The 111,648-nt window shown below is 42.5% G+C and overlaps 10 protein-coding genes across 13 annotated transcripts; 5 read left to right on the top strand and 5 right to left on the bottom strand.

Moving 5' to 3' along the window:
• Nucleotides 1-4,498: 4,498 nt before the first annotated feature.
• itgb4 (integrin, beta 4) lies at nucleotides 4,499-30,731 on the top strand. Its single transcript, XM_061095257.1, has 43 exons — nucleotides 4,499-4,810; nucleotides 6,792-6,874; nucleotides 7,826-7,908; nucleotides 9,203-9,301; nucleotides 9,417-9,621; nucleotides 9,707-9,803; nucleotides 9,935-10,106; nucleotides 10,428-10,691; nucleotides 10,779-10,868; nucleotides 10,991-11,113; nucleotides 11,469-11,636; nucleotides 11,746-11,822; nucleotides 12,476-12,684; nucleotides 13,104-13,207; nucleotides 13,298-13,393; nucleotides 14,070-14,193; nucleotides 14,291-14,416; nucleotides 15,015-15,133; nucleotides 15,227-15,260; nucleotides 15,370-15,564; nucleotides 16,331-16,434; nucleotides 16,532-16,590; nucleotides 16,990-17,013; nucleotides 17,132-17,280; nucleotides 17,400-17,579; nucleotides 17,753-17,901; nucleotides 18,494-18,701; nucleotides 18,799-19,116; nucleotides 19,227-19,402; nucleotides 19,508-19,688; nucleotides 20,920-21,057; nucleotides 21,144-21,326; nucleotides 21,419-21,547; nucleotides 23,892-24,014; nucleotides 24,141-24,185; nucleotides 24,270-24,419; nucleotides 24,842-24,985; nucleotides 25,427-25,576; nucleotides 25,767-25,955; nucleotides 26,038-26,193; nucleotides 26,291-26,455; nucleotides 28,765-28,884; nucleotides 28,973-30,731. Exons 2-43 carry the CDS (start codon nucleotides 6,799-6,801, stop codon nucleotides 29,101-29,103), a joined length of 5,832 nt encoding a protein of 1,943 aa, XP_060951240.1. The 5' UTR covers nucleotides 4,499-4,810; nucleotides 6,792-6,798; the 3' UTR covers nucleotides 29,104-30,731.
• A 1,101-nt stretch (nucleotides 30,732-31,832) lies between these two features.
• zgc:194990 (uncharacterized protein LOC568410 homolog) lies at nucleotides 31,833-35,215 on the bottom strand. The gene is made up of 9 exons (XM_061094454.1): nucleotides 35,111-35,215; nucleotides 34,926-35,024; nucleotides 34,737-34,844; nucleotides 34,490-34,648; nucleotides 33,872-34,012; nucleotides 33,566-33,617; nucleotides 33,254-33,280; nucleotides 32,923-32,949; nucleotides 31,833-32,392 (listed from the first exon to the last, which is right to left on the bottom strand). The coding sequence occupies exons 1-9, from the start codon at nucleotides 35,171-35,173 to the stop codon at nucleotides 31,833-31,835; spliced, it is 1,236 nt and encodes a 411-aa protein (XP_060950437.1). The 5' UTR covers nucleotides 35,174-35,215.
• An 8,952-nt stretch (nucleotides 35,216-44,167) lies between these two features.
• Nucleotides 44,168-45,289, top strand: si:ch211-250n8.1 (uncharacterized). The gene is made up of 6 exons (XM_061094453.1): nucleotides 44,168-44,251; nucleotides 44,397-44,462; nucleotides 44,582-44,641; nucleotides 44,737-44,822; nucleotides 45,058-45,152; nucleotides 45,226-45,289. Exons 1-6 carry the CDS (start codon nucleotides 44,168-44,170, stop codon nucleotides 45,258-45,260), a joined length of 426 nt encoding a protein of 141 aa, XP_060950436.1. The 3' UTR covers nucleotides 45,261-45,289.
• Nucleotides 45,290-45,372: 83 nt separating this feature from the next.
• On the bottom strand, nucleotides 45,373-47,420 carry LOC133027654 (histone H3.3A). Its single transcript, XM_061094725.1, has 4 exons — nucleotides 47,350-47,420; nucleotides 46,459-46,596; nucleotides 46,206-46,359; nucleotides 45,373-46,107 (listed from the first exon to the last, which is right to left on the bottom strand). The coding sequence occupies exons 2-4, from the start codon at nucleotides 46,584-46,586 to the stop codon at nucleotides 45,979-45,981; spliced, it is 411 nt and encodes a 136-aa protein (XP_060950708.1). The 5' UTR covers nucleotides 46,587-46,596; nucleotides 47,350-47,420; the 3' UTR covers nucleotides 45,373-45,978.
• Nucleotides 47,421-47,792: 372 nt separating this feature from the next.
• On the top strand, nucleotides 47,793-57,764 carry unk (unk zinc finger). Of its 4 annotated transcripts, none has more exons than XM_061095019.1 (15): nucleotides 47,793-48,022; nucleotides 48,673-48,882; nucleotides 50,228-50,404; nucleotides 50,530-50,660; nucleotides 51,841-51,976; nucleotides 52,068-52,185; nucleotides 52,281-52,365; nucleotides 52,460-52,755; nucleotides 52,898-52,963; nucleotides 53,069-53,252; nucleotides 53,364-53,465; nucleotides 53,576-53,761; nucleotides 53,844-54,025; nucleotides 55,045-55,305; nucleotides 55,921-57,764. In XM_061095019.1, the coding sequence occupies exons 1-15, from the start codon at nucleotides 47,874-47,876 to the stop codon at nucleotides 56,074-56,076; spliced, it is 2,439 nt and encodes an 812-aa protein (XP_060951002.1). In that variant the 5' UTR covers nucleotides 47,793-47,873; the 3' UTR covers nucleotides 56,077-57,764. The 4 variants fall into 4 exon arrangements, with proteins under 4 accessions (XP_060951002.1, XP_060951001.1, XP_060951000.1 ...); XM_061095018.1 differs by having other exon boundaries at nucleotides 50,494-50,660; nucleotides 53,364-53,450; XM_061095017.1 differs by having other exon boundaries at nucleotides 50,494-50,660.
• Nucleotides 57,339-70,750, bottom strand: unc13d (unc-13 homolog D (C. elegans)). Its single transcript, XM_061095016.1, has 34 exons — nucleotides 70,634-70,750; nucleotides 69,803-69,823; nucleotides 69,536-69,595; nucleotides 69,366-69,422; nucleotides 69,151-69,258; nucleotides 68,997-69,056; nucleotides 68,760-68,826; nucleotides 68,170-68,350; nucleotides 68,055-68,099; nucleotides 67,890-67,961; nucleotides 67,735-67,804; nucleotides 67,343-67,447; nucleotides 67,134-67,226; nucleotides 66,928-67,028; nucleotides 66,408-66,525; nucleotides 65,698-65,819; nucleotides 65,516-65,606; nucleotides 65,374-65,430; nucleotides 65,169-65,266; nucleotides 64,605-64,656; nucleotides 64,256-64,386; nucleotides 61,811-61,928; nucleotides 61,574-61,726; nucleotides 61,383-61,478; nucleotides 61,091-61,297; nucleotides 60,916-60,990; nucleotides 60,753-60,832; nucleotides 59,868-59,982; nucleotides 59,392-59,463; nucleotides 59,168-59,251; nucleotides 58,965-59,085; nucleotides 58,604-58,727; nucleotides 58,258-58,478; nucleotides 57,339-57,896 (listed from the first exon to the last, which is right to left on the bottom strand). Exons 1-34 carry the CDS (start codon nucleotides 70,691-70,693, stop codon nucleotides 57,781-57,783), a joined length of 3,351 nt encoding a protein of 1,116 aa, XP_060950999.1. The 5' UTR covers nucleotides 70,694-70,750; the 3' UTR covers nucleotides 57,339-57,780.
• Nucleotides 70,751-73,997: 3,247 nt separating this feature from the next.
• On the top strand, nucleotides 73,998-81,129 carry wbp2 (WW domain binding protein 2). Its single transcript, XM_061094656.1, has 8 exons — nucleotides 73,998-74,199; nucleotides 76,762-76,870; nucleotides 77,285-77,420; nucleotides 77,539-77,631; nucleotides 77,732-77,878; nucleotides 77,972-78,094; nucleotides 78,866-78,942; nucleotides 79,799-81,129. The coding sequence occupies exons 1-8, from the start codon at nucleotides 74,141-74,143 to the stop codon at nucleotides 79,844-79,846; spliced, it is 792 nt and encodes a 263-aa protein (XP_060950639.1). The 5' UTR covers nucleotides 73,998-74,140; the 3' UTR covers nucleotides 79,847-81,129.
• On the bottom strand, nucleotides 81,077-90,440 carry trim65 (tripartite motif containing 65). The gene is made up of 8 exons (XM_061094655.1): nucleotides 90,371-90,440; nucleotides 88,785-89,235; nucleotides 88,585-88,680; nucleotides 87,153-87,383; nucleotides 84,786-84,954; nucleotides 84,593-84,682; nucleotides 84,157-84,374; nucleotides 81,077-83,053 (listed from the first exon to the last, which is right to left on the bottom strand). Exons 2-8 carry the CDS (start codon nucleotides 89,211-89,213, stop codon nucleotides 82,745-82,747), a joined length of 1,542 nt encoding a protein of 513 aa, XP_060950638.1. The 5' UTR covers nucleotides 89,214-89,235; nucleotides 90,371-90,440; the 3' UTR covers nucleotides 81,077-82,744.
• Nucleotides 90,441-91,140: 700 nt separating this feature from the next.
• On the top strand, nucleotides 91,141-95,101 carry mrpl38 (mitochondrial ribosomal protein L38). The gene is made up of 9 exons (XM_061094796.1): nucleotides 91,141-91,231; nucleotides 91,993-92,181; nucleotides 92,289-92,420; nucleotides 92,512-92,714; nucleotides 92,826-92,898; nucleotides 92,984-93,029; nucleotides 93,623-93,781; nucleotides 94,590-94,726; nucleotides 94,870-95,101. Exons 1-9 carry the CDS (start codon nucleotides 91,147-91,149, stop codon nucleotides 95,004-95,006), a joined length of 1,161 nt encoding a protein of 386 aa, XP_060950779.1. The 5' UTR covers nucleotides 91,141-91,146; the 3' UTR covers nucleotides 95,007-95,101.
• Nucleotides 95,102-99,667: 4,566 nt separating this feature from the next.
• On the bottom strand, nucleotides 99,668-110,911 carry fdxr (ferredoxin reductase). The gene is made up of 12 exons (XM_061094757.1): nucleotides 110,519-110,911; nucleotides 108,759-108,862; nucleotides 107,966-108,061; nucleotides 106,439-106,561; nucleotides 106,245-106,358; nucleotides 106,054-106,155; nucleotides 105,240-105,347; nucleotides 104,418-104,502; nucleotides 102,628-102,827; nucleotides 102,369-102,540; nucleotides 102,094-102,267; nucleotides 99,668-100,102 (listed from the first exon to the last, which is right to left on the bottom strand). Exons 1-12 carry the CDS (start codon nucleotides 110,598-110,600, stop codon nucleotides 99,972-99,974), a joined length of 1,491 nt encoding a protein of 496 aa, XP_060950740.1. The 5' UTR covers nucleotides 110,601-110,911; the 3' UTR covers nucleotides 99,668-99,971.
• Between the last annotated feature and the right edge of the window lie 737 nt (nucleotides 110,912-111,648).

The raw sequence follows: 111,648 nt of genomic DNA, 5'->3' as shown, positions 1-111,648 counted from the left end.
ACAGAAGCCGAAAATCAGATTTATAAAATCATGCGCACGCACTCCTGAACGCAATGTTCACTTTATAAATCCCAGTCCACCTGGAAACGTATGTACTTGAATCTGAACTTATCGACCCTTCGTATTTTAATCATCCAAAACTGCAGGATAATTAAAGTCAGAGATAGCTGTGATGTCCCCAATGTATAAAAGTTAGCATATCTGTGTGATACTGGACTCTGTTCAGCACAAAGATCACAGATCTATAGAATATCAGCTGATCAGTCATCGTCATGGGAAACAAAGAAAGCTGGATGACCTCAACACCACAACACTGTTTCAGCAAATTATTAAAGTAATGGTGTTCCTGCTCATGTACAGGATGGGGGGGGGGAGCGATAACTTTGAATCATAAACGGCACTCCCCATAGTAACGTCCCAAACAGCATAACTATGCTTATCCTCTTTCTTTCATTGAGCAATTTGTAATAAAAACGTGTAATTACAACTGTTACGTCTCAAATGCACAACGGGAAAACGTGTCCTTCGATAACATACGCTGCCAGGACTGTTTTACAAGGTAACAACTACTGTGAAACAAGTATTCCAACACTGGTCATTTTCACAGATGAACTCCAAATGCCAAGTGCTGAAGCATCAGCGACTCCATGTAACCCAAAGAAGATAGCAAAAGGCTGAAGACCCGAGTCAGCACTGGGGGCACACTGTGGGCTGCACTGGCTACACAAAGATACCCAGCGTCCTCCAAGTGGGAGCAACCAGTCACTAACACTGGTGGTGCTGAGGTACATCCGTGAGTGTGTGTCTTGGAGAGCAGACAGTCACTCGCTGTCTAATTCCAACTTGTTGAGATCAGTGCTGCACCTGGGCAATGCCTGTGCATGAATGTGGGGGGGTGGAGCTTCTGTAGGAGCAGTGGAGGGAGGTGTGACTCAAACACCAGATTGAGGGGAGCTCCTTTTTATTCAACTTAGTAGCTTCAAATTGAGCAAAATGAAACAGAAGGGCTGATTAAAACCATGTCTTCATTTAGAGGATGATAAAGGTGTGTCACCTGGGTGTGAAGCTGACTCGTACAGAGTCAACAGAAGCTGCAGTACAGATTGGGGTGTGAGTCATTCGGTTGAATCGTACCCACATTTGGAAACAGGCCACTATACTCATGCATTTTTTGGTACATTCGATGAACACGTGTCCTTTTTCCTTTTTGTTGCACAAGCTGCTCTTGCAGCTGGAGTACCTGAAGATGGAGATGACCACACAGGCTAACCCTAACCCTAACCAGATAGTCCTCTAAATGGGCCTGATTTATTTCATCAAGATCCATGAATTATTCCGGGAGAAAACAGTCAAAATGTCAAGGAACTATCCAAATCCAATCAATAATTGAGTAACACATGTGAGTGTATATTGAAATTGAATTGATTTGATAAGTAAAACGTGTGAGCGTATATTGAAGTTTAATTTATGTGATTACCAACACATTTGAGTTTTAATTAAAGTATAATTGATGTGATTAGTTTTAATTGACGTTTGATTGATGTGATCAGTAACACATGTGAGTGTCAAGTGAAGTTTAATTCATATGATTAGTCTTAATTTAATTATAATTTATTCGATTAGTAACACATTAGGGTTGAATGAAGTTTAATTTATGAGATTAGTGTTAAATAACATAAATAACTCTTAAGTGCAGTATCACTTCAAGATATTCTATAAAAAAGTTATTTTCTTCTGTGACTGAGGTTATAAACACACAAATAAAACATATTTGCAACTATTTTTTAAATATTGCTAATTAAATCATCTAATATGTAAACTGTATTGTTATTGTGTTATCACACTTCTCACTGCTGCACATTTACTGGCGAGGAGGAGAAAAAGAGAGAGAGGGAGAGAGGGAGAGAGCTACGTCGACGCCATTATAAGCAGTGAATGAAGTCAGTGATCCAAAAAGCACAGTGTTTTTGTCATGTAAATAGGAGAGGAGTTGGACACAGTCAGACCGGAGCTGAGAGCAGACACATTCTCTCCGGTCCAGAGGAGTGAGAGCTGCCCTGACTGTCGTCTGTGCTGCTGATGAGTCCAGGTCCGCTTCCTGCTCTCTGCAAGGAACCTCTTTCAGTCCAATGTTCCATGTTTGCCCAGGAGGACAGAGAGCTGAGAGCTGCTCCTACACGCGTTTGGTGGTGAATGAAGTAATTACAGCTGCTACTTGAGATAAAGTTCCTCAGAGTGAGTATAGACAAAAACCTGTGTTAATAAATGAAACAACTCATACAGCTAAATGTATTAAGTTTGGTTTAAATGTCACTGTGGCAGGTGCATTTAAATGTTGTTGTGTATGTAGGATCCCCCTGCACTATACTGTATGCCTTTCAGCATAGCAGTACTGGGAGGAACTACTAGTAACATTTTACTTGAGTAAATGTACAAATGAATAGAAAAGATTTTACTTAACTAAAAGTAAAGGTGCAACATTAATTTTTACTTGCATTAAGATGCACTTAAGTATTAAAAGTAAAAGTACCGAGAGTGTAGCAGAGGGCAGCCTGTTATAAAGACACTCTTATAGATAGAGCTGCACATGATGTCACTGAAAACATTGTCATGTCATTGCATTGTAAAACTGTAGTGGAGTAGAAAGTACAGATATTTTAAATCTACTTAAGTATAGATGTACTTCCTAACATCCCACCACAGGATCACAGGATATTTTATTCTCGTTTTCATCTTCATAATAAACATAGAACAGGTCCATCAAAGCCATTGATGTAGACTTGTGGTTGTTTCCTGCAGGACCCCCGGCACTATGATGATGTTTCCACCTTTACAATGCTTGGAAAGTGCAAACCTCCACCAAGGCTGGATGGCCACTTGATCACCATTGTCATATACATGCATTGAGATAAGATACATATTGCTGCTAAGGCCCTATGGTCCCCTTATGAAACCACATTTAAATTCACCGGATAATTTTTTCATCAAGATCCATGAATTATTGTTTGAACCCAAGCCACATCCTTCATGGAAATTGGTTCAGTTTTGGAGTCATCCCCTGTGTTTTTACTGAAACCTCAAATGGAACATGAGAAGTGCTTCAAAAGAGGGATTGATTGTTCCTGATGTTTTAGTTTTATTTCCCTGGAGAGAAGTTGCCTGTGGCTGTGTATGTTCTCCCGCAGATTGCCCAATGTGGCACACACAGCGTAGATAAATAGTTGTTCTTTCTTCTGAGTCAACCCATTGAGTTCTAGATGAGCTGAGTCACAAGAACAGGATGAGTCCTGTCCATTTGTCTGAGTGTGATTAGGTGCAGTGGCAGGGATTTAGAACCACCTTTAACACCTGATGTGTGGACTGATGGAGCCAAGAGAAAAAAGCCTCTCAAGAGAAATCACAGTAAAACTGACCCTGGTCTTATATGATCCTCAAACTACTTCTTCTACAATACTATTGTTCTCCCCTAAAAGTTGCACAATTTACAATCTTATACAAAATAGAATTAGTCCGATTTCGGTGAATCATGACCCAGGCCTAACTAGTTCAAAGTTCTGGCATGATGAACAATGAACAAGGAATGTGGGGATATATGACAAATGACCTGTGTCTTTGTAAGAGTTAGGGGACCAGTGGGAATTGAACTGCAACTCCAACCCAGTCCACTCACGCTTTGTAAGGAACACAATGAAACCAGGTGAGCACGAGGATCGTTTGTCGGGGACACTGTGGCATGATCCGGAATGCAGATTACCATATAATTCAGGGTGAAGGAAGTAGCTTTACCCCAATAAAATAATATGTGGCAATCATGTTATTCATATCAAATATTTGGCGAGTAGAGAATGTGCCCGTGAAGCATGAGCACAGGATTGTGTAAACATAGGAGTCACAAAGCCGTTTCCCATAGCCTACAGGCAGTGTTCTGCTCCATGTGCCACTCCCAAGAGCACGGGAGGAGGCTGGGGAAGGAGGGGCCTGCCTCCCCAGCCTCAAGCCCACACAGGTGAACTTGGCCAGGGGTGGAATGCAGCAAGGGGGGGGGGGGCCTTGACACACAGAGGTGTGGAGCTCTCAACTTGTAACAGGGTGGGGAAGTGATAGAGGTACAGGAAGGGAGTTAACCCTCTCAGTCACAGCTGCTCACCTGGGACAGGGAAGGGAAAGTGTTTGTGTGTGTGTGTGTGTGTGTGTGTGTGTGTGTGTGTGTGTGTGTGTGTGTGTCTGTGTGTGTGTGTGTGTGTGTGTGTGTGTGTGTGTGTGTGTGTGTGTGTGTGTGTGTGTGTGTGTGTGTGTGTGTGTGTGTGTGTGTGTGTGTGTGTGTGTGTGTGTGTGTGAGAGATAGAGAGAGGGAGAAGGAAAGGGAGAGAGGGAGAGAGAGTGCGTGTGTGTGTGTGTCTGTGTGAGTGTGTGAGTGCGCAGAAGCTAAAGGAGGGATCAAGTCACAACACACAGTTGCATTCACTCAGTTGCTGAGTCTCACTGTCATTCATGTCGCTCCCCTTAAAAACTCTCGCACACACACTCACAGACTCACACACACACTGGACTTTAAGGTCGAACAAGTAACTATTTGACCGGGAAGGAAGAAAAGATAGACGATAGAAAGACTGGAAATATTTGCGTTCCCTTCCTTTCTTTCTTTTTTAAACTTTAAACTTGGACACAAGGACTTCACTTTTTCGGCACAGGTGGATACAAACCTCTTTCTAAACTTTTTTGTGGGTCAAACAAAGCAAAAAGGACACACTTTTCTTTTTTATTTACGGTTGGACTTTTGGACCTGGTCTGGGTGAGAGCGCAGTAAGAGGTTTGTTTGATCAGTAATCTCTTTCTATCCAGTCATACATTTCCATTGTTTTCACCTTCAACTTTTTCTTAAGACTTTTACAGAACGGACTGATCATTCTGCTTTGTTAGTGTTCGTATATATCTTTTGAGCAAGGTGAAGGGAAGTAAAATGTGAGTTATGTAATAATATATTTCAGAAGTGCGTGCAAGAAAAGGTTTGGATTTAGTTTATTCTCTTTTGTTTTATCTTTCTTTCCTCATGGTTGCTCACATCAAAGCCTGTAATGCAACACAGGTGAACGAAAGAGGAACAGTACCAGCGATTCCCAGTGTTCGCTGTCTTCTACTGGTTTATACTCATTGTAAAACCAGCAGGACCCCGGCATTTAGTTTGCTTTGATTTGTTTGGGTTGTTAAGGTGGAATTCAGAGATACAGTAACTTCAAAGACAAATTGTCCATATGTGTTGCGCTAACTACCGAAGGCACGACCCTGAACTTGACCCCCAAACCTATCAATACACCCCCACCCTCACCCCTCACCCCTACCTGATGATGTCATGACAGGTTCAGACCCACGCCCAGCAGCGGTATGTTCACCTTGCAGACGTGTTGTTGTCTGCAGAGACCAGAGGCGTTTTGAACTCAAGATAATTGTCTCCTCTTTTTTTTTTTGGTGCAACGGTGCAGTTTAGACCAAATGAGGGGCTGATGACTCAGTTCTATTTTCTGCCTCTTGGAAGCTGTAATTTGTGTCTCCCAGTTTGTTGTTGGTGTCATAGAAAACCACGCCAGCGTAGCTTTGAACTTTGATTCTGTCTAAATAGGAATAGTATACAAAGTGCTTTATCTCATCTCAGCTCATAATTCCATGACTGACAGTTGGTAGTTTGGAGAATAGGAGCTGGTCTGTTCCTCCTGACCCCTCCTGGTCGGTGATTTATGGGACACCTTATGGCATAAACCCACACACACTCAAACACACACACACACACACACACACACACACACACACACACACACACACTTGTAGTCAGTTTAGGCTCACACTGATGTGTTAAGGCACCTTTCCCATGTGTTCTCCAGGCCGTGTTTTTTAACTTGGACGGGTCATTCTCTCGCCCCGAGGAGAAATTCCATCTCGGAGTTGTAAATCTTCAGAGGCAACAAATCCTAATTTTCTTCTGAGCACTGTGGCACAGTTAGCTACCCACTGAGATAATTACAGAGACTTTGCATGCCACACCGTGCCCTTTGTTCACTACCCACCTCTCCTGTCTTCAGCTTTTTTTTTTTTTTTGTATATCTTTCTGTCAATCAGATTGTTCTCCATTCAAGATTCCTGCATAAAATTAAAGGTTTTATTGTGTCTAAACAACACACAGGAATATTTACAGGTCCCACCCTGTATTGGTCTCTTCCTGTTGTGATCCCTGACAAAGTGTCACATTTATTGTTACAATTGTTAATAGGCATCTAGTTTTTTTTAATTTAATCTTTTTAAAGAAAAAAACCCCACTACTGACAGGAAAGGAGCACTTTAATGGCCAATCAGATTTCAGTTAGGGCCGCCGCTGAATCAGAGGCTCTGATTTATAAAAATGGGTTCTATATATTTGGCTGTAGCATAATAACATTTATCGTTAAACTAAAGAATGACAATGTTCTTCTGAGAACCGGAATTGGTAATTTTTTGTACAAAATGTTTTTTGTACAGGCTGCGTCTCTTTGTTTAAACCAGTCTCAGATTGCAGCTCATTTCACCAACTCAAGGGAGGGTGAAGGGAGTGTCTGGGCCTGTTCACTTTCTTCGAGCCTCAGCCGAAAGAAAGTACAGGTGGATCAAGTTACAACTCAGTCTGCAGATAAAGTCTAAGATAAAACGTTGGGGTTTTTTTGCCTTTTTTTCTTTTTTTCTCCCTCCCTCTCTCTCTCTTTCTATAACAGTGGATTTTGTGTATATTGTACATGTGAATGTATTTATGTATTTTTCTGTTGAAGGAAGGAGATGGGGAGATGGGTGTTACATCTCTCAGTGGGGCTTGGGCTTCTAGCCATCCTGTTGAGCTTCTGTTCTGCTGAAGGTGAGGACGTAAATGGACTTAACAACCACTTGTCCCATTCACGCATACATTAATTCATCACTCATACATCTCAGTCACATACTGACGGTGCAGCCATCAGGGGGAACTGAAACTGGAGGAGCAAGGGATCAAACCAAAGGTCACAAATACATTGACTGACGTGTTATTTTCTATGCTACTAGTAGCCTAAATAACCTCGTTGACTTATATCCCTTCCATATCTTTTTAGTTTTTTGAGACTTCTCTTCAATGTAAGGAGAATAGTTTTACATTTTAGGCAAGTTAATTGATAAAAGTTACATTGATCTCATAAAGATGAGCACCTTTTTTAAATTATCTGGCTTTTTGTTTGCTTGTATATCAATGGTTTGAACTTGAATATGTGGGGTTCCCCAGGGCTCAATGTGGGGACCATTGCTGTTCATATTACAGATTGATTACAAGTGAGGTATCCAAAAACACTAAACATGACATTATTTGTAGGGAAAAAAAATGTAATTGGTAGTGGAAAGAATTTGGAACCGATCTTGAATATTGTGATAAAAAAACTGCTTACTTAATACTTAAGAGCTAGGTTGATTGTAACAAATTAACACTGAACTTAAAGAAAACAAATTGTATAATCAATCAAAATTGTCCAACAAACACAACGTAGAAGATCATGATAAAAAATATACGAAAAGAAATAGTGGATGGAATAAAATGTCTAAGAGTAACTGTCGAAAACAAATAATGCACATGGCCACATATGAATTCTATAAAATCAAAAATATCAAAGTCAATTGCAATATTATATTAAATCAAAGATGGATGAAATTATTCCTCAGCTCTGGTTTTATCTATCAAATGTGTTTTGGTGTTACCACAGGTATTCTTGCCATGTTCCCTGGGTTTGATTCTTACTTTGTTGGCTCTCTGTGTCTCTGACTTTTTCCCACTCTCTCCCCTCAGTGAACTACTGCTTCATGGCCCGGGACAAGACCTGCTCCGAGTGCCTGCAGGCTGGGAAAGACTGCACCTACTGCGCTGATGAGGTGAGACAAGATAACAGACCATTCCTAAGGAAGAAATGTCGCCCTTTTATGTCCACTTTAGCACAATTTAAACAAATCCTACAATTACAATTACAAAGTTTTACAGTTTTTCTCCCAGTTCTTTTCGGAGATGTACAGGGGTAGGTCATCAGTTCTAGAAAATATTGACAAAGGCCGGTCTGGAGGGGATGAGTATAGAGGGATGTGGAAGTTCCTCTTTTACTAAAGCTCAACGTTTTTTAAATTACTATGTTCTTCCAAAAAGACATAACAGCAGAGTAAAGTGCAGGCATCTTGATAAATTGTTCCAGTCTTGGATGGCAGCTTTGCTCTTTATCCGTGTGCAATATGCTAATCTATCCATTGGATGAGAGCGCATTAATAACTGGAAAATTATTTTATTCCTAATCCAACAGTTCCTTCTATGCTCTATAAATTTGCTAAAGGTGCTTATGTAGAACATATTCAAAAATAAAAATAAGGCTGTTGATATATTTGAGATTAATATTAAACCTAAAATCAAAAAATCTCAATTTAAGGTAATTTTACTACTTTTTGGAGCTTCATCATCATCAGAAATTGAAAGGAAATGTCACTCGTCATGGATATGGCTCAGTCGTGTGAATGGATCCAGACCTGGGATTAACATCAATCCTGAATGTGTCCCCTGTTGCCACTTCTTGTCACTTTCCCACTCTATATGCAAATAAACACAAGTGTTATTTCTGTTAATGAAGACCAAAGTGTGTTTTATTTAGCCAGTTTGAGTTTGCAGATGTGCCAGATAACAATGTTTGTGCGTGTGATGGTATGGGTGTGAATAAGAGAGAGAGAGCGATAGAGAGAGAGTGAGGAGGGCTTGAATGAGTAAGTATCAAGTATCAATCATGTGGGGGTTAGTGTGGATACTGAGGCCGGTGGCTACAAAACAATCAACATATGGACACTGAGAAGGATAAAAATATGTTTAAGCTCTAGCAGGTCAGAGACGTCACCTGAGAGGTTGGTCCTTCATGTGTGGCACAGAACATATCAGTGTGCACACAATGTGGACACATGGATCCCAGACCACTTTCGAATGTGATCTGAGAGATTGGATCTAAAGACTCATTGAGGGTGCACTTGATTGAATTCAGACCTGAACTTAGAGCTGACCACTTGTGATTGGACCACTTAGGACTGAGCAACCACTGATGAAGAATCAATACTCACCCTTAATTAGTAACTTTGAATGAATCAAAACTGGTTGTTAACTGAAAGCTTAACTGACTAATCACACTCCCTATTTGCGCAGAACTTTGCCGGCCCGCGCTGTGACCTGTTTGAAAACATACGCGCCCACGGCTGCAGCGCGGCTCTTCGCACAACTAAAAGCAAAATGATTGTGAACAATGTAAGACATCCCCACCTTTCTTTTCAAATCATTCCATCACTCTTAAGTCGTAAAAGTCTGTCATTGTTTCAAATTAAAAATCCTAACGTTCCTATTACCCCCTCCTGCTGCTCAGAGAACCCAGATCAACATGAGGCTCAGTCAGTCTCAGGTGTCTCCACAGCTGATGAGCATGAGCTTCCTTCCAGGAGAGGAGAAGGTGGTGGACGTGGACGTGTTTTCTCCGCTCAAAGGTCCTCTGGATCTTTATATTCTTATGGATTTCTCCAACTCTATGGCTGATGATTTGGACAACTTGAAGAAGATGGGCAGTGAGCTATGTGAGCAGCCCTGAAACGGCCTCAAATCGGTGACGTGCTGGATGACTGTTGTCAATGCGATACTGATTTATTGTATTTCCTGTAGCTCAGTTGATCGGGAAGCTGTCAAATGACGCCACCATTGGCTTTGGGAAGTTTGTTGACAAAGTGGTTGAGCCCCAGACGGACATGAGACCCTCCAAGTAAGAGAGATAATGTAAAATGAACATACTTAGGAAAGTGAAGTATGTACACGGTGGGGTGAAGTATAAATGTTCATGCCATTTCCAAATGTCTCTCTTTTTTTTGTCCGTCCTCCTCCTTCACTTCTCAGACTTAAAACGCCATGGCCCAACAGTGACCCTCCATTCTCCTTCCAAAACGTCATCAAGCTGACCAGCGATGTGGGGGAGTTCACCAGAGAGCTCCAGAAGGAGATCATATCTGGCAACCTGGACGCTCCTGAAGGAGGGTTTGACGCCATATTGCAGGCTGCAGTTTGTGGGGTCAGTAGGAACCGAACATTTATTGGTTCTCCACTTATCCAGCATCGAATAACAGACAGAGTGTGTGATGAGCTGTTGAACATAACATCTTCACACACACTGAATGAAATAGAGCTATAAGAATATTATTTTGCTTATATCAGCATAAAAGGTTAAAGTATGTGAATGTAATGTTTGCAGCTTGTTTCCACTGTCCCCAGATGGACAACTAATAAATGAATGCACTTCGAACAATCTTGGGAAAATAAATAATAAACTTTGGAAGTGACAATTATTGACTCTTTTTGCATGTCCCTCGCTTTATTTGTATTCCTCTTTTAGAATAGGATTGGTTGGCGAAAGCACAGCACGCATCTCCTGGTTTTCTCCACCGAGTCCGCCTTCCACTACGAGGCAGATGGCGCTAACGTACTGTCTGGCATCCTGCCGCGCAACGATGAACTCTGCCACCTGGACCCAGAGGGCAAATACACAGAAGATATCAATCAGGATTACCCATCAATACCCACGCTGGTCCGCGTGCTTGGCGATAACAACATCATACCCATATTTGCTGTTACCAACCACTCATTCACGTACTACCAGGTCAGTGGTCTGAAGTTCAGTTTTCACAGGAGTTATTCTCTGTGATGTCAGAGTTTAGCTAAAGGATTTATTTTCTGTGTTGCGTAGAAACTTAAGGAATATTTCCCCATTGCTGAGGTTGGTATGCTGCAAGAGGATTCCGGGAACATCCTGGAGGTCATGGAGAAGGCCTTTGAGGTATAACTCTCCCCTGTAAATCATCAGGTGGAAGAATGAGGTTCTCTTTGTGATTTGAAAACTGTCGAATGAACTCAAATGATCATACATGTGTTTGCTGATGCCCTTGTGTGTCCTTTCAGAGTATCCGTTCCAAGATGAGCATCCATGCTGACAACACACCTAAAGCGTTCAAGGCTCAGTTTTTGTCGACCAAGGAAGAACTTGCAGAATACGGGTTGTTCACTTTCCCGCCTGGAGAAATTGTAAGAGAGGAAACAAGACAGAAACAACTAACGAACCAGTCAAACAAATTTGTGTGTTTTTAACACCCCTAAGTTCTATGCATGAGTTGCATCTTTTAATCTGAGTTGCATCTTAGATTGATGGTGTGCACAATTAACCAATATAGCCAACCATCTATACCACATATAAGGGTCCCCTGACAGTGTTGGTCAGTTTTAATAATTTATTACTAAAACCAGTTTGTCAGCTTTTACAGGCCATATATTTGTAGTCAAATCCAATATGGTCCTAAATTGTCTGTTCTAAGACTCATACAGCCAAATGCTTGGTGTGCACTGTCATGCTCTTAACTGTGTATATACGTGTGTTCTCCAGAGTAAGTTCAAGATGCGTCTCAAAGCCCAGAGGACGATTGACGAAACGCCTGTCTGCGAGAGCAATCAGGGTGAGAAGGAGGGAAAGATGACAGTCAAGCCCACCACCTTCAGTGACGGTTTTGACATTCAGGCCTCGATTCTGTGTCCCACCTGCGAATGTGAGAAGGTAAGACATGTAGATAAACACTGAGGCGCACAAGAAGACAAGCTGAAGTCATTGACCATCAATTCTCTGTGGGGAAATAATCACTTGGTTTCTTTTATTTGTCCTGCAGACTCCCGTCCCTAATTCAGACAAATGCCACGGCAATGGAGACATGATGTGTGGAAAGTGCAAGTGTTCTCCTGGCTGGTGAGACTATTATTATTAATTCTTTATTAAAGTGTAACATCACCCCTAAGTTTTTGCTGGAGTGTGTCTGCCTGGAAATGTTTTTAAAATGCAGTGCTGGCTGGCAGGGCTGTGACCTGCCCACCTACCCCCTTACCACCACACACACATACATATAACACAGTTACTAGTTATCTAACATCTTGATCTTCTTTAAGTTTTTGCTATGAGCGACGACACCAGTAGCAGTGCACACACGTTTGCGAAAGAAATGTCACATGAAGTAGAGGCTTCATGTGAAGTCCTGAGGCGGCAAAGGTGGCTGTCTCAGCCAGCGGTTCAAATTGTGTGTGTGTATGTGTATGTGTGTGTGTGTGTGTGTGTGTGTGTGTGTGTGTGTGTGTGTGTGTGTGTGTGTGTGTGTGTGTGTGTGTGTGTGTGTGTGTGTGTGTGTGTGTGTGTGTGTGTGTGTGTGTGTGTGTGTGAGATAGAGACATCTGTGGGACAGGAGAGGAGGGAGGACGTCTCTGACTAGTTGACAAAAAACACATTTAACTGTGCAGCATCTCTTTAGAAGTACCATATTATTACCTGGGTTATGATGCCTTTGCCAAGCGATGGACTGTTAAGTCTTTGTTTTTTTTCTCTTCGCTTTGTCCATGTGTCTCCTTCAGGTTGGGTGCATTCTGTAACTGCTCAGTGACTGATTCAGCTCTTGACACCGGACGGTGCATAGGCCCGAACATGAAGGAGCCTTGCTCAGGTCGCGGAGAGTGCAAGCTGTGTGGAGGCTGTGTGTGCTCCAACCCAGATCAGTATGAGGGAGAATACTGTCAGCACGACAAGACCCAGTGTCCACGATCTGGAGGCTTCCTCTGCAACGGTGCGAAAATTTGCAGTTTTGAATTAATGATCTAGGATGGATTTGTGCGTACGATGTTTCATCCCTATGATTGTTGCAAATATTCTTCAATTTGACATGTCGTCTCTCAGCATACCTTTCTGGACACATTATATTACTGGGCTTCTGTTAAGGCCCAAGAGTTCCCTTAATTAGAAGAAGCTAACAAAATTAGTCTTCAACATCCATGGATTATTTCCTGGGAAAATGGTGAAAATGTCAAGAAAAGTCGTTTTCCAATTAAAATCTTAAGGAAGAGAAGTTGAATCATTCTTCATTTGTTGTTTTTTACTTTCTTGTACACTTGTAATATACAGTAAACAGGAAACAAACACAAAAACACACACACACCACTTACCACAGGGATAATGCTGTTAAATCCCATTCTTTCCTCTCATCAGACCGTGGCTCTTGCATCATGGGTAGCTGTGCATGTAAGAAAGGCTGGACGGGAAATGCCTGCGAGTGTACCAATAGCAACCAGACCTGTCTGGACAACAAGGGGGTGAGTGGAGCCCCCCACCCTCTTTTTGTTTCAATGTAAGGTTATTGTCAGTGTATCTCACACTGGTGCCTGATTGTGTCTTTGTGCCAGGGTGTCTGCAACGGGCGAGGTGAATGTAAATGCGGTCTCTGTATCTGCAATGACAACGCCGTGGAGATGACTTCGACCTGTGAGCCAAATTTCCAGGTGTGTGGATATAATGTATAAGTATGTGTGTTATGTTGCCGTGTATGGATCGAATTCTCAGCTCCAGCACAATGGGCCTCATGCAATGAACAAGCTTGTATACTTATTCTAGATTTCTCCTACATTTGTTTGCACACTGAGTTTGTACGAACATGACACGTCTGATTGCACAAACGCTTCAATCTTCAGAAGCGTGTGTGAATGAGCTGCATGAACACGATGAAAGCACTTTGCCACGTGCATATTTGAGTGCACAGAGATGGTAAAAAAGCACTGCCTAACGCCCCATGTGTTAGAAGTGTTACGTCATGTTAGTGACATCAAAGTGCAAAAAGAAGAAGTCCTGATTTCAAAGCACAAGAAAGAGAAAGTCTAGACTTTTTTTCGCAGCGTCAGGAGTAAAATTAAGAGACTAAAGCAGAACTTTCAATGCAAACACTGTCATGGGCCATACTGTCCCTGAAATAAAGAAGAAATCGTTATGAAACTTGCTTCAAATAATTACTCACCACAAGAATGGACCTGAATAACAGAAGACCAATGTCTTTCAGCTACACTCAAGGCCTCATAATACACCTGGTGCTGTTTATATGCTTTATGCTTTGTAGCTTTGGTTAGCATGTCTGTTCAGTATTTCGACGTGTGTACATACTGTATATGTGTGTGTCCTATCTAGGCCCAGATGGGCGCGTGTGAGGGAACAAGACATTGTGCCCAGTGTCAAGCCTGGAAGACAGGAAATACTGAGGGCTGTGAGAAGTGCCCCTTCAAAATTGTCATGGTGGATGAACTCAAAGAAGGTGAGCTCACAAAGGATCTACATTAACTATCCAGATACTCCTCATAATGATAAATATGGCATCACGCTATAGAACGCTTGTACGTGTGTGTTTTCAGCGGACAAAGTGCGTGATTCGTGCAGTTTCCGTGACGAAGATGATGACTGTACCTACCACTACACTGCTGAAGACCCCACAGATAAAGCAGATGGAATCTTGAAGGTCCAAGTGCTCAAAAAGAAAGGTGAGCTGCAGCTTGAATATGAGCAGCAACGCCGTGGTTTAAATGTGAAGACAGTTGTGGAGGCGTTTGCTTATGTTGCCGGGACACTGTTAATTAAAGGAGACAATGTGTTAAAAAACAATTAAAAGTCTTGCAGATTATTCCGAACCATCGTGACATCACACTGTCCCATATTTGCATAATGCTTGCCGAGCAAGTCTGGCACATCCCTCAATTAATTCAGAAATAGCGAGAGCACAGGTTGATATTTCCTACACACAGTGGAAACGGTTGACCAGTCCCAACAGAGGGGTCCAGCTGTCCAATCAGAGCAGACTTGGCTTTAATTGGAGATGGGGGGGTTGTGGGCTTAAAGAGAAAGGAACTAAAACCAAGAGTTTCAGACAGAGGCTGAAAAGAGGAGCTGCAAGAAAGAAAAGTATGAGGAAAGGGATGTCTCTCTGAACATTAAGACAATTAAAACCATAGCAACATGAGTTAAGGAACAGGGTATACTGGATTAGAGCTCCTGTCAACGCTCCAGTTAACCTCCTGGCAGCAGCATTCTGTGCAATCGCTGCATTTCTAACGTTACCTGTTCTTTGTGATGACCCTTCAGATTGTCCCGCTGCCAGCCTCCTGTGGCTGCTCCCTCTCCTCCTGTTCCTGTTGTTACTGCTGGCACTCCTGCTGCTCTGCTGCTGGAAATACTGTGCCTGCTGCAAGACCTGCTGCCAGGTATAAATACATTTCTCACATGGTTGATATTTGTAATGGAAATGCTCAGTTTGGTTCTCATCTTTTTTCCTCTCATCTTTTAACTTGAAACAGGGCTGTCTTGCCTTGCTGCCTTGTTGTAGGAAAGGTAAGACGTGTGCCACTTACATCACATGCAACAGCATAGATCTAAAATCCTTCATCCCCCGACTGGGACCGTGTTGAATATGAGTCACCATAGTTTGTTTGCTCTGCAGGTCGCATGGTCGGCTTCAAGGAAGATGAGTATTTGCTCCGCCAGTCTCTGCTCACCTCAGACCATCTGGACACGCCAATGGTGAGGACTGGCCCACCCAAAGGAACTGATGTGGTTCGCTGGAAGGTGACAGATAATGTACACAGAGGACCCAATCACCCCCAGGCTCTGATGAAGCCAAATCCTAAAGAGACTAGTAAGTGCTAAATTATGTTAAATTACGGGAGAATGGTGCCACTATCATTCCCATTCCTCACCATGATCGCCTGTTCTTGCTCTATGTTACTTTGGTGAGTGGCTACGATCTCCTGTGAGAAGTGTGAAACTGAGTAAAAGTCACAGCTTCAATTGTCAAAATCAGATCCAGCAGGTTCAAAACTGTAGATCAGTTAAATTGACTGCGACTAAAAATGACTGTGAGGTCAACAAAAAACTGGTATTATCTCCAATATTCAGCAAGGAAACCTTTAAAATATAAAGAATTCCAAGTAGAGTTCAGTTCTAATATGTTAATTAATGAGTCCAAATGAACATCTATACCAAGTTTGAGGAAATTTGCTAAAGGCTTTCTTGAGATATATCGTGCTCACAAGGCAAATAATGTGCTCTGTAAGGTCACATCGACATTGTTTTTTTACCGTCGACCACTGAAATCAAGTAGTAGTAGAGTAGAACTGAATGTTTGTACTAAATTTGAAGAAATTCCCTTTTGGCATTGTTGAGATATTTTGTGTTCACAAGAACATGTATTTCAGTCCCTTCGCAGTCCGAGCTGCACCCAAGAGATTGTATAGACGTATGTTTTTTCTCTAAATTGAAACCACTTAATCTGCTGTAGGGCGCGCTGTAAGAGTTAAACAGTGTTGCATTAACAGTTGATCTATGACATTAAACTGACACTTAAGTGTGTAGAACTTAGGGACATTGTTTTAAATGTCCTTCTTGTCATTTGTCATTTGTAGTCCAGTTCCCACTCTCCGTCCGGCTGAACAGGCTGTTCTCTGATATCCTGTCCCGCCCTGAATCCAGAGAAGCCGAACAACTTCGCAAAGAAGTGGCCGATAACGTGAGTGTGTTTTTTGTTTTGTTTCTTGCTGACCTTTTGTGTAAGTGTGTGAATGGTGACTGTGACACTGAAAACTGTTTTATTTTCTTTCATCCAGGTCAATGAGGTGTACAAACAGATTCCTGGGGCCCAAAAGGTGCAGAAGACCGCTTTCAGGTGAGATGCATGTTCAATGACAGCTCTTTCATTTATATCATGCAACTTTTGTCATTGTAAGATAAGAATTATGTCCTAATCTCATGTTTAAAACTAAAAGGCAAATGGGGACCCTGGTAGTAAATCGTGGGTGCAGAGAGGACGGTTGTATAATGACATCATATTATAGGATTTTTGGCCACACTGTACATCGGTTTTAGAGCAGTATAGACAAGAGATGACAACAAACTTTTAACATGTATGTCAAAATATATATATTTTTTAATTAAATATCATTAAAAAGGTTGGATTTAACCAATAAATTAACTACCATGATTGATATACAGCACCCCAACATCCAGTGTTGGTGTGCCTAAAGGGAAATGTCCACCAACTGATTATTTGTTTTGGTTTTTACAGAATGCAGAGAAATGCTGGAAAAAGGTAACAATCTGATCGATACATGACGATACAAGTCAACCCTGATTGGCTGGTTGATTTTTTCAGGAACCAAGGGTCACACATGCCTTATTGTCCCTTTGCTTGTCCCTTTGCTCTTCAGGCAGGACTACACCATCATGGACACTGTCTTGTCCGCTCCTCGTAGCAGCTTTCCTGATATTGTTAAACTCACAGAGAAAAATGTCCAGTCTGGAAGCTTCCAAGACCTCAAGGTGGTGCCTGGCTACTACACTGTGGCCACAGACAGAGGTGAGCATTAACTGTTTTTATAAGAAAATAAACTTCTCAGTTCTGATCTCCAACGAGCAGCCCATACCTTCATCAGCCTTGTCATTGAACTTGTCGTTACGTGTGGTCCTCCTCTGCAGAGGCTTCGGGAGCCATCGAGTTCCAGGAAGGTGTGGAGTCAGTAGACGTTCATGTGCCGCTCTTTGTCAAAGAAGAAGACGATGACAAGAAGCAGCTGCTTGTGGAGGCTGTGGATGTGCCGCTAGGCATTGCTGAGATCGGAAAACGTTTGGTCAACATCACCATCATCAAAGAGCATGGTGCAGAATCTTGGACCTAATGTATTTGTACTTGAAAAATCCCATTTATTTCCCCTAGTGATGTTTCAATCAAAGAGAATGAGATGAGGGACCCAAAAGAACAGCTCTGACTTAAAACAATGATAAATGTGAAATCTTTGCTTGTTGATGAAGAATCTTTTCTTTCTCCGCAGCCACCAGTGTGTTCTCGTTCCTCCAGCCGGCCTACACATACAGCAGACAGGATGGACTGGCCAACATTCCAATCAGCAGGGAGATCATTGAGGATGGACGAACCCAGGTCACATACCGCTCACGGGACCTCACAGCCAAGGACAAAAAGGTGAGCTGATGATCACTGCTCTTAATGTATTGGTGTCTTTTTGTCTACATTTTGGATTGTCTTGTTTTCTCCAGTGGATTAGGCCCCAACGTGCCTTTGAAAGTGGTCCAATAATTGAGCTTTTATACATGATGGTTATTTCTACCCTGGATCTACCCTGTGGATATAAATCTACCATTGGCTGCCTATTTCAGATGGCTCCTCTCCGGCTTCCAGCCTATCACCTCTTTCCAACCAATACCTCTAAGTTAGCAACGTAGCTCAAAATTGCGTGTTTTCACATGAAGATTTGGATACTGCAACAATGGCGGGTCTAGGATATTTCTAAATTAGGGGCTATAAAGGTGCCACAATTTACATAAAGGGGCGGATTACAAGTCTGACCTCCAAACACAGTCCCTTATTCAGTGAGGTGCATATATAAGTTATTCCTTCTTTACTCTTAGCTCCATAGCTTTAAGCAAAGCAACACATCACTGAATATATTTTGAAAATTTGTCCTTGCTAAAACACATTGTATACTTTCAAAAATCTAAGAAAATTATTTAACAATTGTAATATTTATTTATTTTATTTATCCTATGTATTTTAGGACTATATAACTGTGGAAGGAGACCTGACCTATGCTCCTGGTGAGACCGAGAAGACAGTTCCTGTTCGTCTGCTGGAGCTGGGTGAGAAAGATGGCCTCCTCGAAGACAAACAGGTCAAGCAGTTTGTCATGGACCTCAGTAACCCACGGCAGGGAGCGAAGCTGGGGCGCTACCCGAGAACTACTATCACCATAGCAGACCAGCCAGGTGAGAGAACACAACACTGTTCACATTCATCACACCCAATCAAAGCATTGAATGCAAAGGTTTCATCTATCACTTGACAATATCTTATTTTATCTAGAGCCCAGCGTGATGGTGTTCAAAAAGGGCAGCCAGAGCTTCACCACATTTGACCCGACCTACACCATTCCTGTGGTGCGTACTCGAAACCTGGATAGCCCCGCCACAGTGAAATGGCGTACAAAGAAGGCCCAGCGCTTCGATCTCACTGGCCCGCTGAAGTTTAGTCCTGGAGAAACAGAGAAGACCATCGTGATCGACCCGAAAAAACATCCTGGTCCAATCCAGCCCGAGAATTTCCAGCTGGAGCTGTTCGACCCAAGTAGCAATGCTTCTATTGGAGAGAGGAAGATCACAAATGTCAATGTCACAGACGGTGGTAAGACACAATGTAGAGAGATCAAATGAAAATTGTTTCTGGTGGTGTGATTTTCAGATATTACATGATGAGAGAAGAAAACTCTAAAACAGTTGATTTGATTGTTTCAGCTTTCCTTCCATCAAGTCCTGAGATCAGCAACTTGACGCAGAAGAGCACCAGCCCGAAAGGCCTCCCCCCTGGTGGTCTCCTTCACGCTCCAGGAAACCCTGAAGCCAAAGCAACTGGACCCAGAAATATTCACCTGAACTGGGACCCACCACCTGGTAACCCAATGGGCTACAAGGTACATCAAATCAACACGAACACAAGCTACAACTTCAATGAATTACTATCATTTCCAAGAGCCACTCTATTTCTCAAGCACTATAATCTTACCTTGTTTTTTTAGGTGAAGTACTGGATTTACGGCGACCCAGAGAAAGACGCCCAGGTCTTGGATGTGAAGACACCTCAAGCTGAGTTGACCAACCTCTACCCGTATTGCGACTACGAGATGCGAGTGTGCGCCTACAATTCAATGGGAGAAGGCTACAATACCGACATGATTCCCTGTCAGACCCTTGAAGACGGTAATCATTGTTAAATCCAGTTAGATGCTGTTCATTAAAGGAGCTACAAGCAGGTTAACTGCTTCACATTTAACTAAATAAAAAATATCTAGTAAATTTGTATTTTTTTGCAATTTATCGAGCTAAACTGGTTTGCACCAGATATTCATAAATCCATTGCTAAATTTGAACATCTAGCTTTAGTAGCTTCTGGCTTGTTTAATCATTTTTTTGTGTCCCAAATTTGTAAATGTGGCTGTGTAAATGAATGGTATTTACAAAAACGTTCAGAATCGGACCAGAAGATCATCTACGCCGGCAGCCACGACACAGCAGCAATGGCTACTATTTAATCTTATGGGGTAGTTGCGACAGTCCAAGAAATGTCTGCAAGGAGGGTTTTCTTTCACCAATGAAAGGCTCAAATTGTTATTCTGGGTCTTTGCTAAGAGTCTGGCAACATCACACATATTTCTCTCAACCAGAAGTCTCACTGTCAAGTCTCATGAGCGTCAGAGAAAGAGTTGGAGAGAGCAGTTTGTATTTTAAAGACAGAAACTATTATGGCTGTATCTTTTTCTGGTGTGGACAATGTCGTAGAAGCCTTTGACGCAGATAGCCGTCCCTATGTTTTGTGCATTAGTGTATGGACGAAACATTGAAGTGCTAATGAGAACAGGAAAAGAGACAACAAGCTGCTGCACTGTTGAGAGAGAAACTTCTTGTTAAGCGAGACAAGTTATGTTGCCAGAAGTTTTGCAAAAACCCAGAATACTAAATTTGAGTCTTTTATTAGTAAAAAGACACTTTTGGTGGACATTTTGTGGTGTGTCACAGTTGCCCCTTAAGATTACTTTGTAGCCGCTGTTGCCATGTCAGTTCACTGGACCAATTCCGAACGTTTTTGTTAGTAAAATTGTTTACACAAAAACATTTCTAAACATGGGTAGGGGTTGGTGCAAGTAGTTTGTAAACATTATTTGTATTAACACCGTTTGTAAATGAGTGGATTGAAATATCAACCAAGTTGTTATCAGGTAATTGATATTGTTTTAATTTTATTTCACTTCATATGATTACAAACATCATTGATAGACAACATTTTATCAATGTTTGTATGTGAAATACATTCCATTATAACAGCTTTTACTCTTTCATTAACATTTACAGATGCTGGCTATTCTATCAGCTTAATTACAAAACCCCGACTTAGTTAACACTGGTGTTATATGTTTGACTCATTCTCCTCCAGTGCCTGGTGAACCAGGACGTTTGGCCTTTAACGTCATCAGCCCGACTGTCACTCAGGTCAGCTGGGGGGAGCCCGCAGAGACAAACGGCAACATCACAGCCTACGAGGTCATCTACACACCCATCGATGATAACCTGAGTAAGACGCTGAGTCCAACTTTTTAATAAAGACGTGGTTGCATTTTGGAATCTCCATCATGTTCTACAACTTCCTTCTTTTCACAGAGCCGGAGGGCGCCGCCAAGAAAGTCAAGATCGACAACCCCAAGAAACGAATGCTGTTGATCGAGAACCTTCAGAAATCCCAATCCTACCAGTACAAGGTCCGTGCCAAGAACAGCGTGGGCTGGGGTCCCTTCAGAGATGCTTCCCTCAACCTTGCGACACAGCCTGCCAGACCACTGTCCAGTAAGTCGAGGGCAAACACATCTGCACACTGCATCACAGTGATGTCTTGTTTTCCTGGGAAGAAATTGAATTCTCTCTCTTTTTGTCCCTAGTTCCCATTATTCCAGACATCCCTATTGTGGATGCAGAGGCAGGAGACGAGTACGACGGCTACCTGATGTACAGCAACGAGGTGATGAAGTCCCCTGGAGGCTCCAAGACTCCCAGCGTCTCTGGTGATGGTGGGTACCTAGAGCTACAAGGCCACAAGTTACTCCTCTAACAGTGTAAGCTCATCGATTGATGCATTTTTGACTCTGTCAAGCTGCATGTGACCGCCAGGCTTCCTGACTGTGAGCTATCACTGTGATATGGATCCAATCATTTTACTTCACATCCTCAGCACTCTCAGGCATCTTGCTTTGTGCTCATACCATATGTGCTGAGGTGTCATCGCCCTGTCAGGAGGAGGGGGAGTTGACATTGCTGTGAAAGGTTTGTCCAATCTGTGCTGTAGGAAGTCATCCAGCTTCCCCTAAGATGAAACGGAGAAGGCCTCACCTGCTCTCTACTGGCACCTTTTTAACATGTCTGTGTTTCTGTGTGAAAAGCCTGCAGAAGCTGATATTAATATCCTTCTTCCATTTCACAAGCGTGACGTTAAGTAAAAGCTGGAAGAGTCGAGAAGCACAGGAATGGCATCCTTCTCATGGCGCTGCATTTTTTAAAAATCACTTCCATCTGGCAGGCAACGCCCCAACCAGCCAGTGGCGCAATCTGCATCCAATGCATCCGTAGATATCTGCAGTAGAAGTGCTTTATAATCACAAACCGCAGCGCCTTCCCTCACAAAAATCTGCTGTCACACATGTTGCTGCTCTCCACCAAGCCCATTTGGATTTGTGTTATTCAAACATCATACATGTATGCATACATTATGTGATCCAGTGTCCGATGAATGTGTTACAGCTTTTATTTTTTGATCAGTAATGTATCGTTAAAAGAAACGAAAACTTGATACATCTCCGCCTCCTTGCTTCTACCCTATGACCCCGGATAAAAGGATGGAAATATGTCAAGTTGGTGGGGTCCAATCTAGATCTGCGTAAGGTGTCGTGGAAAAAGCAGGTGGACGTCTTCAGCAGTCGCCTCAGCACAGACACAGAGACGAGTTCAGATGAGGCCCCCCGCCCCAGCCAGGCCCAAACACCCCTGCCAGGTGAAGACCACAGACCCGCAGATAGCCAGACAGGGAGCGAGCATGTCAGCTGTTAGTGCACGGCCAGCCATTTGCCCAGCAAGGCAACAGATGTGTCTCTCTGCCTTTGTGATTGATCTGCTCAGAAATATTATCATTTGTCTAGTCAATCCATTTTTCGGGCTTGCGTTCCTTGTCCCCTTGGCCCCCAGTTGGCACCTATCCCATCTATCCTCCTGCCATCTGTCCAGAGAGGAGCACAGGCATCAACTGTCCCATCTCCAGTTGATGATCGGGGGGCAGGCTTTTCCCGGTGCCTGTCTCTGTCTGTCCTCTCTCCATCCCACTGAGGAGGTAGTGATCTGGAGACAGCTTGTCTGGTGTGTAGGCTTAGTTGTGGTTGTAGGGACATAATGGGTTCTTGTCTTCAATACAGTTTCATCTCTGCAGGGCAGTATCAGTAACGATCTTTTAAGTGCAGCAGTATTTGATTTGATCTCCCGATACATTTTATCAATGGAGCTGTTTAATCAGCAGGAGTGGAGATTTTTACCCTCCAAAGTTACAGCAGCAGCAGTTTCATCTGGAAGACATGTTTATGTCACCACCTACAGGCAAAACAGCAACACTGCAGTTTTCACTGAATGACTCTCTTTTTCCGGGGTTTGCTTTGCACACATGAAAAACACCGAAAGAGATTTTTCTGCTCAGACGCGTTCACAACAACACAGAAATCTCTTCAGCATTCAGGTGAGGCGTGGTGCAGGACGCAGGATGTAACGTATTGTCATATGTTTTCCTTTGCGCTCTCACATCACGCTTCACATCAGGAGTTTGTCCGAAGTTCAGTTCGTCTCTGAAGCAGCTTTTAGTGCCACCAACAGGCCAAAAATCTCAACACCTGATAGCTTGATTGGCACAAGATCATCGTGTAACAGTTGCCAGAACAGGACACATTATATCAGCTCAATAAAATAAAATCTGAAAATAGAAACTTACCTAAAATAAATGTCATCCTGTGGTGGTACAACTGCAAATGATATTTGATAATGTATCAATCAATTCAAATTAGTAGAGAGGTAACCACTAACAATGCTATTCATCAATTAAACAAGAAATCGGTCAGTTAAGCAGCTACACAAAGAAAGACTGCAGCTGTTACTATCATTGCCTGTAGATGACACACTGCTGTTTGTGGCACAGGTCAGACTAAAGCTACAGGACATAACACGCTGCTGCTTCCTCTCTTTGGGCCAGTTGAGCCTGGTTTTGGGTGCTTCACGTCAGCGACACTGTGTTGTTCCAGTCAGTACAGCCGAATGCTAACTGCTTAAATTTCCCAGAATCTGTCTGATGACGTTTCCATCTACTCTTATCCTGTTTCACAGAATTCGCGATGAACGGGAAGTGGGAGCAGAACTTCCTTTTCCCGGGAGGATCAGGGACACGCAACCTGTCATCGTCATCCTCTCCCATGTCCACCCTGAGCTCAAACTACAGAGTGGGAGGAGGAGGAGGAGGAGGAGGAGGAGGAGGAGGAGGCAGCAGCTCCTTCACCACAGAGATGTCCTCTCCTATGTCCACCCTGAACTCGAACTACAGAGTGGGAGGAGGAGGAGGAGGAGGAGGAGGTAGCAGCTCCTTCACCACAGAGACATCGACCACCTACATGTCCGGAGCAGGTGAGGTGGAGGCCGGATTCATTGATAAGAATTGGGTCAAAACACCAAGTTTTTTTTATCCCTAATGTTTCTCTGGGGTTGTAGGGGGCTCTCGCAGGCTGGATATGATTGGAGGTGGAGTACACACATCGGAAGTCATCATGAGGAAGCGCTCAGAGAACAGGGGTTACACAGATGAGAACATCCGGGACTCTATTGTCATGGGAGATGTGTCGGGCACATTTCCAGATATGGGTAAGCTTTAAACGTCAGCAGGGGGGAACACAAGTACATTTAGAGGAATTGGGTGTTTACTGTCTGGTCTAAGAAAGGTTTTACTTTGGAAAACAATGTTGATGATGCCTAAGCAGGTAGACTACAAGTGCATGAGCCTGTTAGCTTGGACATCTGTTAGCAGGATCGGGGCTACTGGCTGCACAACAGGCTTGTACACACAGACTTTGCAGGAGCTATGCTGACTATCGCTGTTTCTCCCTCCCTCCCCTTGTCTCATCTTTGACCTGTGACCTCTCATTGACTTCACTCTCCACCTGCCCTCCTCCCCGTCCTACTGCGCTACATCCATCCTCTTCTTTGCTCTCTCTCTTCTTTATCATTCCGGCCTCCTCTTCCTCCACCTTCTCCGCCTCCTCCTGCTTTTCCCCTCCTGCTCAAAGCGCCATCAGGTGGTTTCGGCTACACTGGGATGCAGAGCAGCTCTCTGAGCCAATTCAGCTACAACCTGCCTCAGGTTCCCAGATCCAGGACCCAGTCTTCAGATGTCAACGAAGCCTTATATAGTCTGGACAGGGTGCTCCAGGGTAAGTCTGCGGCATACATGCATGAAGGCACTGGAGGTGATGCTGGGTGTGATGTGTAAAGCTCTCCTCTTTAGTCATCTTCATTCCTTCTTCTATGATACTTTGTTGTTTCTTGATACTAAGAATGACAGCCACTGTCTGTAAAAAGAAACAGTTTGGTGTTTTGTATTTTTGTTTTTACTTTAATTAACACTCCCTAGTGTTCACAGTAAGTTCCTCCGAGTGACTAAAATAACTGTTAATGCAACTTTAAGGTTCTTAAATTTCATTGAGCCCGAGGAGAGATTTCCAATCACTCTCTCCAGAGAAAAAAAGTTGATACTGTAGTCGACAAGAAAATAAAAAACAGCTCGGGGTCAATGTAAGCAGAGACGCACCACATATTCATGGTGATCATATCCAACAGTATTTTTAAACTTGTCTCTCTCTGGCAACCGTCAGATGCACGACTCTCCCCCGGGGTCCCAGACACCCCCAGCAGACTGGTGTTCTCCGCTCTGGGTCCCACTGCCCTCAAGGTCAGCTGGCAGGAGCCCCTATGTGAGAAAAACATCCTCGGCTACTGTGTCCTCTACCAGCTGATCAATGGAGGTAAATAATGATACAAAATTGTAGAAGGACCATCAATTGATAAAGAATGAACACTTTGCTGTGACAGTGGTCTATGTACTGGCTATTGGAGGCAGTTTATCAAGGTGTTTTTTAGTTTTGGTTTGGGTGCATTCATTCACTTTTCAGTCTTTATTGTTAATGCAAAAAAACCCTGTGTCCTCTCCTTCAGGTGATGCAAAGCGCATCAACGTGACGAACCCAGCAGAGAACTCTGTGATCATCCAGGACCTGCTGCCCAACCAATCCTACCTATTTAAGGTGAAGGCTCAGAGCCAGGAGGGCTGGGGCCAGGAGAGAGAAGGAGTCATCACCATCGAGTCTGCAGTCGATCCCTCGAGTCCCCAAAGCCCAATGCCAGGTACTGATTCTGTTCAACTTTGTGTTCCTGCGAAACAATGACTATGTCTGTTTGTGAATACTGACGTCTTCTGTCACTGCAGGCTCACCATTCACTCTGAGCACCCCCAGTGCTCCAGGCCCCTTGGTCTTCACTGCCCTGAGCCCCGATTCGCTACAGCTCACCTGGGAGAAACCTCGCAAACCCCTCGGAGACATCCTGGGCTACGTGGTCACCTGCGAACAGCTGCATGGTGGAAGTAAGAATTAAAATAAGACGACACTTCCACTGCGAAGCCAACTTTTTCTAGGTTTTGAAAGTGCGTGTTTCTATCACCTGTTTCTTGTTTTCTCCAGGTGACACACGTTCCTTCCAGGTGAGCGGCGACAGCGCTGAGACCAGCCACACTGTCCCCAACCTGACTGAGAATGTTCCCTACAAGTTCAAAGTTCAGGCTCGAACCACACAGGGCTTCGGTCCAGAGAGGGAGGGCATCATCACCATCGAATCTCAGGATGGAGGTGAGGTTAAATTGACTGACAAATCTTTTTAAATGAATCAAAATAAATGACCGAATTGTTCATTGCACCCAGTAATATGACAGTGAGAACAGATTTAAAACCACCCTGTTGTCTTTCCTATTGGTAGCGGAACTAACATTGCAAACCTTTTAATTAGAAAGGCACCAGAGGAAAGATCACAAGATTCTAAAAATATTAAGGTCTATACCCTTAGAAGCATGAATGAAATTGGCAATGTACCAATTAAACCATGGTATGTTTTCTGTGCAGCATTGATATTTGGTCCAGAGCGGATTCTAGAACAAGTTATTCACCTTCTCAGTATTAGTGGAAGCTTTAGCCTGACGCTGGAATTAGAGAAACGTTAATGGTTCATCTTCTGGGTTCCGCAAATCTAACAAAAAATCTTCATAAATATTATCTCAAGGAACATCACATAGTAAGGTTGAGACCTTAAAAATGGTAGTGAAACCGAACAGTTCCCACCAGAGGTGGGACCAAGTCATTTTTTTGCAAGTCCCAAGTAAGTCTCAAGTCTTTGCCCTCAAGTCCCGAGTCAAGTCCCAAGTCAAGACTGACAAGTCTCAAGTCAAGTCCAAGTCCTGCAGTTTGAGTTTCGAGTCCTTTCTAGTCCTTTTGATCACAGAGTAATAATATATTTACACAGATCATGTATGCTTTTAAAATCTGTATTTATTTATTAAAACAAGTGCGGTCAAAGCACCCCCATTACAGAGAAGCAGACAGGGGTCAGCAGGTAAATATTTTTAAGCTACCTAAAAGAGGCAAACCTAATCAAGTCAATGTCAGTTTAAGTGTACGCCATATAAAGAATATTTTCATTGCTTTACCTTGCCGTCACGACAGCTCATTCTGTCAAGAAACTGAAATTATATGCTTGTTAATTCCCTCTCTCCAGCAATTTACCTTGCAGCACGTAGACCAGCAACTCACGTGTGCTGCGAGGTAAACTTGCTGTTTTTGTCAATGGACTGCTGGAGAGTGAGAACAACGAGCAGAATAACTTAGTTTTCCTTTTGGAACAGTCAGTCTGACAGCAAGTTAAAATGGTACACATATTCTTAATTGTCGTACATTTAAACTGACCTTGATTTGATTAGGTTCGCCTCTTTGTAGGTGGCTAAAATATGCGTTGCTGCTGACCGCCGTCTATTGTGTGTGAAACACTGACTAACGTTATGTATAAGTACCTCATACAACCCTGCTTTAATACACTGATACACTGACTAACGTTATGTATAAGTACCTCATACAACCCTGCTTTAAACAAATCACTTAAAAAGGTGACATCGCTTGTGGCAGTTAGCTCACGAGCTAACGCTAGCTCGCGACCCATCAGACATCTAAGTGGCCGATAAACATGCCGATCGTCGAGGCGGAGACCGCGGAGACTCTACCCCGGGGAGACGCGCTATCCACGGTGGATCGCGTTGTCTCCCCGGAGCCCCCAGAGCTGTTGTTAGCTCACGAGCTAACGCCGGAGCTAGCGTTAGCTTGTGAGCTCCGGGGTGACGGAGCTCATCATCTCACCGGATGTTGTGCCGACAGCACATTTACACACACACAGACGCACACATACACAATGAGAGATACAGAGCGTTCCTTAATAACATACTTTTTAATCTTTGGGTTTTGGGGAAAGGAGCAAGTCTTATCAAGTCAAAAGGCTCAAGTCCAAGTGAAGTCACGAGTCATTGATGTCCAAGTCGAGTTGCAAGTCTCTTTACATTTTGTCAAGTCGAGTCTAAAGTCATCAAATTCATTACTCGAGTATGACTCGAGTCCACACCTCTGGTTCCCACAATGAGAAGCACTTTAATAATTAATCAATTATATTCAGACTTCAGCCAAAGACAGCCTGGTAGCAGGCTACAACAGAGCTTCTCAACTTTACTTTAATACTGACGGCGAATACAAGATGGCAAGATTGTTAATGTTTTCCTTGACTACGATAAAATTTGATCCAAGAATTATTGTTGAAGGTGGAGGGAAAAATCTTGAAATTCATTCTTTGGCAACCAAGAATTTCAACGGGACTTTCTTTTAGAAAGTTAGGCGTGGACTTGTAACCATGACATATAAAATACAAAATAACAAGATAAGTAATCCTCTCTGGACCATAGATACCAAAACTAATGCCAATTAAACAGACAAATGTTGAGATTTTCATCGTCTCATTGAATCTATTCATTATTGTATTTTAACCATATCACTATATCACTTTCTCATACTTTAGTACATATGCTGACGCGAATGTGTGTGCTTCCTTACTTCCTCACTTCCTGTAGGTGCAATGTCTCAGTACAATAGCCAGTCAATGTCGATGAGGGATGTTTTCCAAATGCCAACAGAAGTCAGCACACGGACCAACATCTCAACCACCATGATCGACGACCCCTACTTCTCAGGTACAAATAAACCTCCAGTTTCTTTTATGTTCTTCCCATCGATGACATCCATTCCCAGACTCATGTTCACTGCTTTGCTTTCTAACAGAGGGGATGATGATGACCACACAGCACTCGGAGACCAGCGGCATGGTGACTCGTCAGATCACCAAGGAGGTGGTTGAGAGGGGCTTCATAGGAGGAACAACTGTCACAAAGCAGATGTTTTATGAATCATAAGATTATATATAACAGTTCCCAAGTTCACACCCAAAGGATGAATTAACCAGTTCATTTTGTTGCCGCCAATAATATTTAATGGTATTTCTACCAGCATCACCAACTCAGTAATCAGGACGAGCAATCCTCTGAGCTGCTTCGACCTTCTTCTTCTTTTGTTTAATGCTCTTTCAACTTCCTTTAATTGGCCCTAAAATTCTATACAACTCACAAGCCCCTAAACTAAAAAGGGGCGGCATGGTGGTTAGCCCTGTTGCCCCCACAGCAAGAAGGTTCAAATCCCAGTTCGGGCGGGATCTTTCTGTGTGGTGTTTGCATGTTATCCCCATGTTTACACAGGTTTTCTCCGGGTTCTCCCACAGTCAGAATAAATTCAAAGACATGCAGATTGGTAGAAGGTTAATTGGAGACTTTAAATTGACCATAGGTGTGAATATGAGTGTGAGTGATGGTTTGTCTCTGTATGTTGGCGACCCATCCAGGGTTAACCCCACCTCAACTGGGATTGGCTCCAACCTAACCTTTGATCCTTCCAAAGGATATGCGGTATAGATGGACCAAAGTCCAGCCTAAACAAGTAGTTGAGAAGGCGCTCTGAGATTCTCAGTCACACAGTTAGTTATATTTTGGGTGTGGGTGTAATATTCTGCGACCAAAAAAAAACAAGTCAAGTGATACAAGTGTAAATAAAAGGAGAGGAGGCTGTTCTGTTCTTCTGTCATGTCTGTTACGCACTGTGGCCACTGTTTTCTATTCATTGTAACATGTCTTCAACTTTCACTGTTGCACCTGAGACTGTTTGATCCCAAGTTTTCCTTCCAGGAGGAGAATCCCTCTGTGTTAGACTGCCCTCCTTCTGTCAGTTTAGATCTGCCAACACACGCTGGGGCTTTACACAGCCCGGCACGGGTCAGTAATCTGACTGCGGTTCATTAATCCAAAGTGACCCTTCTCCGCTTGTCTCCTGTCCCCCCCACACCAGTCTGCAAGAAACGCTCTGGGTGCAACCAGCGACGTGGTTTTTGACTCCTTCAGGATGAATTTGCCAACATTTTCAACCCATGTTTTGTCTGAAAGCTTTCTGATCTGCAGGAAGGTTTGGCTTCATGTTTGTGGCAGATGCTTTAAACATTTCATTTTCATCGGTCCTGAGGGGAGGAGAGCAGAAGGTGATATGTTTGGGACTTTTGTTTCATAAATTTGTATGATATTAGAATGTGATAAGGCCTTCTTCCAGCATATTTCATACTGTCTAAAAGATTTTTATCCAAGCGGATTGACTTAAATTAATTAAATGCCAAATATAGAAAGATGTTATACACTAATTTCCTACTGTCAAGCTAAGGGCATGGTTATGATCTCAAAACTCGATTTGATACAACATGCTTTTTCGTTTCAGATGTTTAATGGTGTTTCCTGTGTGTTTACCATTGTATTTTGCATTTTGAGTGGATTTACATTTCAATGAGAGCTTGTTTTTAAAAGGAATGGTATGTAAAGACAGAGAGATTGTATTTGCTTCAATGCATGTCCTACTGTGTTTTGGGCTTGAATTTAGATGAAAATGCTTTTGTAAAACATTTTGAGAGGAGGATTTTTGTTAAGAAATAAAGATACCTATAAAAGAATTTCACAAAAAACTGACTTTTTGTAATTTTGATCAACATGTATAATTTATTCTTAAGCAGCTGGTATCATCTGTTTTGCATTCGGTCTTTTTAGTTTTAATGCAGTGCTGGTTGCACTTACAGATGTGGAATTAAAAGATGAATTCATATCTAAATAATGTGTGATGACAAGAAGGAGCATATACAGTTCATTAATTCAGATGTTTATGAGAGGGAGAGAAACATCTTTACATATTTAACGCTTAAACAAAAGCACAGCTGCAAAAACAAGCTCATGCCTGACAAAAAGGAAGCTTAAAAACCAATAAGTGAGAATTATCTCTCAACATGCGTCTCCCCTGGATGTTCCTGCACGTTTATGTTCCTGCACCTGTTGGCATCAGCTGCACTGAGCCCCTTTCAAATTCTTATTTATCAGTGAAAAAATGTTTTTAAAGCATTGAAAATAGTCTTTACATTACAAAGAGTCAAATACTGTATAGCTGCTTTCAAACATGCACTGAACTCTGGAGAATTTGTTTAAATGTCAGAGTGAGATGCTCCAGATTTTCTGCACAGTTTCCCTCACCCTGGTAAAAACTCTGGAGAATGGAAGGATGTGCAAATGTGGAGGAGAGGAACAGGAGATCCTGGAGGAGGAGTATTCACCACGAGGGAGTTGGTGTGTTGGAACATGCGACATATGCAAAAATTAAAAAACAAAACAAAACAAAAACAAAACAAATATCTCAGTCTAAAAAAAGCAGTGCCACCTGTAGAATGGGCCCCACCCACCACCACCACCACCTGAACGCTCTGTGTGGTGGTGAATGCGTCTCAGCGGGAAATCTCCTGCTGATTTTTTCATGTGTGAAAGACAAACTCCGCCAATTCTGCGGCCATTCCCCAGAGTTCATGTCTGAAAACGGCTCATGTCTCCATGAAGGCAGAGGAACAGAACTAGGAGAATAACGGTTCTTGGTCCTGTTCTCACCAAGCAGCCCGCAGAGACACGTTTTGGGTCTAGAACCAGCGCACAAGATTCAAATGGACTAAATGACTGATAGCACGGAGTCGGTGGGCTGCTGATGGATCAGGACGGAGAAGTAGTGGATGTGTGATTCAGTTCCAGAGGCAGGGCCCGGGGCAGAGGCACGGCTGTCGGACATCTGCAGGCCTGACAACCAGGTCGTTCACCACCTCCACGGTCCCGAACACCGGGTACAGTTCCTCTGCGAACTTCTCGTTGAAGGTGTACAGGTGCTGGCGCTTCTCCGCGTCGTAGAAGGACAGCTGGCCCTGCTCGTAGTCCAGGTACACCCCGACTTTCCTGGGCAGCGAGCTCTGCGGCAGCGGGGTGGCGGGCACCGTCAGCGCTTTCAGATCCGAGCCCCTCTCCAGCCGCAGGGTCAGGTAGCCCGTCAGTGTGTTGAGCGAGCGGAAGCCCTGCCTCACGGCGGACGCCTTGGCGACTCCCAGCCGCCAGTCCCGCTCGCCCACATCCACCTCCCAGTAGTGGCGTCCGGAGGTGTAGCCCTCCTGGCCCGTGGCGCACCACCAGCCGTCGAAGCGCCGCCGGCACCGCGGGGCGTCGCGGCGCTCCAGGCCGCAGCGCATGCGTTTCTCATCCGAGGAGATGATGAGGTCTGGGTTGGCGGAGTCCGAGTCCAGAGTGACGTCCTCTGTGGCGTTCCAGAAGAGGACAGAAAGATGAGACACATATGGGTCAGATATTAGAGGTTGATGAAGCAATGAAAAGAGGTGATTGCTCTATAGCAGGGGTCTTCAACGTTCATCAGGCCATGCACCCCTAAACTGATGGAGAGATGGAGCACTTATCCCCTACTGTTTATATTGAATGAACTTGTGTTTTATATTAAACTGGGCCTAGTTCCATGCATAAACATAGCTACCCTGTTATTGCGCATTCACTACTAAGCTATTCAAATAATACACAGGTTCATATATTCATGTTTTTATTTTAAACATGTGCAAGGTATAGGAGCTGCAGTGTGTGCATTGCTGACTGAAAGATAACGTCTTCTGCCTCCATTCATCCATTCGCTACAATATGTTGGATTCATGTTAATGTGTATTTAAAGACATTTCAATTTGTGTGTTGTTCTGTTCCAATTTTTAACAAAATATACAAAATTGGAACAGAAAAACATTAACTTAAAGTAAATTATTTCAGTGAAAACTGTTTTCTTACCTGCTGCATCGCAAATCCAATTCCACACTGGAGGAAAAAAGAAAGGACATGTTTTAAATATACTCAATAATCAATATCTATATATTGACATCTTCATAGCTTGTAAATGTATACATATATAGATTAAATGACTATATAAAAGAGGTCACTTTTGGGGAGGATGCCACACAGAATCATAACCTGACTCAGCAGTTTTGTCTCTATTGCATTAGAGCTACAACAATCACTAACATGTTGTGACGATATATACTGCGATTTACTCTAGATTGGAGATAATCTCCAGTCCACAGATTATTCAAGAATGGAAACAGCCTTCAGGGTTTTCACTCACCGCTGTGGGGGATGTAGCGGACGGCGTCTGCAAGAAGAAAGCGATCGTTCAAGAGATTCATTCATCACTGTTATCCTTCAACAGTCTTCAATACAGTCTTCAATAGTCTCTTCAATACTGATTAGTTTTAATGAAAGGGATTCATCAAGTGCCACTCCTGCTTGAACCACCACCCCAGGTGATAGGGCAATTCTAGTGTATTGTTATTAATAACAACATCAGGTTGGAATGAATGACTTTCTTATCATATGTTTGATTTTAAGGTGGAGTTTATTCATCTTTAACACTTTCATCTGTCATAAATCCACTCACCAGTACTCTGGCTCCTCTGCTTTCTCACCAGCCACTGCTTAGTCACATCCTCCTACACACACACACACACACACACACACACACACACACACACACACACACACACACACACACACACACACACACACACACACACACACACACACACACACACACACACACACAAACAGGAGTTGAACAATACCTGTAGGTTATGTAGCATATATACATCATACATACTGATCTGACCATCTGATCCAGCAAAATTCAAAACATAAATACGCAGCACGATCTAATCAGGGGAAATACTGAGTCCGACGTGCACACCTTCACCGGGCTGTCAGCGTTCAGCACGGACAGCATGACCAGCTCCATGGCGGGGAGCAGGTTGGGGAGACGACCCCTCTTCCACTGGAACTCCAGGTCGTCGAGCATCATGAGCACCGGCTCGCCTGGCCAGACGGTGGGCTAGACAGAAGACGTTACAGAGCACAAGCGTTAATCAGGGTTCAGGTTATTCGTTAAGATCTCATTTTTACTATCTGACTTTTACGAGTGGCCAGCCGAGCCGAGGATCAGTGCAGTAAACCACACAGCAGACACAGACCAATGTTCTGAGATGTGGAAAGAAATGTCTGTACAGCTGTAATAACGTCCACCAAGGACTGCCACGATTATCTGTACACTTTGGTTCAGATCCAAATACAATCCAGACCAAGAGAATTTAAATGTGGTTTCATAAGGAGACTGTTGGCCTCGGTCAAGCGCTGGTCATCTTGCTTGTCCGACGCCAGGATATTACGAGTATGATGGGATGACTGTCAAGGGCAGGGCTTAATCATCTTAATCAGATGCAAGGAGGGAACTGGGTCACACTTTAATCACCAGCCAGCTACCCAGTTAATTGGCACACATTATCCCCAACATGTACCATTGTATCGTCACCTGAGGCCTGCTTTTAATCCCCCGTGTCCAGTCCATGATGACTCGTTTGTGGGGCCCCATGTCGCACTCCCCTCCGGCCTCCAGCATGCAGAGGAGGTGACCCTTCCAGTCTTTCTTCTCGGGCTTTTCACACTGGTAGTCCGACAGTATGACCCTCGGCTGAACGAGGAAAGCAGACATTTATGCAGAAGCACACAAAAAGAGTTGTTTAAGTGATGTTGGGTTAGAAAACACACGTGGTCTGTACCTGCACTCTCTTTTCTAAAACAGCGGCCCACTCCACGATAAAATCGCGACACACACTGGGCTGCCAGATGTCCTCACTGGTCCAGATGTGGCTGAGGATGTTTGACCTCTGGGATAAAGACAGATACAAGTGAGAGCCTGTGATCTTGTGGGACAGCAAGAGAACAAAGTGAGGAGGAGACAAGCTTACCTGGCAAATTCTATTGAGCTCCCGAGCCAATTCCATGATAAACAACTGACTTTCCACCGGCAGGTCCTTCTTCTCAAGTTTGACCCGCTTACGGGACTCCTGGGGCAAAGTAACAGAATCATGTATACTGGTAAGAGAGTTGTAGGATTGCGGCACTTGCAGCAAATACAGTTGTGTAGCCGTACCTTGAGTCGGGTCTTGAGCTTTTTGGCCGGCTCGATAAGGAACTGCAGGCAGTCCTTCATCATGCTGGCAGCTGGGGAGCTAGGCCGATGCCCTGTGGGACGATAATAAAAAAAGCTTTAGCACGCTGGCACTCGCACTGTGAAGTGTTTGGGCCGAGCCGCAGCTGACTGGGCTCCTGCCGCCCACACAAATCGATGAGAGAGCAGAAATCGGTCATTTATGAGCGATGGCAAAAACTGTACGAGTGCGTAGAGAGAGAGAGAAAGAGAGAAGCACTGCAGAGCTCTCCTCATCACAGCTCTGCACCTGAAGTCCACCGAGGAACCCATTATCCCAGATACCCACACATGCATATACTGTAGAGAGCCGAGTGAAGAGAGACCACCCACACACACCACGCACAAGCGCAGAGTGATCATCAAGCAGAGGGACATTGCAGAACCAGGCAAAACAAGTTATTGCACAGTAACGGGATTTCCTGACGTGTGTGGGACGATGCGTCTTGATCATGGCCTTGAAATTGGAAATGTTTTCCCCCGAGGAAATGTCAAACAGCATCAGCACAGAGCACTTTTAAAACACAGTGGAGGTGTATGTGTGTGTTTGTGTTTGTGTGTGTGTGTGTGCGGGGGAGAATTCTTGGACCAGTGTGCTGTTGATTCAGCATTCCGCCCCTGCACGCCACTTTGACGCTCTGAGGAGATTTGCTGTGTTTCTCTGTGATGTGGGGGGGCGGCAGCTGAGCCAAAAGGATGCTGCTATTGACTTTTCAAAGGATTGAAGAGAATCTAGAATAAAAAACTGCATCAACCATAAAGCTGAAAGTTTACGTATAGGAGAGAGGAATTCGTTATTTCTTGTATTGGTGTTTCTTCTTGGGCTTTCTCTATGCCGATGACAGTTGACTTTATACTAACTGTTTTGTAAAACATAGGATCCATTGCAAGTTTGAAGGTCTTCCTCCGCACTGGATAGATCATAAGATTCAATGTAAGCGACCACCAACAGATTTCAACGACATTTCGACCGTTGTGTACCTTTGCATCATCGGGTGTTTGGACCTATTTGAAGACATCCTCTGCTTAGGCAGCCCCACCACAGGCTGATGGAACCTGGGTATTGTCCCTTAAAATGTCGGTGCTCAGTCAGGGTCTTTCCTCCAGATCCATTGACTGCAGAACCTCCTCTGAGTTCTTTTTGATTCAAATAAATACGTCAGAGGAAATGTCCCAAAGGGTCCTTGTCAACAACAGCCCCAGACAAGTGCTGGGGGACGAGGGGAAGGTGTAGAGCTTGGCCACTGAGCCTCTTAACTAAGATACCGTGTGGTTACATTTGAGAACCTTTCAGAATTCTAAGGGAACTATACCCCCTGCGTGACTTCTCTGTTGGGTGTGTGGGTCCAAATTCACTGCTGGCTGCTTGGAGGGTTTATTTCTGGCAGCGAAGGCAAGGGTGGAGGAGGCAGAGGAGCTGTGAGTGTGTGGTGGAGAGGAGCTGGAAGATTAGAGGAAATCCTGGATTACCACCAGGGCCATTTCTGTACATGCACAGGTAGTGTCTTTCTGTATCAGGAGGGAGTGACCACACAAATAATCCTGGCACACGTTAGACACAGCAACACAAACAGAGATGTGCTCTTTTTTTATACTTGCATGAAGCCACGTTGAAATGCATCTACACACGTTTGAGGTTCATTCTCTAAAGTGCAAAAAGAACCAGAATTAACCCAAATCCTTGTTTTATTGTGAGAGAGACTAATTATTTGATTTGATTTGCCCTTTGCAGCAGCACAATTCATTTCCTCTGCTGGAACCTCACTGATGTTTTTACAATTACTATTATATTTTATGATATTGAAAACAACTCTGACCTTGTTATTGGTGAATCTTCCTTCCCGCTGACAAACTTTGCGCAGCTCCTCCGCGGTGTTAGTGTTGATAGTTGCAGTTGTTCCACGAGCTGGTTGATCAGAGCTGCTCCATCCTCGTGAGGCTGCTCCTCTTCATCAGCTCAACTGCGGCAGCACGCAGCGCGCGCTCTTATCTCCGCCGCCCATGCTGCAGTGCGACAGGGGATCCGCCAGAGGTCACTGTTGCTTCACTGGAGGGTGACACTGAGGATTCTTGGTTATCTTTGAATATTTATGGTTTATTTGACCAACCTATAATAATAATAATAGTGATAATAGTAATAATAGTAATAATAGTAATAATAGTAATAATCGTAATATAATAATAATAACATAATAACCTCAGAGAGAACCACATTTGAGGGATCCCTCTCACAGGTCTGACTTGAGAGAAGTACAAGAGATTCCACGTTTAACTGAGAACATCAACAAAATCCCAATGTGTACAACATTAATTAGAAGACAAATTTTTAAGCACAATGGAAATATGAAAGTAGTTATACATTATCATTATGATTATTATGATTGTGATTATTATTATTTTTATTATTAGTAGTAGTATTGTGTTATGTGGAACGCCAAAGATTCAGTCTGTTTATTTCCTGTTCTAACAAAATCTAGTCAAATCTGAAAGGATTTTCAGGACAAAGTTGAATGTTCATGGGATTAATAAGTCAATGTTCCTAATAGTTTTCAAATAATGTTTGTGATAAAGTCAAGCAACAAAATATGCATAGAGTTGTTGAAAATGTGTTTTGGGTTTCTAGTTTAGTGTCTTTATCAAACATGACAGCATGCTTTGGGTCTGGGACAGTGATTTAAGCTATTTCAAAGTGGGAAATATATATGTAGGGACTGAAGTATAAACAATGATAAACCAAAGAGATGTTGCATATATGATCTGCAGTTGTCAGACAGGAGTTAATGGTAAATACCGTCTGTCCCTGCCTGTCTAAACTGATTGTCTGGTTAGTTAACTAGCACATAATCAGTTTGCTCTCTAGGAGAAGTGATCCAAACAGGACAGAAGAGTCTGTCGCCTTCGGTTTCATAATGTGGAGAAGACAATGGGCTGAATAATGATGATGAGTCTCTCAACTGTTCTCAATAGAACTACTAAATGAATAGTCTGTTAATCTTATTGTTGCTTGCTTTTGATTAGATTTAAATTGATTTTTAAAATGTGATACACCTTTAATGTGTTCAATTATTTTAATAGTTTTTATAACTATTTTTATAGTTTCTGTATTTAGGCTATATGGTTATTTATGAAGAAACAAAACATTTGTAAATCAATATTAATTAATGGCATTTCTATGAATAATAGTTATTTTTGCATAATTCTTTTTTAGAACTGGTAATATTGACATTTCCCGCCTAAATTATGGTGATTTTTTTATAAAGCCTATTACAAAGACCACTCAAAGCTGTGTCATGTCTCCTCTGAGTATGATATCTCTATTCTATCTGCTGGTGTGGTTATAAAACCTCTTTTGATCACAAAAAGATAAAAGATGTTGATCTAATGTGTTAAACAGATATGGGAATAAGTCACAGCATTATGTAGTATGGCATAGCCCATATTTGTTACATCATATGGATATATATTAACAATCCTCGACAACTCCATACATGCTGCCGTGCTCTGTGTTTTCTTCGGTTCCATAATAATAACAATAATAATAATAATAATAATAATAATAATAATAATAATAATAATAATAATAATAATAAAGTTTGTATTTTACAGTCAGTCTTTGAAAGCAGCGCGGCTGTTTGTAATGTCAGAAGGTGGACAGCAGATGTCGCTACAGTCAATTAACACCATATGTGGCGCGTCTTAAAGCCACTGTACTCATGTAGGTCCAAAAACGTGTGTTTGTGTGTTCTCCCTCTGGCTGCCTGTGTCGTGTGTGCGTATGTGGGTGTGGGTGTGTGTGCATTCGTGTGTGTGTATGTGTGCCTGCGTGTGAGTGTGTAAAGTGTTATGAGAAGGCGTGTATCGGCAAGTGTGTGTGTGTGTGTGTGTGTCTATCTTTAGTCTATGGAGTGTAATTGTGCATTCGTGTGCGTATGTGTGTGTGCGTGCGTGTGAGTGTGTACATTGGCATGAGAAAGTGTGTCTCGGGATGTGTGTGTGTGTGTGTGAGTGTGTGTGCGTATCTGTGTGTGTGTGTGTGTGTGTGAGTGTGCGTGCGTGCGTGTGAGTGTGTACAGTGGCATGAGAAAGTGTGTCTCGGCATGTGTGTGCGTGCGTGCGTGCGTGCGTGCGTGTGTGTGTGTGTGTGAGGTAGGCGACACGGAAGTGTGATGACAGCAGCATCCGATCAGATCCCAGCTGCAGTGACAACATGGCCCCCAAAGACCCTCTGCTCTCCTCTCTGAAAGGTAACTGCATCACACTGTTGCATCGTGAGCTCGATCTTTTATTCATGGAAACATTATCTCACAAAACATCTTGAGTGATGATCTGTCGTGTGCAGCAGCGTCGCTGTGTGAAATGGCGCTGATAAGGCTGATTGCATCTGAGAGGTTTTCCTTCCACCCAGTGTGTGTCCTGAACCTGCAGTCCCATGGAGACCCGGTGACGGACAGCAGCCCGCACCTCGCCTCCTGCTGCGAGCTCCTGGAGCTGGTCCTCAGGAAGGGGCTCCAACGTCAGTAGGGATTTGTACCACATCACCAGTGCATAGTGCCACATTTTCCACCAGTGTATAGAAATATATCTTGGGGTTTCACTTTATCGAAGGATTGTGATTATCATGATAAAGCAGAAAAATGCAAATCATCAAATGTGTTTTCCTTTTTTTATTTCCCTCAGAACCAGTTCTCAGTCTGGTACACAGAGACTACTGGCAGTGTTTCAGCCAGCTGCCCCACCAAGACGCCTGTGGCAGGTAACATCACCAATCTGCTTACACTGACTGATCCAGAGTAAATATTCAACAACATGGTGATAACTCTACTAGAGCGTTGGGCGGGTGATGCCTGCATGACAGTAGGGGATGTATTAGGACCACTTAAAGGGTTAGTTCACCAAGAAATAAAATATTCACTCATTATCTACTCCCTACTATGCCAATGGAGGGGTGGGTGAAGTGTCTGAGTCCAAAACACAAATTCTCACGGGTTAACACCGTAAAACAGAAAAACACAATGTGCCTCCGTACTGCTCATGTGGTGTCATCCAAGTGTCCACAAGCCCAGACATTGACATTAGACTTGAAACTGTGTCATTGACACTGTGATTGAAGCCTAAATTTCCTTCTATACTGATAGAAGTTACTCAACTAGGAGGAGGAGCAGCGGACGCTCGGGTGACACCACAGGAGCAGTACGGAGCCAGTTCATGGGTTTTTTCTGTAGTTTGAAGAAGTGGTCGCCATTTCCTTCAATTGGATTGGAATTGGCTGCAAAGCTGTTTACTTCACCCACCCCTCCATCGACTTAGTGGAGAGAAGATAATGTGTGAATTGGCATTTTGGGTTAAAAATATATTGAGAATAATGTTAAAATATTTGAAGGTAACTCAAAATTTTATGAGAAAAATAATAATGTATTGAAGTCGTAATATTACAGTGGGGGAAATTGTACATTGATAGAAATAAGTTGCAGTACTACAAGAACTAACTGGTAAATTCACAAGAATAAAGTTGTAATATTATGATTAAAAAATCGTAAATACAAGAGAATAAAGAAAGAAAGACCTTTGAGTTAATTGTCTCTCTTGTGGAGGAGGAAATAATGAGTAGTCTTAGATGTACCGTATTTTCCCTTTAGGTGGCGCTTATATACGCTAATAAATAAATTCTGATAGAACATATTAAAAAATCGCCAGTGATTCCTAGGATGTCGTTATGAAACCCTTATGACGAATAAATGCAATGAGGCTAAATATTTTATTTTTAACCATAAACTTATTCTATAGTTATAAATAACTATGCATATAAGGAAATAAATAAATATTTAGGACTGACATAAACATCATTTTATTTTATACATATTTTCGTGTAAAATTAAAGTTTTTATATAAGCTAACCTAAACACTGATATGTCTGCGAAAGCCTCATACCAACCTATTTTAATTTCCAATCGATATATATCGGAGGCTCTAAGAGCTCTACGCTATAATAGACGTCGCTCTCGTGAAAACAACACGACATCAAACTGTGTTAAAACCCGATGTCTCTGCTGACGTGTGTGTGTGTACAGGCTGTCTTCTCTGTCCCTGGCAGTGGAGCAGACCAGAGTTTGCAGGAAGCTTCTCTCTGTTCAGGGCCGGGGTCGCTACCTGCTCCGTCTGGCCCTCAGCCGCAAGGCCCTGCCGCAGTTCATCACACACCTGCTGCACACACCCAGAGTCCTGGAGGTCAGACCCGTGGGCCACATGCTGCATTACATTTAGAGATCGAACTTGGAATGGTGTCCACATGCCCAGGAAAAACCCTCTGTCTCTCTCTCTCTCTTTCTCCTCCAGTGGTACAGCCCGGCTTTATCAATTCTCAGGAATGAGGAATTTGTGGGTGAGGATTTTTCTTTTACTCAATCTGATTTGTTTAGGCTTAAAACTATGGCTCAAGGAAGTTCTCGTCATCGCTGCTATTTGGCATCAGCCACAGCGTTTTAAAGGAGCCCTGTTCTCCTTCTTCCAGAGCCATTCATGTCCCTGCTGCTCGTCCTCTCTCACATGGACTTCCAACTGGACCTGGAGGTCAGAGAAACCAGATTTCCCCCAAAATTATAACTTTCACTACTTTAATGCCAACTATTCTTTCAAACCACCTTGAAATTGAACAACTCTACACTAACGATCACCTCTGGTCTCTCCATGCAGAATTGCAGTTTCCTGGATGAGAGCTGTCTCCCACCGGTAAGAAACAGTGATGCGTAGAAAGTGTGTTCCCTGCTAAAAATACAGTGTGAATGGTGAGTTGCAGAAAAAGGCTTTGCTGCGTCATTTAAAATGAAAACTATACGAGAATAAGAACAAAAATGTGTTATAAGCAGAGTAGATGAAAGTGCAGGGCCTTCTGTTCCTGAGTGCTGAGGTGACATATGATCGTAGACGATATTCAGTCCGTATTTGTGTACGTGGGACCATGCCCCAAGAGCAAAACCATAAAACCTAAACTGCAGTTATTAAAAAAATGTATCAAAAAATTCTAAAACCCTGACTAACTGAAAGTCTGTGGATCTGTTTGAAGGAACACGATGTGTGTAGAACTAGATACAATTTTAACGCTCAGACATTCTCCATTAATTTGAGTGACAGGTTATAGTAGTAGAATTTTTTTTAATATAGCAGGAATTATGCAGAAGACCTGGATGTTTTGATTCATGAATGATTGAAATCGCACTAAATCACACAATTGCTTAGTATTATCATAGTGGCCATGGGGCCTTCATATCCAAGGAGAATTCCCTGCTGTGAGATAACATAATATGGACTCAGCAATATGTGAATGAATCTGATCACTGTGTACTGTATGTTTTTATTAGGTCTGTGAAATATACGAAGTAGTGCCCTGTCGGGAAGTCGGCATGGTGCTGAGGTTTGTATCTTCCACCTTGCAAAATCATATTTCCCCCTGTGTACTCTAATAAACATCTGTACAGGCAGTTGCAACGTGTCCCTCTGTCCATGTCTCAGGTATCTCAGTGGGCGTGTCTTTGTCCTCTACCTGACGCCCGGCAGTCAGGCTCACGTCGACCAGGTGGTCTGTCCCGGTGACATCATTGATGAGATCAATGGGACATCGCTGAGGAATTCAAAGTGTGGACAGGTCAGTGTCCTGTTTTCTCTTCATGTCAGCACAGTGCTGATACAAACAACATGATCAAAGAACTTCCAGCCAACTGTCTGCAGTGAACTGAGCTTAGACATTGTGGCAGTTGGACCTCCTTAAGTAAAAGTGAACCAAAGGACCTTTAATCTTGATTTAAAGGCAGGTCGCCATAGGCCTTTGTTTTAAAAACATTGCTTATAACGTTAACAGCATGACACTGGAAATGATTTTTCACTGTTTACGTCTGATCCTTTTCTACTGTGACATGTTAATATTCTGCAAACAAGGCTTTTATCACATGAGCAGTTTGATTTAGCTGATACACAACCACCACTAAACTCTTGACTGCACGTAAGAACTGTTTGAGCTCTTGCAATATTGAGTAAATATCCTATTATTATCATAATTGTCATAATCCTCATGAATGCAATCCTCACTTGGACATTGGACTTTGATTTTTTTCACTCTCCTATGTGCCTCAGTGGCTGTTTCATTTTGAGTTAAAAGTTTGAGTTTTACATTTCACATTTATTGGAATAATTGCCAAAGCCAGTAAGAAGTTTCCCTGATTCTCCTGTTTTGATTTGTTGCTCCACTAACTCTTCATTTCATCTTTCTTATTACATGTAGTTTGGTGAAAGGCCAAATCCGAATTCCAAACGAGTCCAACCTGATGAGAAAATGAAATGAGCGTATACTTGTTTTCATAATTAAAAAAAATGTATTCAACCCTCTAAATTGTGTTTTCATGTCCTGCCGTGTTATAACAAGAAGTTGTCATACACATATTAATCATTTCTTCATATTTTCCCAGGCAGGTGTGGTTCTGTCCCGGCTGAGGAGCTGCCCTCTCACCATCCGTGTCCTGCGATGGAAGGCCCATGATGGGACAGTGTACCGGCCCCTCATCAAACTCCTGCGGGCCCTGAGGATGGAAAACCCTGCGCTGCATCTGGATAGCACTCCTTCCCCACAGTCAGCCCCCCAGGAGCAGAGGGCCCCCCCGACACAGTGTCTCAAAGATGGAAGGCAAGTTTGTGTCCAACATTAATTAAGAACAGGTTCCTTAAAATGAAGAGGTCGTTTGCGAGGAGGCCAATAATGCAACTATTGACATTGCAGTAAAACAAGTTGCTAAGAGAATATTCCATGACTATGACGTCAAATAGTTTGGTATCTGACGTACACGTTGACATCGCAAAATGATAAGAAAACTCCACTAGGACCTAATAATGACATGAAGACGTGTACAGAGTATGAGCATATTCAGGTTCACGTGATCAGAAAGTACTGTTTACATGGCAACTTCGCATTTTCATGATTGGTTAAACCAGGTTAATATCAGAATATTGCTGCACATGTATTTATTAGTCGCTGATCTACCTCTCCTCTACAGACTTGTATACATTCTGCAATTCTTGGGAAAAGCAAATATTGGAACGGTAATTATTAGGATTTTCTTATACATTTTTTTTATTGTTTTATTTACATAAATGTTGACATGTTGAAACGTATTTATACAGTTTTATATATCCATGTTTTTGTATATTCCAAATGTATGGTGTCTAATCTGTTTGTCTTTTATAGTTTGGAGGCAAGGAGGTGCTGCAGCATGCAATTACACAAGTCTTGCAGAAAAGCCCGTCCAGCAAGGTAAAGAAACACCTCTGCCCGAGGGGATAATTAACCTGTAGTGGATGTTGGATTCAGCCATGTTCTGTCAACACCTACGATAAGCCATCAACATGCACTCAGTGTAATTTGCCCTGCAGGAGGTGCTCCTGGATATGAAGGAAACACACTTGACATGCACCGAGCGAAACAGCAAACTGGTGAGTAGATGCCGGTCACAAGAATTGATTTCAAGTCACATTTGTCTGGCTGCAAAATCTCTTGCATTAACATGCTGTCTGTTGTCTTGTGCCAGGAGCTGTTTGAGCATCAATATCCGGAGATTTCATGTGTTGGGAGATACGGTCGACCAGACTACACAATATTTGCCTTCTGCGTGGCGTAAGTCAACATTTGCATACCATGTGGTTATTTCTATTTACACCAGGAAAACAATAGGATCCAAATTGTCATCCATCCACCACACATCCTTGTTAAACTGCTGCAGTTTAGGTCACGTCACACCCCACCCCCCTCATCTTAGAGGTGTGCTTACGTAATACCCAAGCACCCACAGCCCTGCTGTCATTGGCTGGAACTGGATGTCATCTAAGCATTTGATTGGCTCTTTCCACAGAGACTCCCCAGAAACCCCTCAGTCTTCAGGCTTCTGCTGTGTGGTGCTCAGAGCCAGCTCCATCAAGCAGTGTGAAGAGCTTGTCTCCCGTATAGGTGAGAGATTATACAAGACCTTGCTGAGATTATATAGGTATGAGACATTAAAATAGATGTCTTCTCCTTACAGCTACTGGCTTCAAGCACACAGAGTGGTTCGTATGACAACTGGGGCAAAATCCTTTTCCACATGCTATTAAATAATAGTAAATAAATGTATATTAAAAAAATGTACACGTCTGGATGATACATTTAAATTGACTACAGCACACGGGACTTTCTACTCATAAAGACCTTTAATAGAAAGACATGTGACATTTTCATAAATAGTATTAAATGTAGCTGCCAAGATTTTATGTTGGAAAACACGTAAAAAGCAGTCCAGAAAAATACAGAGGGGTCTGCCATGCTCCTGGTCAAAGAGCGCAGGGCATCGACTGGTGGTCAACGCCCTGTCACTGCAGTGAGACCTGTAGAGCAAGACGTGCTGGCATTTTGTTGGAAACGGTAGATGAGTTGAGACACCCTGGACCCCCATGGAAGATTTGAAGAAATCACCTTTGCTTTAAAAAGAACCGTATCCTCAGAAGGGGCCTGTTACCCACACAGAACCGGGAGGAGGGGGATGAGTTATATGGTGGCTATAACATGTAATGACAACCCATGGTGGTAAACATAGATATTCCTACTGCACAACACTTCCAACTACCCAAAGTGTAATCAGGTGTGTGGAATGGTCAATGTATTGTCTCAAATCTAAAATACGATACAAAATTCAAAAAGAAAGTCTTTTTAAAAAATGTCAAAGAAATAAAAATGTCCACAAAAATGGTTAAGTATGATAAATAGTATCATTTGTCACAACAACGCAGCCTACGGCCACTTAGGCCCTCTCTCCCCTTATCCTACGGGCCAGCTGGATGTCCTTGGGCATGATGGTGACACGTTTGGCGTGGATGGCGCACAGGTTGGTGTCCTCAAACAAACCCACCAGGTAAGCCTCACTGGCCTCCTATTTAGAGGAGAAAGAATAGAAACAGATTAGCTCCAGGTCTAGAAACTACTGCACATGCATGTGGTACCGGTGGAGGTAACTCCATGTTTATTTACCTGAAGAGCTCCAATGGCGGCGCTCTGGAAACGCAGATCGGTCTTGAAATCCTGGGCGATTTCCCTCACCAGACGCTGGAAGGGCAGCTTGCGGATGAGGAGCTCGGTGGACTTCTGGTAACGACGGATCTCCCTCAGAGCCACGGTTCCCGGCCTGAACAACAGCAGCAGCATTAGCATCAAGATGGTCAAAGCGATCACGTTTATAGATCACCTGCCCCATTGGGAAATCAAATCTAAAAAGACAACAAACCTGTAACGATGGGGCTTCTTCACTCCTCCGGTGGACGGAGCGCTCTTTCTGGCCGCCTTGGTCGCAAGCTGCTTCCTTGGCGCCTTTCCTCCGGTGGACTTACGGGCGGTCTGCTTGGTACGAGCCATTTCGCTTTAGCTAGAAACACAGAAGCCTGTATTAAATCACAGTGACCCCACCGATCTGACCAAAATGCAGAACAGAACGCGATCGGCGCTAATGGAGCTAGCCGCCTAGCTCGTCGGTGCTAGCACGGTGTCATGAGGGCTCCCCTCCCCCCGGTTGTCTCTTCTGGGAGGCGTCAGGGCTCCAGAACGGGTTTATAGCGTCAACCGGCAATAATAAACACAAGGGCGATTAACTACTACTACACGATAAGAAGAAGTAGTTACATTCCACATTTTTAAATCACCGGGGTTAACGTGATAATACTGTGGTCCGGTTCGATCAGCGGCGGCAGCGTCAAAACACAGCGTCTGGAACAGCCCCGGACAGAAGAGCCTGTGCTTTGACTTCGCCATTTTCGGTTCAGCGTTTCCCCCTCAGACGACATTCAGTTCAGTTCAACCTACACCGTGTTACACTCACACACGCTGCTAGCTCCACGGAAATCACCGGTTTGAGTCGAGCCACCAAAGTTCGTTCTCCGACCGGCTCCGGGCTCGTTTACCGGGGGACACCGCTCCTAACCGAGAGAACCGTGGTGTTTGAACACAACCGCGATAGACTCCATTGTTCTATTTATAGCTAACGTTAGCTAGCTGACATGTTAGCATGCTTCATAAACAATGTCCATGGACAGAAACACGAGCCACGGACACATTCCGCTTTGACGACCACGATATTTAAATACATTATCATCACATACATGATAAAAAAACAGATATTTACCTTTAGGCTGAGTAGATGGGATTAATCACTGTGTGGACAGAGCAGCTGTGTGACCCGGTGGAAACGGTGTGTGCCGGGGGATGCTGGGGCCGAGTATTAATACTTTTCTGTGACGTCACCGTCGTTCAATACTAGCCGCTCATTGGTTCACGTTCGAAAGTGGGCATACAACCAATAGAATGGAGCGAATTAAATTAAATTCGAATAAAAAAGAATAATTATTTTTGCCTCAAACTTATTTCTCTAAATGAAACACACGTTACGTGAAGTTGCTTCACTGTAACTGTAATAATTTATTGTCGAACCTCCCACTACGTAATACACGAGTTGCACAATTGTTATCAGTGACAAAACTCCATCTCCCATAACTCCGCGCGGCGTCTTGTTGTCCCCTCCGCTACTACTTCCTGCTGCCTTGCGCAAGCTCACATCGGAGTAGAATGCGGATTTCGAAGCTAGCCTCGACTAGCTAGCCACGAAGCTAAAAACAAGCTTTTTGTTGTGGGGCGTTAAACTGGGAACAAATGTCCAAAACACAATCGCAGCCCCCGTCGGCCTCGGCGGTGACGACCAGCGGGGGTCCCTCTTCTTCCTCCTCGTCCTCGTCCGCGGGGGGCTCGACATCTCCCGCAACCGTGTTGAACGTACAGCCCGAGAAACCTCAACATTACACGTACGTAGTAGCCACTTTGCAGGATTAGCTAGCTAAGTGGACACAGCCTCACGTGTAGTTGCATGAAGTAAACTTCAGGCAAAAGAGAGGAACGAGCAAGTGCAGGTTGCTAAACGGACGCTAGCGTGTGTGTCCAGTGACAATGTGTCTATAAAGTGCACCAGGTCTGTATAAAGAGGCCTCACGTCAGGAGCTGTTGTTATTTCTTAATTGCTAAATGAAACAGCACAACTCCAGTTCTGTGCTTTTTCACAGGTTTCATTAGTACAAATATGTAATGTGAGTTTGAGGTAATTCTACACAACACAGTAACAGTAGTTATTTATCACAGCAGCAGGGAAGATTCAAGAGTTTGTTATCAAATGCACAACAATAACATTAAGCGGTCGCTGGCAATGAAATGCTTGAGTCACAGGCTCTCTTCTAGCAATGCTCAAGTAATAACAACCAAAAAAATAAAATAGAATAGAAATAGTAAATGTGATGAAGTCAGACAGGCACTGGTGACACAACCTATGTATTCCGGGATATTGAATGTACTGTACATACATTTAAATGAACTCTGTCTTGTGTGCACTTGACATTTCCTGTGAAACATAATATAATCAATGTCTGAATTGTTTTCCCACTGCTGCTTCTGTGCGTGGCAGATATCTGAAGGAGTTCAGGACGGAGCAGTGTCCCCTGTTCGTGCAGCATAAATGTACACAACACCGGCCTTTCTCCTGCTTCCACTGGCACTTCCTGAACCAGCGGCGCCGCAGGCCCATCCGCAGACGGGACGGGACGTTCAACTACAGCCCAGATGTTTACTGCACCAAATACGACGAGGGAACAGGCACCTGTCCTGATGGAGACGAGTGAGTGTGACCCAAACGTCAGTGATGAGGAAGACTGCTTTAGAGTCTGTTTGTGTTTCCTGTTGACATCTTGTGCCTTCCATTGGGCCAATACTTTGACCTATGTTGTTTAACTGATGGCGTGATTTCACAGACATATCGGTGTCTGCATTAATGTTTACTGATATCCGCAAACATTCAAATTATTTTTCACAAGATAAACAATGCAGCAAGATGTGCTTTTGCATTGACATTGTACAGAACATAGTTTTTTTTTAATCTCAATTCAAGTTCCATATATTTGGGTGTATTTGTGGTATCTTTTTTTATAATTATCTATAATAGGGGTGTAACGGTACATGTATCGGAGCCATTCGGTACATTCATTTATTTTTATGTATATAAGTTGATATTTGTTGGTTAAACCACTCCGGTCACCTCATCTTTTAAACTGTTAAATCGTGCCGTATCCAAAGCATTTTACCGGTCCCACCACAGACATTTGTAAGCATTCCCCATTTAAATCCTAGAATGTTCAGTTGAACCACCTGAATGTATAGGACTTTGCACAACAAAGGACTTTTTTTCAGTTGGCGATAAGTCATTCAAGTAGTGATTGAGGATACACCTTATCGACAATTGAAAGTCTAACTGAAACACCTTGAAGATTAGGGTCTGATGCATAATCTTCAGTGTGCATTAGCACCTGAAAACAGCCACTCCCGCACTCTGTCCGGCTCTGTTCCACTGAAATGTGCTGAGCCGTTATGGTCTGCACGACCACCCTTATGCAACATGCACAGACAAAGAGAATGTAAAGGATGCAAGGGGATCAAGGGTCAGCCGGGGATGTCTTTGATACATGCTAATGGACTTCTTTGTGAAACTCTATGTGAACCGTTCCTTTTCACGCTTCATTTTAATGACAATACAGGGAGGGGGAAATAGTACAGCAACTTTTGTTATTGGTACCTATTCAGGAAAAGTTTGAGAGGGATATAACTCGTAGGAAACTAGTGTAATATCTTTATAAGCAAGTTTATAAGCAAAAGATTTAAGGAGCATTTGGAAAAAATACTTCTGACCCAAACTTTTTGATCAGTACAAGTGGTTGTTAGCTTTATTAATAGTTTAAGCAGTTTCCACTGTAATTGTAAATTGCATTTATTTTGGTTTTGAACTTTAATAATGGTCACTAATGTTCTGGGAATTTGTGAAAATGTGAATTTCCATACATTTATAGTGACATACATTTTAATTGCAGCAGTCGCAGAATACAGTATAGTGTGTATACTGTGCATGGTTTGCCTCGAAATACTTCAATGTTCATTCTATGTTCTGAATGTAAATTTCCTGTGTGTTCCAGATGCCCGTTTCTACACAGGACAGCAGGTGACACCGAGCGCAGATACCACCTCCGCTACTATAAAACAGGATCATGTATCCACGAAACCGATGCAAAAGGCCACTGCAGCAAAAACGGCTACCACTGTGCCTTTGCACATGGATCACATGACCTGCGCAGCCCTGTCTATGATATCAGGTGCCCAAAATAACTCATCCGCCCCAAAAATGCCTGCTTTTTTTTTAACTTGAAAAACAAAAAATGATTTCTGTGTGTCTGTGTTATAGTCATTCCGAGTCTCTTGCACACTGTGGGTTTTACAGAGAAGTGCAGGTGATGGAGTCTCAGGGAGGCTCAGGGTCCTCGGAGGGAGGTGGAGGAGACGGGCAGTCGGGACAGGCAGCAAGTACTGCCCTCATAGAAAAGATCCTGAGTGAAGAACCACGCTGGCAAGGTAAATTTGTGTAACAGCATATTATACAACCGACAATTTCATGTTTCCAACTGGAGTGGTAATTCTCATTAAAGTCCAACTACTGTTGATTTCGTCCTTCCTAGAATAGTGAAAATTATACCTCTAGTACGCCAATATTAGCTGATACATCCTGGTTTCTCAAAGGCAGGTAAATCCATAGATATATATTAAGACTAGATGTCTCGTTCGACGGAGCCGGACGTCACCACATGGCGGCCATCTTGCCAGAGGTTGCTCGCTCACTCATAACATTGTGTTGGTAGTGGTAAATAACCATAACTTGCTCAATTTTCAACCGATTTTGAAACGGTCTGGTTTGTTATAAACGTCAGAGATGTAGATATGACACTGCATACCAATGAATAATTATGTTATTTTCTATTTTTTTTTTCTAATTTATGCAGTGTCATAACTACATCTCTAATGTTATAACGATCCAGACCGTTTCAAAATCGGTTGAAAATTGAGCAAGTTATGGTTATTTACCACTACCAACACAATGTTATGGGTGAGCGAGCAACCTCTGGCAAGATGGCCGCCATGTGGTGACGTCCGGCTCCGTTGGCCGGCAACACAGACGAGACATCTAGCCTTTATATATAAATCTATGGGTAAATCCACTAAAAAGGCAAGACTCCTTTCCCATTCTAAATAGAGGAGTTCTGTTTTTTTCCCCTGGTCATTCATGTTCAATGCAAGAAATGTGCTGTAAACCAGGAAGCTCTCTTACCTCCCTGTCTTGCAAAATACAAAGAAAAAACTTTAAATACACAAACGTTTATGGATATTTATTTATGCCTGATAGTTCAAAGCACATCATAACGCTGTGCAGAAACGATGGGCTGTCAGTGACTGCTAAAATAAAGAGGGAGCAATGAGCTGGGAGTTATGTTTCCGTCACTTCAGATCAGAGCTGATGAAAGAGTCATGTGACCTGTGAGTGAATGATGATTGTATCCATTCCTTTAGCAGAAAAAAGCCAGATGTGAGCGCTTTGTAGTTTTTTTTTTATTGAGTGGAAAAGGGGCCCTATTGATCCTTTTTTTCTAAAACTGTATATGTAAAGCCTACTGTGAGGAAAACACTTTTTTAATATCCTCAGTAATACTCTTGATGATGCTTTTGATTATGATTGTTTTTTTGTTTACTTACTCTATAGATAATAACTACGTGCTGTCCCACTATAAGACCGAACTGTGCAAGAAACCACCCCGTCTGTGCCGGCAAGGTTATGCCTGTCCATATTACCATAATAGCAAAGACCGGAGGCGAAGCCCGCATAAGCACAAATACAGGTGCTGTGTTACATCATTTATATTTGTTCCTCTTGATTGTAGTTGTGATTAAGAAAATTATCTAAAAAAAAATGTGTTCCTACTCCCACAGAGCACTGCCATGTCCAGCGGTTAAGCAGAGCGAGGAATGGGGAGATCCCAGTAAATGTGAGGGAGCAGAGGGATGTCAGTATTGTCACACGAGAACAGAGCAACAGTTCCACCCAGAGGTTTGTGTGTTTCAGCAGAAATCATATGCAGTCTAGACCAGAGCTTGCAAGGGGATGATGATGAGGTTCATTATGTGCTTGTTGTTCTGTCACAGATCTATAAATCCACAAAGTGCAATGACATGCAGCAGTGCGGCAGCTGTCCTAGAGGGCCCTTCTGTGCCTTTGCTCACATAGAAAGTAAGATCCCACAATGCATCTGTTTGCATTTCACACCAACAATCTGATGAGTCAGTTTTTCATTTAGTGTTGTGTTTTTTTAATCCTACTCCAGAGCCCTTTGTCCCAGAGGAACCGTCATTCCCCGCCCCCAGCTCTCCGCCGCCCCCTAGACCTCCAGACCCTCTTCCTGCCCAAGACCCCTCTTCAAGCCCCAGCCGAGCCATCATGGGGTGTGGTTCTGTTCTGGACCTCTTCTCTCCATCTGCAGGGTCGTGTATAGCAGAGCAGGGGCTACTGGGTAGCGTTCTGTCCATGTGTGAGGATGCGATGGGAGGAGCTGAGCCTCTGTCTCCCTGGGCCAAAGAAGGAGGGTACGGCAGAGCTCCTGGCTTTGAGAGGGAGGATCAGGTGAGAAGAACGGATACTGACACAGGGGAACACAGGCATTACAGGAAACTAATAAATGAAATTAATTCTTTACTATATATTATTGTAGTAACTATGCTTCTCCTGCATGTTGTTATAACCCTCGTATTATTTGTGGTTTCAGGCTAAGCAAAAGAGTTTTGCCCTCGAGCAGCGTCACAGAGAATTGGCGTCAGTACAAAGCAAACAGGTATAATAACATCACCACAAATTGTCTTCAGTAATCTGAAATCTTGCTACAAGGTCACAAAAAAGGGACGACTGTTTTCTTCAAATGCCACGTTTTCTCTTTTAGGACCTGTTGGTGTTTTTACCAGTGGGCAGCCCTTTGAGTCTGTCCTCCAGCATCCCCTCCAGTCTGGCTGCCACCCCACCCAGCCCTGCCACTCTGGGACCTCCGGGGTCCAGCATCTCCTCAGGCATGAATGCTAATGCTCTGCCCTTCTACCCCACCAGTGAGACAGTGGAGTCAGTCGTTGGTAAGTCAGGGTGTCGAAAAATCTGAATCCTCTCAATCAGTAGGGGCAGCAAACATTTAAAATGACTGTAATATGTTTATATAAAGTGTATTTATTATGTGTGTTTGATAGAGTCCGCCCTGGATGACCTTGACTTGAATGATTTTGGCGTGTCTGCGTTGGAGAGGAGGTTGGAAAGCAGCTCTTCTCTGCCCAGTGGTGGGTTGATGCTGGGTAAACCAACTCACAGAACTACACAGCACTTTCATATGAAGCAGTGTAAACACACACACACACACATACACACATACAAATTACTATAATCTGTGTATTTGCCTTTGCAGGAGGCAGCCAGCTCCAGAGTTCCGCCCCAGTCAACATCCCAGGATCCTTCAGCAGCTCTGCTCCTTTCAGCTCCCCCTCACCGTCCCCTCCAATCAGGCCACACACGTCACCCTTCTTTTCTTCTCACCTGTCACAACCTGGCCAATCAGAGAGCTCCTTCCTTGGGCCATCTCATAGCTCCTTAGGTTTGTGTAGTTTGATCCAAGACATCACATGGTGCAGTGAGTGATGATATGTTTTGATAATATTTATTGTTTTATTTTGCAGGTTTGAATGGTATGAGCACTAACATCTGGGAGCACTTTCCATCGGGGCAGGGCTCCCCCAGTACACCCCCCACCCTGCTGCCCTCTGGCCCCTGTGCAGAGACCGCCCGGCTCAAACAGGAGCTGGAGGAGGCTCACAGGGCACTGAAGCAGTGGGGTCACAGTTGGAGACACACAGCTCAGGTAGGTAGGTAGTGGGGCATGTGTGCATGGGTCTGTGACATGGAGTGTGTTTACCTGCACACTAGTATCCCAGATACAATCAGATTTTGGGGGAATATCCTGGTTATGTGTAAACATCTTATTCTGGTTTCGGAAACCTGGATAAGCTCTTAACGTAATATTTGATGGGTCCAGTATAGTCTGGTATTAACATCCGATCGCAAGGTGTGAGAACTAAAGGCCGGAGCATGCTTCTGCGTTGTCAGGGGCCCGCAAGCACGCAGTTGTGACGCAGGACTCGTTGTCATTCATGGTTTTCCAAGCGTTGCGCGTGTTGCCATGCAATTCCCCGCCAGAACACTAGGCGCAGTAATGTTTTTTTGTCGGAGTCGCCTCTTCTACTTGTGTGGCACGAAGAAGAGCGATTTATATACATCGCCACGGCGGCTCCTCAGAGCCTTTTTCTGGCGGAAAAATCCGCCGGTCAGTGACGGGTTATACTAGTGGTCATAGTTTCGGATCTCTTCTGCCAAGTGCTCTTCTATTTGGTCCATATTCGTTCTTCTAAATCTTCCATGGTTTCCGCCGGTATTATCGGGCATGAACCGGAAATGCGACTCCGGAAATTATGTAGTTAGCAGCCAAAATATAGAAGAAATTGGCACAGTCTCCTGGGTGTCATATTTCCATCATGAATTATTGCAGTCTATTGTCATTTACCACAGGAGAGATTGCTGATTGTATCCATTCTAATTGCGGACTAAAGCCAGATGTTAGTGGGGTTTTTGATCACTGGAAAATGGGATCCAGGAACTGGAATACTGTGGCATGTCAACTCTAGGTTTCTGAACATTCTTTGTTGGTACAGAATATAGAAACTGCACACAGATGTTAAGAATCCTGGATGCTGTTATGGCCATGTATACAGGGATATGAAAAATATGTTTATAAAGTAAACAACCTAATCCTGAAATTGAAATGAGTCAGAGATGGATTCTTAATTTGTAAAAACTTTGTACTCTGCTCAATGTCTCTTGTAGTCATGGGCTGCTCTGAAGGCGGATGCAGAGGAGTCTCGTGCCCATGCATCACGGTTAGCCATGGAGGCGGAGAGAGCCAGGCAGGCTGAGGAGGAGGCACAGAGACAGGCTACTCTCCTGCAGGAGGCGCTGGAGAGCTTAAGGAACGGCGACAACCCCCATCTAGCACTTCACCAGCTCCAGCTACTACACAGACTGCCCTTGGAGTCAGTCCTCAGTTTGCAGGCTCAACTCTGTAGCTGCTTACACGCTGTAGAACAGGTGGGATTACATACCTCAGTCGACCTCATCGCGTTCTGAAACAGTTTTCAGTTCTGTCCGTCTTCATGTCAACAATAGTGATCTAGGTAGTCTGTGTTCTGACTGATACATTTGTGAATCTTTTACAATTTTAATAATAAATACACAAAAACTGAAGAGGTGGAGCAAGTTTCATCTGGGTCATGTTATTAATGACAGTTAACTCAGTCTGTGTAAGAGGTTTCCTACATAAACAGGATGTTCTATTATAGCTGCTTTCAGACATGAACTGATCTACGGATATTCCCCTGAAATTATCCTAAGGGGCAGAATTTGAGAGCACAAATGTCCAAGTCAGATGTTCCAGACATTCTCTGGAGTTTCTCTTGCCACCCCCCTAGTAAAGACTCAGGATAATGTATGAGTGAGCCTATGTGGATTGGCTGTTGTTACGTTGATGATGTGTCTAACACACAAATCACATACTAGACTTTTTAAATCGTCATCCCTCTTTCCCTGCAGCCTTTTTTCAAAGTGTTCCTTTTTTTCTGTCAACATCATGTGGGCTCCTCTGACTCGTTCAGCATTCTTCAGCTCAAGACGTCTCAATCTTTTGCCATCCCTCTGTGTATCCAGGTGGTGTACAGGAAGCAAAGGCAGTGCTGTGTGACGTGTGGCGAGGCGGGCTCGGTGTCCCTGCCCTGCGGCCACGGTCTACAGTGCGAGAGCTGCTCCGCCTCGACAGAGTGCCCACTCTGCCCCGAACAGACCCTGGAGCCGCAGCTCTCTTGACCTCACAACCCAGTCGGACCAAACGCCGATTTACAGAACAGTCAGTCCTGATTCCACAGATACCAGCCTTGGCCTCTCAGCCGCCATTCAGAATTAAGTCGAGGTTGTTTTTATAACATGGTGACAACTCCCAACACTGATCTGGTTTTGTATTTTTAAGACGACTTTTACTGATGAATGACCAGCCTAGTGAGCGCTGGTAACAAAGCGAAAGCTCTTAAAGTGGAATTTAGAATTAATAATTACTCCAGTGTTACCCATGAAACACCAGTACAATTTACTAGTTAAAGCTCTTGACCAGCAAAACTGTTCTTAACCCTTTTTTTTGAATTGTCCACCTGTTATTTCTTCACTAACCCTAACTATGAAACATATACACACATAGTTCTAAATCATATTCTGAGTTTATAAAGCACGGGCTAGCCCTGAACATACAGAAAACTGTCTTCTCTCTCAATCTGGATAGTTCCAGTGTGATCTGCTGAGGATTAAACTCGGTCACCTTACTTCAACAAAGGTCAATGGTATTTGTTTGTAATGTTGGCTCTTGAAAAGCTCCGAAACATTTCATATGAAAACTGAACAGTTTGGTCTCTTACTCGTAATAATCCAAAGTTTTCATTAATCTTAAATCCACAGTCCTCCACAGCAATGAGTAGATTCTACCAGAGTACACCCACTAAAACCATATGCTGTCTCTGAACGAGATATATGAGTAGTTATTAATGGGTGAGATGGGAATATAACTGTCTTCAGACATGAACTCCAGAGGATGTTCTAAATTCACCAGAGTTGATCTCTTAAAGCATCTTAAATTGGACTTGGTGGTCTGGTGGAGTCAGGCTGGTTCACTGTGCTGTGTGTTGAAATCCCGAATCAAAGAACTCCCACATTTGTATTCAGATGTTCGAGGGTGATGAGGAGTCTTAACACAATCAACAGGTCTGACTGAAAACAGTTAAAGGGCATATTTAGTTTCATCCCAACTGTAATCCCATTATGCTACAGCGAAAAAGGGGGCCATACCAGTCTGCTGGTAGCGCTTGTTTAGAATAAGTTGAATTTGTTTTTTTCAATAGTTATTTTTATTAAAAAAAATTATTTAAAATTACTGTTAAATAATAAGAAAATATTTAAAGAATGAGTATTATTTGTTGAAGTTTCCAACAGATGGCCCCTTTAAAGCACTCAGGTTTGCTCCAGTTTCAAATTAAACTGGAAGTGGAAAGTATGTTAACACAATCAAGGCAAATGTACTCAACTTGTGTAGTCTTTGAAATTACATCATTTTAATTTTTACTTAAAATATTTTTCATGTTAACTCAAACATACACGTTCTGTCTTTTTTTACCAGCCTCTTTGCTATGTTTTGAACATGTGACAGACTTTCTCTGCCAATTTTTACATGTGTAGTAATCTCTGACATTTCACCCTTTGTCAAATGTTGTCATATACAGTTAAATTATGTCATACTTATCTTTTGCACTGATAAGACAAAGCATTGGGAGCAAACAGATGTATGAAGGCTTGTATGGTTTAAATGCAGGTGTGAAAATGTTCATGATCACTGTGATGGTCTCTGGTATTAACCAACACACAACTCATCCAACACCAGTGTTTCCATCTGAGTGGATCTTTTTTGTTTTTGGTACAGATCATTAAAAACAAATTGTATATTTTTCAAGGAAGAGCTGGTTTCTGTATTTATTTCTCTCCCATCCCTTCCTGAGACTGTTTCTCTCTGTGTCTTCGCTTCTTCACGAAGGCCTGAGCTTCGCGTTCTCCCTTCCTGGACTCCAGTAGACTCAGAATGGTGTCTTCTGAAAATTATAGGAAAAAAATGGAAAACATTGTTGGTATTCGGAAGATAAAAACAATAAGATGCTGGTGTGTATCTGGATCAGGAACCGGATCCAGGATTTTTTCCCTTTCTTTCACTATTGCGAGCTTGTGTGTTTTTCACCATTTTGAATTAATTTTTAGGGAAGAATAATGGATCTTAAAGACAAAATCTGACATGCTCAGGGGCCTGATATTATTTGAGTGTTTCCAGTTGGATGCAGATCCAAAGAAAGATATACTGAATAAAAACATGGTTTCATAAGGGGACCTAGTAGACACATTTGTTAGGGACTAATTTAAAAGCCACTTAACTGGTCTTAACCAACCGACAGATCATACCATTAGGTTTAGGATGCATCAGTGGCAGACGTATCTGAGCAGGGGGGCTGTCCGGCCGTGAGCTGAGTCCATCTCCCTCCCTTGCTCCACCAACTCCCGGTATGCCCTTGAGTCCCAGGAAGGCCTCGCCCTCGAAGTCGTCCGACCTCAAGGTGTCGTGGTCCAGAACAGTCACCAGCAGGCAAGCACCTTGAGACAGGCACTGATCCAAGGAAACCAGACTATATAAAAGAGAGAAGGGGTGGAGATGAAGGAGGTCCAAAGCATGTCAAGGCCACAGATTGACTATGAGAGTCAAAAGCCAAGACCTGAGAAAGAATACTGACTCAAATGGCCTATAACTTACAATTCGAAGGCCTCGTCAAAAAGAGGGTTGAGGTCACAGCTTTTGAACTGAGTGCAGCGAAGCTCGACCTTAGGAAAGATGTGGCGAGGCTCCAGACACAGCTGCACAAATGGATCACTCAAACCTGCCAAAAGGTCACACGTAAAAACATGCGTGAATTCCTAACAAATTTGGCAGGAGCCCATTTGAATTTGGCGTGGATGCGGGTCAAAGGGGTGGTCAGGTCTTTTTCACTTTCGCTCACTGTCTTTAAGAAATAATGGGTCTTGCTGAAAAAGACACATTTAGGGAACTTGCACATATGGGGGTAAGCACTCTACACTTTTTGTAATGGATGTGGCTATGATTGTCCTCTATTTACCGTTAGAGTCCAGTGGGACGAGGTTGACAGCGTTCAACACCTCAACTCTCAGTCTCTGGTCCGATCTCCTGTAGGATGTGAGGAGGGTGACTGCGCCGTACTTCTCTCCGCTGTACACGTTCTGTCATCATACAGGAGGAAACGGAAGCTTTGAACAAAAGGACTCACAGGAGTTTACACATTTACAGCAGTCGACTGTTTACCTGCTCCCTTATCTTCCTTTCGTGGAACTTCTGCACAAGGTCCTGGCTGCTCAGAGAGTTATCAGTCAGATGAGCTTTGAGAATCTGGACAGACAGGACAGATATTTCATTGTGAGTTGTGTGTGTTCATTACACTCGTCCCCACGTTCTCCCCGGATAAGTGACAAATCGTACGCTAGTCAGAGAAAGGAAAACTGTCCTCTGCTGTATCTGCAGTGTCTCACCTTGTACTCATCTGAGTGAAGTGATTTCAGAGGGAGTCCATTTCCCTCGGCATGGAAGCACTGCTCTAGGCACTGAAATACATGGAGCAAAAAATGTATGTAACATAAGCTGTGGCAAGGGTGAGAACTAAACCAAAAAACTTTACTGGAAAAGTAGAAATGAGCACTTGAGCATGCATCAGTATGATAATAACTTCCTAAACAGACAAACTGCATCTTTTAAGAAAAATGGAATTAACATGTACTTTGACTTTTTAGTTTGGTCTATTTCCCATCAACCAGCATGGAGGAGGCACAGTTTATGACTTATACTGCAGCCAGCCACCAGGGGGCGATCAAGATGACTTGGCTTCCCCTTTTGCTGACAGGTCGTTCATCTTTATATACAGTATCTGGTCTGAGCGGACACGTGTGGCAGTTTACTGTAAGTGTTTTGTGTTTTGCTCTCGCATTCAACCACATGGCCAAAGACCGACCTGCAGAGTGTACAGCAGCCTCTGGCAGAACACCATGAGTCCTTCCTGTTGTCGATGCTGACTAGCCACATGCTCAAGGGTCTTCACCGAGTTATTCCAAAGTGGAGTCAGAAGACTGGAAGCAGGAGAAAAAAACAATGACAATTATTTCATGAGCTGCAGGATGTTGCGTGACACAACCTGGGTTATAACTAGGGTTGCCAACCGTCCCTTGAAAGACGGACTCCTGTATTTAGAAACAAAAGCACCGGTCTCGTATTGAGCTGAAAAGGGACGCACTTTGTCCCGTATTACTGTGAGACTTAAAAAATGGTCGGTAAAATGCCAATGGAAAATGAATAACAGGGCGCTTTATATGAAAATTTACGGTAAACATGTTCCCATGCAATGTCCTGCTCTGGGATCCATGACCCGACAGCATATTCACACACAAGTACGATCATACGGAATACGCTAATCCCATTGGTCGAGGAGGTACTGTTGCTTGCGGGGAAGATAGTGGAAGATAAGTAAGTATAAGGAGAAGATAGTGAAGACAACAAAGCAGCATGGGTCTTTGAGGCACAAATATGTTTACAATTTTCATACAGACGTTCTGTTTGCACTTTTGTTATTGCACAAAAAATATGCGCTATTTCAGGATGGATGTTCTGCTTTCTATCTATTGTTTTATATTAATGTATACAGTTTTAAGTTAAGCAGAAAGAAAGAAAGATTATTATTTTATACCTCATAGGCCCTGCCAATGAGGTGTCCCTTATTTATTTTTCAGGGAGTTGGCAACCCTAGTTATATTATAACCCACGGAGACAAACATGGATCCACCAGAGCTCACGATGAAAGACAAGAATTGTGATGTCGTACGGTGATAATCGCGCCTTGTACCTGTTGAAGTTCTCTTGAACCAGGTATTCATTCATGTAGTGCAGCTCTCGTTCCAGAAAGCGCATCAGAGGGGCTGCTGCCTAAAACCGACAAGAGGGCTGGATATCGAGCAAACACTATGGGCAACAATATTAGTGCTGAGATGGCAACAATTGTCTCTTACATCCTCGGTGGACTTGGAGGGAATCCGACGCCTGGTAGACATGTTTCTCACATGAGTCTCAATGTCGGTATTCAGCTTGTGAGACACACAGATAGAGAGGTGATGTTTAATGTCTCTTCATAGACAGACAGTTTGATAACCTTTCCTTGATACTTTGCATTTAATCAATACGCACCTTTTTCCCGAGAGTGTCCAAAGCAGAGCGGATCTCGCGGCTGAGGAAGCTCTGTGCCTGCTCAACCTGTGAGGGCAGTGTGTTGTGGAACTGGCCTTCACCTATGACATTTTGCGTGCGGTCTCGAAGCCCTGCCCAGTTCAGCTGGGTGGGAAGTCTGGTCAGGACGGACCTTAAGTGCTCCAAGTCGTTCACTACCACACACAACTGCAGGGACAGCAGGGAATTGAGTTTCTCGTGTCTTATGGAGCTTTAGAAATATTTTGAGTCTTCTCTCCTTGTCTGTGTTTACCATATTTATAGCACTGCCATGATCCGAGTCCTTAGACAGCTCCTTGACCCTCTCCTTCAGGATGCGACAGTAATTTATGACAATCCTACACACATCCTGAAAAGGCACAGAGAGCAAAGACTGTCAACTGCCAGTGTTCCCATACTCAGATGATGTGATTAATATAGCATGTAAAGGGAACTATTATGAACCTCAGTGAGCTTGACCATGAGCATAAAGGCCTCCTCAGGGTCAGGCCAGGAGAGCTGCTCCCACAGCTGGCAGATGGGCTGGACACACGCCACCAGGTCCACTGCTGAGGAACTGTGTTTTATTGGCACTGAACCAGTCTGGAGGGGCACGAGCTGAGGAATTGTAAACATAACAATGTAATGACACGATGAATTTATGATGTATGATGATTGTATGCATCAAAAGTGTTACTGTACCTGGTCCACCTGCACAGCCCTCTCCACCCTGTCTTGAGTTTTGCTGAATGCCTGGTTGAGCCAGTAAGGCAGAGCGTCGCTGAAGCCCTCGTGAAAGTTTGTCAGCTCCAGGATTCCTCTGAAACAACAAACTCCTCATCCTCTATTCCATCTCATACACTTTTTTTTGGAGTAAGGTCAGTGGTGTTATTCCTGTATGTAGCTGTAGCATGTTGGGTAAACACAATTTACCTTTGAAGTTGTGTTATTGGGAAGATTGTGGAGCTAATTTGAAAAAAACAGACAATGTCCCTTGGTTAAAAAAAACCCTCTCCTCACTTTTCAGGTCCCCACTTCCTGCACTCGTTTATCACATCCCTGATACCCTCAATCTATGCCTCCCTGGTGGATTTAGCATGTTGCTGCCTTCATGGGGTTGTGTTTACCACCTTCACGAAATGAGTCCATATGCCCCCCTAATGGCAGTGTTGAGGAATTTTTGACCATCCTCACACATGTTTTGACCATCCTCACACATGACTATATATGCCACTATATATTATGTATATAGTGTATCAGTGTTAATTTCGTTGACGATAACGATAACGAAAAATATTCGTTAACGCCCCTTTTACCATGACTAAGACGAGACGAAGACGTAACGAAATGGATCTTTGAAAATAAAAACTATGACGAAATCTATTTTAATTTTCGTTAACGAGACGAGACGAAACGAAAATGTTGGCGGTTGACTAAGTCACAACAATTTTTAAAAACATAATCGTATCAGGCCGTCATGAAGTACCCGGAGTGGCGAGTGTGTGTGTGTGTGCGTGTGTGTGTGCGTGTGTGTGTGTGTGTGCTCCCAGACAGCGCACCGGTCCCGAGGCTCCGCCCCCGCGCACTCGCTCAGAGAGACACAGTGAGATCAGAGCTCGTTCATGTGAAGCAGCCGGTCACTGACTCACCGGCTGCTTCTTGACTATGGAAACAGTGAAAACACAGAGTTTCTCTGGTCTCAGCTGCACTGAGATCAGCGCCGCAGCTTCTGGATCAGAGCAGAAGCTGCAGCTGGTTTCTACCGAGCTGCAGTTTCACTGTCCGCCTCCAGTCTGATCTGCTTTCACTTTTTGTTTTCACATTTCGCCAACGCCAACTAAAATATATAGGCTGCAGCTATATGTTTTTATTTATTTCAAAATAGGGTACTTCTTATTTCATACATTTCCCACAAATATGGGGATGACTCAAATAACCCTACATAGTTCTGCGTTTAATTTATTTCAAAGTAGGCCTACACTTGCCTGTGTATTTTCTTCTCCTCTTCATAAGCATTTGGTGTTTCCCTTTGTTGTAACAGGTAAAAATAAATAAAATGTCAACAGTTTTCTTTATTGTTGTTCTATAATTCATAAATGCAATAATCTACAGATTAGTATAGTATAACTTTATCTAAAATTTTATCAGCTTTGTTATCAAATATGTTTTGCGGCTCCAGACAAATTTTATTTGGCGGAAGAGGGGGCAAAATGGCTCTTTTGATAGTAAAGGTTATATAATGGATAGGAGGGATATATAATGGACAACCTAAGTACTGAAAGCTAGACTAGTATGCAGTTGTAGACACAACACAGGGGGTCCATGGACCAGAGAAGGGAAGATAAGGAGTTTAATGTGGCTATTAAATGTGACTAAAACTAGACTAAAATGTAATTTGTTTTCGTCGACTAAAACTAGACTAAAACTAAGAAGGATAAAAATGACTAAATGTGATTAAAACTAATATGCATTTTCGTCAAAAGACTAAGACTAAGACTAAATCAAAAATAGCTGCCAAAATTAACACTGTAGTGTATATTACATTATAATCTTATGCCATATGGAGAGTGGGGCCTGCCTTGTTTGACACACACTCCCTTCTCTCTCCCAGTCTATTGGAGATATACTGGGATGCTGTGGAAGACAACTTCAGACATTTGTATATTGTTCCCCCTTCTGGTCTCCTTGATGCATCAAGTCTACATTAAACATCTTTTGCAAAAGACATCAGCTGCTGCCTGTGTTCTCCTTTCAACAGCTTCCAGAAAGCTTTCATTACAGCCGGGATCCTGGGTCTGTGGTTTTGCTCCACATTCATTACTGAGTCCAAATGACGACAAAAGTATTTGCTGCTGGTACCTGTATCTGGGACATTTTAGCTTTACTCTAGCAAAATGATAGGAAGTGGAGATGCGTTGTATTGAACGTTTTTATATACAGTCTATTATCTAGACACTGGCAAGGCAGTTGTCTTAAAAAGGGGAACAATAGTTAACATTTCTATTACTAACTTTAAAATCTTATGAAATGAACACATTTGGGCCATGGCTGGTGGGTGACAGTGAAGGGGGGCTGGAGCTCATGTGGTAGTGATGTGGTGGAGTACGTCTGACAAAGAAAAGTGTGCTCCTGAGTGTGAGGCCTGACCTTTTCTGTAAGAATGCCTTGTCTTTGTGGATGGCCTGCAGGCTCAGGTAAACGGGGAAGAGACTGTTGGCCAGGAGCTGCTCCATCTTTCTATCCATCAGTGACAAGGTTTCCTTCACTTCTTTTGCCAGCTGTGGAGGGGAGAGGAGAGAAGAGGAGAAATGTGGCGAGCTGAGAGAAGTTATTCAAAGTCAACTTATACCATTTAATTTCTGACAGGATGTGCACAGCTGACAGGATTGAAATGCTGTTTCTCTGTAATTCTTGGTGTAAACACGTAAGTAGAGCAAACATATACGCGCAGAGTAGATGGGATGTGAGAAGTGCAAATCGGAATGGGGCAACTTACCAGGGTGTCCAACCTCTGATAGATAACAGTGAACACATCCACTTGCACAACACTAAACGATGAGGAGATAAAAGAACATTCACTATTACAAAAGTAAAAAATATGTCTAATGGCCAGCTAATTTGTTTAAATTGTTTTAATGAATGAATGGGTGGCCTTAATTAATTAAAACTCAAGTTAATTTCAAAGATTAAATCCTTCTGAACCCTGAATTTTTTTTTTTTATATTCTTACTTTAATGGAAATACTCTTTGATTTAAAATGTTTTTTATTCTCTTGTGAAGGGCTTCAAATGCTAATAAAGATTTTTATATTATTATTATATTTTTTATAAATAAAAGGTATGCCTTATTTACTTAATATATTTTTACATCGGACATGTTGACTTGTCATAGCACAGATTAAATAATAACTTAAAAATTGTTTGTCTTTGTTCCATTTAGGTGTTCTAGTAGGCTAGAGAACATAGCAAGCCTACATAATGCAGACTACCAATCATGTAATTAGTGAGGCCAAAGTTCTCCAAGTGAAACAATAATCCAGCAGTCCACCTGCTCACCTTACCTAACAAATACCCTGTTCCAGACGTCTTTGTTATGTTTGATGTCCTCCTGCACCTCCGTGATCAATCTGGAGAGGGCAACCACAATCTCTGACAGGTCCTGTTTGTCAGCACAGTGTAAAGACAGCATGACATAAAATGGAGATATCATGGAAGCATCAACTCCACTCCAGGGTCAGTGTTTCGAGGTTTACATGGTGTCTTTACCTTAGTCATTGGCTGATGCAAACCCTTTTGGATGGTAAACCACTCCTGTGTGCCCTTCTGAAGTTCAAAGTTAAACAACAAGTTATTAAGGCCTTATTATATACATGCAGTACGCAATGACCTCATTAGAACGACTACTGACCTGTATGACATCGATGAGCTCATCGTGCAACTCAAATTGAGCCGGGTTCAGTTTCTGAAACGCCTGAGTCTTACAGATCTGGACCAAGATTCTGTGGGGGGGGAAAAGCACATTCAAGTACTGCATTGCCTACGCCATGTCGTCTCTACTATAAAGATATGAACATAAATAACAGGCTGTACCTGAGCAGTGTGTGTAGTTTCGGAGTAGCACTGGGTGTTGGGGGGAAGATGTCTCTGTATTTGGCCACCAGACAGAGTCCGTACTGCAGGAAACCATGAAGAGAGTCTCCAAGTTCCTGTTTCTGTTCACGGAGAGCAACATGTTACTCAACACTCATCTTAAGAAACAAGCTCCTGGTTTCACTTTACCAGTAACCAAAAGCCATCACAACAACTACCGACAAGAACACAAGCAGCTCTCACATGACTTGTGTAATCTTGATACGTTCATGACTAGGTTGTTGTGGGCAGAGAGCAACAGTATCAAAATTCTTTACTTAAATTTTAATATTTTAATATTATAGCTTAAATATGCTCAGTTATAAGTAAGAGCATTTGAAATCTCATTTTAGCAGTTCTTATAATAAAATAATGTGATGATGAAATACTTACTGGACTATTAATATGGAAATAATGACATAAACATAAATACATGTTCATGTAGCAGCTAGTTGAGGAAGAGCTAATTTTTTCATTTTTTTTATACATTAGATAGAATAACACTAAAAACAATGTTTTGTGTAAATTTGCAACAAGTACAATATTTGCGTTTGAAATAATGGATATTAAAGTAAAAAGAATAAAGTAGCAAAAGTACGTGCAGTACTTGAGTATATATACTGTAATCGCCTACTGTCCACCTCTCTCAGTTGAGGTTAGACGCATCGTACCTGCTGGTAGGGCAGCTGCTGCTGATGCCAGTGGTACTCTATACTGGTGAGCTGCTGGAGCAGCATAGATGAGTCCAACTCCAGGCTCTGATACAACTTACTGTACGTCACCCACTTCCTGTCAGAGACACACACATCCACGAAGTTACGCAGAAATACAACAGAAAGAAAAAAATCAACAATTGGTTTTAAAAATTACTTGGAATAATTCCCATGGCCATCAGAGCCTTGGAAAACAGTGACATGATATATTCATCTGACCATGATAGGATACAACTGGGAGCTGATAAATTATTATATTGAATGATCACCCACCCATAAGCAAATTAGAATGATGAGAAGGACACTACAAAGCTTATTTAATTCTTAATGTGTAGTTTTTCAATACGCTGCCTTAATAATAATCCTATTTGGATTATGTAGAATGTGTCCTATATGTTCCTGTCATTACCCTGTTAATTGTAGGTACTGCATCTGATATATGTGCTATAAATCTGCTGGGTGTTTACATGCTGCTTACGCAAGGTCCTGAAGAAAAGGGGAGAGGTCATTCTGCGTAGCATAAAACTCAAGGAGAGTCTGAGCCTCCCCACACAACTCTCCTTTCCACGGAGCTGAACTCTGAGGAGAGAAGACACAACAAACGGGGGATTTAAGAAGACAGAATGAGAAGGAATGTATTTGAATATGTTTTAAAGAAGGGGTGAGAGTACGCCTCCCCTTTACCTGTGTCTTGGAGATGTAAGCTTGAATACACTGCTGCAGGATCCCACAGTAGTTGACATAAGCGCTACGACCAGCACTCAGCGTTCCATCTCTCTGTCAGTCACAAAAGACATGACCAGTTTCAACATGATCCCAAACTGCCCAATTTCACCACAACAGACCAGAGCTCACTGCAGTCCACAACAAATCTTTCACATTTCTTTCTTCACCTCTTTATGGATGAACTTGAGATTCAAGTGGCACTTGCCACGATCAGGGTACGTATCTGTTCTGGGCTCCAGGTTGTACCAGTTGTCTTCAGTACAGTGGAGATCCTATGTGGTACAAGTGGACACACTGTGAAGCTATGAAAGTACATTTTACTCAAATTTAATACAATGATAAAAAATGATCCAGGTCTGAATAGGGTAAAATGTACTCTTATTGGGCTTTTCTACTAAATCAAATGTTAATCTCTAAGTAAGTAATGTTAATTTACTCAAGCGCAAAATTTAAATGTTTACTCTGTATTGAAATATAACTCAGTCTCAGTCTTAAATTTTTTACAAGGAAAGACAAGTCAAGAGTAAAATAACAACTATGAAATATGAACATTTACTACCTGTAGTTTTAGGACAATGCATCCCAAAAAGTCATCTGTGCCTTTCTCCTTTTTGGCTTCCTTGATCATTCTAAACAGGTAGAGTTAGAAATGTTCACCAGCCCTGCATGGTTAACTGTTACAACTATGTCTGAGTCTCAGGGAGAGCAAAGTACCTCTTTAAACTATTAAAATTAGATTTGATATCCTCAAATTTTTGAGAGAGGGACACATCTTCATCCTTATCCCTGTAATAGAGGAGGTACAACAGAGGTGAACTTCAGGAACAAAATTATTCTGACGCAGAAGGTGAGTATGAGGCTGTGTAGGATTTTTCTCACCACATCTCGAGGTGGAAGTTGGCCCCCTCCATTTCTTCAAACTCTCTAAAAAATAAACAAAAGTTATGCAACTGTCAATATGCTCCTTCTGATATGAACCTGAATTCCGACTCACAGTATGAAGGTTTGGTTCCAGATAGGGTTCAGGGTCTGCTTCTTGATGTCTGTCTCGTAAATTTTGTCACGCGATGTCGCGTCCTTTACGACTGATTTACAGTGTTTGGCTTTGGACAGACGTGTGCGATGCTCTTGTTCATCCTCCAGTACGGTCAGAATGCAGTATGGGTCACTAAAACCTGTTCAGAACACACACCACAGTTCTGTGGTAGACTCAATGGAGTACGGTGACACGTAACATCACATTATTCCACGGTCCAGAAATTCCAAGAGACGATACTTGAAGATATAGCACAGTACAAATCAAGAAGCACGCATAGGTGAAGTGAAAGTGAGGGATTGTGGAAATTTCTACTTTGCAGACAGACCTTCACTGAAACACAGCTCATCAGTTTCAATCAAGGTAGTGAAACCCATCAGGTGAAACTGAAAGTACACATCTTTGTACCAATTCATTCTCAAAATGTCTCATGCAACACATCAATAGAATTAAAAAGTGAATTAATATGAGAAAATAATACAAATAAGCAAAAAGATACTGAAAAGGGTGAATTCACATGAAGAGAGAAAGGAAACACATCAACTCACCAGTGACGTCTTTTCCCAGGATTTCCTTTCCTTCCTTTACAGTGGCCATCAGGCAGTAAACTGGGGGCTGTAAGAACCAGAGAGTTTTTGTTTTTTTAGATATGTTGTTACTTAATCCTTTCATTGTTGCCCTTAGTCATGTTGATGAAATCTGCCTTGGGTGAATGGAAGGAAGTAGAAAGTTACTCCAAAGGTGCATTATTCACTGGAGCAATGATGCTGACTTCATTTTCTCACCTCCGCACTCTGTACTTTGTCCGTCAGACTATCGTGCTCCGCGTCTGTCATAGTGAAAGCCTGAGAGATGGAACAGAACCGGCTGGGTAGTCAGTCATACACCACAAAGAAGCCACAAAAGGATGGGTTGTGTTGTGTATGTGCAAAGGTTTACCTCCTTTACGTATTCTTGAAGCTGGCTATCAGTGAAGACCTCAGTTGATGAAGGTTTACCCATCTTATGGGCGATGGTGTACAACAGCTCCCTATATAGAGGCTTCAGCTTTAAAAAGAGTGAGAGCTTATTTATGACAAACCTAGATTATATAATTAATTCATAATTAACCAGTAAGGTCCTATTGAGATACAAATCTGATTTTCTGATGATACCTCCAGCTCCTTGTGTCTACGTGCTTTCTCTTCTGGGTTCTCGTCTTCCTTAAAATCCTAAAGGGCGAAAAGAAATACAACTTGTTCACGATTCTGCTCAATACACGTGGTAAATTACGATATTGTTTGTTAAACTTTGAGGTATGTCAATATCACGCTGTGTTGCCTACCCTCCTGTCGCGCGCATATTTCCTCGTCACCCCAAATTTGCGTGGATGGGCCGGTGAAACCTGACCAAAAAACACAATAGCATAAGAACCATGAATGTTCAGTCATTTCCAAATGAAGCTTATATGTAAATGTAGTTTTATTGTTTTCTGTAGTAGTCACAGAGTGCCATACATTTCCATACAGCATAACATTTTGTTGAATGAAATTGCCCAACAACTATTAGATGGATGAACCCTTGCAGGATAAAGTTTGATGATGTCTTTTACCTGTCTTTTTGAAACATTTTCCTGTAAAACAAAGGATAATAGATGAATGCAGGAATTATTATTATGACATCAATAAAAACAATTCATTCAAATAAAACTGAAGGAAACGGGTATTAAAAGGTTTTTAGCTTCAGATCCGTTCATTTACACAACTTCAAATCTCTAGGCCTCTTGTCAGGGACTTCCTCTATTACTGATCATGAAACCGACTCTGAGGTGACAATGAGATAAAGAAGGAAAACACTAGTATCTCAAAATGAATATGCAAATACAGATTACAGAGCTTCACTTACACACACAACTATTTTCATCTCTTTGCATATCAAAGTAATGACAACAAGCTTTGAAAATATACATTGTGCTCGAAATATGTCTCAAATTATCTTTCAGATCAGAATCTCCTGCATATGTTAGGTAAGTACCAACAATTGAAACATACAGAAACAGAAGTGTGTGTGAATCCATGATAGATATGCTTCCATCTAATTCATCTTATCCAAGCAGACACTCAAAACAATGATGAATCATAGTCACAGTACTTTAAAATAGACATGTGGACAGTATGACTCAGTGTCGTGGTGCGATTTTTAAACACTGTTGCTACTCATCTGACGTGTTTTTTTTCTGGATTCTCAAAAAAGAAATAATTTCGATAAAACTTGTGAGAAAAGGTTAAAGACAGAGGCTAAAGAAACAGGAAGAGACATTGTACATGGAATCATTAGTTTGGTTATCAGCCCATCGCCAAGTAAACTCGGTGATACGTAACTACAGAAGAGAGACAGAATATAATAAACATGTCAACATGCTCCAGTGAATTGTGGTCCATACCTGTTCAGGTGTTTGTAGCAGTTTGTCTTCCATGCTGGTGTTCACACTTTGACCTGCCATAAAGATGCTAATAAATGATAACCAGAATCCTGCCTTAACTGATGTGCTCTGTCTCTTTCTGTGTGTGTGTGTGTGTGTGTGATAAGGAAGCTGCGTATGCGATGGGTTTTGATGAACTGTCACGCAGCAGCCGGAAGTCATCACTTCCTGTAGAAGGTGGTCACATCAGTAACTGTGACTTGTGAATTTCTTCTTCATCTAGTGCCCTGAATTGAGCACAGAAAGGGTTTGCATGCCCGGGGCTATACTGTTATTATTTCACTATTACCATTTTCACCATGATCAATCACATTGAACAACTAAATCCACGCTGCAATTTTCACGTGACACAAGATCAAGTACAACTGAACTAGATCATGAAACTACATGTAAAGGGAGACAGGTGGACTGTCTCATGTTACATGCAGTCCCCTTATGTGTGTATTGTTTACTCTCCCTGTGTACACACTACTGGATTTCTGTAACATCTATATATCTGTCTATCTATTTATTCAGAGTAAGGCTGCAATTAATAGATATTTTTCTTATTATCCATTAACCCATCGATATCAACAAAACAATACAGAAATTACTTATTCAATTGACTCAATTCTCTTTTTAACTTTTACTTCAATGTCCTTTTCTGACGATAGTGGTACGATCAGAATATCATAAATATCCGAAGGAGTGAACTGTCTGCCTTCTGCATCACATTGTGGTGTTGGGAACTTTGTCCTATTCAGCTGAATATAGACTCTGACAGATTCTGATAAATTCTTGATTATATTCTTACAGTAGATACACTCTTTTTTTTTTTTTTGTTATATTCTCTGTTTTATTTCCTGCTACAATAAATTCACAAAAGACAGTTTGATCTGAGAGTTCTTATTTAATTTCTCTCACCAAGACTTTCCACCACATTAAAAACATGATGTTAAAACTTTAAAATAATACCTGAGTTTGTAAACATTTTATGGCACGTTGTAATCTATATTAGTTTATGGAATTTAACATACACAGAATGTATATTTCTTCAGCTTGTTAATGAAAACAAATGGTATTTCTCAAAACATCCAGATACAGAAGTTATAATTTGTGCTTTAGACTGATGTCACTGAGTCTGACATTGTGATTGTGAGTCAGAGATGTGCTGACTGGCCTCTGCTCAGAGACCATAGTTTCCTCTTCTTTAGGGCCACCTTCTGGCCAATGTTCACATTTCTTGTCCCAGTAAGTATGCATCAACAATTTAGTTTTCTACTGTAGGCCAATAGAAATAATACCTCACAGTGGTCTTGGTTTGCTGTCTTGTTAACATACTTTTGTGAAACAAAGGACCCTGTTGTCTGCACTGTAGTATAAGAGAGAAAATATCAGTTTCTTCCAGATCTCTGTCTCCAGTCCAGTTATCTTTTATTACGAAAGCCAGGCTTTCGGCCCACCTGACTCTGGTTCAAAACAATATGGTTGCAAGATTGTATCTTCGTCTCTAGTAGCCATATTTCTACAGAGGTAATGGATAGCAGAAAATCTGGGCGCTTCTATCTCGTGAAGGAGGGAGGAGGGGGGGGGGGGGCACTCAAACCAGGTCAACAAGAACAAAAATATGTGGTTGTTGTTTTTTTAAATTGAAATCGGTGATGAAAAGCCTAATCAACCACTGGAACATTGTTACAGCCGTGTGGCCTTGCTTGTTGGTAGTAGATCAGAATGGACATAAAGACCAAAATAGTTAGTGTTGACACATCGTCAAGAGCCAAGTCGGACGTTTGGGAAAAATGTTATATTACCAAACACTCCGAGCACAACGGGCTACTGCGAAGGCGCAATCACCTCTGGTTACTAGTCTTGTTTGAGGTTTGTCGAGGAGCAGTTGAGTGGCGCATCTCAGTTCCCTAACTGGAGTGTGCATAATGAGAAGTTTGGATAAATAAGATGGTGCCAGTCTCTTAAGATATTTAAAAGTTAAGATAACTGTTGGTCTCCTGCATCATGGCGTGGGCAGGGCTTCAGGATGAAGCACTCTGGGAAGGTAGACCTGTAATTATATAACCCAAAAGAGAGAAATGAGAACTGAAACTGTGCTTCTCAATACTCAATTTTGTGTTTTCTTTTGTTTCTCCTGAGGTTTTTGATGCAAGATTGCAATTTTGTTTTTTACTGTGGAAATGGTTTCAGATAAGTTAAATTATTATATTTATCCATTCTGTGAAAGTACCTCTGTGTCTTTCTCAGCTGCCTCTTCTGTCACCTGCATAAGAACACAAACAATATGAGGACTGGCTCGGTCTGAGGGATGGTGAAGCTAACACCATGGTGGACACAGCTATGGGGCTCCAGAAACCTAAAAACACCACACAGACATTCAGCTATACTGACATGAGGACTTCTATCATTATTTAGATGCAGGACACATCAGCACATTATAATTACATTTATTTGGTCCACAGTTAAAATATTCTGTGGATGTAAAATTCTGTAAATTAATGTAGAGCGACCAATGCAACATCCAGAAATGGACTTTTGCTTTTTTTTTTTTAATTTTACTATCAGGTTTTTCACATCAATAGATACAATTCACCACTAGTGCTTAACTTCCATTAGTGAATGTGCTGAGGTTTAATTTTTTTAGGTGAAACCCATGTTTGTTTCTCACCTGCTGTGAAGAGGAAGGTGAGGTAAAGCCACAATAGGCAAGTGATGGGCGCCGCCATTAACATGTCGATAGCTTCAATGTGGACTCGGATATTAATGGGGTTGGGACGGTAGACAAAGTACAGGTTGTATTTGTTCACAAGCCACCTCAATATCATCCACAGTAGACCTGATGGAGTCAGACACACACACACACGCACATGCACACACACACACACACACACACACAGACACATACAAGCACGCACACACAACTTTTAAGAACCACACCATGGAAATGACTGGTTACATGTCTTATGCATGAAAGTGAAACAGGGACATTGAGGTGTTTGGTCTGATATAATGGAGTAATCAAGAGAATTACGTGTATCGAATGTGTACAGGTACATGTTTGTGTTGAGCTAACTACTCACCAAAAGGCGCAATGATGGGACAAATGAAGCTGTTATTCATAACAACGGTGAATGCACATTTTTTTATTGTTTATTTTTTTTAATGCGGGCCAATTAAAAGTGGATGGCGAGCCGCAGTCGGCCCGCGGACCGTAGTTTGGACACCCCTGATTAAGACCATAGACTGAGGGGAGGAAGTGACGTCAGTTATATTATGATCAGAGGAAGTCCCTCCTCCAGTGACAGTCAGGATTGGAGGAGTGGCCTGGGTGACAGCGCGGAGGGCGTGTCACAGAGCGAGGTAGCGAACCGGAAGTTGAGAGCCACAGGCCCGGAGACACGGCTCATCACGCAGGAAACTCGACCCCGCTGCTCCATTCCTCTTTCACGTCTGTGGACCCGAGGAGGGAGGGCCGACGACATGAGTCTGAACCAGAACCAGTCGGAGTCCGGCGGAGTCATCATCAACAACAGTGAGAGGTAAACGCCAGCTGCGACTGTGACGTGCTAGCTAGCGGCTAACGGTCCACCACAGGTTCCGCACGGAGCACGTCACAGCAAAAGTCGACATGTTTCTCTACTCATCGATAGATGCTTTATATTCATGGCAGCTTGTTCTAGTACACACAGCACGACCTCACAGTTGACACCCGGTTTACCACAGTCTAGTGCTTTTATTGCTTGTCACGTACAAGTCCAACCAACGAGGGCGATATCGTAGAAGACAATATTAAATGTAGATGAAGTGGGGCGACTTTCAATGTGACGTCTGTCCAGTCGGAACCGGGCGTGGGACCCAAACATGGCCTTCTACCGGTTCTATCACCGGGTTTCACATGATTACACAAATGTCTACGTGATTTAAACTTCGTAGTGGATTTAACGTGTCGGTGCATTATGTTATTTAATCAAGAGAATGTGTCAGTATTTGTTGCTGCGTTGCTTAGTGTCTCACCACCTGCTCACGGGCCTCCTCTGTTGTGTTTTGGTCATTAACATTTATTTGCCTATAGTATTTTCTATTAAATTTGTTTCCAATTTTTCTATTTTCTATATTTAAAATTGGTATTAAAATGTGCTGAAACTGTTATAAAGACATAGTGAAGTTTAATATTTAAATAATATATTGATTAACAATGAATAATCATTAAATTATTGTTTGTACGACCTATATTCACAAATCACATCTAGCCTCCTAGGGCATAACAAGGTGCAATATCCTCTGCTGTAAAAAGCAGAGTATAAATAAAAACATAGAAACCTCATCTTGCTCCCAGGACACACAGAAGTGCAATAAATGTCTCTTACAAAAATGATAATACAGCACCAACACCATATCAAATGTGCATTGTTAACATTAAAGAAGGAAGGGTAAATAAGTGTTTCAACAATGAAAGAGTCTTGTGATGCGGGTAGGGTTGCAAATTCCGGGAATATTCAAAGTTGGAAACTTTCCATGGGAATATACGGGAATATACGGGAATTAACAGGAATAAACTGGAAATCTTGTGGGTAATTTATACTAACTGTATTTACCTTGTCATATACAGACATAAATATAAACATTTTATTTTGTCATAGGCTGATTTGAGCCCTGAAAAAACTTTGGGTACTTGACTATATGCTTCTGCATCGTTGTGTCATTCTTAACATAGGTCTTTGCACAGTATTTGCAAATGAACACAGCCTTTCCTTCTACATTGGATGGGGTGAAATGTCTCCACACATGAGAGAGTGCACGTGGCATTGTTCTGTAGAATAAGATGAGAAAAAAGTTTGTAAAAAAACACAATGCAATGCCAGAGATATAAATAGTTAGCCAAACAATTGGAATATTCTGTAAAAATATTTTACAATTGATGGATAAATTAATGGAAATAGGCTAGATGAAGACATGAACAATCCTTAATCAGGATGCTAATATATTTTCCCCAGTAATATCATCGAAACTTACCTGACTAGTCCTGCACACTACAGCAGGCCTCTACAGCCCTGCTGTAGTGTGAAGGATGCTGGGAATTATCTGTGCATGTGATGGAAGAATGCACAGTGGAGCGTTGAAATTTACCGTGCAGTGTGTGCTGCATTCCATACATCTTTAAAAGAGTGTTTTGAATGATGTTTTTATGGCTCAGCGTTTAATTTGCATAGTTGTTTTATTTTTCAAAATTCCCCAAATTCCCGAGGTTAATATTCCAGTGGAAAGTTTCCGGAAAGTTTCCAGATATTAACCGGAAACTTAACATTATTAACATTAAAGAAGGAAGGGTAAATAAGTGGTTTAACAATGAAGGAGTCTTGTGATGCGGGTAGGGTTGCAAAATTGCGGGAATATTCAAAGTTGGAAACTTTTCTTTGCAACCCTAGATGCGGGTACAAATGAAACTGTAGATAAATATCAGATGTCCATTCACAACCATGGTGAACAAAGCATGTGCCTGTTAGAACAATACAAATATATACACAAATCTGATGTCAGGTGATGATACTTAAAATGATCTCAAAACAAGCAGGTCGGAGAAGAGAGGGCTGAGTGCAAACGTGGAATTCAAATGTCTGAGAGTCAGGATATGATATCAATAATTGTGTATAACAGTGGATGCTAGCACTAGCAGGTCCTGGCTATGGTCAGACCAGCAGCAGTTCATGCTTTTACAGAACCAGAGTCACTGCAGTTTGCATTATATTTTAAAGTGTCAGTTTGTTGCAGAACATACTATTGAGCGATAGTAAACCTATTGCAGCTGACCCAGAACCAGTAGTAAGCCCTGTCAGTGGATAGCATGTAAACCTAATCCTTCCACTGTTTACTGACACTAAGTGAAGGGCCATGTTTGGTGACGGGAAAGTTGATCACAATTGATCTCATTAAGGTAGAATTAGAAATCAAACAAAAACCCAATCTCCATGTCATTTTTGTACACTGAAATTGTGATGAAATAGAAATATTATATTTTATCGTACCTCTTGGGGGGGGGGGGGAAACAAATTCCCTGATCAAATTGTTCTGTCCTGTGTTCTCATGTCCATTTCTGTCCTCAGCCTGTTGATGAACTATGACAACGTGGAGCTGGTTTTCTGTGACGCGGACAGGCTGCCCGAAGCCTTCAGAAAGAGCAAGAAGGGCAGCATCTACCTAACTCCATACCGGGTGAGAGACAAGAGCCAGGTGTCTTACTCTGTGTTTAATCAGGTTCAGCACAAACAAAAGAAGTTGAGCCAAAGTGCTTCACAAACATGACAGTGCGAGAGAAGATGCAGTAGAAGACACATAAGGTACAAGTTAATGAGATAAAAACAGAGACCAGAGATTAGATTTACAATTGTCAATAGTGGTATCGGATACTATTCCTGAGCAACAGAGAAAGATTGGTCCTCTTTAGGTTTTAGACGAGAAGGGGGGAAGACTTGGGGCCAGAGCAACAAACAAATAGACTGGAATTAAAACAGGTTCTCCTTGATGGAGGTAACAACCTGCTGAATTTGAGGTAGGGGGAAGTTGAGGCTGCGTTTTTGAGTTCATGCGAACGTGGAGATGATGTTGTTTTCCGGCGTTTCCCCTCAGGTGATCTTTGTGGCTAAAGGCCGCGATGCTCTGCAGTCTTTCATGATGCCCTTCTACCTGATGAAGGGCTGCGAGGTCAAGCAACCCGTACTGGGAGCCAATTACATTAAGGGCACTGTCAATGCAGAGCCTGGAGGTAGGCATACGAGTTGTGTTACAGTGGTGTATTAACACACCCTACTATCTGACTGTTGGTTTGTTGACTACACATTAAGTACAATAGATTTCTTATTGTGTTATTATTTTACTTACAGGTGGCTGGGAGGGAAGTGCTACTTTCAAGTTTGTCTTTGCTGCCGGAGGAGCAATAGAGTTTGGCCAGTACATGCTGCAGGTGGCAGCTCAGGGTACGATGACAAACCAACTTTAAACAGCATCATAAACGTCTGAGGTATTTCCTCCTGTTGTTTCTTCACCTGACGTCTCCTCATGTCACGTGTTTCTCAGCATCCAGAGGTCAGCCGGTGACTGCTGACTTCGGCGGATGCCCCTACATGGCCAACGGGGCCTACGCCTGCCCCCCTCCCCCCGCTAACGGGATGTACCCTTCTGCCCCTCCACCTGGTTACTCCTACCCCAACCCTCCTCCTCCAGGTAGAAGCTGTTATTAATGCAGCCCCTTAAGAGCGATCTCCATGTGTCCCCAGCCCCCCTGCTAATTTTCCTTTCTGTGTTGGTGCTGCTCAGGTGGATTCTACCCCAGCCCTCCTGCGTTTGATGCCTCCGCCGGCTACATACCTCCACCTCCGTATTCTGCTCCTCTTGGCCAGCAGCCGCCTCACGACCCAGACCTTCCGTCCTCAGCAGCAGGTGAGAAGCTCCGACTGACCAGAACTGCTCGGCTCCAGCCCACTTGAGGTGTCACTGCACTGAAAAATTAGTTACTATAGGTAATTTAGAGGAGTTTAAACTGTGGGCTTAATTATTCATTTTTAAATTCTTGCACTGATTACATTTTTGCAAATATTACATATTCAATATATATATATATATATATATATATATATATATATATATATATATCTGTAGCACCTTTTAAAACCAGAGTTTCAAGGTGCTTAATAAAATATAAATACAAAATTAGCAAATCATAGAAAGGCCAGATCATACTCAGCAATGCAAAATAATAAAACAGACATAATTACAGTTTAGGTGACAGTAATGCATTAATTCACCTGTAATTAGTAATTAACTTTCAACAATCATATATTTTTTGTGATGCTGTGAAAATTTGAAGATATTGCGATATTGATATTTAAAATGGGAAGTCCAAGTTGATAATTTTAATTAATTGAGAATAGAACAATACGGTCATATTGGTCATGAGAGCTATCAATATTTGTCATAGCAGTGAAACACAGTGGATATTTCTTTAGATGTCACAGAGATATCAAGTAAACAAACTGATGTACAATGAGCAAACCAGTGAAGGGGTGGTTGAAAACCCCAGAAAAAGCTCACTCTCATTTTGTCTGCACTGCTCTTTACCTCTGTCTTACTGAACCCATGGCATTTCAGGCTTGATTATGGTATACTATGTTTAATTAAATTCCCCTCTCTCTCTTTCTCTCTCTCTCTCAGCGGAGGCTAAAGCAGCCGAGGCAGCAGCGAGCGCTGGCAGTGCCACGCTGCCTCCCACACATGTGTACCTGCCACATGTAAGTTGTTCCCCATCGCTCTTGGCTGATTTATCCACCAGTTCTAACACATAATGGCCTGAGGCTGCTTTTTTAAAACAAAAGTAAAATAGGAGCAAACAACTGTGGTTTATCTTTTATTCAGAGGCTGTGGGTTGTTGACCTATATATTCTTCTTTTCACAAGGGCATTTGAAAAGTCAAGTCCATTTGAAGGACTATACATTTCAAGGGCATTTTTTAGATGCTGCATTTTATTTAATTTGCTACAAGAAAAATATTCAACGTTTTTTTTAGAAAGGTTTTTTCCTTTATACCCCATTAAGACAATTTCAGCCACACAGCAAAAATGGTCACAAATAGCAACAGTTTTATTTGCTGTGTCAGGATGCAGGAGTAACATCCTTCAGAATTTTTGGTCTATGAAAGCGTTGCCATTGTAGGATTTTTCATTTGTATCACCAGCTTTTCTGCCCTTACTATAGCATTGTTAGCTTCGATTACTTTGAGCTGCTGCTGGACCCTCATAGTTGGCTTCGACTCTGGCGCCCAATAAATCCTGGAATAGGTTTACCCAAAAACAATCCGCCCACTGGCTACTTTGTTTTTCACCAGTTACACTTGTAAACACTTTAACAATACTTTTTTAATAATAATTTTTGCCTTGCACCACGGTATTTTTCAATAGAAATTCCCAGAGTTGAAGTTTAAAAGTTCAGCACCTAGACAAAACAACTCAACAGCAAAAACAAGTATCATTTGTTTTCATGGTGTCTGTGGTGACGTGTGTGAAAAGCTCATACAAGCTTAAACATGCTCACAGTGGCTTACTCTGTGCTGCTGTTGTCTCCAAATGAGATTTTCCCTTCTCTCCATAGGACAAGCCTCCTCCCTACTCCCCCCCAGAGGACAAGAAGAACCAGTAGACCTGCTCGATCTCACCCTCAGCCTGTTTCTCATTTCTCCTTCTCCATCACTTTGGTTCCCCTTCTATTAACTTGGCATCAAAAAGGCCAAAGTAAAATTTTTTAATATCCTCTCTCTCCTCCCTCTCGTCTTCCGAGTCTCCTTCCAATTCATCGTCTTTGGTCTTACCCATTTCTCATTCCATTGCTTTTCTCACCTCAGCCTAAACCTTTCACATTCCTTAATAATTTAGATTTATTCATGAGCTTCTTTCTTCTCAGAAGCACCTTTACTTGATGGAGATTGGGACAAGTATTAGTAGCACTTCGAGGGGGACCAGTAGAAGTTTGTTCAGGCCAAAGACGGTCTGGATTTTGGGACGTTTTTCAATGTAGTTGAGAAACACTTTGTGACCTGACCTGCTATTTTAGCATTTATTGCCTTGTAAGTGTCACAAGACTCATGCCGCCACTCTAAACTCTGGATTCAGCTCATTTTGAATCTTCTCTGACTGTTTATTGAATTGAACCGAACTGAACCGAATAATGTTTCTTTGCTAACCTATCCAGAGTCAAGCTGAATGCAGTCTTTTATTTTTCTATCATTTGTGTGTACAGGCTTTTAATATGTAGAATAAAAAGTGAGATATTTTTCTCAAGAACACTAACATAGAGGAAAAACTAGTGTTTGTAAAGCCAGCGGCTCGCAAGGCGGCCTGGTCCACTTTGATGTGTTTTATTGGATGAGAGTAGCCACACAGATTAGAGCAGTGAAGATCTGATCCTGGATTAGAGCGGAGAGCGAGGGCGGCCAGGACCAGGAGGGACAAACCGCCAGTAGGGATTATCTCTTACGTGAAAGAGCAGAGCAGTCACCCAGTGATATCACTTCCTGTTTCGTCAGACCCACCACCAACCTGCTTCACCCGTCATTCGTCTAACATGCGTTTTCACCATCCTAACAGGGCCATTAGAGGATGTTTATTCTTTCTGTGGTTGTGAAACATTTGAGGTCAGCCTGATCTCTGAGCGTCGGCTCTTCCTTCCTCTGTGGTCATTAATCTATAAACTGTATCTGTGGCACATCCGTGGCTGATTATTTGCACTTTCAGAATGCTATGCATCGGGCTCTTGTTCGCTCTGTCATGGCTGTGTGTAAAATAATAATAAACCTCTGTATTTATTTCAAACTAATTTATTGAATAATTCATGTGAAATGGCTCAAATAAGAAAAAGCATGACCTCAACTGATGAATGTGTGCATTGGATTGCATTTTATTAAATGGATCTTGATTCATGTGGAACACAGCTGTCTTTTGTCTTTGTTGCGATCACACGCTGATGGTAATCCACTTTAGTGCATGGGCGAATGTAACATGTTCCAGAGTCAGCAGGAGGACTTGTGTTTTAATGTCATTCGGCGAAATCCGCACGGAAATGTAAGTGGTTCCCATCTGCACTTTCGCCAACTTGTGCAAATCCACAGCAGGTTCTCAAGTATGGTGCAGGACGTCCTGAGCCTCAAGTACCTTTAGAGTCCAACAGTCCCAGCTAGGATTTCAATGTGCTCACGATAAAAAAGAAGAAGAAAAAAAAAAGGAGTCCGTTGAAACAGCAGATCTCATCACCACCCAATCAGCATCACATGCTTCTCACAGTTCAGGCAGGGCAATTAGTTTGTGCATTCATGATCAGATCCCAACATGATGATGCTTTACATTTACAGTAAAGATGTACAGTTCTATGGATTTGGTTTCTCTTACATTACCTACAGCACATGAGAGGAGATTTAACAGGGAAATTAAATGAAGCAGGTTCTCTAGTGTTATTGTGCTGTATGCACTGACTCCATTATAATATGAACTGTTTCACATCTTTGCGTTTATTGAAGTCTGCCAAGAGATGAAACGATAAGGAAGAAAAAAATAATCTGAAAAATGATGAGTGCACGACAATAAATACAACAGCAATTTAAAGAGGAAATAAAATCTGAGATTGCAAGAATAAAGCTGTAATTTTAGGCTGCGTGTGATTTTAGAGAAGGGATATTGGAGGATCTGCCTCTCGCCTGCATTAAAGTGAGGAATATGAAGCATCATGTTAAGTCGTACTTTAGTATAGATTTCACAAATAAGAAAATACTTGCTCAACAGGAGTTTGAAAAGATTGTGCAAGAAATTTAGCATATTCCGAAGAATGCATTGCACAGACTTGGAGGAAGTTGAGATTAGGTAAAGATTTTGGATCCAGAGGTGGAATTCCGGCGAGTACTTTTGGGCTCTCCAAAAAATTTGGGATCCTCATTTTGATAACATGACTATATCCTTGTAAAATTGTGCCTTTCAATTACATCTTTATTCATGTTAAATCACAACATTATTGACCTGAACTTTAAAAATAAGAAATTTCAATTTCTGCCAGATTTCCAGGCAGCTTGGTTGATGGTGTGAACAGCATTACAAAAACGGCCTTTTCTTTTTCTAACACTTGTTTTGCTGCGCTGACTTTTTGTATGCGTGCAGTGTGAATGTGTCTTTCCCAACTCCAGTAATAAATTCCCTTGTTCAAAATGAAACTCCAGTGATCTGACTCACTGAGTGAAGGAGATGCTTCTTGTCTTCCTGAGAGTAGACGTCTATCTAAACCTGGAAGTTATTGATTACATGCTATGAAGAAAAAACAGAGAATGAAGTAGTGCCGTCGTTAGACCAAATCCCTGTGGGCCTTTAGAGTTTGGGGGAGAAAGCCCCTCACAGTCGCTTCTGCTAAAAAACAATGTATAAAGGCAGTCACTGTGAAAAGACAAAAAAAACTCCTAAATGGTTAACCGTGATCTTCTCTGTTGAGTCCGACAGTGGCCATGTTTGATAGTGCTTCTTATCACTGAGCTCCCGTCTTCACGTCTCCATGCATGTACCCTCATGTGGAGCACAGGGTGATGCTGACCCCCTCTCCTATCCAGCAGGCGGGGTACAGCTCCTTGGTGAAGGCATAGTGGAAGGCGTGCAGCCGGGTCTGACCGTCCCCGTAGTAGGTGAGCGTCCCCGCCTCGTAGTCCAGCAGCATGCCGATGCGCCTGTGCTGCGAGTGGCCCACCAGGGTCTCCTTCCGGCTGTTGTGCCAGGCGCTGAGCTGGTGCTCGTCCAGCTGCAGGCTCCAGGAAAGTTCGTTCATACCCACCATGCAGCGCTTGCCTTTCTCCTTCCTGGGGATGGCCTCGTACGTCACCTGACGAGAGACAGATTTCCTTCACTTAATCACTTATGTCACTAGAGGCTGATCAATGTGGATTTTTGGATGCTGTTTGAAATCGGGGATTAAAAGAATGTATGTCCAACATATGTATTAGAAAAAAAAAAAAAATTTGCAATAATTCCCAAGTTGTCTTGAATTAAGAAAATATATATTAAGGCTTAAGAACCCATTAAATTCTTAATTTCAGGATCAGGGGCCGATCCAGAAATGTCTTTTCACTTTCTATAAGATAAGATAATGCATTTTTCACACTTTTGATTTCTCTGAGAATATTTCAACGATCTTGATGGGAAAAAAAAATCTGTCATGTTTAGGGGACTGACATTTATGACTGTGTGAAATTTGGTGCCAATGCAAATAAAAATCTAGATCTAGTGAATTAAAATGTGGTTTCAAAAGGGGACTTAATTGGTGGAAGCATGTGCTCTACTAAGTCTTTCTAGTTGGTACAATTATTTCCAAGAATGTCTGAACACAATTTCAAGACATTCCACACAATACTTCTCAGAATATGAATATGAACAACTGAAGAGGATTATCACAATTATACACAATTGTACCTCAATAATAAAACTGAATGATCACCCAGAAGCTCTAGTCTGTAGTTTTTCTTTCCTCTACTGAGTTGTATTCTGGTCAGTGCTGACTATCTAAAGAAAAATTGGCTTGTTGTTCAGTTAGTGTGTCTGATTTTGGTCAGATTCAAGTCGAACAATAGCAACTTCTGGATATAGTTGCAATACTCGCAAACCAGACAATGTTACCATATGCTTCAGCTGCACTTTGGTGCTACGATACTAAATGAAGATGGTCAAATGGGAAACACTGTAGCATTGTAATTTTGAGGATATTAGCACTGAGCACAAAACACCCCTCCGCCCAAGTCCAGGCTCACAGAGCTGTTCACATGTCTAGACTCTCAGCTGTGTTTACATTGCTATGAAATGTTAGTAAGTGAATGTTAATTATAGCTACTGTGTTAATTCATTTTCCTGAGCTTCAGTTCCATTATTAATGATCCGTTCTCAAAACAGTTCACAAACAATACAGTTAGTCACTACAGAATATGTCTTTACCCCGAGGTAGGCCCAGGGCTTGGACACCTCCAGTTCCCAGTAGTGCTGCCCTTTGGTGAAGCCCTGGAAGCAGAGCACCTGCCAGGTGTAATCAAAGCGGGACTCGTGAACCGGCACGGGCCGGGGCCCAGACGTCAGGTGCTCCGCCCTCTGGTTCTCCTGAGACAGAAACAGGTGTCCGTTGGCCGTGCGGGGGTCAAAGGTCAGAGAGCATCGGTCTGTAATGACAAAGAAGTACAGACTAAGATCTAACAAAATCCAAAGATACTTCTTTTCCATCGTCTTATCTCAGGAGGACCAAAACCGGGACACAACTGTCCTTATTTTGAACTACTAACTAAATCCAATCCCAGAAGCTTGTTTAACTGCCCAACTTCTGCAAATGACTTGTAAAAGGGTAAACAGTTTGAACAAGAAAACATCAGATAAGACTTACAAGCGTTGAGGCCCTCTTGCCCACCAGGGTGGCACGGAGCAGCGGGACTGGGAACCACAGCTCCGACTGGCCTCTTATCCTGAGGAGAACCTGGCGACCAGTGAAGAGAATGAGAACACAAGAGCTAAAACTGAAAAATAAACTGCTGGTAAATGAAAACTAACTTCCTCCCTCATTCGAGAAGGCCCGTTACCATCTTTGTCCGGAGCCACTGTGGTGCTCACTGCTTTGTCCAGGTCCTCAGACACCAGCTTGGAGACGCGGGACAAGATGTCGGTGACGCAGTTTAATCGATCTTGAAGGTTGGGTGTTACATCTGTGGGGATGACCTTAAAATGTGGAACTTCTATAAGCATGGATTCCTGTGGAGAGATACAGAGAACATTCTAAGGAGGAGCTTGACATACTTTATTTGTTCGCTCTAGCTGCGTCATATTAAGGCCTTTATTTGCTTCATCACTACCCACACATCTGTTATACCTACAGCAACAATATCCAAGACACATTATAACATCAGATCCATCTAATATCTACATTTTCTCTATCTTCATTTTGGTATTTTAAAATATTGGCTGCACTGATAACACACACATTCAGCCGTCCTATAAGTGACTCCGGACTTACTCAACAGTTTGTTTGTCATGCATAGGGTTGCTTACTCCCTGAAAAATTAAAAAAGGGACACCTCATTGGCAGGGCCGGCCGACCCGATTGCCTTCACCCTCCCTGGCATGGTGAATTTTTTTAGCCCCTTTTTTTGTGAGTGAAATGATTTTTTAACTATTTGACCCTGAATTAAATTAGATGCATATTTTTGAGTGACATGAACACATGGAAAACAACTTATTATCCAGCAATTCACTTTAATAATAAACAAAATAAACACCCAAGTGTTAACTTTTTCCCATTCCTCCCGGTATTTTTTCATCCTTTTCTGCTTTTTTCTCGGAGGAGTACGAGTCGTCTTGCTGCTTGAAGCTGTACCGCCCTGTAAAGCAGTGTCGGCGTCTGTGGCACTGTCACCCATGCTGCTTTGTTGTCTTCCACTCTCTTCTCCTTATACTAACTTATCTTCCACTATCTTCTCCTTATACTTACTTATCTTCCTCTATCTTCTCCTCGAGCAACAGTACCTCCTCCACCAATGGGATAAGCGTATTCTGTATCATCGTACTCATGTGTGAATATGCTGTCAGCTCATTGATCCCAGAGCAGGACTTTGCCTGGGAACAAGTTCACCGTACATTTTCATATAAAGCGCCCTGTTATTACTAACCCTAACCCTAGTCATGCACAACGCAGCCCGACGTTTTCCACCCAGGCGCCTTAACAACAGCAACAAATCCTCTGCAGGATTCAGGTGAGGGATGGTGCAGCAAGCGGAGGCAGGATATAACATATTCATTCTGCTGCAGGGACCACATGATTTTTCTTACAGCACATCGACACCGGCATCAGTCCGGATAACGACAAAATCTCTCAACATCAACGCCGGGTTTACACCGGGAGCTGAAGCGACGCGTAAGCGTCGCTTAAGCGCAGCGCCATGCCTTAAATAACAGCTGACTCCCATCGACTCTCATGTTAATCCTTTGTGCCGGTCGCACAGGACGCTGAAGTGCAGCGCTGCGCCAAGGCTGCCTCGCGCAGTGCAGCGATCGTTTCGGCGTCGAGTCTATTTTTTGCGCTTGACGCGAGCGTATCGCTGCAGGAAACACACTGAAAAATGATTTTAAACAATATTGATGACATATTTTATATGATATAAATGATCAAATATGCATCCCATAGTTTGTATTCCCCTTCTGTTGTCCTGGAGTTTTAATTTTACCAATTTTACCGATCACATTATTAAATGTCCCCCTCTGCCCCCCCACTACAGCCACACAAGCAGTCATAAAGATAAAAAGAGAGAGGGGGGGGCGGGAGTGTGTGTGTGTGTCTACGTACTCTCCCCGGAGTGGAGAATACGTAATTTACCCTCGACACCCGACATTGAACGGAGCAAACAGCGGAGAAGTTCTTGAAGAAGGATGACATTAAATTAATAATTGATATGGAGAAGTACAGTGAGGTGTATGATCCTCGGCACATGTTATATAAAGACAACATTAAAAAGGACAAATGCTGGGACGCCGTTGCAGTTAATGACAAATATCAGCTGGATCTGTGATCACGGAGAGGAATCGCAGGATGACCGCCGCGGAGAAAAGCGTGTTTGTTGTGACCAGCCTGGCGCCTGCGCACTAGGGATCTACGCGGCGCTTACGCGAGGCTTCAGCGTCCTGTGTGTTCAGCTCAGCGCCGGCGCGCTAGTGCGCTGCGCTTACGCGACGCTTACGCGTCGCTTCAGCGCCCGGTGTAAACCCGGCGTTAGTCTGTCTTCTACCTTTTTTTCATGTTAGCCTCTGTTACGTGTCTTTTTGCGAGGGGGCAGTTGGAGAAAGTCTGCAGAAACTCTTGAGGCTCTCACTCTCACATTTGCGTTCACACATAACACCTCATGCACACTGACTAAAACTAAAAGTCACTGCAGAAGTACAAAGTGAGCGGCTCAAACCTTGATGAGCTCCGTATCAGTGAGCTTGTTTACAGCTGCTATCTGCTCCTGGCTCTCTTTGAGTCTGGTGGAATGCTCCTCCAGCTCAGCCAACCGCGCCTCCGCCTCGGTGATGGTGGCCTCTCTCTGCTCATCGATGAAGAGCTCTGTGGCCTCCTGCTTCTCAGCCAGGATTTTCAGCAGGGTGGAGAACTTGACATTGGCCCAGGTCGAAGTCTGTTCAAGAGTCTCCTGTTAGAGGGGAAACACAGAATCACACATCTGCTCTGTTAAATTCTGGAACATGTTCTGAATATTTCCTTTTATCTAACTACAAATAATACATCAGAGCTGGTTTTGGAGCTGCAGCTTTGTCAGATTATACCAGAACATTTTGTTGCAAATTCACTACAACTTATGTGTGCATGCAGGGAGAATAATCAATGGCCCGATTTCCATTAAAGTCGGCTTTAACAGTGAGGCTGCTCCAGGGAGTGATCTGTTACTGACAGCTAAACACTGCTTGAAAAACAGTCTGGATTTTCAACTTCATCTGAACTCTGAGGGGGGAAGCAGGATTTTTACCCAATGTGCATTTTCTTCCTCTGTAAACCTCCCCCTCTCTTTGGCCTTGATTAAGCCAGTTTGTTTAAAGCATAGTGAAGCCTTTCGATCACATGGTCAGTGTTAACTACCTGTGTTCACACCTGGTATTCAAATGTTCGCTGAGACCCAATTTAACCCAGTTTGAGTTCAGAGATGCGTCTGACTTTGACAACGACATTTGTGTGTATGTTGGCGTAAACGAGGGAAAGAGAGGAAGTGGGTTAAGGGGGGACTGACTGAATGAATGTGTGCAGCTGTGAAGAAAGATTTGACCAATTTAAGAAAAGTATCAGTCAATAGGTGGTGATCAGTGTTGATATTGTGGCTACAAACAAATCAACGTATGGACACTGAGAAGCAAACAAATACTGATTATAGATTTCAGAGAGAGCAGTGTCAATCCTAAAGCTAGCATCATATACAAGGAAGAGGTGCAAATCGTACCAAGGAAATCACAACTTATATTTGATGCAAACACTGAGAAAAATAGTTTTAAGATGGCACATTAAAAAAAAATCCTAAATGCTGGTGGAACGATAAACAAAGATGATACAAGTGGGGAAACCAGAGAATACACTTTTTGAGGAAGCTAAACTCTTGATGTCTGGTTTGGTTTCATGCAATTTTTTGTCCAAAGTCTTTAAACATTTCTCGTTTTTGTGTTGGTTTAACGGCTGGTCTGTGAAGGACAAAAACTGTGCTAATCATATTGTTAAGGTTTGGCCCGAGATCATTGTAATCCAGCAAAAAGCAACTTAGTGCTGACCAGGTGTGATTGGATCTCAGGACGGATGGTACTACCAGGTCAGAACAGGGTCATAAACACAGGCTTATATGTGGAGCTGACCTTTGCTTGATCGATGTTCTCAGTCAAGTCCTTTATACAGTTCTGTGTCTCTTCGATGAGTTTCCCCACCTCCTTATTCTTCATCTCCAGCAGCATCTGTAAGGAAACATCAGACTCAGATAACAGCCTTTAAATAGTTACGATCAGTTTACAACTGGACTGACTTTGCATTTCACTCTAAACCCATTGTGTTACTATACCTCTTGATTTTCCCTTTCCGCCTCCAACAAGACCTTCTCATGGGCCGCACATTCTGCGATACCACACTCGCAGCACACAGACATTTTATCATGCCTGCAATAATAAACCAGAGGCTTTTTATGGCGATCACACAGCTGCATGGCTCGGACCCCTTCGTGTGCCCTCATGGGGGACTCCCTGCAGGACGGGCCGCCACTGTTCGCAGCCTCTGCCAGGACCGACAGGGACACATTCCGCTTGAGGATGGGCCGGGTGTTAAACTCCTTGCTGCAGAGCGGGCACTGAGGTCCGAGGTTGGCCTTGCTTTTGGTGTCCCAGTGGGTGATGATGCACTTCTTACAGAAGGTGTGTCCGCAGGGGATGGTCACAGGGAATCGGAAACGCTCCAGGCAGATGGCACAGGTTAGGTTTAAGTTCTGGGACTCCATCGTCAAAGAAGATCTGAGACCTCTGTGAGAAAAAAGGGAAAAATAAAGAAGCTGGTCATGGTGTGATATTGCAACTCTCTACTTTCTGGTCTTCCCAGTCAGCTTCTCTATGAAGTTCAACTGGTCCGGAACGCAGCTGTCCGGATCACCAGCAGAACACATCACTCCAGACCACTACACTGGCTACCTGTCCAAAACTGCAAAGATTATTATATTTCTCAGATTAACCTGCTCACTGCTCTTCTTGCCCACTCGTCCTCTCTGAGGTCTGCAGCCTTCAGCTGTACAGCCTCTCGTCTCTTGACTCTTTCTCCCACAAGTCACCTGTGACATCTTGCCTCAGAACCCACCACGAGTATTCTGTCTGACCTAAATGAGCCTTCATTTTTTGACAGAGATTATGGCTAGACGGCTCAGGTCTGTCTGGCCCCAGCTCATAGTTATGCTGCTCTAGGCCCAGAGGAACAGATCTTAATATTTCGCTTTTGATTGTTTCATATCTGCAAGGTGTCCTTGAAAGGTACCTGGTACTAAAACGCATTATTTGTATTACGATTGTTATTAAAATTATAATAAAGAATAACGTGAACACATCAGTATATAATGTCCTGGAACTTGCCTCTGATTAGATAAGATAGTATTCTATTAGTACTACAATGGGGAAATTTGTTGTGTTTATATATATATAAACTGTGAGCATATACACTGTAAGGGATTGCATATGAGATTAGTATTATCATGATAATTACTATTGTTATTATTATTAATAAATCATTTTATTATTGAGCATTAAGGTGTTAGTGCCATACTTTTAAGCTTGTATGTAGTAATTGTTCATGAAAAAAGGCAAAGAAAAGGAAGAAAGATACAATGTGCTGTATTTTTTTGTTCGAATAACAAAGCATTAATACAAAGCCCTGGCTAGATGTAGCGTTAGCTCCCCCACATGAAGTTGGGTGGAGGCAGAAGCTAACGTTAGCCTGGAGTCAGGTCAGCTCACGTTAGCTCGGTCTCTGAGGGACAAACACTGGTTCACGTTTCACGACCGGTCTCATTATTACCGAGCGAATTAACGCACAGTTTCACTAACGACACAGACACACAACACACACACAAACACACACACACACAAAACACACACAGTGTTGTTCCCTTACCACATCAGAGCTTCATTGGCGCAGAGCATCTGACTGAAAATAATGAAAACCGTCAGATGAAGCTTCCCTGATGACGACAGACGCAAAAACATGGCGCATTCACGTACAGTGGGGGAAAACCGAAAGCTCACACGGGAACCATATAACCACGTAATAACACAGAACAACGTGAAAACACCGATGTTGCCTGGGTGTTTCAATCAATGAATTCAGTTTGATATTTACTGATGTCACGTTAAGTAAACAAGCGAATGAAATGATTTCTATCATTTTTTTGTTTGAGTTATTTTTATTTAATCTAATTTTACTTCTTTCCCCTCATTTCCAGGTCCTGTTTGGTTTTTATTTTTTATATGAAAATGACTACTATCAAATATGTGAAGAATAATCTTTGAATGGCCCTCAATAAAAATGTCACACATTATTGATATTGGTTATTTTACAATCTTAATCTTATTTACTCCTGTGTTTCAGCAGCATTGTACTTATATCAGCCATATAGATTCACGAACACACAAAACACACTGTACAAAATATAAAATAATAACAACCAAACTACAAAATATAAGGGAATAAACTTCAACGGTAAAATAAATCCAAATGTGTGATGTGTGTGACGATATATTTTTATTGGTGAAAGTTAGAATATCATTTTAATACTTTTTAAGGTAATTGTTCGTTAGTGCCAGTCAGCATCGTAAAAACCAACCAAAGTGAATGGACTCGTTTGACTCTCATCAGCCACCGTACATTCTGGAAAAAATCCTCAGTCCAAGATGGCGCTGCGCACAGTTTGCTCCGCTGCTTTAAGGACCGGGACAGATTTAGGGGTCAATAATGCCAGGACGTTTGTCACAACAGGTATTGTAACAATATTTAATTCATTTACACTGCGTTTAACTTCAGGAAGTTCGCCCCCGGGCTTCAGTTTTCTATAAGAAGTGTGTGTATGACATTTTACCAGCGTTACATGCGGCCATATCCTGCAGAAAGGCTTGTCACCAAACCCCATAGAAAAATATAAACATTTAACGTGTTTATTATATTTAACTGCTGTTTCTCAGGGATAAGATAAGAGAGGCAGCTTGGATATCATTGTTCGTCTCATATATCAATTATCGTTGACATCAGACCTAATGTTTAGTTTTTGGTTCCCCTGTTTTGTTATAGGGAGAGCTAAATGTTATAATTTAAATAAATAAGTCCCCCATAATGTTACTGTGTAAACACCTTCCCATAACAGTAGTAATGCCTGGACCTGACGCATTTGTATACAGTTACACACAGACAATCACACACACACACACACATACACACACAGACACACATAAGTAAATACATATAAGAAATTTCAAAGCTAAGCAGAAAATGAAATATTACATTACATTACAAAAATACAAACTTGTAAAATCTAAATAGAAATAAGAAAATGATGCAGTGAATAAGCCAGGTTGCAAACATGTTAATATACCAATTCATCTGATAATAAAACCCACTGTCATTGTAACTGCGTGTAAATGAACTAAACAAATACATTTAAACTTGAATTAAAATCTCTAAAACGGTGGTAATGCATAGGTGTGCCAAATGGGTTTTTACATATAATCGTTCCAACATGACAGCCTTCCTTTGCAAACGGATCCCTCCACTTGGTCCGATGCCAAATGACAATATTGACATTGAGAACCTGGAGTCGACGGAGAAGTATCGCAGCTACACTCGCTACCTGAAGCAAGCTGAGGAGGCAAAGATCAAATCTGTCTGGTGGAAGACTTACAAGGGCTACGTTGAAAAAGCCGATCCCGATCACGGTGAGAAATCGAGGAGGAATCTGTTGCCTGTCAATCCTCATCGGTGTTAATTTGTAGCAGTTCAAACCTGTTCATCTTCACAGTGTCAAGGTGTTTCCTGGTTGCAGGTGCAGAACTAGTGGACATTGGTCTTCCATTCTATCGACCCTGCAGGACCAAAGAAGTGAAGGAGCGAAGGCAGGTGATCAAGGACAACAAGAAGAATGCTGAGCTGGAGAGGGCTTCCCGTCTGCGCACTTGTAAGCTCACGTGCATTCTCACCAATTATCTTTTTAATTAGTAAGTAAATAAATTGGTTAACTTTTCTCTATTCTGTTTTGCCCACCGCAGTTAAGATCCCTCTGGATCGAGTGCAGGAAACCTGGGAGAAGACCAGTGGTCCATTTCAGATAAAGAGACTTGCAGAACACTACGGAGTCTTCAGAGATCTCTTCCCCATGGCCTATTTTCTACCTCAAGTGTCGCTCAAAATCTCCTATAGCCAGGAGGAAAGCACCCAAGTGCATTATGGGAATCGACTGACACCAATTGAAGTACGTTAGAGGACTGAAACTTAAACAGTGTTAAACTAAACCAATCTCTGTCCACACAAGCATTTTAGCTCATTATTAATTTTATCCCTCTCTTCTTTCTTTTCCATCTAGGCAGCATCTGCGCCTCAGATCAGCTTTGATGCAGAGGAAGGATCCCTGTGGACCCTTCTGCTCACATGTCCAGGTCAGGCTGGTTTAGATGAGTATTCACTGCCTCATGGATTATCAGCATTTACTGACTGTGGTAAATTATCTCTATCCTTTTTTAGATGAGCATCTTCTGGATAATGAGTCAGAATACGTCCATTGGCTAGTGTAAGTATTTACTAACATATTTTGCAATGCATTGGTGGATGGTTTCACTGTTTGGGTCAACTTTCTTAAAAATAGGCCTTTTATTTTGAAGTAACATTTTTGCATCCAACCTATAGTGGTATTCCAACATGCCACTTCACAGATCTTTCTAAGGCTGGGTTGGTATGATGACTCTCTTGTATGTCTGTTGCATAGACTGAATATAAAGTTCGATGACACGGCTCTACTTCCTCCCATTGCACAAAAATTAAGACAAAATATCTTGGATATGGGTGCTGCCATCTTGTATTTTTTTCCCTCTTTTTATGAAATAATGTGACAAGAAACAAGAAAGCAGAGAAACTAAAGTGTCACATTGGGTAAACATACAGATGGCTATAATATGAAGCCGATACAATGATGATAAATGGTCTGTATGTATATAGAGCTTTTCTAGTCTTGCTGTCATTCACCCATTCACGTACATATTTGTACAGTGCCTCCATAGGCAGTACTTTTCTATGGTGGGCAATTTGGGGTTCCATGTTAAATGCTGTGATATTTAAAAAGTTTGGGTTGTGGGCTTGCTTGCGTGTCTATGTGTGTGTGTATAGAGGGAACATACCTGGCGGAGCAGTGCAGGCTGGAGAGGAGCTGTGCCACTACCTGCCCCCGTTCCCTGCCAGCGGAACAGGCTTCCACCGCTACATTTACGTCCTCTTGAAGCAGGAGGGGCCAGTCAACTTCAGCGAGGACGCCAGGACGTCGCCATGGTGAGAAGTTCACTCAGCACACAGAGAGGAAGATGGTATCCTTAGTATTTTTGTGTTTGAAATAAGATCATCTGCACATATTTGGATCATATATTAACGATTTGCGACATGAACTCTGGAGAATGTCCACACAACTGGGTTCCAGAGTTGCCTTTGACATATGAAGAACACAGCATTAGTTTGTTTAGTTCATATGCGTTCACAACAACAGGAAAAGCATTAATGGAGCATTAATGCGAGAGGTAGCATCTGAGTAGGATAGAGTAAATTACGCTGCGGGATCACGTGTATTTACTAACAGCACATTGATGCTGGTGTTGGACTTAATCACCAAAAGCTCTTGAATCTCCATGTCTTTCCAAGTTGACATCTTCGGCATCTTGTACGTTCACGACTCCTCTTTTTCACCCTGAGACATTTGAAATAGTTTTGCGTTAGTTGAATGTTAGAAGCATAATTTACATACCCACTTGCTGGTGGTGACTCTCTGGACATTATCCTGCTATATTCTCTTATTGGCTTGCTTGGACATTCCCCAGAGTTTTTCTCAGGGGCCTGGCGGGAAAAAACAAACACATCTGGATTATTTGGAGTTTAGTGCATGTCTGAAAGCAGTTAAAGGGGAATTCTCTAGCTTACCTTTGTCGTAGGTTAAGAATAAATTAATAAAGCTGCAGGCAATGTTTTTTTATCACCATGGGACAGAGGAACCCTGTAACAGACATTATTTAACAGACATTATATCATGTGTGAGTTCATGTCTGACCTAGAAACAATACACTGAGTATATGTTGCCTCTCTTTGCCAGCTATTCTCTGGTGGATCGAACATTCAAGACGGTGGATTTCTACAGAAAGCATCAGGACAATATGACGCCTGCAGGCCTGGCCTTCTTCCAGTGCCAGTGGGATGAGTCTGTCACCAGCACCTTCCACAACACACTGAGTGAGTCATGCTAATGCGCACAGTCACACGCTCACTGAGTGTTGGGTCATGGCAGATGTATGCTTCTTTGCTCGTCCCCAGAATTTGTAGTAAAAAATAACTTACGAGTCTATTGATAATGACGTCTTGTTCGCTCCCTGCAGACATGAAGGAGCCAGTGTTCGAGTTCATCCGGCCTCCAGTGTACCACCCTCCACAGGTCAAATTCCCTCATGGGCAGCCGCTGCGCTACTTGGACCGATACAGAGATGGAAAGGAGCACACCTATGGAATATACTGAAGATGACAACACATGCGCAGCATATTTCCTTCCAAATGTGGAGTTATCTTTGGTATATTTATGTAAAATAATAATAAAGCATTTTTCAACTGTTGTGAGGCTGTAGGATTTTCTCTGTCAAGAACGTTGTGTTTCTGGTCATGTTAAATACAAATCAATACAGTGATGGGCGGCGTGGTGTCGCCTCAGTGTCTGTTTTTTATCTGGCACTCCTCCAGCAGTCCAAAGACATGCACTCTGTGCCCGTTGGTGGGAATAGTTTGTTGTTTTGTTGTGTTGTCAGCTGGGATTGGCTCCAGCTCCCCCGTGACCGTCATTGATGGATAGACACTTCCAGAAATTATGTATCATCATATGTATTGCAGCACTCCTGGATAAAAGTAATAAAACTGACATGTAGGATTCTTGTTACACAATACACATGCAACTGAAACAGATTAATTATTGAGCTGTGGTCGGCGAGCTTTGTCCTCCAGTCTTTACAGACTGCTGGAAGCTTTGCAAACCACCAGATGTCACTACTTGAGTCTAAAGACACAAAGCTTAAATTGCTTTGACTGTTTATCATTACCGATCAGTATATGGATGTTAGTGAACTCATAAAAACTCCAGCAGAGCCTTGTACTCCCTCAACCTGAGCATGTCTAATTAGTTCAAACACCAGTGTGACTGTGCAGGGCTATCGAACATCATCTCAAATACTGTACTGCTTCCTATTTCATAGGTTGATCACATATATGTAGCAATGCAAGTGGTACTGCTAAAGCGTAGCAATGCCAGTCAGTTGGTAAGGCGGTGCCGTCACTTCAGTCCAGACTTAATTACCCAAACAGTAATTTGAGCAATTGTGATTCCAGTTTGTACCAACATCGATGCATTCCTATGAATTGGGTTTTCCCCTTGTCCTTTCTGGTGTCATCGTGAGGTTAGAGTGAAATCTCAGATATTTGGGATGGATTGCCAAGTCAAGTTCAAGAGGAACTTTATTGTCCCACAAAGTGGAACATTTCTCTTGGGCTCTTCACCCATGCTGCAGCCATAAAAATAAACATGCACGTATCCCCATTATACAACAACCATCACAGCAATCACCCTGTGAAGATTTTTTTAATACACGACATGGTACCTGACCATATTACATGTATATATATATATAAAGATTTGAATTAATATTGTCTGCAAGCAAGCAGGAAAATTAAATATCATCCTCCAGGGCCAATTCTGGCTTTATCTGTCACTATCTGTATCGAGGAACTCAAACCCTCCTACCAGAGGGCAGAAGTGCATTCTCTGTAAGCAGAATATAAGATGTGTCATAAACAATTTTATTGGCCTATCCTTGAGTATCCTGTTCATAAACATTTGTCAATGCCAACGGTTTTCCATGAAGGATAAATCCACTGGTACAGTTTGGTTTTTAACTGCAGAGGTTACCGAACCAAGTTGTGATGTTGTACCTGATTAGGCTCTCTAGGACTTCCTGATAAAAAGTTAAAATACATAAATGATCAACACCCAGCACTCTCAGAAGACAAAAAATGCAAACGTTATCTGCTACAGGGACTAAGTGTGTCCCAGGTTTGTGAGTTGTCAATAAATATACCAAGATATTTGTAAGAGGAGGCCTGTGTGATGGTTTGGTTGTGGATGACCACTGGCCCGAGGGTCAAACACCATCTCCTCTGTCTTATTGACATTCAAAACAAGGGGGTTGTCCTCCGGCCAATTCACAAATCTTCAAAAAGTAATCAGATAGGTTTCATAGGTCTCAGTGTCATCTGATAATTTAACGATGTTCCATTAACACTAACCCGCTGTCTGCGACTGGTTAAAAAAAAAAATATATATATATAGGCCAATATATATAATTCACAGAATAAACAATCAAGAAAATAATTATGCATTTAACATGTTTATTTTCATAATTCAACTAATATATATTTGGCAGCGTTTTTACCTTTCATGCTTTCATGGCTGTGTGGAGAGGAGGGAATCTTTTAAATCCAAATCCTTCTCTTTTAATGAATCTTGTAAAAAGTGATTGTATTAAAAATTATAGTTTCTGCTCAACATACAAGAGAAACACGTACTGTGAAGTAAGTAAAGAAAATAATACATTTGTAAAACTTTACACACTGATTGGTTGTGGCCCATGCTTGCGACAGGAAGTGCTGAATCTCTTGGAGGAGCGAATGAGAGTGACAATTAGCTGTGAGTGGGAACAGCTGGATCCTGCACCACATGTTAAATAGCTGGTGAGAACACACAGGCACCACTTTCCTCCCGGTGACTGAAATGATGAGAGCTGTTTGGGCCTTGCTTATTTGTGTGCTGACTTCCTGGCTAACCAAAGGTTTTTGCATGTTCCTATTGTTAGAGCTGCACTGTAGCAAATGTAAAAGTTATGGTTCAATTATCTCAGTCTTATTTAGGTCTTTTAGTTAGTTTAGCTTGTATTCCTGGAATGTCAATTAGCTGAAACAAAATTGGAGTAAGTCATGTGACCGAGCGCTGCAACATTTGATTAATGGCTTGTGTATGTTCTCTTCACAGGCATTTGCATGCCAGTTGGCGGTATAAATGAAACTAATCATATCGATGGTGGAGGATTGGGAGGTAAGGGAAGAAGATTTAATATTCTCTTTTCTTTTGAGCTACTTTCTGACCCTCCGTTTAATTTCTTCTGAGTTAGGGTTTGACTGGTTTCCCGATAGCCTTTCCATCCAGAAAGCCCTGGGACTCATCCAGTCAATGACGAATTTGATGACAGAAAGTGCTAATCAAGGTGAGCAGCTTCTCTGAAACGCTACAATGAGCAAAAGGTTTGTGGTTTAGTCTCATTGCACTGAACTAATCATGATGGGCCTTCACCAGACTGCAGGTCATAGAAACTGCACGCTAAAGTGACATGATAATCAACTTAATTTCCTGCTTTAATTACCAATCGCTAATCCAATTTCTTTCTTAAAGTTCTCATGGGAATCAATCAAGTGGCAGCTAAAGTATTGGTCGGACACGAACCTGGAAAGTCGCCCCCTTGCGGAGCTGCAGGAGGCAACGCGACGGTGGACGAGGCAGGAGGCAAGGTGACGCTGCACGAGGCAGGAGGCAACGTGAAGCTGGACGAGGCAGCTGCAGGAGGCAACGTGACTCGGTACAAGGCAGCTGCAGGAGGCAACGCGACGCTGGAAGCGGCAGGTGCACGACTCTACGCGACGGAGGACGAGGCAGCTGCAGGAGGCAACGCGACGCTGGACGAGGCAGCTGCAGGAGGCAACGCGACGCTGGACGAGGCAGCTGCAGCAGGCAACGCGACGCTGGACGAGGCAGCTGCAGGAGGCAACGTGACGCTGGACGAGGCAGCTGCAGGAGGCAACGTGACGCTGGACGAGGCAGCTGCAGGAGGCAACGTGACGCTTGACGAGGCAGCTGCAGGAGGCAACGCGACGCTGGAAGCGGCAGGTGCACGACTCTACGCGACGGAGGACGAGGCAGCTGCAGGAGGCAACGTGACGCTGGACGAGGCAGCTGCAGGAGGCAACGTGACGCTGGACGAGGCAGCTGCAGGAGGCAACGTGACGCTGGACGAGGCAGCTGCAGGAGGCAACGTGACGCTGGACGAGGCAGCTGCAGGAGGCAACGTGACGCTGGACGAGGCAGCTGCAGGAGGCAACGTGACGCTGGACGAGGCAGCTGCAGGAGGCAACGTGACGCTGGACGAGGCAGCTGCAGGAGGCAACGTGACGCTGGACGAGGCAGCTGCAGGAGGCAACGTGACGCTGGACGCGGCAGCTGCAGGAGGCAACGTGACGGTGGAAGCGGCAGCTGCACGAGGCTACGGCCGCGGCTACGGCCACGGCCACGGCTACGGCCACGGCTACAGGCGCATTGATGCAGCTGCAGGAGGCAACGTGACTGTGGACGAGGCAGCTGCAGGAGGCAACGTGACGCTGGAAGCGGCAGCTGCACGAGGCTACGGCGACGCGCGCGTTGAGGCAGCTGCAGGAGGCAACGTGACGGTGGAAGCGGCAGCAACAAGAGGCTACGCGCGCGTTGAACGCAGTGCAGAACCTATTGATGAAGCCACAGAAGGAGGCAGAGGACGCTTTGGAAATTTGGGATTAACTCCACTACGTCAACATCAGGTTCCCTTACAATGAGTTACTATTTAAAAGCAGGAAACTGTTTTAGGAACCATGCAAGAGCTCATTGTGCATCTGATGGCCATTTTCTGCAGAAAAGCCAGAATAAGATGTGTCTGCATGTACCTGTTTCTGTCTCCACTTTGAATAAAACTATTTGTTTCAAATGAATTTCTCTCAGAATTGCTTCATTAATCAACAGGTTAAGTGACACAGATTCTTACTTGTGGGGGTGGAGAAATGTCTTGATAATGGCTAACCCTTACCAATTTGTCTGGAGTTCATGGTAAATGGTCGGTAATTTCTTCAAAGATCTGCAACTTGAAGTAGTGAAGCTTATGGATTTTATGGCCTATGCCTTCACTCTTGAACCCTGATGTCCCCATCTAGCCCTTAGATTTATTTCTGGAGACATGCATTGTATGTGTAGTCTCTCTGCTTAAATTGCAATCGCTTTACATGAACCTTTGGTCAACACACTTGCTTGGGAAGGCGGCAGGAAATGACTTGAGACGGGAATACAAATATCAACTTTTATTTTCTTGTAAAAGTTATGACTGATTGCAGTGTGCAAAAATTTCTTAGATATTATATATATTTCACTATAACATGTAGTAAATTACAGTGCAAGAGTTCATTATCATACATTGGATTTCCTTTTTTTGGAAACATCAGCTGAGTGTTTGAGGAGACTGAGGTAAAGTAGCAACTTTTCATTGTGCACCATCTTCAGTCCATGTTGGGTACTTCATAATGCCATTTGTCTTCTGTGCCCACGAAGGTCCCCTGCTGTTGTGTCCAGTGTTGACCTGAAAAACCACTGTTATGCTCGAGCCACCTCCAGCATTTCCTCCACAGTCAGAAGTTTCTCTCTGGGTTTTCCCACAGCTTCACCTCTCCTCATCTCCACAGTGTTGATCTTCTCCCAGGCTGAGAAAGTCACTGGTTTCACTCCTGTCAACAATAGATAAAACCACATCAGGCTCTGGCTTGATTATATTTTGTTTAGGTCATCGGACATCTACTGAATAAATCTGTAAAATAGTGAACATTTGCGCCATATTTGAATGGATTCTCTCTAGGTGCCCTTGAGAAAATAAATAGACCAAACGTGTGATCCCAGACTCCTCAGACTGTCTGATCAATTACAGAGTTCCAATTGTAAAACGACATTAGTTTCCATTAGGTGTACCTAATAAAATGCCAATTGTGTGTAGAGATATCAAAAACTAGAATGGCACGCTGTAGACTGCATGAGGCCCAACAGTGCCCTTGTAAAATCATCTTTATATTCAATAGATGTGGATCTTCTCCAAAATTCACACACATTAATATCAGTCCCCTAAACATTGCTGATTTTCTTCATCAAGATTCCTGAAATATTTCCTGGGAAAGGGGGTAATTGTTAAAACACGCCCAATCTCAAAATGTCAAAACATGCACTGCTATCTCTCAATGTTAAAAAGTCCTTGAATACTATTTTATGGGTTCTTCCCTGACGCATATAACATCCTCCTCTTCAAAGATCATCAAAATAAAACACAGGTCGTAAAATCATGAGCACAGCAAAAATTAAGGAATCACAAATATTAGACGATAGACAATATTAATCTAAAATAATTTTTTTAATAAAAAATAATTAAAAGTCAGTTAAAATAAGGAAAGCCTCTCCGATAAAAGTATGTTTTAACAAAGAATTTAAAAGTGATCACTGACTCAGCTGACCTGATTCCCTCAGGCATATCATTCCCACGTTTTGGAGCCCTCACAACAAACCCTCCGTCCCATTAGTTTTTAATCTAGTATTTGGAATAGACAGAGGACCTCTGCCCGAGGAGCTCAATGTACGTGACGGCTCGTATAATAATGAAAGGTCTGATATGTAGCTGGGAGAAAGGCCATGGAGAGCTTTGAAAGTAATCAGTAAAATCAATTCTAAAACATATAGGGAGCCAGTGTAAAGAAGCTAGAACAGGATGTGGTCATGTTTTTTGGTTCTGGGCAAAAGCCTATCAGATGAGATGTGTACAGTCTGGAGTCAAGGTTAGGTAAGTAAAAAGGTTGTTACAATAGTCAAGGTATGATGAAATAAAAGCATGTAAAATCATCTGTGTCTTTAGAGTTGAAATTAATCGACTTTTAGAAATATTTTGGAGAAAACATGATCGCACCAGCTTTGTTGCGTGCTGCTCAAAAGTTAAAATTGTTTTAAAATCAGATGCCAAGGGTTCTTTGCAGCAGGTTGAATGTGATCCAATAACAGACCTGCAGGTGGCAGTATTTGTTTTGTCATCTGCTCAGGTACAATTTAAATGATTTCAGTTTTGAAATCTGATCAAATTGGTTTAAACAAATCTAGTTGTGCAAGGACATCAGATTAATCAAAATCTGTGGTAATAAAGGCTCTGATTGACTTTATCAGAGAAACTTCATTATATTTTAATGAATTGGGAGGCCAGATTTTTTCCATCTTCGCTCTGATTTCCTAAAATCCCTTTTACAGATCCTTATAGTTTCAGTTATCCAAGGCAGTTTTCTTTCAGATGCTTTAATCCTAGCTTTAACTTTTAAAGCAACAATATTTCAACATGACAGACACACTGAGTTAAAACAGTCAGTTGAATCATTGGTAAGAGAATATTCAGACAGGTGCTGGTCACTAAACCATGAGTGTATGACGAGTGGGATGGGACAGTATTAACCACTGGTGATTCACAGTCAAAAACTATACATTTGTGGTGGGATATAATAAAATCTATAAATATTATTTAGATACATTTTATTGTGTTTGTGTTTCTGTTGTTGACAAATTGTTGTGTTATGACGACCGGAATATAGACAACAAAATATTGTGGAGTTTGACCAGACACAGTTCGATGCAAACTACGTGCTTTGACCTCACAGGTCAGATAACAGAGCTCAGCTGTGAGTGCAGACTGGATTACCTCTGTCTTCCAGCAGAGCACTGATGGTTTGGGAACCAGACTTGGCAGCCGACACATCCAGCGTTCCTGACTCCATGTCCTCCACCAGCGATCGAGCTGTGTCAAAACTGTTGTTCATAGTCGTGCCTATCACACCAGTGGGGCCGGTTTTCAGCCAGCCACTACAATATAAACCTAAAAGAAACGTGGATTCACTATTAATCTGGTTTGATATGTATATACATACACACACACGTGTTACATTCAGATGTTCATATACATATTGGATACAGTACCTGTAGCCTCTTGGACGCGGCCCATGGTGTTCGGGACGATGGCTTTGTGGGAGTCAAACGGCACTGATGGATCGATGGGAAGACTTTTGTAGCCGATGCTGTTGATGACCAGACCGCAGCTCACATCCTCCACTTCTCCAGTGAGCACTGCACGGGCCCTTTCTCCTGAACCCTGGTCGCAGAGAGGAAACCAACTTGAACCAAGCTTATGCAGCAACTACAAACGTACGTCTACAAAAAGAATCCAGATCCTGTTTACCTCCAGCCTGTTGACCGCCAGTCGGATGCCAGCTGTTCTGTTGCGCTGGGGGTCGGCCAGGACCTCCACAGGGCTCCGGAAGAATCGAAACGCCCACGTGCGGGAGGCCTCCTTTCGTCTCTGCTGCTCCTTCTCCCCGGGGGTCTCCAGGGCCGTCTTCAACATCAGCTCCGTCAGACGCTTCCTGGGCCTCGGCAGATCTGACACAGTAGAGAGAAATTATGAACTACTCACAACCCATTCCTTCAGTACTGCTTTTAATGCGAGAGTATGACGTGTATTTTAAATATTTTTTTAAAAACTGCAAAGAAAGTTTCCTAATCAGACACTGTTTGATTGATTTTAAACTTAATGTTTAAAAATGAGAAAAAAATATTTTATAAAAAAGCAAACCAGGGCTAAATTTTTAAAACCATTTTGACTGAAGAAGGTGGTGATTTATGAAGCTTTTAATATCTCATGGTTAGGGTTAGGGTCATATCAACAGTAAAAAACGTGCCTATGTGTTTCAGCCGATATGGCCTTCATCGGGACAAGTCCAAAATTGGCTGTCCTTGAGCTGTTTTACACCTTGTGCTCATATGATCAGTATGGACAAGTTAGCAGTCACATGAACCTATTGGATCCCCAGACTGAAGAGCACCAGAATTGTTTATTGACAGAATTATGTACAGAAAATATCCGACTTTTCAGAGAACTAAATGTCGACCAAAAATGTGCCTCTTGTTAACGAAAGCAAAACTAAAATGTTTTGTTTTTGATTATGATTATTAAGTGTGTGTGGGTGTGCGTGTGTATGTACCAATTATTAAAAAAACATGTCAAGAAAAACAGGATCTACAAATCCCCACCTCTGCTATAAAAACTCTGGTTTGTTTGTTTTAGAGCCCGACCAGTATAGACTTTTGGAGGCTGATGGAAATATTAGGTAGTAAAACATTTCTGATACCGATATATCGACCTATAGACATATTTAAAAGAATTTGTAAGGGATTCCAAAGATGTCGTCGTCAAACCCATATGACAAAGAAATTAAACTGAGGCGTGATAATTTACTATTTAACCATAAACCTTATTATAAATTACTATAAATAAAAGAAAGTACAACTATAACCATTATACTGAATTTGACTTAAGAGAATAAAATGTAAAATGTAATCATTAAGCCAAATTCTTTCTGGATTGTTTATTCTATTGTCTTATCCACGATCCAAGATAAACAGTGACGTGTCCGTGAAAAGCTCAAATCAGCCGATTTTGTTTTCCTTCTGGAAAATTGTTTGAACTCACTGGTGTTCAGAAACGTCGCGTCACTGCACACGCATATGTGTAACATCTGGAAACAAAACAAGACACAAGCCACCAGTTTCCAACATTGTCCTTCACTCACTGCAGATCAAGGTTCTCATTTAACCGTGAACAGAGGCGAGGAGGATGTTATCACTGTAAACATTAAACATCAATCAGCTCAATGTCATTTCTCCGACAAGGATGAGGAAAATCCAAAAAAGGGGCCCGAGGACTGAGCTGCAGGGTTTTACTCCAGCGGAAACCATTGTCAATAAAAGCTGGTTAACAGCAGCTGGTTAACAGTTCACCATACATAACAAGTTCCACCTGTTGACCACGACATTCACGTCTTCCCTCCTTGTCAAGCCGTTTATCCGACACTAATGTCTCGTGAACACCCATTGTCGGCACATGCAGTCATCTCAAATGTTTTTGCTGCTTGTGTGGTAGGTAAAAAAGGAAAAAGAGGAAAAGTATTAAGATAAAATGGTATTTCTCACCTTTAGGAGCCTCTGTGATGCCCTCGAAATCAGCCAACACCATCTCAGGTCTTGTGCCCGGCAGGTTCACCATTTCTCTAAGCTCCTGCAGACCAGGAGAACATAACAAATAGGTTAGAAAATGTCAAATAGCTCTGGCTTTTCACCATCGCCATGGAGGTTATGTTTTCACCTCTGATTGTGAGCAGGATTACGCAAAAAATTACTGAAGCAGATTTCCATGAAACTAGGATGGAACATGGGTCAAGGAGAGTCCATAACATTTTGGGGCAGATACGTTTATCACTTTCTTTACTGATTTCTTAGGGATAATTTAGGGATCTTAATGAAATAAATCAACCATTCTTCCATACTACAGACAATGGTCGCATGATTTTGCATTGTGCATTGTTTTGTTGGTTTCGCTAGAGGCTTGATTGCCATTCCAGTTACAAACTGAGCTTTATTTTCATTGTTTTCACCTGTATGTCTACCTTTCAAACTGAGGTAATTGGAGATAAACGGGAATACAATCCTGCAACGAAATCCGAGAGGAGCACTTTCGGGTTTTAAATGAAGAGTTTATCCACAATTCTCAAACAGTGTGGCTCGGCCTGGTGATGTTGACAATGTACACTGTGTCTTCATGTTTCTGCGATGTTCATGCATGGTTTTTGTCTTATAGTGGCAAGCCAGTGTGGCGGATTTGACTGTCTGACATGAACGGCCACTGATCACATTTTGGTCACTATCGCACGTATGCTGCATTTGTAAAGCAAGATAATGGTTAATATTTTCTTCTCAAAAGGCCATTACCAATAACAAGTGTTGCTTCTCACAAACCTTGATTGTGCAAGCGACTTGTACTGGTCCTCTTCTGCCAACAATCAGCACCCTGCGGATGTGGCTCTCTGCCAGGGCCTCCAGGGCGGGCTGGGTGATGTCAGTCTTCTGTTATTAAATATAAAGACATTTTCCATCAGCTGTTTCAATAACAACTCTCAGAAACTAAAATCATGTTTGTCATGTCAAGTGGAAAAGTTGATGATTTTGAAAGATGGTAGGAAAGAGTGAAATGAATGTCTTCTTCATGTCTCTCATAAGCTGCTTTAGACATGTACTGATCTGTGGATAATCATTCTCCCGAGGGGCGATATCTGATAACGCAAATGTCCGAGTGAGAGTCTCCTGACTTTCTCCAGAGTTTCTTCGACCAGCCCCCTAGTAAAAACGCTGTATAAAGCTTGAATTAGCCAACGTGAGAACACAGCAGGAGATCCTCTGGAGGATTCACTGTGAGCGAGTGGGCGTGTTGATGACGTTACAAGCAAAGGAAAAATGCAAAAAACAAACAAATATCTCGGGATGAAAAAGAGGAGCAAAACTCGTAGAAGTTGTCAAGAGAGCTTTTGGTGAAAACGGCTGATGATGTACTCTAAACAAAAAGGCGTTATCGCAATAGGAGAAATAATATGTTACAGCCCCCCCCCCCTGTCTGTCGCATCACCGTCACATGAACGCTGAGGAAGTCAAACTGTGGAGATGTCCTCTTTCTTTATTAATCCTCCTTCAAAATAGATGAGCATGCTTTGTGGTTACTTTGCTGTTATGCTTTACTATGTTGTTTTCTCTAATAACCCGTCTGCACGTTTCTCACCTTTAAAATGTCAATGGGCGAGAGAAGGACCCTCGCCACATCCAGAGCCACGTTACCTTGACCCAGAATCACAGCCGTTTCACAGCTCAGGTCTGGACTCAGCTGAACAGAAAGACAAAGACGTGAGAGAGAAGTGATAATCTGATTTTAAAATACCTTATTTTATGGGTAACAGTCACTGTAACGGCTACCTGTCGAAGGCTGGGCACCCCGTTGTACCAGCCCACAAAGTCTTTGGCAGAGTGCACGCCAGCCAAGTCCTCTCCTGGGACCCCCAGACTCCTGTTTCCCTCGGCCCCATAACTCTGCCAAAAAACATACACAATTCACATCAATGCTAATTTATTTAAAACGTGCGTAACGGTGCAGACAGTGTTGTTCTCACCAGTATGACCGCATGGTAGGCTTCCTGCAGCTCCTTAACACTCACATCCGTCCCCACATTGACGTTACCATAGAAGCTACAGCGTGAATGATTGGCCGTCTGCGTGAATGTGTTGATGACGTTCTGAGGAGGTGAAAAGATCTGACGTGTTAAAATAAATTAATCAAAAATTGATTTATCGCTCTTGCAGAATCACAAAACTGAATCAGCGTCTATTCAGTTAGATGATGACTACAGGTATTTCATTACAGTGTGATGGAAAAGTTCGCTTTGCTTTGGGAACCTTATTTAAATACCACAAAATTGAGAAACAACCCTTTTTTTCTCCACTTTCTGTAGCGGGACCTGTGCTCACGACCTAGCACCGTGCAGCTTGATTAGCATTCACCAGAGGAGACCGGAATTGTCTGGTCTGCAGCTGTTCTCTTTACAGAGGAGAGCAGGTTCACACTGAAAACATGTGAAAGACCTGAAAGAGTCTGGAGAATATGTGGTCGTTATGCTGCCTGTCACATCATCAGGCCTCATGTGGCTAGTGTGTAGGAAGGTTCTGGATGATGAAGGCATTGATGGCATTGATTGGCCCTCACTGACCTAAATCCAATTCAGCACCTATGGGATGTTGTGTATCGGTGTATCTGACCCTTTTAAGAAGGGTCACAGATTGTCCAGGAGCTCATTGATGCCCTGATCCAGGTCTTGGAGGAGATCTGAGTCCACCAACTCATCAGGAGCATGCTCAGACATTGTCTGGAGTGTTTTTATGAAAACTTTTTCAACAATTTTTCCTCAAACATATGTGTGGAATAATTTGGATGTAAAGATCTGTCTCCTCTGTAACTGTCACATGTTTGACCTCTCTCTTTACCCTGACTATCCCCATTACAGGTTTTGTGGGGCTAATTGCAACATCAAGCTTCTTTTGGTTTGTTCCAAATAGTCATAATAGGTTAAAGCGATAAGCAGTATCTACATAGTGTCTGCATCTACAGTGAGTGACATACGTGCTGGTTGAACACAGGAAGAGGGTTTTGAAATGTAGTTACTTTGTTGCTCATAAGTGAAATAGACAGTAAACAGATTAAGTGCATTCATTGTCCTGGATGTTCGTGACTGAAATACCAACCCCAGTTTCCACCTGCGTGAGAGAGGGATCTGTCGGTTTTCTTTTCATTCCAATCTATGTGGGAATTTCCTGAGCTTCTGAGCCAAGATTTACACTTTCAGTTATTGCATCACCACATCACCTGAGGTGACATCACCCTCTCGTTGAGCAAGTCTACTTTCCATTAGACATGTTTATCTTGTTGAGTTATTTCCATTATTCATGGGAGTAAATTTTCCGACAGGTTGGAGGACACAGCTTGAGTTCAGAGACGGCAAAGAGATTATATCTAAACTATTAAAGCATCAAAAAAACAGCAGGTAACTGACATCTAGCTAGGTGGAAACAGAGTCCTGTGCTTCTAGGATAAAAGGTGTTGGGCAATTGACTGTTCTCTAGAGCATCTCATTAAAGATAGAGACCTTGACTTCAGGATGATCGGGGGCCACTCCGAACCGGACCAGGCCGAAGGGGACGGGCAGACGCTCATAAACGTCCACCTCAATATCTTGACGAGCCTGAGGAGACCAACAAGAGAAAAAACAGACACAAATGTGAAAGATTCTTCTTAAAGTTGCTGCAAATATAAAATTACTAGAAAGAAGACTTCTGATGGGACCATGGTCCATGAAAAGATAACACCAACACCTTCTTGTACTTATCCCTTAGTGAGGACAATCATTGGCACAGTGCATTTGCCAGCCCCTTACCCAAACCATAACCATAACAACTAAATGCCTAACCCAAAGACGGTTTGAAATAAAAAGAAAACCACCAACTATATAGAGCTCAAATAAAGAAAATTTACATTTTATGTAAAATATAATATATATATGTAAAAATATAATACACATCTTATTTGCATTGCTTATTGCGTAAATAAATATTTCCATATTAGATATGTCTGTGAAAGGCTCATATTATCACATTTTCATTGGTGAACCAATAAATCGTCCGGACTCTAACATGGAGGCGCACATTCTGTGTCATATCTTTATAATACCTGTATCTCTATACAGTGTCATAAATGACAATTTCACCCCTTGATATTAAGATAAATAGATAAATAAAATACTGGAATGTTCGGCCAAGCTGTGAAGTCTCATCGATAACAGTGTTTTTAGTGGATCTGGGTGGGAGCGTCCAACAGCCTTGTTTGATATGGGACAACACTACACACTCAAAACTCGCCATTGTGTATTACCTTAACCATACCTTGATCAAATGCTGTGCTGTGTAGAAACCCGCTGGACCACCTCCTACGATACACACCTTCGGGCTGCTGGAGTAAAAAGATGCTGGTCCACGCCCACTTACAACTGCACAAACAACAGAGAGAATAAAGCTGAAAACACACACCTAATCCTGCAGTAGATTCTTAAAAAGCCCCTGAAAAGTCTGAACATGAAAGTGAAATGTCTTATTTCGGTGTGATATAAGATTCAGGTAAGTTCAAGAGCAAGTTCAACCGATACCAAGGTTAATACAAGGGTGTTAATATCTGTGTAGCTTCTCATCCACGACATGGTGTCTTCATGTGCAAACAGTGCAAGTCCAGTTGCTTATTTAGAGTGGAGGATGTAACAAAGTACATTTACTTTATTGCTGTACTTTAGTTTTAATTTGGGGTACTTTACACTTTTATTCCACAACATGCATCAACAAATATCTGTACTTTTATTACAGTGGCCAAGATCTCTCACACAAAATAAATAAATGCAAACACCACTACACATCTACAAAAGCCACAAAATGGAAACACAACCCGGACGGAAGAGATGTCTTTCTTTATCTTTCTGCGGCCAAGTGAAGCCATCGTTTGTGAAAGCTTTGTCAAGGCCTGCTTCAAATGTGATGTTTGCCTACTTGAGGTTTTCATGGTACAAGTGCTTTGAGCTCCCAAAAAGGAGGAACGCAGCTCAACTGCAACACCTCAAATAGACTTGAACCTTTACAACCAGGACTTGACCAAAGTATGTAGCTCATATCATTGTCAACCTCCCTTGTCGCTCCCTTCCATTGTGATTGTGTTTCCATTTGGTGACCTGTAGTTGTGTTGTGGCTTTTGCATTTATGTTTTCTGTTAATGCGCTTGTGTGAGACGTCTTGGGCCACCATACTTTCTACTTCACTAAATTTTTCAAATTCAAACCATATCAATGATGAGGGGGCAATTGGTTCACTGATCTAAACAGACTGATTAGGAAGGAGAGCTTGGTGCTGGGATATCCCATTAACCCAGTGGAGGTGGTAGGAGAGAAGAGAATGAGGAGCCAGGCAGTCGTCTGTGATGATAACCAGCTCTGCTCAACATGCACCATGTCCATGTATATATATTTATATCTCACTCAACTGTGCAATGCCCATTTTCTATTCATACAATTCCAATGGCATATTATGTGCAATACTGTTACAATATGGCACAAATTTACAATAACATTTTTTACAGTAATTATTTATAATAACAGTAAATATAGATATGATTATCGTTGTTACTATCACTAATAATAATAACAACAACCATAATAAGTGCAGTAAGGACAATTAATTATGCAGTAGACCGTTACTTGAGTGCATATTATCTATTTATTTGTACTTTTACTTATGTAAAATATGTGAGTACCTCCTCCACCACTGCCTATGTACACTTCTACAACTCCTGACAAATGGTACTGATATGAGATCTCTGTAGTGTTAACTGTTTGTCTGAATGACAAATCAGGCATTACGTTGTTCAATATCATATTTCACTTATATAACTGCAGCGTGGAACATTTGATATAATGCTGAATCAGCGAGTGAAGTCCATGGTTAAGTGTTGCGCATTATCTTCGAGAAGAGGTCTCAGGTTTTGACAATAAGCAACTCAAACAACTCATAATTGACTGACTTTTGTATTGGGTCTGGTGCACACAGTAGAATCAGCCCTGAACTGATGGAGCTCCAGGTTGAACATGAAACATCTGTTCACTCACCACCACGAAGCGGACTCAACCACCGGCTCCTTCCGGATGTCCACGGCTTCAGCCCGGACCACAGAATCCTGTGGCCGCTCATCTTCACTTCTTTTCAATCCCTGGCTTCAGAGGAGCTGTTCGGTTTTGGACCAGGAAATAGTCCGACCCGGGCTGTTGTTGTTTACCTGGTGTTTCCCCTGCAGCTGCTCATGTCTGTGCTGTGAGGCTCGGTCAGTCTGTCTGTCTGTCTGTCTGTCCCGTGTGTACACGCTCCCCAAGCTAGCCAGCTAATGCTAACAGCTAACTCCCTCTGCGCTCCCCCAACTGCGATTATTTGAATAAACAAATAATAAGTTATCATAAATTTACATCATTGTCAGGACTGTTTTCAAGGCTGCGCCATGTGTTACACCTGCTACGGTCCGTGGGAAACCGGGAGTGGAGTACGTAAGTTCCACAGCATGTGTACCTGTGTGTTTTTTTCAAAATATGAATTATGATATAATAACATTAAAGTACATCAAAGAAAAAATGTGGAATATGGCCAAAATGGCCACTAAATGCAAAATAGCAGGCTACCTGTTGTGTTTTTCCAATTGCACCTAAAGACTTTTTTGTTTGTCTGGTCATGATACACCTGTATATTGATTTTTGTGAAGACCGGTCAATGTGAACACGTTCCAGGGGTCTCGGGTGGCACCGTTGAGCCATTTCGCAATGCCCATTGAAAATTCCTTCAGAATACGTAAATTTTCACCACTTTCTAACTTTCTACAAATTTTGGTAAGAAGTTGAGCATGGTAAAGCCCTCAAAAAGCCAATTCATTTGCGTGAATAATAATAATAATAATAATAAATAATCCTTACAATAACAATAGGGTCCTCCCTGACCTTTGAAGTCAGTGCTCGGGCCCTAATTATACCAAAGTAAAAAAAAAAAAGAACACCTCAGTAATGTTAATGAGTAAATGCGAGTGAAACAACATTAACATTAGTTATTACATTAGTTTAAAAAATACTTTCTCTAAGGAGGCTGTAAATCTATTCTACTTTGCAATCATAATGTTAAAAAAAACTAACAAATTTCCATAAACAAATGCTTCTTTCCTCGTCCTTAAAGGGAGAGCACACCCAAAAATGAAATCTAC

Source organism: Limanda limanda, chromosome 21, assembly GCF_963576545.1.
Source record: "Limanda limanda chromosome 21, fLimLim1.1, whole genome shotgun sequence".
NCBI lineage: Eukaryota > Metazoa > Chordata > Actinopteri > Pleuronectiformes > Pleuronectidae > Limanda > Limanda limanda.
The sequence above is the reverse complement of the archived record's forward strand: the minus strand, read 5'-3'. Positions and strand labels throughout refer to the sequence as shown.

What these genes read in the sequence shown, in the direction of transcription:
- itgb4 (XM_061095257.1), top strand. Translation starts at nt 6,799, where the DNA reads ATGGGGAGATGGGTGTTACATCTCTCAGTGGGGCTTGGGCTTCTAGCC. An exon ending in TGCAGGCTGCAGTTTGTGGG is followed by an intron (nt 10,107 to 10,427) that starts GTCAGTAGGAAC and finishes TTCCTCTTTTAG; the next exon opens with AATAGGATTGGTTGGCGAAA. An exon ending in AAACTACAGAGTGGGAGGAG is followed by an intron (nt 24,015 to 24,140) that starts GAGGAGGAGGAG and finishes GAGGAGGTAGCA; the next exon opens with GCTCCTTCACCACAGAGACA.
- zgc:194990 (XM_061094454.1), bottom strand. Translation starts at nt 35,173, where the DNA reads ATGATGAAGGACTGCCTGCAGTTCCTTATCGAGCCGGCCAAAAAGCTC. An exon ending in AGCTCAAGACCCGACTCAAG is followed by an intron (nt 35,025 to 35,110) that starts GTACGGCTACAC and finishes ACTTTGCCCCAG; the next exon opens with GAGTCCCGTAAGCGGGTCAA. An exon ending in GCAGAGGAGCCAGAGTACTG is followed by an intron (nt 33,281 to 33,565) that starts GTGAGTGGATTT and finishes TTCTTCTTGCAG; the next exon opens with ACGCCGTCCGCTACATCCCC.
- si:ch211-250n8.1 (XM_061094453.1), top strand. Translation starts at nt 44,168, where the DNA reads ATGTATTTATTAGTCGCTGATCTACCTCTCCTCTACAGACTTGTATAC. An exon ending in AGAAAAGCCCGTCCAGCAAG is followed by an intron (nt 44,463 to 44,581) that starts GTAAAGAAACAC and finishes TTTGCCCTGCAG; the next exon opens with GAGGTGCTCCTGGATATGAA. An exon ending in AGAGCTTGTCTCCCGTATAG is followed by an intron (nt 45,153 to 45,225) that starts GTGAGAGATTAT and finishes TTCTCCTTACAG; the next exon opens with CTACTGGCTTCAAGCACACA.
- LOC133027654 (XM_061094725.1), bottom strand. Translation starts at nt 46,586, where the DNA reads ATGGCTCGTACCAAGCAGACCGCCCGTAAGTCCACCGGAGGAAAGGCG. An exon ending in AAGAAGCCCCATCGTTACAG is followed by an intron (nt 46,360 to 46,458) that starts GTTTGTTGTCTT and finishes GCTGTTGTTCAG; the next exon opens with GCCGGGAACCGTGGCTCTGA. An exon ending in CCGCCATTGGAGCTCTTCAG is followed by an intron (nt 46,108 to 46,205) that starts GTAAATAAACAT and finishes TCCTCTAAATAG; the next exon opens with GAGGCCAGTGAGGCTTACCT.
- unk (XM_061095017.1), top strand. Translation starts at nt 47,874, where the DNA reads ATGTCCAAAACACAATCGCAGCCCCCGTCGGCCTCGGCGGTGACGACC. An exon ending in GAGAAACCTCAACATTACAC is followed by an intron (nt 48,023 to 48,672) that starts GTACGTAGTAGC and finishes TGTGCGTGGCAG; the next exon opens with ATATCTGAAGGAGTTCAGGA. An exon ending in GTTGGAGACACACAGCTCAG is followed by an intron (nt 54,026 to 55,044) that starts GTAGGTAGGTAG and finishes TGTCTCTTGTAG; the next exon opens with TCATGGGCTGCTCTGAAGGC.
- unc13d (XM_061095016.1), bottom strand. Translation starts at nt 70,693, where the DNA reads ATGGCAGGTCAAAGTGTGAACACCAGCATGGAAGACAAACTGCTACAA. An exon ending in AAAATGTTTCAAAAAGACAG is followed by an intron (nt 69,596 to 69,802) that starts GTAAAAGACATC and finishes TTTTTTGGTCAG; the next exon opens with GTTTCACCGGCCCATCCACG. An exon ending in CGTCCCACTGGACTCTAACG is followed by an intron (nt 58,728 to 58,964) that starts GTAAATAGAGGA and finishes ACCTTTTGGCAG; the next exon opens with GTTTGAGTGATCCATTTGTG.
- wbp2 (XM_061094656.1), top strand. Translation starts at nt 74,141, where the DNA reads ATGAGTCTGAACCAGAACCAGTCGGAGTCCGGCGGAGTCATCATCAAC. An exon ending in ATCATCAACAACAGTGAGAG is followed by an intron (nt 74,200 to 76,761) that starts GTAAACGCCAGC and finishes TTCTGTCCTCAG; the next exon opens with CCTGTTGATGAACTATGACA. An exon ending in TGTCAATGCAGAGCCTGGAG is followed by an intron (nt 77,421 to 77,538) that starts GTAGGCATACGA and finishes TTTTACTTACAG; the next exon opens with GTGGCTGGGAGGGAAGTGCT.
- trim65 (XM_061094655.1), bottom strand. Translation starts at nt 89,213, where the DNA reads ATGGAGTCCCAGAACTTAAACCTAACCTGTGCCATCTGCCTGGAGCGT. An exon ending in CGGAAAGGGAAAATCAAGAG is followed by an intron (nt 88,681 to 88,784) that starts GTATAGTAACAC and finishes GTTTCCTTACAG; the next exon opens with ATGCTGCTGGAGATGAAGAA. An exon ending in AGCCCTGGGCCTACCTCGGG is followed by an intron (nt 83,054 to 84,156) that starts GTAAAGACATAT and finishes GTCTCTCGTCAG; the next exon opens with GTGACGTACGAGGCCATCCC.
- mrpl38 (XM_061094796.1), top strand. Translation starts at nt 91,147, where the DNA reads ATGGCGCTGCGCACAGTTTGCTCCGCTGCTTTAAGGACCGGGACAGAT. An exon ending in CCTTCTGCTCACATGTCCAG is followed by an intron (nt 92,899 to 92,983) that starts GTCAGGCTGGTT and finishes ATCCTTTTTTAG; the next exon opens with ATGAGCATCTTCTGGATAAT. An exon ending in GAATACGTCCATTGGCTAGT is followed by an intron (nt 93,030 to 93,622) that starts GTAAGTATTTAC and finishes GTGTGTGTATAG; the next exon opens with AGGGAACATACCTGGCGGAG.
- fdxr (XM_061094757.1), bottom strand. Translation starts at nt 110,600, where the DNA reads ATGAGCGGCCACAGGATTCTGTGGTCCGGGCTGAAGCCGTGGACATCC. An exon ending in CCTACCATGCGGTCATACTG is followed by an intron (nt 106,359 to 106,438) that starts GTGAGAACAACA and finishes GTTTTTTGGCAG; the next exon opens with AGTTATGGGGCCGAGGGAAA. An exon ending in CATCACAGAGGCTCCTAAAG is followed by an intron (nt 102,828 to 104,417) that starts GTGAGAAATACC and finishes CTACTGTGTCAG; the next exon opens with ATCTGCCGAGGCCCAGGAAG.